A 141594-nucleotide genomic window follows, 5' to 3' on the forward strand; every position below is an offset into this window, starting at 1 on the left:
TATTCTTCACAAAATAATTGAAAAATGTTAAAATATAAGGGACTAATTGACAACGATTCTAAAAGATATATTTCGACCATTGTATTTTGCACATTTGAATTATGACATGAAGAGATTCTATTCCAAGCTCTGGACATCTTGAACATACTTTTTTCTCTTTGCAGCTCACCCATGGTTGCAGGATGATAGTCGTCGTATACCTTTAGATATATTGATCTATAAGTTGGTCAAATCATACCTGCAAGCTACTCCTTTCAAACGTGCAGCTTTGAAGGTTAAAGATTCATCTTTTTGTTTCTTAGTTTTTGGTTGCTGGTATTAGAAATTATTCCGCCCTTTCAAAAACACCTATGCAATCATATCTTGTTTACTTAATTGAGCTACGATGCTTTCATTGTCAAACCTAAATTGTTTTTCAATCCCCTGATCGTAAAAGCTTCCATTTCAGGCTCTCTCAAAAGCTTTGTCAGAAACTGAACTCTTTTATCTTAGAGCTCAGTTTGCATTGTTGGAACCAAATCACGATGGGCGTGTTGGGCTTGATAACTTCAAAATGGTCATTACTTCTCTTGATCCTGCTTCCTTTTTTATAGAGCAGGACTAATACATTCATCACTCTCCTTCACTGTGTGTTTTGACTCGTAAATACTTATGCTCTAGGCTCTAATGCGGAACGCAACGGATGCTATGAGGGAGTCGAGGGTTCATGAAATTGTAAATTCGGTATGGTTTTTTCAACTCAATTCTTATCTTCATGCTAGATTGTAAATATGGTTATTACTTGTATTTTTTTTTACTCTGATGGTTTTGGATTTCTATCTTAATTAGGAAGTAGGAAGTACTGTTGTTTTGTTTAAATTCTATTTTTTTTAACCTCCATGAGTGTTTAGACTAGCTTTTATCGGACAACCCGCTTGACCTTACAACATTTGTTTTTAATTTTATGCTTATTCTGTTTAGATCTAAAATAAAATCGACTTGGGTCTTTGAATTACATTTTTGCCTTTAACCTATCCAAGGCCATTGCAGAAAATCAAACAAGGACCACCCTAGGATTTCTAGGATTTTAGGCAAAAATAAAATAGAACTTGTATGAAGGGTCACATGAGGTTAAATTATAAATTTGGTCCCTATGGTTGAAAGAAAGTTAGAATTTAGTCGATTTGGTACATAATTAGATTCAGATATCAAACAATTTTGATCACTGAGATAGGATACCCTTTTTTTAGTTGGAGCCCCTTGCCTATAGAAGAATGGACTTCGAGGAGTTCTGTGCTGCTTCAATCAGTACACATCAATTGGAAGCTCTTGACCGGTGGGAGCAGATAGCCTGTCTGGCCTTTGAACATTTCGAGGGTGAGGGCAACCGGGTGATATCCGTTGAAGAATTAGCGAGGGTTTGTTCATTGCTACTCTTCGAAAATTCAAAAATAAATCTAATCTCAACATTGCAAAAGGTTCTTACAATATTCGGTTTCAAAAATGCAGGAATTAAACCTTGGTTCTTCAGCATACTCTATCCTTAAAGAGTGGATTCGAGGAGATGGGAAGCTTAGTTTTCTTGGGTATACAAAGTTTTTACATGGTGTCACCCTACGTAGCTCAAATACAAGACACCATTAGTCTTTTTTCATTTTTTTTTAACTTTTTTTTTTGGCAGTCTTCATTATATATTCAGTTGAAAATTGGTGAGTTCTTCATTTAGGGGCACTGCAGATTTTTTTCTTTCTTTCTTTCTTTCTTTCTTTCTTTCTTTCTTTCTCTCTCTCTCTCTCTTTCTTTCTTTCTTTTTCTTTTTTTTTTTTTTCTTTTTTCTTTTGCCTCTCTTTGTGGGGTGAAAATGTGTATAAAATTGAATGTTTTAGTGAAGGCAGTTGCAAAAGATTGTTGAGTCCACATATAATATATCATCAAAAGCTATCATTGCTTCAGACTTCTTTCTTTTGTTTTTGCATTTTGTTTTTTGTTTTTTGTTTTTTTCCTTTAATCATTCTCTTTGCCCATAGCTAAGAATCGATTATTTGGTTAAGGTGTCATTCAAAAACCACAAATTAAAGTTCAGATACATGCACATACAAATTGAATAAGGAAATTTTTATAAATATAACAAAACACCGTCTCGTGTAACAAAATAAAAACCCTATGAAATCGATTATTTTTTAAAAATATTTCAAGTTTATCTTTTTTTTTTCTATATTTCTCTTCTCTTCTTTCTTTTGCAATTATTCTTTTCCTTTTCGTCTTTTTCTTTTCTGTAATTTTCTTTAAATTTCAAACTATTATTTGGTTGTTCAATATCGTCTATCAAATATAAAAGATATTAATACACGATTTTGAACAAAAATTATTAGATATTGATACACGTTTAGATTTAACTACTCGATCGTATAGTCAAATTTAAATGATCAAACTATCAAACAGTAGTCAAATTTAAATGATCAAATTATCAAACAGTAGTCAAATTTAAACGATCATAAATAATAGTTAAATTTGAATGATCGTAGAGAAGAATGATTAGTACAAAATCATGTACCAAAATTACGTGGGCTTAGTACAGAATGATGTACAAAAAATATAGCAAGTTTTAGATTTAATTTTTAGAGTCCAACATAATGGATCATATAAGTAATTAATTTTGTTATAATTATATATTGTTTTTTCAATTTTTGCTATACACTTAATAATTACTGAAGTCTAAAAGTGAAATTTATTATAATTGCCCAACTATTAATTAAATAAGGATCAATCACTCATGGCATTATCTTTGTTTTGAAAAAGAAAAATGTCCTCTTTGTTTTATAAACTTAACCTTCTAATCCTTAGACTTTAAGAAAAATCCTTACATTAGACGAAAAAATGGCACAGCTGAAGTTTATATGATCAATTCTATTTTTCATAATTTTTTTATTTTTGAATAAAATATTCTGCATATTTTTTTATTCTAAATTTACCCTAAAGGTCTGATTTCTATATTTTAATTTGATTGGTTTTTTTTCGTGTTCAGATATTAAAGAAATACTTCTAAATATAGTAAAATATTAAAATTATTTATTAAATATCTAAAAATTTATTAAATGTTTTTATGTTTATCGTTCATTTAAAGTATTTTTTAAATAGTTTCAATTTTTTTATTTTCGTTATCTAAACGTATACTCTCTTAGTATTTGACTACAATAATAGATAGTTTCCCCCTTAATCAACTCTTTGTACTGTAATTTATGTATATTATTTTCCTAAGTTCTATATTTTTTTTTTCTTTTCTTTCCCTATAAAAAGTTAAGTGAAATTTTTGTATGCATGGCCTATTATCGGACATTATTATGTTCATGACTCGTCCCCACAAATTTATGATATATATATATATATATATATATATATATATATATATATATATATCTTTCTAGTTATGTCATAAGTCCACTCTTAATCAATTCTTATTCTACGATTTTTCGATAACCTTAACTCGATTTTAGAATAAAATGGATAACTATCTAAACGTTTTTCAAATCCAACATTAGGGAAGACGATATATACATTTTTGTCTCTAATTTTTTCCATACTATTGTAGTACTGGAAATTTTCGAAAATATTATTTAACGTTAAAATAAAGATATGATTGATGAATGGAAGGGAGATGAAAACAAAAAAGGCATGATGATGACAGAAGTGTAGTACGCCAGCAAAGAAACAATGCATGTAAAATCACACATACTAAAAAAAGGGACATTGCCTCAAATCATGCATTAAATTCCTCTCTGGAAAAGGTCCAAAGTTTTTATTCTTTAGACTTATTATTATTATAATTATTATTAGGAAATTTGTTTAGGAAATATTTATGCGATATAACAAAATTTCTAAAGTGGTAAACAATAGATGAAGATAGCATATCAATATCAATATTTATGAGAAATATTTTACTATATTTGTAAACTATTTATCATTAGTAGTAGGAAAATTATTATTATTATTATTAGTAGTAGTAGTAGTAATTGACATAAATGGGAAAAACTTAAACGTGGTGCTCATGCATAACTCAATACTCATTCTTTACACCTTTCATTTGCTTTGCTGTCATTGTCCACTCATCAATTTCCCCTTGATTTAATGAACTCATCTAAACAATAATGTCTCTCCTCACAGTAACAACTCTCCTCTCATTTTCTCAAACTACATATTTACTTTGAAGAGAAAGAAAAAATCAATTTCGACCCATGTGTATGTATGTATACAATTAGTTAAGACAGTATGTAAAATAAGGCTTATCAGGCACCTATCTCGATTATGGAATAACTTCAATTACCAAAATAATCGTAGAATACTCCTTTCATATTCGTCTTGGTTCGATTGTAATGAAGTCTAATTCAATTTAAATCTTTAAGGGTTTTTGAGTGTGTTGCGTGCGTTCATGTGCAAATACGTGTGTGTGGACGTGTGTAGATATGTGTATTACGTGTGCGAGCGTGTGTATTTGTATATTTGTTTATATGTATGTACAACAAAGTTACTCATAATTTAGATGTTTTGATCTTCTTTTAAGATTCTTAACTTTTAGAAAATACTTTTTTTTTTTTTTTTAAGATTCTCAAGTCTTAGAAATATGACTTTTCTTTTATTTTATCTCTTTTTCTATTTTTTGGAAGTTGGTAACTTGTTGGTTGGTGGAATGATCTTAAGTTTTTTTTTTTAAATGAAGAATAATGGGGCTATTGATTCCTTTGGAATTTACAATGGAACTAACCCTTCTATAAAATTAAATTAAATCCCATAACAATTAGAGAATAATATGCCTAATTCGATTAACAGAAAAATTAAACCAATATTATCCTAAAAATACTTTGTCCAAAATTTTAATGGAATCAGTCGATTATTTTTTAAAAAAAACATTGATAAATTTAACAAAATTTTACTTTAAATTAACAATAAATTCATATAAACATCATCTTTTAGTATCTATCACTAACATAACATATATTTATTGGAGTCTATGGCAATTTATCAAAAGTACAATTTTGTTATATATATTTTGTAAATAAATTAGATCATTGTACTATAGATATAATAATTTATTTATGAGTATGATTTATGTTAAAAAGAAAAAAAAATTATTATTTTGTAATATTATAAATTTAGGAGTTTTTTTGGAAGTAAAAAAAAAAAAAAAACAAACTATCTAAGCTTCATAAAGAAAACCAATAAGTGACAAAATTCTATTATACTTTTTTTTTATGAAGGGTTAAATATTTTCTCCATTTTTCTATTTTTATAACTTTCCTATAATTGATTTCTAACCCATTTCAAAATACATACTATATTTTAAAAAAGATGAATTGAATTTATAATATGTTGTATTTTATTTCTAAATTTAATTCTTACAATTTACATCATTTAAATCACAAAATCAAAAAATAATTTTTAGAAAAAGAATATGAATTCTTTAAGTAAAATATAGGTGGAAAGGATTTGATCTCGAGTTATTTGCTAAATATATATTTATTAAAATAGTGGATCTAAAAACATAAAACAAAATTAAAATTATCTACCGTTTTTACTCCACGAAGTTGTATACATCTAATTAGTCTCTGAATTATGTGCGTTACTTTTTCTCTTTTTTTTTATAATAGAAATTATTGGGAAGAAAATACATTTGATTCATCATTTAATTTACAATAATTTTCGTATTTGCTGTTGTTAATTAAATGTTAAGTTTATTCCCATTTTTCAAATGAATTAACTATTTTATTTTAGCAAGTTTAAAAGTAGTTAGGTTGGCCGTACCATAATTGACAATCCACATTTAATACACATTTCTCTCTCTCCCTCTCCTTAGATCCAATTTCCCATTTGCAAATATTTCTTCTTAAATAACCAAACACGAAAGGAAAAGGAAAAGTGACGCCAACACTTCATTTTTCCATGACATGTTTAGACATGAATTTACAAAAAAAGAGTAAAGAAATTAATATCATTCCAATATTTTACATTTGCCCATACATTTACTCAGACCTTGCACAAAGAAAACCCTAAAATAGGGAAGAAATTATTCCGATGACACTAATTGAAACAACGCAACCGACAACATTTAAGAAGAAAGTAAAAGTTCAACGTTTGATATCATAGAGATTAAGTCAAACTGTGTGACGGTCGTATTGAATAATTTGTTTTGTTTTGTTTTTTTTTTTTTTGACGAAAGATGAGATTCAAACCCTAAAACAAGGGACGTAGAGATGGTGATGATGATGATGATGAAACGAGGTTTCTCGATCGATCAAGGCTTGAACATACCTAAATTGTTCCACATGACAAGGAATGGTGATGGTTCCCTTTTGATCAAATCCATATTCATCCTCAGCTTCCTTAAGGAGTTGAATGAACAAAGGGTGATTGAAATACAAGACAGGCACTACAAATCTTTGCTTCTCTTCACTTTCATGACCAACTTTGATTGCCAAACAACCCTTCGGAACATCCTTGAAACTCTCTTGGCTTCTTTCTCCACTCCCCATCTCTTTTTCTTTTTTTTTCTTTGAAGAATTTGGTAAGAAGAATTCTGAAATTGAATTGAAAATTAGAGAGGAAAAAGAATTAAATAAAGGGAAAAATGGGATGAGAAATTGAAAGAATTTTGAAGTGTTTGTGTGGAGAGGAGGAGGAGGAGGTTGGTGAGTTTTTTGCCATCACTTTTAATTCTTTTTGAAGCTTTGAAACGTAAAGCAATCCAAGGAGGATTTGATTATATATAGAGAGGATCGGAGAGAGAAAGTCCCGAGAAAGTTTTTTTCTTTTAATATGTAATTATGACAAAATCCTGTTTTAAAATATAAAATTATTAAAATATACTTACAAATATATTAAAATTTTATAGTCTAACGGTAATAGAGATGATGATAGACATGATAGCAGTAGACCTTAAACTCCATATCAATAACACAAATCTATTGAAATTAGCACTTTTCAAAATAAATATAAAGATCAAAATCAATCTTTAAAAAGTACAAAAGATATATTTTTTTCACGATACCTAACTGAGAGGGAATCCAATTTCTAACTTTTTGTGATATTAATCAAAATTAAAATCTCAAAAATATCAAAGTAGCATATTTGATAAATTGTTCAATTAGGGGTGCGATCATACCAGCACTAATGCATCAGATCCTATCAGAACTTCATTCTTAAGTGTGCTTGAGGTGAGAGTAGTATTAAGTAGGGTGACCACTTGGGAAGTACTCGTGTTGCACCCTTAAAAAAATTGTTCAATTAAATTAAAGTTGTGTAAGAAAACGTTTAAAATTGTTTTTCAAATATCCAAAATTAACTAACGTATTTGTTTTGAAACTTCAGATACAGCATAGAATTTCACACGTCTAAATGTAAAATATATTTTATCCCTACTTTTAATGGGTCTTTTGTCAGTACGTAATGGGCAGATTTTTTTTCCTTTCTTTTCTTTTTCACAAAGGGTTGAAATTAAAGAAATTAGAAAAAGAACTATAAAAGGATTCTTCATTATTCAAATACATTGGAACTATGTTTCATTCATAATTTCTTATAACTATTTCCCTATAACTAGATTTTGAATTATCTAATACATCAAAAAATTATTATTTTCCAAGTTATAGTTCAAAGGTTTCACTAATTAAAATAAACTCATCATCAAAAGTATACATTATGAATTTTTTTAGAATATTTCTTATATATTTATTCACAAACATTTTCCTCAAAATTCAATACACAAAATTTAGATGAATATGATCACTAGCACTCTAAAACAGATGGAAACTAATTATTATGTACAAGCTAGTTAAATATATATATATATATATGTATGTAATAAATAATTGGAGCAACCTAAAGTTATGAAGCATAGGAAGAAATTTGTAGGTATGTCCATAGGAAGGCCAAATTTGGGGGACAGCCAATAGCATATCATGAACATGTCCATACACATATCAAGATGTGTCCAACTTTTGTTATGTGTGTGTGGTTGTCAATAAAAACCTTTATTTCATATTGTCCCTACCTTTACTTATTCTCATCACTATTTGAACTCATTTTGATATTATGCACAGCTAAGTTCAACATCATTGCTCTTTGTGTGTGTATATTTTAACAATAGATTTAGAACAATTCAGTACTCAAACAATTTTATGTTAGGAAGTTAGAAAACATAGTTCCACCTGTCAAGGAGAGAGATTTATCTTCAAAATATATTAGTGAGAAAAAAGTCTCTCTTTCATCTTATGTTAGGAAACCAAAAGCAAATAAAGTTATACAAACCAAAGAAACTAATTAGTTGTTACTTAAAATTTCGAAGTATAGAAAACTGTAATGTTACATATTAAAATTCGAAAACTAAATTTTTAAATTTTGAAAATAAATTTAACGACATGTTAATGGGTATGAACTAGTATTTTTAATCTCCATGTTATTAACATATGTTATATATAAAAAGGGAAATCAATAAACAATGTGAGTCTTCTTTAGTTCAACGATATACGAGAACATACAATTTTGAATGTTTGGCTATTTGATTGAAAAAATATATGTGTGGATCAAACTTAGCTATATTTAGTGTTACAAGTGTACGTTAGACATTGTCTTATTCAACTTTAGTATATGTCAATTACCATTGAATTATTATATTGATATTTTTTACCGTACTTGTCGCCTTTTTTTTGTGGGTTTTAAATTTTTCTTTTGATGTGCCAAGAACTTCAACTTAGAAATATGCTTTTTCCAATTACTTATACAAAATTTTTTCAAAAAAGATGATAGATATAGATATTGTATAGAAAATGGATAATTTGAGAATTTAATGAGTTGAATGGATGGGAGGTTGGATTTGTAAAGACCTAAAGGTCCCTTGTGGAGAAGTGAGAGCCCATTGTTTGGTAGTGTGTGCTCAAGTAAAGGGCTGCCTGCCTCTTTATCTTTGTCAAAGCCATGGAAAAGCTGGAGACTACAAAGGATTTCTCACAAATATTGGACTTTCCTTATGGACCCTTTCCCACTAGCATCAGTTTTTCTTTCTTTTAAACATCTTGGAGGGGACATTTGAAATAATTTGAGCTAATTTCTTTTAACAATTATGTCCCTCTAGGTCATGTCATTGAAAGGATAGTTTCGTATTTTGGACTGCATGAGTTGTTAGCGTGTGGTATCAATCAAAAGTTGTTATGTTCCCATCTAATTGAACAAGATCGATTAAGGAACGAACATTTTTCGTTCTAAGTGTCATATGAGTTATTATAACGGCTTTATATTGTCAGTCGAATAAAATTGTAACAATTTCTTGAATGTCAAGTAAAAATTTATAATAATATAAAGAAATTTACCAAGAAAAAATATAGTTTAATTGACGATATAATGTTTATACTATCAACCTCGAAGTTAGAAGTTTGATTCCTCCACCCTACATATCGTAAAAAAATCATTTATTTGTTGGGATGTTACCATCTCTTTGCCGATAAATTATAAATATAGAAACTTCAATAACACAAAAAGATGAAAATCAAGTGGAAGCCATGAAATTGTCACGTTGTGAGATATGAAAAGAATAAAGACCTTTAATATTATCAATGGTTATTTTATATATACTAATCTCTTTCAACGTATAGTTGCTTTGTATAAACATCGTTAAGCCTACAACTATCATCATAAATGTAATTTCTCTAAGTTTATGTCAAACTTGGACTAGTTGGATTACGGAAATGACTTTTTTTTTTTTAAATTAAACTGTTTAAAATGAATTCCAAATACATCCTTAAATTTGAAGAAAATTAATTTAATATTTGGTCTTAAGTGAGTTTTTAAAAGTTCCAATCAAATAAAAGACTTTTTAATTTGATCGTATTCTAAGTTTGCAAAGCCTCCTAGTTGAGATATCTCAGTATACCACTTGGTCTCTTCTCGAGGTCCCATTTAATTACAAGTCCCGGGGAGTGAAGTTTAAGTCCCCTCAACTTCATGTTTTTTATATAATATATATACACACTATCGGTTGCCAGTTTTGTGGTAGCTTAGTATATAACAGATCCATCTTCTTGCCTCATAGGACCTATGTTTAAGTTCTACTTTATATATATATAAAAAGCTCCCTTCACGTCTCTCTTCTCTTTGGTAATTTGTTAAAAAAATTATAGGGCTTGTTTAATTGGGTGCACACAACACGATTCAACTAACAAACAGAGGTAGGGCATTCCTCACAATAAATTCTCAGATTGGGCCATGCAAATAGTTGTGTTCTAAATTCACCATTTAATGTAAGAAGGCATCTTTAATGTGGAGTTGGTAAATGCTCCGATTGTGAGAGAGTCATTTTAATTGTGTAACCCAAATAGATGAAGACTTGATGATTGGGAGTAAAAGGTTTTGACATTCTGAGTTGTGTGGTTGATGAAATTGTAACGACCCAACTCTTTATACTAAGCTGAGGTCGTTACTAAAACGGAAACGATGACAAGGACACTTTTTGGAACGAGGGAAGAATAAATTTTTCATTAAAAACGGAATATTAAAACACTGAAACATAAACGCGGAAGCAAAACTGAGTCCCTATATGGCATGTCACGGATCCTTCTTTGTCGCTCGCCAGCTTTCCTCTACCTTTACCTTCGCCTGAAATGTTAAACATAGAAAGAGTGAGTATAAACATATACTCAGTAAGGGACCTACTACTAGTCCCGCTAGGTGTCTGTTAACTTCCCATTAGAGTCCTGAAAATGGTACCCAATCTCTGGCACGTTCCCGAACACGTGCAACATGCGCTCCCGTAGGAACGAAAATCTGGTCTTCGGTGTCCCGAGGGAGCACCTAGGACATGCTGGTCTGTAGTGAACCCGAGGGTAACACTAAGACAATCGGGATGCGAGGACCCCGTCGAATCACTCGAATCATATCTATATCCATGCTAGACTGGCGTCCCGTCGAACCACACAGTCCTAAATAGGTGGTGATCCCGAAGGACACCCATGCAGGTACGACTCTAATAGACAAAGTTAACAGAACACCCTATCCATAGCATGTAGCATAACATAACATCATAACATGGCATGAGTATTAATCTTAACGTCCTTAATCATGTGATTAATATATCATGCATTAACAATCATCAACAGTCATCAACAGCATACTACCGGTCATTAACATAACATCGGTCATCATCATCAATCATCAACATAATAATCTCAGTCATCATCATCAACATCAACTATCATCATAATCTCAGTATAATCATTATCATCAAATTATGCATTTTAGCTACCATCAATGCATAATCATAATTACATGCGGTCTCTTGAATTCAGTTCGAAGGTCTAGTAGGAGAATCTCTTACCTGGAGATTTTAGCCAAACAAAGGTAGTTCCTAGTTGACAGTAAAAAAACAAAAAAAAAAAAAAAAAAAAAAAAAAAAAAAAAACAAAAAAAAAAAAAAAATCCAATTAGCAATTGGCTAACATCCAAAAATTCTCCCAAATTAATTAACTTTCTAAAAAAAGGGTTGAAACCAATTCAACCTTGATTGGGAAAAATCCAAGATTTAAATCTTAAAAAGTTTAGCCAATTGAACCTTTAAAGAAACCTCAAATAGATCCAAAATTAAATTAATAAAATATTAATTTAATTTTATTTGCTTACCAAGGTTACTCAAATGGAGGTTGAAAAATCCTCTTATCCTTGATGAAAAATTCATCACTTTAAATCCTCAAGCGACAGCAGAGGGTTATCTTAGAGAAGAAGATAAAGAACCTTTTTCTTTTTCATTTATTTCCATCTTAAGCATTACAATGCTATTTATAGACCCAAATAATAACAATAATAATAATTATTATTATTATTTCCTTTTCCTTTTCCTTTTAGGATATATATATATATATAATACCAAAAAAATATACATATATCTTTATTCCCATTATCTTTCCTAAATCAATGCCTTAATCTTAGGCATTTATAACCATTAGTAATAATAATAATACTTTTTTATTATCATTATTTTTCTCTCACCAAAATCTACAATAAATATATATTTATTTAAACCATTATTCTCTCTTATAAATATATATCTTTTTCGTCCAATCAAAATCAATCATCTCTCTCTTCATGAATTATTTTCTTTTCCAAATAAATATAATTATATTCCATAATATAATTAACTACACTTTTCCAAATTATTAATTAAATATATATATCCATATATATATACTCAATTAATTACAATTCCACCAAAACTAACTTTTCCCTCCAAAATCTCAAATTAACTTAAGTCCTCAATTAATTTAATCAATCAAATCTTTTCTAATAAATCACTTATAACTTCCAACATGAATTATCTTAACTCAACCATAACAACTTCACTCCATAAACAATATTTATCTTTCTACAGAATAATTAATTATCATCCACAATAATTAATTATTATTTACCTTTCTTCCAAAATAATTAATTATCTTCCACAATAATTAATTATTATTTATCTTCTCCAAAAATAATTAATTATCTTTCACAATAATTAATTATTATTTATCTTTCTCCAAAAATAATTATTAATTATCTTCCACAATAATTAATTATTATTTATCTTTCTCCAAAATAATTATTAATTATCTTCCACAATAATTAATTATTATTTATCTTTCTCCAAAATAATTATCCTTTTACAAATAATTATACTTTCCCAAAATATAATTATTTTACTTTTTCTCCCTTACCAAATATCTTTTCTCCAAAATACAATTACCTTTTCCTTAAATAGTTATATTTTAACAAATATAAATATCTTTTCCTTTAACATAATAATTATATGTATATAACTTTCAACATGAATTATCTTAACCCAACCATAACAACTCCACTCCATAATCAAGATTTATCTTTCTACAGAATAATTAATTATTTCCCACAATAATTAATTATTATTTATCTTCCTCCAAAATAATTAATTATCTTCTACAATAATTAATTATTATTTATCTTTCTCCAAAATAATTAATTATCTTCCACAATAATTAATTATTATTTATCTTCTCCAAAGTAATTAATTATCCTTTTACAAATAATTATATTTTTCCAAAATATAATTATTTTACTTTTTCTCCTTTAATAAATATCCTTTCTCCAAAATACAACTATCTTTTCCTTAAATAATTATATTTCAACAAATATAATTATCTTTTCCTTTAACATAATAATTATATATATATTTCCACGTATACATATAATTATCAAATCTCCAACAAACTTTCCACCCTACGGTTTAATTAAATAACGTCCATAATTATTTAATTAAATTCAACTTCAACAACACTAAAATCCACAACTTTACTTAATCCTCTTAACCTACCATTTAATAAAAACTCAACAAACACCACGTGTCAAAACCTCTAATTAATTAAATATTCATCCAAGAAATATTTAATTAATTTTAATTCCCACTTAAATCAAATAATTCTCATTAAATGGATTCAAAATAACGCCCAATAAATTAAATCTAGATAAACAAAATTAAGATAACTGACTCCAAAATTATCTAAATTTTTGGGGCGTTACAATCTTCCCTCCTTTAACAACTTTCGTCCTCGAAAGTTCTAATCTTTGAACAACTTGGGATACTTGGCTCTCACGTCTTAATTAATAACAAATTCTACCGAATTCCAAAATCTTTAATTAAATATACACACCCATGTATATATATTTAATTAATCCAACACAAAACAACCGAATATATTCCTTAACTTTGAAGTCCACTTAATGTAATACCCATAATAAGTTCCTTAAATTTATTGGGTGTTACAATCTTCCCTCGCTAAGAAACTTTCGTCCTCGAAAGTTTTAGTCCTTGAACAATTTCGAGTATCGAGCTCCCTTGTCATACTCTTGTTCCTAAGTAGCATTGTCAACTTGGTAACTTTGCCATAATATTTTCCTAAGTGCAACTCTCATGTTGCGCAATGCTTTACTTCACTTGACAAAATATTACTTTTCTCAAACACTTTTCTTTCCTTTACACTTATCCAAGTAAAACTTAATTCATAAACCTTCAAAAACTACGTTCTATTTTCCAACTTCAAACTTCGACCAAAAAGGTATTCTCCACCATTTAGAAATCTTTAGAAGTCACTAATTTCTCTTTTCTTGTTTGATAAAGTTCAAACTCATGTCCAACTATTGCTTTCTTTAATGACATCAACTTAACTAGTTATTCTAAAGAAATTCGTTATTTCATCACTTGTACTTTAAACTAGCTGTAACTTATCCTTCATGGTAAACTCAAAAACAGTTTCTTGAAGTCTCACCAAAATAACTATGCACTAAAGTTTGCTTTGTTCCTTCTCCAGCAACTCCATTCTAAACACAATCAAATGTGCTTGATATACTTGAACTTAACCATGCCTTTAGTTTCCTTTAAAACCACCAACATAACTAATGTCTTAGATATCCAGTCACAAAGCAGTTCATCACGCTGAACACGTCCAACTCTTTTGCCTACTCAATCACCCCTTTGAGCACCTCTACGTGGCAACATTTTTCTTAAACTTCAACACCAAAACCATCACCATTTAAATCATAACATTCATGCAGTTCTAGTTTAATACAGGCAAGGTCACGTGCATATTCATAATCATGTATCATAAAATACATACCTGGCGAGTGACGAAGGACCGTAATAGCCATATATAGAGACAAAATCAGAGACTCACATCGTAAGTTAGTCTACAGAACCTAAAAGCTGACGCTCTGATACCAACTGTAACGACCCAACTCTTTATACTAAGCTGAGGTCGTTACTAAAAAGAAACAATGACAAGGACACTTTTTGGAACGAGGGAAGAATAAATTTTTCATTAAAAACGGAATATTAAAACACTGAAACATAAACGCGGAAGCAAAACTGAGTCCCTATATGGCATGTCACGGATCCTTCTTTGTCGCTCGCCAGCTTTCCTCTACCTTTACCTTCGCCTGAAATGTTAAACATAGAAAGAGTGAGTATAAACATATACTCAGTAAGGGACCTACTACTAGTCCCGCTAGGTGTCTGTTAACTTCCCATTAGAGTCCTGAAAATGGTACCCAATCTCTGGCACGTTCCCGAACACGTGCAACATGCGCTCCCGTAGGAACGAAAATCTGGTCTTCGGTGTCCCGAGGGAGCACCTAGGACATGCTGGTCTGTAGTGAACCCGAGGGTAACACTAAGACAATCGGGATGCGAGGACCCCGTCGAATCACTCGAATCATATCTATATCCATGCTAGACTGGCGTCCCGTCGAACCACACAGTCCTAAATAGGTGGTGATCCCGAAGGACACCCATGCAGGTACGACTCTAATAGACAAAGTTAACAGAACACCCTATCCATAGCATGTAGCATAACATAACATCATAACATGGCATGAGTATTAATCTTAACGTCCTTAATCATGTGATTAATATATCATGCATTAACAATCATCAACAGTCATCAACAGCATACTACCGGTCATTAACATAACATCGGTCATCATCATCAATCATCAACATAATAATCTCAGTCATCATCATCAACATCAACTATCATCATAATCTCAGTATAATCATTATCATCAAATTATGCATTTTAGCTACCATCAATGCATAATCATAATTACATGCGGTCTCTTGAATTCAGTTCGAAGGTCTAGTAGGAGAATCTCTTACCTGGAGATTTTAGCCAAACAAAGGTAGTTCCTAGTTGACAGTAAAAATTCTCCAATTAACTTGATCCTAATCATAAAAGGAAAACTTAGTATCTTAATTAATGAAATTAGCAATTGGCTAACATCCAAAAATTCTCCCAAATTAATTAACTTTCTAAAAAAAGGGTTGAAACCAATTCAACCTTGATTGGGAAAAATCCAAGATTTAAATCTTAAAAAGTTTAGCCAATTGAACCTTTAAAGAAACCTCAAATAGATCCAAAATTAAATTAATAAAATATTAATTTAATTTTATTTGCTTACCAAGGTTACTCAAATGGAGGTTGAAAAATCCTCTTATCCTTGATGAAAAATTCATCACTTTAAATCCTCAAGCTTCCAAAGAGACCAATCTTAACTTCAACTGAGGCGGCGACAGCAGAGGGTTATCTTAGAGAAGAAGATAAAGAACCTTTTTCTTTTTCATTTATTTCCATCTTAAGCATTACAATGCTATTTATAGACCCAAATAATAACAATAATAATAATTATTATTATTATTTCCTTTTCCTTTTCCTTTTAGGATATATATATATATATAATACCAAAAAAATATACATATATCTTTATTCCCATTATCTTTCCTAAATCAATGCCTTAATCTTAGGCATTTATAACCATTAGTAATAATAATAATACTTTTTTATTATCATTATTTTTCTCTCACCAAAATCTACAATAAATATATATTTATTTAAACCATTATTCTCTCTTATAAATATATATCTTTTTCGTCCAATCAAAATCAATCATCTCTCTCTTCATGAATTATTTTCTTTTCCAAATAAATATAATTATATTCCATAATATAATTAACTACACTTTTCCAAATTATTAATTAAATATATATATCCATATATATATACTCAATTAATTACAATTCCACCAAAACTAACTTTTCCCTCCAAAATCTCAAATTAACTTAAGTCCTCAATTAATTTAATCAATCAAATCTTTTCTAATAAATCACTTATAACTTCCAACATGAATTATCTTAACTCAACCATAACAACTTCACTCCATAAACAATATTTATCTTTCTACAGAATAATTAATTATCATCCACAATAATTAATTATTATTTACCTTTCTTCCAAAATAATTAATTATCTTCCACAATAATTAATTATTATTTATCTTCTCCAAAAATAATTAATTATCTTTCACAATAATTAATTATTATTTATCTTTCTCCAAAAATAATTATTAATTATCTTCCACAATAATTAATTATTATTTATCTTTCTCCAAAATAATTATTAATTATCTTCCACAATAATTAATTATTATTTATCTTTCTCCAAAATAATTATCCTTTTACAAATAATTATACTTTCCCAAAATATAATTATTTTACTTTTTCTCCCTTACCAAATATCTTTTCTCCAAAATACAATTACCTTTTCCTTAAATAGTTATATTTTAACAAATATAAATATCTTTTCCTTTAACATAATAATTATATGTATATAACTTTCAACATGAATTATCTTAACCCAACCATAACAACTCCACTCCATAATCAAGATTTATCTTTCTACAGAATAATTAATTATTTCCCACAATAATTAATTATTATTTATCTTCCTCCAAAATAATTAATTATCTTCTACAATAATTAATTATTATTTATCTTTCTCCAAAATAATTAATTATTATTTATCTTTCTCCAAAATAATTAATTATCTTCCACAATAATTAATTATTATTTATCTTCTCCAAAGTAATTAATTATCCTTTTACAAATAATTATATTTTTCCAAAATATAATTATTTTACTTTTTCTCCTTTAATAAATATCCTTTCTCCAAAATACAACTATCTTTTCCTTAAATAATTATATTTCAACAAATATAATTATCTTTTCCTTTAACATAATAATTATATATATATTTCCACGTATACATATAATTATCAAATCTCCAACAAACTTTCCACCCTACGGTTTAATTAAATAACGTCCATAATTATTTAATTAAATTCAACTTCAACAACACTAAAATCCACAACTTTACTTAATCCTCTTAACCTACCATTTAATAAAAACTCAACAAACACCACGTGTCAAAACCTCTAATTAATTAAATATTCATCCAAGAAATATTTAATTAATTTTAATTCCCACTTAAATCAAATAATTCTCATTAAATGGATTCAAAATAACGCCCAATAAATTAAATCTAGATAAACAAAATTAAGATAACTGACTCCAAAATTATCTAAATTTTTGGGGCGTTACAGAAATCCTTTAACAGTCCGTCATGTCATACGGGTGCTAGACACTACTCACTAATATGGGTGTGTTTTAGTTGAAAGATCCACTTTCTTTATTCACGAAATTATATGACTTTTTTTATACGAATTAAAATTTATTTTAACGTAGAAGCACCTTTAGTGTCTTCGCCATATTCCAATCCAAAAGCCGCTTAAAGATAAAATTTAGGAAAAGAAAAATTATAGACAAAGGAAGGATAGGTGGGAGGAAAAGCCTTCTTCTAGCTCTCGGAGGTACATATTCCACAAGCCTTCCAACTAGAATCTGATTTTGAGACTGTTCGGAACACATTAGATCTCTTCGTTGGTTTTTGGTGCCCTTGATCAAAGCTCTTCTCAAGCTACCTGTCTAGAATTTCCTGAATCTCGAACTCTACAGCTTTATTTAATTCCCTTCTTCTCTTCTACACTTTTGGTTTTGCTTCCTACTTATTTCTTGATATATTCAAGAAACCAGTATATGACATCTTTAATGAAACCGGTATACAACGAAGAAGCTATGTGTTAACTTAGTTAGGATTTCTGGATACACCTACTAACACTTGGTCTCGTATTTTTTTCTTTTAAAAAGAAAGGATAAAATTCATATACAAGTAAATGATAGATTACAGAAAAGCTTTCCCAGTATAGAGCAATGGCAGAAGCATAATAGTTTCTAAGCAAAAGAGCTTCAGTACACCAAAAGGGTCGCCAGAAATATAATTTCTTCCCACAAATGCATAAGAAAGGTATGGTTGTTCTGCTCAATCCAAAGGCTCCAAAGTACTCCAGCTCCTATAAGAAATATTACTCCAGAGGACTCCCTTTTGAGAATTTTGCGCATTGGACCAAAGTCCATGTATTGTTTTTCTTTTTTTCTTTTTTCTTTTTTTATCAAGTAGTGGAGACATTTCTTGGGGCATAGCCTGTGGAGAACTTCTTTTGATGAAACCCAGGTTTAGAGAACTAACTAAGAAACTTGTGACCATGATCGAGCAAAGAAGTTGCAAACTTTAGGCCTTCAATATTTCATTCTTAATTACTCATTTTTATGCATTTAGTAGTGATCAGTAAAGATAGAGCAGAGGAGGAATAATATAATAATGTTGTCATTGGTGCAGTATAGATTCAACATAAAAAACTTATATGCATGCAAGGTGAGACTTGGTTGGATATTGAACCATTTTTATACTATACTAAACAAGAGGCAAATAAAATACTAGGAGTTGAGGATTTAGTTCTATATTGTTATTATAGTTATTTCACAAGAATTTTTCTAGAAGAAATTGGAAACGTCTTTGGTGGAAAATTCATATTCAACGAGCTACGTCCAAAAACTTTGAGGAATCGATATAGGTCTGGTTTAATTACTGTCATGAATTCTTCTCAAAGATGAGATATTATTTAGCACATTAGTGTAGGATATGTCTATTTATGAGATATGTACTACCTATAAAGTAATGGGCACAGAAGCCTGAGTTAATAAAGTTAAACTCATCACTACTATTATGTACATGTGTTTTCCTTTCCACAATTCTACTTCGTTCACTAGTGTGTGTGTAGGGATGGGTGTCGAAATTAATCACTTTTTCTTTTAGGTAAAGTAAAAACATTTGAAACTCGTCCTTCTTAATTTACTTGAAATGTTTTGATTTTCATCATCTTAAACTTGATTTCAGTCAGCCCTTTGAAAATGGTCAAAGGGGAAAGTTTCTAACTTTAGTTCCAAGGATAAATAATGGGTCAACACATTGTGCTAATTAAGTGAATTATTGCTAAAAGAAGTATGTACCAATGGCAATATATTTTGACACATTATTAGGCCATTATAATATATGTCAAGTTTTTCATGTAAATATCAATATTTTCGTCGATATTTACACATTTTCATTAACTCAACATTAACACGAGGGATGAATAGATAAGGAAAAAAAAGAGATAACTGAATCTTTGTTGTTGTCATGAAATCATATCATATCTCACCTATCATATTAATTTACAAAGCCCCAAAATATGTTGGTTTGTAAGAATCAAGACAATTCAAGTCTTTTCTAAACACAATGCTTATTGTTCTTATTTGGCTAGTTATACATATAGTCAGAAGTAATTTTGAATATTTTCTTTAGAAAATAATTTGAAATGCTTTAGTTTTCTGTAAGAGAAAGTACTTCCAATTAATGTTTCTTCTTTCAAAAGTCATCTCAAATATAAACTTTCAAATTAAACAATTTGAACCCAAAAAAAAAAACTTAAATTTCGATAATCTCCCCAGTAAACTAGAAGAAAATATAAATGAAAGCCTCCTAATTAAGTCTTACCACCATGTTGATCTTGATGGGTGCTCTTAATTGTTGGGTAAGCTTGATTTCAAATTTGTATATAAACCCACTTCAAACCACTAAATAAATATATGCAATTTTCAAATATATTCAAATTGATCTGAAATTTAAATAAAAAGAATTATAAAAAAAACCTTATGTGTGGTAAGAAGTTAGGAATGTTCCTGAGGAATTATTTTGAGAAACTTCACAACAGAAAACAATCAAATTAACAATTATACAAAATTTAAAATAATTAATCTATTTAATTGAAGAAAATGATTATCACCAACAATCTCTTATCTTTATATATTAACAATAATCAATGAAAATAAAATTTTCCCTAAAGAGTAATACTTTGTCATATAGCAATTTTATAATGAGTGTATTTTGAACCTCCATCATGTCCACAATGTATATAAAAATATCTGAATACCTAAATGAGATATCTGAATGTATACTTCATTGATCACTCCATCTTTAATCACTTTTTAAAGAGAAAAAATGTATTGAAAAAATAAAAACAAAATTCTTCTTAACATATTTACAAATTTTAAGTAGTTTTTTTTTTCTTTTTTTTTTTTTATCTCTGAAGTAATACTAGGAAAAGATTTGGTGCAAACCCCAATACTAATTACTTTTTCTCTCCATTTCACGTGTTTATAGTCAACAATGGTAAATTACAAGCTAATATATATAAGCAATAGACGTGAGAATCTAGGGCATATATCAATAGAAAAAGGCTATAGAATTTCCATTAATCAATTCATTTAAAAATTTTGGTCAAGTAACCCAATATAATATACACAAAGAGAGGAAAATTCCACAAGGTTATAGTAATTGGCTTTAGATATATCAAAAAACTTCGAAAAGAGAACAAGGAGAGAATACAATGCTTTTTTACACTAAGCTTCATAAACCCGAACTCTCACAACCGCTAATTAATATTTGACTACTTGAACTACAAAATCGAAAACCCTAATGACCATCATATAGACAACTTGATCATCGACGTAAATCGATCCATTCCTTGAAAAAGAGATAAAGCAAAACCCTAATCTTTACAAGGATCAAAATGTAGATCTGTGTTAAGAATTTTATTTCCTAATACACCTTGAAAGAGATATATGTTTTAAAAGAAAAGAAACCCACAACTTAATCATCCATTATTTGTTATTGAATTGAAATTAAAGTCCCATCAACTTTTTTACTTGATTGATCTAATCAACTCACCAACACCAAGACATGCAAGAAGAGAGAGAAAATTATTCAAAAGTTTATTAGAAGAACAAGAAGAAGAATAGATCTAAAATAGGCACAAAAAAGGGGAAGTGAAAAAATTAAAGAAGATCAACAAGAGAAAAATTAAATTTAAAAAAAAAAAAAAAAAGACAGAGAAACAAGATAATGAGCTGATGATGAAGGGGAAAAAAATGAAATCATTACAGGATCTAAGATTAGAAGAAAGAACCAATCATGATGAAGAAAAGCTTTTGAACCACAGAAAAGGCTAGGTTAAGTCAAAAAGCTTCATCATTATACCAATCTGCAGCACCCCATGTTTAATAAATTCACTTCCAACACACACACAGACACAACATTATCTGCTCATAAAATCCATTTACCAAAAATAGAAATAACAAAAATTATATATGTACGCAAAATTTAAAACAAAAAAAAACAAACACAAACCTTGTGGTATTGTATTGTTTTGTAATTGTTCTTGTTCGAGGGGATAGAATTAATTGGGGGGAATGAAGCCTGGTCCGACGACACTAAATATAAACACAAAAATCAAAAGATCGAATAAAAGTGTCCTCGAGCCAGACAACATTCCCCTCAAAACAAAACAAACTCGTCACCCACAAAGACCTTGAAACTAATAGATCTCTCATGGCAAAAAAAAACCCTAACACTCGATTTTATTTTTATTTTTTTCTTTGAGAGAGAGAAAGAGAGAAAAGGAGGAAGAAAAGAGTGAGAATGAAATGGCTAAAGAGATGGGTCTATAAAAGAAGAGTGAAATGAGGGCCTAATTGCAAAGGTAAATTGTGTAAAAAGACAAAATTTTGGGGTTAGATTTAGACCCTACAACCTGGTTTTTTCACTTCCAGAAATGTTCTCACAAAACCCTATTTTTCTTTTTCTTTCTAATTTCTTTTTATTTGTTTCTTTCTCTCTCTCACTCTCTCTCTCTCTCTCTTTATGTTGAATTCTGCACATCAACACCGTTGGATTTAACAGATGACTTTGATGTGAACACCTCGTACATGTATCTGAGAAATGGACAATAACCATTTATATTCAAATTTAACCCACTTACAATCTTTTAACCCTTTCCCTAATCTTCACTCTAATTATGTATTTACTCCCAAATCTTAAGTGGGTTAGTTTTCAAATATTAGACTTTATTTTGAAGTTTGGTTATTGGACTCCTGGAATGGAAAGTTTTGTAACTTTTAAATGCGTTTAATAGGTCTTTCAATTAGTAATTTCTTCATAAGCCTTTTGTTTTTAACTTTTCAAATGTGTGGAATAGATTGTTGAAACTTTGACATCTTTGATTGATTTTATTTTTATTAGGGTTCGGTTGCTTTAGTTCTAGGGCACTTCACATAACCTTGTTGTATATGTTTGAAAATATGGGTTTTCCAATCCTTATAGATTAATCGAAATGGTACAAGCTATAAAATCTTGTATGGCCGTCGAAGGAATTACATAATTGTTTTGTTTATTCCATTTTTAAAAAACCCTTTGATCTTCAGACCTCTAGTATAGTTGGCCAAGCTTCAATGCTCCCAAATTCATATCAAGTTGTTAGTTAGAATCGTGTGGAACTAATGCTCGAGAAGTAATTTAGTCGTAAGAATAATATGATTCTTTAGATTTCGAAACTTACCACGCGATAAATCAAAATGCTTAAAGGGTTACATTTTGATTCATATACAGTTTTGTTGTGGTACTTTTCTTCGGCAAACTGTTTTTGAATTGAAGTCATAAGGGGAAGTAGAAAAAGAAAAGGTTTGATTTTCCAAATATAAAATAAAATATATGGATGTTTCTCTGTCAACCATTTCGATATTGCATTATAAGGCTGTGCATGTGATTAAACAAAAAATGTCAAAGTGAAAATTCCAACGGTGGGTTTTCTTTTCTACTCCCTAACATTTTATAATTCTATTTTATTGGTTAAAAAGTTAACTTTTCTCCAAAAAGCTAAAGAAATGAAAGAAACCCAAATATAATAATATAAAAAATATCGAGTAGATAAAGATTAGAAATTTGAATGCATAAAAATGTATAGAATTTGCAATAGGAATCATTCAAAATGAGAGAAGGTTACAAGTAGAAGTGGGTCAGAGGAGTGGTTGAGTGAGTCATTGAGCTGCCCGATAACAGAAAACCCCATTTAATATTTTTGTACTTTTTTCCATCAAAATTTCAAAATAAAATAATTTATGAGTTTACGAGTTTATGAATTTACGAAGGAAAAAAGAAAAAGAAAAAGAAAAAGAAAAAAAAAAAAAAAAAAGAGGATTTGTTGGGTCTTCAAATAGAAAAATAGGGGCCCTCGGCTGGCGTGTCACTTTTGGCAGAGCGAGGAATACGAGGCCATGACCGACAGATGGGTCTTTGGGACCCACTTTTTTTTCCTCCTTTTCTTTCTATTTTTTAAAAACCTTTTTACCCTTTTCCCTTTCTTTTCTCTTTTCTCCCTTTTTCCTTTTTTTTTTTTTTTTTTCACTTCTATTATATCTTTTCTCCTTTTTATGTCTTTTATATATGAATTAATGCCTTTCTTGTATGGTAGAAGAAAATATATGAAACATAAATAAAATTAAAATACCATTTTTATTCGGTTTCAATTTGGTTTGATTTTATTCCATGTGATTTTAATTAAGAAAAATTATTAACAATATTTATAAAATATTATATTATATTAATGATAAGATTGATAGAAGTCTATTAAATGAATTGATAAAATTTTATCTATGTCTGTCCCCGATAGAATTTGAAAAACTACTATATTTTGTAAATATTTTAGTTTATTATACTATATTTAAAAATGTTCTTTAATTAATTTATTATAATTTAAAAAATTTTAAAATAGAAAAAGACAAGCTATTTAAATACTATAATAGGCAAGTAAAAGATAAAATTTATTTTATTTAAATTTTTATAAAATATAAATATTTTATCAATTTCTTTTTTACGATTTTTACTTTTAATTTCAATAAATATATATGTTAAATTTAATTTCTTTAAGGCTCTAGTTTTTTTTTTTTTTTTTGTTGCTGTTGTTTATAACATTTTTATTATAAATTTTGAAAATATATCAACATCTTTTATTTTAGAAAAATTATTATAAATAAAATTTTGAAATAATTTATAAAACATAAAACAAAAAACTTTCCAAATTTATTAATAGTAAATATTGATAAGTTTGTATCGGTACTTATCAATACCATTAATAAACACCGAAAAATTTACTTTTCAAGTTAATTTTCAAACCAGATAGAAATTTATTATTTTAAATTCAAAAAAAAGCATATTAGGATATTATTTTGTGAAATTTAGAGACTTAGTTAGAGAGGAAAGTATGAACTATAAATTTATTAGACAATAAATAGAAAAAATGTACAAATGATATTGTTAATCATTGTTTTGTTCCTACTAATTAAATTCTTAGTCCACTTCCCTATTTCATTCCTCACTGTAAACCTGTGGGAGACTAGCTAGCCTTTTTCTCTTTTTATCTTAAAGAAAGATAAAAACATATATATAAAGAATAAAAAGAAAAAGAAAAAGAAAATTAGAAGTTAGGGTTTTGTTGTTGAATTTTGGGTGTGTAGGTCAAAATCACACCGTTTTTACTTCCCCACCCCTTCTGGTTAATTGTTTTTTCACATGGCAGTCAAAAAGTTGTCAAATATTAACCCATTTATCCATTCACATTATTATTTATATCATATATAAAAAGTTATATTTTGTTGTTTTTTCCACTATCCCTAATTTTTCTAACGAAGGTCGATTTTAATTATTTCGTCATTAAAATTAACTATTGCTTATAAGGTTCGATTTTTACTTATGTTCTAAAATTCAAGAGGTCTCGTATTCAAATATTTAATTAATTAAATCAAATATTTGAAATAACTTGGAGTGGGAGGATAATTATACATGTGACTAAGCTCATATTGACAAATATTTAAATTTTCATTCCTTTTAGAACTTTATTTAACTCTAAAAATTCTAATAATTAGAAAATACTAGTTTTTTTTTTCTTTTAAAAGTATTCTTTCTATTAGGAAATAGCATGAATTTAGACAAAAACAGAGTTGATCAACCAAAGTCAACTAATGTCGGTTTGAGAAAAGTACAAATAAAATTTTTAAGAAAAATTAAAGAGTTAAATCAACTCGATCGATCAATTGACTTTTACTTCTCAACGATCGAGATTGACTTGAACTTCTATTAAGTTGATCATAATCGACTCGGTGATAGTTTGATTGAAAAATTGATTCTAACTAGGATGATCACCCCTGCCTTGTTAAAAATGTAAACTTTTCTTGCAAAATTTTAACTCATTTTTTAACGTGGGGTTTTTATTTTGAAAGCTCAAATTGATTCCTAAATAAGAAAAAAATTGTTCTCACAATGACTTAATAAGCAAAACCGCGCCACCGTTTTTATTGCATGTAATTCTTATCTTTTAAAAAACTTACATAATGAAATTAATTAACTTATATATAATATAATATGTGTATATGTGTCATGTGTGTGTGTTTTAACTTTTTGCAAATGTATGACAGTAGATAATTAATGTAGGCATAGCCAATTGAATGCGAATAAAAAGTAATACAAAAAACAATTTATATATTTGTATATGATTAAATTAAGAGATATATACACATATATACACACATATATATATATATATATATATATGATAGAGACTAGGCATTATATGAGCAATAATATCTCTAAAATGCCATGTGTGGCTCTGAAATTGCAAGCATTTAATTCCCCTTGATTTCCCAATGTCGTTTCATCTTCATCATTATTATTTTCACTTTTACTTACTTCTCTTCTCTCACCTTCTTTTTTCCCTATTTCTTAATCATAATTCTATCATTATTTTACCTTAGATATATTTCCATTTTTTTATTTAAAAAAAAAAAAAAAAAGTCTATCTTAGTATATTTATTTTTTTCTATATATATAATTTCAAATGTGTTGTGTTATATATTTCCTACTTCGTATTTTAAACTTTTGGTACAAATTTATATTGTCTTTGATCTTCACTATTGTTAAAATTTTGGAATGCATTTGATAAAAAAATATAAAACGTTAGGTGTTATAAGATATTGACCAAATGCAATATAAATTTTTAGCTATAACGGTTAGAATAGTATAATAAATGTAAGTTTAAATTTTATTTTTATGATAAATATTTATACAGTTCAAAGCTTCTTTTTTTCAAGCATAATTAACCATATAGTTTAAAATTCTGAAAGCAAATTCCATGACTAAACGAAAGTACGTTTTATTTTAAAGGTGGTAGGTTCGATCTCCGTTCTCAATAATTATTGTACCAAAAAAGGATTAGTTCTTATTTTATATTAATCAATAATTTTCTACTCATAATCACTATTTTTTTGGAGTGCTATAATGGTAAGGATGTATGTAGGATTGAACGTTTGACAACCTTTAAAAAAAAGTCATGTCAATTTAGTGTTGAATTAAGCTTACTTTGATCATGTACGAGTCACCATCATGTTTTTTTTTTTTGTAAAAGGAAGAGAGAAGATATATTATGTAGGCAAATATATGTCAATATGTGAGTAAAGGGAATCGAACTTCTAACTTTGACGATGAAAACACAAACTTTATATTAGTTAATTTATACTCATTTAAACTTTGTGAACTTAAAATATATATATAAAAAATTGAATTACAAACGTTGGTTGCTAAACACATGAACAAATGAGTGATAAATTTGTTGAATAAAAACCTCTATCCAAACAACTAGGTCATCATGAGGTTGTTAGGTCAAAAGCTCTTCCGTTCTCGTATCGAACATTATATTTATTTATGAATTATTTTTCATTTTGACCCTAGGATTTAGAGGAGTAGAATATATAAACTTTCTAACTTAATAACATTCTTTCAAATAATATTATTATCTTTTTATCTCGTAAACGTAGCTAATACACTGCTAATCAACTACATATATCAAAATATAGAACTAGGTGTATACATATTATGTAAAGTAGTAAGCATATTAATAAAAAGATGTGTAGGAAGAAAGAATGAAAATGGAGGGAAAAGGAATACGCCCGCAAGAAGTGGAAAAAGAGAGAGAGAAAGAGAAATGAGTTTGAGTTGTGACAAAGGGAGAGGACGAGACAACACACTAAGCTCCACATTTCAACGCTTTCAAAAACACACAAAAAATAAAAAGAAAAGAAAAGGAAAAAAACTCTTCTTGAAAATTGTGTTTTATTTTTAATATTATTATCACTATTATTTATTTAAAAGAAAAGAAAGAGAAAAAGAAAGAGAAAGAGAAAGCAACAACACGTAAATGTCAAATCCTCTCTCCCTATCTCTGCCATTTTCCACCACACCTTGTCCACTAACTCAATTATCATATAATTATATCATCTACTCCCAACACTACCACTTTTTTCTTTCTTTTATATATATATACACACACACACACACACACACAAACACACATATACTTCTCTCTCCTTTCCATGTTTTAAAATATACAAAATTAGGTTAAATATGGATAGCCGACTACAACGTTACAAGGTTGAATAATACTTATATTTATGTATTAGTGGACTTCATAGAAAAAGATAAAGTTTAAATATTACTTTGTTATTTGTACTTGAAGAGTGTGTTTGATGATAATGTAGTTAGGCTTTTAGATTTGATTTGTAACACAAAACTTATTTTTGTTTGGATTAGTTATTTGACTCTATTTTATTGTTTTCGAGCTTAGTGATCTTATTTTTGTTTAGTATTCGATTAATTACGTTTTTCAACACTCCTCTGATTTTCAATAATCTTGATTATGTTTTAACTCTCTAAGAAATTTCTAAATCTTGTTATGTTTTGGTCGATGAAACAAAGTCAAAGTACATGGAACTTATTCAAGCATAACAGTTATATTATGGATTTTTTTTAGAAAAAGAAATCTCTCTATCTCAGTTTAATGTTTGAATTTCAAATCTCATCATAATATTATTTTTTTCAAAAAAAATTACTACATTGTGGTATCAAGTGGAAAAGGTAATGTTCCAAACTTATTTTTCAAAATCTAAAAAAAAAAAAAAAGGAAAAGGTATCCAACCTTTACATAATAATAACGGTAAATTTAATAAGTTGAAAAAGAAAGAACATGTGCGAAACAAAAAAAAAACGACTCTCTAATGCCTAAGTCAACATAAGAATTATAAAATAGAAAATAAGTCAGAAGTTTTTTATTACCTTGTATTGTTAAAGTCGAAAGAGTATATTTTATAGGGACAATCAGATTGAATTTACATTTTTCCGTTATAGTAAGGATTTTACTTATTCAATATAATACAGTCTCCTGGTCTATGCCTTTGATCTTTTTTTACTTCTTCTAGATTATTTTATCCTTAATTCTAGAATCCACCAATAACAGAAAACACAATGTAGAAACTTACCCAAATAAACTTATTATTGCATATTAACAAAACTAAACTTATTGAAATGTTGAAAATTCCACGTTAGAAAGACCAAAAGAACTCAACACTTAGTTTTGAGACATAGAATCTCGTACTATTAAATTAAAAAATAAATACACAGCTATATTCATAATCTTCTTGGACAACCAAAGAATACTCTTTTTTTTTTTTCCTAATAGTAAAATGGTTTGGACACTAATGCTTTGCCTCTTTTCACACAAATTTTCAATTAAATCCTTTTTCATTTGCCAATATTTAGAAATGAATATAAACTTTTAAACTTTTCTTAATTAGAAATAATACAAAATGCATAGGTTAATAATTTCCTGACTCAGAGTTCTAAACTTATCTTATTTTTCTGTTTATTCTTTCACTGTACTTTAATGATAATCACTGATCCTCTTTTTAGGGTTCAAAAAAAGTATCAGACAGTTAATTTTATGAATTCATCATTAATTATGTTTTAAACTATTTTCCATCTTCTTTATTAGAGCCTACTTCACATAACTATTTGGAAACACAAAATAGTTATTTAATTATATTGTTGGTGTAATGGCACTAAAGTTGTTTACTATTTGGGGTAACTTTTTAGTTTTATATGTATGTTTATGTTTCTAATTCGTTAGCTAACAGTTAGTGATCAATTTTTCTGATTTCTTTAAATGATCTGATTAACGTTTAATATATTTGCTATAATAAATGAGTGAAGAGTATATTTATTGAATTTGATGCATTAAATATTAAACAAAATAATTAATGTATTAAAGATATATTATTTAAATTTTATTTTAAATAAGATTCAAATCAGAAAATTTGCATCTAAGATGAATTAAAATTTTTGAATGAGATCCAAATAATTTAATGTATTTATTTTAATGTTATATATTCATATAGATTATTAAATTTAGAGTTACGTGGCGTGCACGGGTGCATGTATTAATTTGAGTTATACGAGTTCTTTAGTACAAGAATAGTGGGAATGGCCGAAATTGAAAACCTCTCGCTTTTAAAATAGTGATCATTCATGTCAATTGTTACTTAAACTCATGTGTTGGGGTTACTATAAGTATACGACCTTTTTCGATTAAAACTTAATGATGCCTTCCTTTGGAGAAAAACAATTCTTGAGAAAAAACTTTACAATAAAAAAAAAAGGACAAGTGATTATTAAATGAAATATTTTAGACCAATTTCTTAAATTAATGATGAAATCATAAATGATTATATTTGGCTATCCAATTAAAATTGAAGATATAAGTTCACAAATCTCGATAAAGTCACGGGTTTTCGTCGTGACCATTTGATCAAATAAAATAGTTTAGTCTATGTGATATCAAATTTGAACTTAGATCGAATCCATTCAAACAATAAGCTTATATTGGTCCAAAAGCTAACAAAGCCCAAAATTCTATTAGTTGGGCTCATGGGCGAATCCATAAAAGATAATTACAATTGATAAAACTTTTAAGAATAATAGTTTAGTATATAGCAATGTTTTTAAAAAATTGCAAACATAGTAAAATAATAAAAGTCTCTATCAACGATAGAGCAATATTGTAAAATGATCTATCAGTGATAGATTTATATCATTTGTAGACTTTGACAGATTTTGTTATATGTATTTGCAATTTTTAAAAAATGTTAGTTGTTATATATGCTCATATTTTGAATCTAGCTAATTATTATACTTTGCAACTATACCATCTATAAACCAACCAAATCTAAACCTAGAAGACTCACATGAAAACTTTATAAATAAAAGAGTTCTTCATTATTTAAAGGTTCAAAAATGTTAAATTTCATAGAAGCTAAGAGAATTCTTCTAACTACTAAAAAAAACTCCTAAGCTCTTGAAAACTGAACCATACTTGAGAACTATGTTCTTCCAAAATTCAATATCGAATCATGTGCTCATAAACACGCATTTGAGAACAAATTGCAAAGAGCTCGAGATAAAATCACAAGACCCACGAGACAAATCAAGACATGAGAACAAAGCTGCAATGACCTTAAAACAATATTACATTTCGATCGAAAGAAAAGCTTTAAATAATTATTTATTAAAGATTGCACTCATTATATTTAAATCAACACAAATACAAAGTTCATTTAACAAATCAAATTCATCCAAAATTCTCGTTCTAACAGTTAGAAAAATGGTAGGTCGAAATGTAAACTAACAAAGGGTGTTTTTTCCTAAATTCTCCAACATTTGACAATTTGCCCTAATTATATTTCTTTTTCCACCTAAAAATAAGGAAAAGAGAAAACCACATTACAATTTAAAATCATTTCACACATAGAAACTAACAAAATCATAGAGAGATTTTCACAAATAATTAAAATTTGATAGATGTTTTGATCATTTGGATATTATACTAAATTAGAATACAATCTTCATATCATCACAATTCCCAAAAAGCAAAAATTGCTAAAGAAGCAAAGAATGTTTAAAGATAACGGGTGAAAAAAAAAAGGCTCCACAAACTCCAAACCAACATGCACTTCCAAAACTCATTATGAATTTTGCTCATCTTTTTCATACAAAAGTTTGTCCCCTTAGTGTTTCTTCTAAGTAACCCCTTTCCACAATTAACACCCCTTAGCCCCCACCACCAACCATATTCCTAAGCTTCTTCTTCATTTTTCTCCAACCTAACCAATTTTAGTTTTAAGGGTGAGAGATCAAACCATTTGATTATACTTTTAGATTTGTATAATCGATCTTTATCCGTCAAACTATGTTTTAGGTCATTCAGTTCATAATTCTTATCTAACTAGCTAGGTAGTTGTTATATCGGCTACTTCCTAAATATTCAAAAAAAAAAAAAAATCTTCAATTTTATCAATATAATCTGAAATATTTTACCATATTTTATAATATTTTAATTCATTTTGGTATATTTGAAAATAATCTCATTTATTATTTCTATATATTTTTTAATTCCCTTATTGTAATATCCTACGTAGTTAAGTTAAAAATCAATATCATTATATATAGTTAAATGGAGAGAGTGTATCTATTAACACATATAAAAAGTTATTAATTAAAAAATAACTCTCATATTACCAACCAATTTTCATTTTTCATTTTTTATTTTTTTAGAAAAAGTAAAAGTAACTCAAATATCATTCATAAATATAATCTCCCAAACTTCACCAATTTTGCATCATAAAAAATGGGAATAGAAACACAAACACAAACACAAACACCCTATCTTCGCATTCAAGTCCCACCCATAGGAAACGATGACACACAACATCAAAACAACAATTACAAAACCATGACACCACCATGCCCAAAACTCATTCCCTCCCCATCTCCATCTACACAAAGCTTGGAACTGAAACAAACCTGGCTCGACAACCCGGACCACGGTCCATACCTACTAAAGCTAGCTCGGGACACAATAGTTTCGGACGAGAGTCCAACCAAGGCCTTGGACTATGCAATCCGAGCTGCCAAGTCATTCGAGAGATTTCCAGGCACGGGTGTCGAGCTACCCATGAGCTTGCACATGGTTGCTGCCATTCACTGCAGGCTCGGGCAGTTTGATGTGGCCATTCCGGTTCTCGAACGGGCCATCGAGGTTGTGGAACCCGGTAATGGACTGGACCATGCTTTGGCGAAATATTCAGGATACATGCAGCTTGGGGATACTTATTCCATGCTGGGGCAGTTGGATCAATCCATTTCTTGTTATGAAGCTGGTTTGATGATCCAAATTCATGCTTTCACTGATTCCGATCCTAAAGTTGCTGAGACTTGCAGGTGAGTGTAATTTTATTTTTCAATTGCTAATTTGATCGAATCATATATTTGCTTTATATATATTTAAAGAATGGTTTGTTTAGTTGTTAAGAACTTATGAGTGAACTCAAATTGTGTTTGAATGGCAAAATCTGGTTAAGAGAATCCTAACCTTCATGTTATGATGGACTTTCTCTTCTCAGGATAAATAGACATCTCTAGAGATTCACTCATCAAAAGTGTGGAAATGAAATATTAAAATAAGAGTTTCATTTTTCCATTTGAGTTCATACATATACGACTAAATACTTTTTTGTTAGAAAGAAAAATCAACAAAGGAACTAAACTGAACTATTTTTAAGTTTTACTAGAAGTAAAAACGTCATTTATTCCTTTAATTTATATGGTTCATAATAGAAAATGTTTGTACAAAACAACAGGTACTTAGCAGAGGCACATGTACAAGCAATGCAATTTGAAAAGGCAAAGAAATACTGCAAGAAAACACTAGACATCCACAAACAACACAGTCCACCAGCATCCCCACAAGAAGCAACTGACCGACGTCTAATGGCTTTAATTTGTGAGGCTTTAGGCGACTCCGAGTCCGCTCTGGAACATCTTGTTCTAGCCAGCATGGCAATGATCGCTCACGGCCACGACGCCGAGGTTGCTGCCATCGACGTTAGCATTGGCGACATCTATTCCTCCCTCTGCCGCTTCGACGAGGCTATATTTGCCTACCAAAAAGCCCTCACAATCTTCAACTCCACAAAAGGAGAGTCCCACCTCTCCGTTGCCTCACTCTTCGTCCGCCTCGCCGAGCTCTACAACCGGACAGGCAAGTCCCGAGAAGCAAAATCGTATGCAGACAACGCATTGAGAATCTACCTAAAGCCTCAAGCGGGGGCTTCATATGAAGAGATTTCAAGTGGGCTAGTGGAGATCTCGGCCGTGTACGAAGCCGCGAATGAACCGGAGGAGGCGTTTAAGGTTCTACAAAGGGCGACAACGATATTGGAGCGGGGAGGGGGAGGAGAAGGAGGACGACGGAGTGGGAGCGGGTCGATGGCCGGGATAGAGGCTCAAATGGGGGTGATGTTTTATATGGTGGGAAAATATGGAGAGGCTAGGAAGGCATTTGAAGGGGCAATTGAGAAGCTAAGAGGGGCTAAGTCAGCAATGTTTGGGATTTTGTTGAACCAAATGGGATTGGCTTGTATTCAGCTTTACAAAATTGGGGAGGCAGTTAGGCTATTTCAAGAGGCCAAGGTGGTGTTAGAGGAACAATATGGTGTCTACCATTCTGATACTCTTGCTGTTTCTAGTAATCTTGCTGCTGCTTATGATGCTATGGGAAGGTATATATATAATCTATACTATATACACTATATATATATATATATATATATGATAGGTGCTTTTTAAACCTCAATAGTATATTACACACAAAATCATAAGTTCACAAGCTTTATATTAAAGGTTCATGTTCTAAAAAATAGACACAAACTTGAGAGTAATTCAAAGACTAAATTTGTAGTTGGATCTCGTTTTTTCTTAATTGCAGTGTGGAAGAAGCAATAGAGATATTAGAAGAGATCCTCAAAGTAAGGGAAGAAATGCTTGGAACTGCAAATCCAGAGGTAGACGAAGAAAGAAGAAGGCTAGAGGAACTGTTAAAGGAAGCAGGAAGGGCTAGGAATAAAAAGGCAAAGTCATTACAAATTTTGCTTGGCTCTAATTCCCTAAGGATGAAGAAAGAAGTAGCAAAGAGATGGACTGGTGGCTTTAGTTTTAGACTTTGAAATAATAATGTGATTTATTGTTTATATTTTCAAATTTCATACTATAAACATTTTCTAGTGTTTGACAATCTTTTTTTCCGGTTGTTGAATAGATCGTCAAAGTTAGATATATTATCAACTAATAACTTTTAAAACTTAGGTACCGGTTGTCGTTAATATATATCTCATATGATATTGGTTAATGTTGAAGTTCGATTACAAACTTTGGTGTGAAAGTCACCTTTGATGATCAAACTTCAACAGCCATCTTCGTACGAACACCACCTTTTGTTAACAACCACCTTCAGTGACAAATTTTAGGAACCAATCAATGCCAATAATGCCTTCATGTGATAAACTAATTTTTAATTTGACAATCACCTCCAACTACAACTTTGGCAAAAAAAAAAAAATTGATGATGAACTTTAATGGCCACTTTCATGTGACCAACTTCATGCTAAAAAGTAACCACCTCTAACGACGAACTCCAATATATACCACCTTAATGTGACCACCTTCATGCTTGAGCTTCCATAAACCATCTGTGACTATAAACTCCAGTGAAAATTATCGACACTCTTATAAGACTGATGGTTAAAAAGTATGTTATAGAGTTGTTTGAGCAAAATATGCATATGACGTTAATAATATTAACTGAATGTTAAGAATATAAAATATTTAGAAAAATATGTAACAAATAACAAAAAAAAAAAATGGAATCGTTTTTAATATAACATGTTATTACTAAATTAGAGTTATTTCTTAATTGCTACGTTTGCAAATTTTAAGAAGTAAGGCTATATTTGCAAATTTTTATTAACGACTTTCTTATTCTACCCTTAGTCCCTTACCCGCGAGAACGATGGTCGATGAGCATAAAATCGGGTCGGTCCGGTTTAATTTGTATCTATAAAATCCTTGCAATAGTTTTTAGTCCGGTTCGTTAGAGAATTGCAAATCTTCTTCACTCGATTAACTTTGGACTTTGAAGAATCAAGCCACGAACAAGAACGGTCAGCGAATCAGGAGAAAGTTTCGAGAAAATGCCTGTCATGGAGAAGCTGAAGATGTTCGTAGTTCAAGAGCCCGTGGTGGCTGCATCTTGTATAATCGGAGGAATTGGTACTTAACTCGTTCCTGTTTAGAAGCCCTAATTATTGTTCAATTTTCCACTTCTTATGATCCATGACATTAAACCATATGCTTTGTTTCAATTGTCGCTCAGATCCATCTTTTCGGAAGAGCATATTTAAAGGTTTTATTTTTTGTGGGTATTCTATATGGTTTAAGATGCGATGAAACAAGGACGATTGAAATCTCCTTATTTGAGTAAATGGATTTTCGTATTTGAATATTTTTCGTCGGATTCAGCTTTGCCAGTAAATATTTTGTTTGGTTTTTTCTAGTTATCGTAAATAGTTAAGAAGTTGGGATTATTGGTTTTAATACTTGTTCGAGATAGGAGTTCTGGAATTATGAGCTAGTTACCAATTGAAAGTAGCTGCTAGGCTAAGGGATATCTACCTTTTTTATGAGCTTTTTTAAGCTTCCATTCAAGCTGTGGCAATGAATCAATGAACTTTATCAATGTGTTTCAGTTTCAATATTAGCTGGTGAGATTCCCATAGGACCTTGGTTTTTCAGACCTCTCTATTTTGAACCAAATATGCTAAGCAAGGTTGGAAATTTACCGAGATTTCTAGTAGTTCTATTTTAAAATTCTTAGAGGGAAGAAAGGAACATTTTTCCAAGTATAGGGTCGTAGTAATGTTAACCCATCCTACACCTAGGATAGTGTGTTTCTGGGGGAGAGAACTTTCAACACGGGAGATTAGATTGAAATTGGAACGGAATGTTAGTTAACATGGCCTCTTGACCATTGGATTTGTAGAGCTGCTAAAGCAAAGATTTCTGTTGGACCTCCTAGCCAATTTTTGGAAAGCGTGAAGTGCAGTAATTCTTTAGGACTTAAGCCAGAACCACAAAAAAGGTGAGAGCTTCCGCATGGTAAAACTTACAATGTATGAAAAAGGTCCCTTAAGTATAGGACAGAGAAAAATAAGGATAAACTATTAAAGATGAAGAATGGTTTGCGAACAAAGATTCTACAAAATCTTACAAATATAATTCTAAGTTACGTTATGGGTGCCCGAGAAGAGACGTGTCTTCGCTAAATAGGTCCTCAGTTTCATTTCTGCCGTAATAACTAGTCTTATGTGATCACTTTCCTTTTGACAAGACATAGGACACACTTTGGGTGGGATGGATGAACAAAGGAGAGCTGCAGGCTTTTTCTTAAACTTCTTTCTCTATCTAATTTAACTGTAGTTTATGAAAAGAATGTTGCTTATCACTCAGCAATATGAGATGCTTCACCTGGCTTTAGCGTTAAATGAGCAAGCACATGGCTCTTTTGAGCTTTTTAAAAATGAAAACAATGCTCCTAGTTATGGTGGAACAACAGTTGCCACATCCCAGCCTGTTAAATTATGATAACTGGACTGATGGTTTGACTATTTATATGCTAGGAAGAAGCTGACATAATTGTTAATTTACCTATCACAAGTGGCAATGCAAGGGATAGGTTTATATCCAATTTAGACTCTTGAGGTCTTTCTTCAGTTAAAAATACTTGTATATCTCGGTAATCAACTGTAGAATAATTTTGAGGCTTCTTGCTCTGACTTGTTAAATGTTGGAAAATTGTGGGAAAAGGTTGCTCTCTATGTTTAAAAAAAAACCATAACGGTGAAGAGTTCACAATGCTATCATTCCTAGCAATTTCAATTTGAAAATGAAGGGTTTGTAAATTCATCCTTCTCAGAGAAACTATGTTCTATGCCATTTGGAGAAGTTTTGCAAGATAAATTTGGGGAAATGTGTGGATTTAAGTTCCACCTAGAATTTGATATCACTGAGAACTAGGCCCTGCAGATATCATGGAATGGCTAATGTATAGAATTTTTGTTTGATTAAATTGGAATAGCAAAAATAGACTTTATATTTTGGGGAATAATGCCAAATCAAATTTGAACAATGGATAGATACAGAAATTGGACCTAAATCAATATATACATGCTTTTCATTCAAGATATGTTACTCTGAGATAGTGCCTTCCACATATGGGAATGCTGCAATATTTGAAAGAAAGATATTGACAGGTTAGGTTTGGCTGGTTAATTGAATGTTAACAGTTCAATCTTCTCCATAAAACAAAACTTTTAGAGGGGTGGAGAGTTTTAGAAGGAGATCTAGTCCCTTAAGGTTTCATGTCTATCTTTTGGCTTTGGTGTATAAGGATTTTTAAACTTTTCCTTCAGGTCTTGTTTTTGTTAGGTAACTTAGATTGGAGTCTGTTTTTGTGTTGTTGGCTCATTTTGCAGGGTTGTCTTTTTGACACTTGTATTCTTTTATTTCTTCGCTGTAAGATAACACATGGTTTTGCACTTGAACAAAAAAGAATCTTCAACATACTATTTGCTTTGCCTTTCGTCTAGCTGCTTCCTTTCCTCGTGATTTCTGGTGTACTCCTTGTCTCCTGTGCTCTCAAGTCTCGACTTCAATAAATTGCTTTTTAATAACCCCATAACTTCATGAGTGTTGAAATTAAATATCCCCTTATCCTTATTTGTTAAGGAATTTGTCTCTGCTTTGTTCAGACTACTCAAACAAAACTATCCCCCAATGCCTGATGGAACACATCTCGCCACCAGATCAGAAGTAACCACTTATTCCACAGTTTTTACAATGTTCTGTCTGTCAGCAGATTTTCAATTACCTTTTGACTCAGCAATCTTTTATTTTGTTCCATCTTTCAAATTCTCGCCACCAGATCCAACTTCAGCCGATAACCCCTATGCTCCCCAACATTTAGCAACCTTCCAGAGTTTGGGGCTACTACCTGTATAAGTATACCAACTAGTCACAAGTTGCCAAATGAAGTACAATAGATAGCAAGTTTATTGGACCTCAGCAACAAAAAAAGATTACATTAGAACTCTAATGCAATATCAAAGAAAATGTATAACAATGAAAGTCCTTTTTTGAGGACTCTTTTCGACAAGGCAGCTAATTCACAAAGTTTTGCCAAACTTAACTCTCACTATTATTGCTCTGGTACCTCCTCTGAATCCGAAGTCTTCTTCAGCATGCCCCTAATCTCGTTAGGTTCATGCTTCCTTGGTATGGTAGTATAGTTGGTCATTACCTTCTATCCGAACAACTTGTTAGGTAATTACCTGTGAATATCCCTAGTAACATTCTCCTATTTCCCTACAGGTGTTGTACACATGAGAACAAAAACCACCATCCCAATTCAGAGTTGTCTCTAGGGACTTCACTAGTTATGTCGATATCATTTAATTCACCATCATTCCATCAACTTCATCTCCTTATCAGTTCTAGCAGTCGAAGATCTCTTCTGATTTTTCACCTTCCTTGATCCCATTCTATTTGTTCTTGAAGCATTGCTGATTCGTTTAGCATTTTCATTTGCAAAGTGTAAAACATAATAAATCTTTGTAAACATCAGCCATCGCTTTAATATTGAATGAAGCTGCTTACATTTTCTCTAACTTGTATCCAAGCTAAACAATTAATCAAATTGATAGTCACGGCCATGCCTAGGATGAAATTCTATCTAGATCCAAAATTTCAAAGGTTTCTTAAAGGTAGTGCTGCATTTGGACTTTTTTGGGTTTTTTAGCATTTCATATTTCAAGCTCACTCTGAAAAAACCGAAAATTGAACTAAAACAGAAAAAAGACTTATTTCTTCCCTACAACTAATGAACTCCCCCTTTCACCATCATGGTGAAGTGAGAGATAATGAGACAAGCGCCCCCTTACCTTCTTCATTTGTCGTGATGAAAAAGACTGATTGAGTCCAACTTTTACACGGATTGACTATATATACTTTATGCCTTGATTGACTACCACATGGAACATATATCTACTTTTTCGTTTCTAACATGTTACAACCCTTGTAGGTCTTTTCCTTCCAGCCTTCGTAAGGCCAATTCTGGATTCCTATGAAGCATCTAAGCAAGTTCCTCAGCCCGTATTAAGTGATGTAAGTACCATATCTTGACAAGTGCTGGAAATTGATGTTTTTCTGATTGTGTGCATCTGGTTGGATCATTTGAACTAAATGCACACGTGAGTTCCTTTGCTTGTTTCTGTATGTGAGTTACTTTTCCTCATTAGAATTCTCACTTTTCAGCCTCTGGCAAGTGAGATTTCTTGCCTTGCCTAAAACATATGCCATCCATTATCTAACTTGGGAACGATCAATAAAACTTACCTTAAAAATGAAGTTTTAATGTGAAACAAACCTATTGCTAGTCATTTTTTTAGTTCATTCTCATTTTAGTGCATCTCAAGTGTGGTGTCATTAATCATTCAATCGTAAATTTTTGTATTGTCAACTTCGCAGGTGGTTGCAAGTATGACTGGAAAGAAATAAGGATGATCTGTATCAGTGACACTAGAAGATTGTTCTTAATGTATCACTGTTTCTCTTTTTTTAATCAATTTTCATTTTCTTCGGCCATAAAATAAGGATGTACAATGTTTTTGGAAATCAAGCTTCATATCAATAGTTATTATCATACATTGCCATTGATGCATAAGACTGATTTTCAAGTTATTTAGCTTTAATCAGTCCTTTTGAAGTCTGAGTGAAACTTGCCTCACCACTAATTCAGGTCTATAAACTCGTTTGGTTCTTTTAAGGTGGGATTGAACAATTGACCTTTGAGATGATATCCTCCAAGCTATAAATTCGTTTGGTTTGTATTGCTTCCGTCAATTTTCCTCTAGATTTATGCTTTTGTAGGACTTCTTCAGAGACATACTTGTTCATCCGTATAGGAAAGTGAGAAAACTTGATAACAATTTTGTTGACGTAAAATTTGTTTTGTTTTTCTTTCAGGAAGTTACAAGGTTTACCTTTTTTAGTGATTTTCAATATTAAAAGCTTTTGCACTTTACATATTTTCTTTTTCATTATTTCAATAATATTTTCATAAGTTCGACATTAACATTTTTTACTATTTCAACAAAAATAGAAAATAAACTTTAAAAAAAAAGCAGTAGTGTAGATGTAATATAACTTTTTTTTTGACATGTTAGTTGATGTCGACATTTTCCTAATATTGAAATCTTTACTTTTTCTTTTTTTTTTTTTTTCTTTTCTAAATATTGGCTGAATTTTGAAAATGAAACGAAATTTTAGAAAAATTGTTAAGAATAGGAAAATGGATAAGATATTTAAAAATAAAGTGTAATAGGGTTTTATCAAATATTTGTCAAATAATTATTATTTTTATAAAGTGTAAATAATTTAAATTTTTATTTTCTGTGAAAAAAATCCTCTCTGTCTTAAAATTTCACTTTTTCAAATTTAGAGTGGGTAGAGTAGAGTTTAGGTTTTGCCATCCTGTCTGTCTCCTATATTCATCAAATTGAAAGCTATGGCACATAAATATGTTGACTTGTCCCATCAAATAAAAACATACATAAATAAATAAAATATCATCCAAAATCTTTATGTCCATATCCCATCTTTTCTTTTGGAACTTTATGATAATTGAATAAAACAAAAATCTTTTGGAACCTTTTTTTTTTCCTTGTGAGAAAAATGTTTAAAATAAAAATTCCCTCTTGCTTACTTTTTCTTTATATATATTTAAGATTCATTGATAAATTTTTATAATAGTGTATTGGATTAGAGTTTTCTATGTTTATAAAACTTCCTCTACAATAAAAATTGCTAGAAAACTTAAAATTAATATAACCACTTTTTTATTATCCGTGGAAAGATAATATATAGAAAGAATGTTAAGGTGAGAGAATAAAATTGGGAAGCCTAAACATATATAAAATAAAATAACTCGTTGGAATGCAAGAGTGTTAGTGAATGTCACTTTAGTTAAAGTTTTGGAATTAAGATTAAAAAAAAAACATAATAGCTTGAGAGTTAAATTCATTTTTGTAATGATATATACATGTTATGTCATGGATATTTAAGTTTGACCTAATAGAAAAACTTAAAAGAGAAAAAGGAAAAGTATGGATAAAATCAAGGCAAACCGAGACTAATGTCGTCAAACACACAACGGAATTGTATCTTTATGATGAGATATACTTCTTCTCTTCTTTAGCCTTCTCGTTAGTGTTGGACTCTCTTTCACTAAGAACTTGAGAGGGAATAACATTTTGTCCGAAACAACAATTATTGTTGGGACATCTCGAAAGACAATCCAAAGGACAAGATGACAAATGTTACCGGAGAAAATTGTCACAACATCCTTATAAAATATTGTCAAAACCAAAGTTTTAATACTTTTAGATTGAGTTGAAGGAGGTAAATTAGTTCAACCAAACCAAGAAACACTAGGTCTTGAACTCCTCAAAAAGGAAAAGGTCACCTTGGCTTGGACCAAGTGGTTGAAGTCGAGGTGACCATGAGTGTTAAAAAAAAACTCATTTTTTTTGCTTCGTCCTCGAGATGGATTGTATCTCAAGCTATGTGTATTAGCGTTAGTACTTTAAACCTTAAACTATCTTTACTAACCTCATTTTGCCTTCGTTTAATATAAGCATATTACATGTTGTCTGTAGCATGGAACTGAGATAATAAGAAAGTAAGAAACACTTGCATCACAAGCATCTTTAATAAAGAAAACACTAACCGAGTAATTACTTTGAAAACACCATCAAGTGTTTTTAACATGTTTCAAGATATTTTGAATCTATTTATATTATTTAACCAGATCCTATACTAATTGAAAATACTATATTCTCAAGCACTATGACAAAAAGAAAAAAGTCAAACACGTAAAAATCTTCACTTTTAAATTTAAGTTATTAAAGCTTTCTATGTTTTTCCTAAGATCACTACCATCTCTTTTCTTGATCTTGAAACAATGGTAGAGTGTTAAGTCAAAAGAGGGACCAAAAAGAAGTAAAATGACAGTAGACTTTCTTTCCTCCTTGGGGTTCACAAAAAGCCACAAAAAAGAAATGTCTTTTTGTAACATTTATCTGCCTCTTTTGACTTGTTCACTCATGGTTTTTAACCAGCTGGCTCACTCCCATTTGTCTTAGTTGATTATTATTATTTTGTCATTTTATCTACTCTAATTTGTCTAAAAACAGTAAAAATAAATTGAAAAGCAATCTAACAAGTAGAACTTGAATCAGAATCTAAGAGACGTTGGATAATAGTTTTATCATTAAACTAACTATAAAATTAGAGGAGTTCCAACCTTTCTTGGTCTGTCGGTGTGTATATACATTTTTAACTATATATAACTTTAGATTTGTTTTTGTTAGTTTTTTGGTACCTACTCCATTGAGATGATCGATATAATTACTCATCATTTTCTCCACTTAACTAAGTGGGTTTTGGATAATTTCACAATCATCCTTGTTTTTTTTTTTTTCAATTGTTCTTTTTTTCTTTTAGCTATTTCTTAAAGATTGTAATTCTAAAAATGTGACATTTTACTTTCCCAAATATGAAACTATTCATCCCAATTAACTTGTAAAATTATTATTTTTTCAATTTTCAAAACTTTAATTTTAATTCTTTAAACAAGGATAAAAAGTATTATAATAGAAAGTAAAAAATTTAGGGATAAAAAAAGGTACTTGTTATAACTTAATTTTTTAGAACTAATAATAAAAAATCAAATAATTATCGAATAGAATTTAAATAGTTAACTCGTAGCTACCAAACAAACCTCGAGTAATTATTGAATGATGTCCTAAAATAACATTAATTAATTACAAAATTGACACAATGTAAATTCATAAGATCAAATTTGTATATAATTAATAAGCGACAATATCTTAAAAAAAAGATGTAATATGTTCAATAATAGCGAGAGGCTCTTTTGCTAAGTCTTTTTCAATGTCAACCTTTCCCCTAAAAATGCCAAAAAAAACTCAAAACCTTCTTTCATATCTTTGCACCCTTTATGATATCTATCTCTTTTGCTTTCTCCTTTTTTAACACAAATACTAAAATTTCTCAAAAACAAAATGTTAACCATGGAGTGTAAACCACAACAAAAAGACCAAGATTCTTCATTTGAAAATCTACCACTATTTTCAATCCCACACCTATCACTAATGGACTCACCACAACATTCTGGGATGCTAACTCCACCAATCTACTCCGCCGTCTCAGTCCCGTTCAGGTGGGAAGAAGAGCCAGGCAAGCCTAGGTTTAGTACCGCCGTTTCCATCTCAGCCTCCACCTCTCCGAGCCTAGAATTGCCTCCTAGGCTTTTGGTGCCAAGATCTGAGTGTAGTTCTTCCTTTAGATTTGATGAGAAGAGTTCTTTGTTTATGAAGAAAAGAGGATGGTTTGGTTCATGGAGAAAAAGAGGTTTGAATTTGAGAGGAAAAAGAGAGCAAATTGGAATTGGAGGGCTTGTGTTCCCATCTTTGGAATTGGAAGAGAGTCTTGGTTCAAAAGTGGAAGCTTCAAGGTTTAGAAGGAATGGGAGCTTTTCAAGCTTGATGAGTAGTACTCAAATTAAGCCTCATTTTTGGGTTAAGTATTTCCTTAATTGTGTGTTAAGTCTTCATATACCTTTTGATTTTTCTGTACTTTTAGAATGTTGATTTCATTTTGGTCTCCATAATTCAAAATGTCTAGTTTAAATACAAAGTTGAAATTCCAATGATTGATAAACATTTTGAGAAATGAACCAAAATGGAAAGTATACTGATGAAGTAAACTAAACCTTTTTTTTTCTTATAATGGTTGCTTAATTACCATATATATTAACTTTGGTGTTGCAGGAAAGTGTTTGTGAAGGTTTGAAGCATATAGTTCCATCGTGGAGAAGCAGAAAGCTGAAAAGAGAGACTTAGTTTGATTTTGTGCGTTATTAGGTGTAGTTTTCAACCCTTTGCAATAATGGAAGTTCCAAAGTCTGTTGATATGTGCTGCTTTTTGTTATTGGTACAGTAGGAGTTTAAGAGGCCGATTCAAACCACTCACCGAGGTTATTTAGCACATTCATATACCAACCAAGCTGTGCTAGCTAGTTTTAGCAAGATGTGTTTTAATTTCTCTCGCTGTGTTTTCAAGCATTTTCTTGAGATTGGTCGTGAGAAAATTTGCCTCTTCAATTGAATATGTTAAAGACTATTTCCACAACATATAATGGTGAAAATTCTTAGCTTTTAGCCTTATCCATAACATATCATGGGCTTTCTCTCTCTCTTCTGCTCTTTTGCTCTGTGATTTAGCTTCATATTTTAACCATATTATTGCTTGGTTTTCCCTATTATTTTCATTATTTTTTTTAGTGCAACAATCAAATATACAGGAGAATTTGACCCACATACATAGTTGTTATTAATACACCCAAAAGATAGTTGAGCTAACCTCGTACTCTTTATTAGTTGGCTTATGAACCATGCAATGTTGAATTGATTGTGCGGAGGTATATTAATTTTAATAGATATTACGAAGAGATGGAAGATCTTAATCATGTTAAATCTTTTAACCGTTAATACATATTATTTGTTAATTAAGTTATGCTTGTTATGACATTTTAATAGATATCAAAATTATATAATAATTATCTTCAGGTATAAAATGATTTTAGTTATAAGTTTTCCAATATATATATCAACCTAACCTAAATATTATTTTCTTTTATCACCTTAATCATTTGTATTTTCAAGGCATGGTATTAAAAATTGAAAGCAAGATTGAAGAACTAATGCTCCTGTTGGTGTCAATAATGCTAGCAGTGATTCAAAAGTTTATGTTCATTTGATAACTTCTCGGGCTCCATTTTTTTCCTTTTCTGGAAATAAAGACCATATGAGATCTGCGATCTAAGATATACCCACCAGTCTAACCGTCCACAAAAAAACTCGGTTCGCATATTTGTTAAGTAGGTTTTGATTAAACTAGTTAAAGAGTCGTGGTTCGACTTATTTGGTTCACACGCTATGTTTATTCTAAAAGTTTCTTTGTTGTTTTTAACGATGAAAGTTTACAAGTCTCTCTTCTATTCTAATTTTAATTTATATGGTCGTAAATTTGCTAATTATCCTACGATGGAGTGCATACCATTGTCACGAACTTGGGAATGTTTTAATTTGTCTACTCAACCGCCACCCCACCCTCGGCCGTAGATTCACCATCTTGAGTTATGGATATATGTTTTTCTTTCTTGATAATTCAAATATATCGAGTTGGTATATATGTTGAATTATTTCAATAGTGAAAGCTAAATTATTTGAAGTTAATTCAGTGAGAAATTAAACCGTAATTGGATCTTCTTCCTCATGAACCAACTAACGAACAAAATGATTCTTGAACGTGAGTGTTTAAACCAAAGAAACTCTTATGAAACTATATCTTCATACAAACCTGTCTTGGTTACAACGGCTTTTCATCAATCGTCACTTGATCTTGATTATCATAAGAACTTTTAGTTCTGATGTGGAAGCCTACTACTGTTCGTATGTTCTCTTAACCTTGGTCGTCTGGTCTATTGGGCTTCATGTTTTTTTTTTCTTTCTCATGTAAAATGGCTCAAGCCATTTTCCTTTGATCTTGACCCGCCCACGAGTGTTTATTCAAATTCGGATTTCGCAGCGGAGGAACGTGCCCCTGACCGTCTCTTTGTAGATTCGTTGGTGCTTGAAAATACTTCATTCTGAAATATTTTCTTTGCGTTGAAGTTGATAATATGTTTTATGTTGTGGGTTATATTATTATCTCCCGAAACATCTATACATATATATACACACATACGGCTAATTTTCTTGCAATCTTCGTGCCTTCTCTCCTTCTACGTTTTTCTTATTTTTCTTGCTTGTTTAGTTGTATGTATTTCAACTCAATTAATCTAATAAGTGATATTTCCTAATATTTAGTCACGCTTCTAAGATATGTTTGAAATCTATTTTCAAGTAATTAATTTAAAAAACAAGTCATTTAATAGAAAAAATAAATAAATTATTAGACAACCACTTAAAATAGCTCTTAAAAGTGTATTTTTAAACAAATCTTTATCGAAAAAATTTAAACAAAAATAATTTTTTTCTTAAATCAATCAAACGGGAAAGTGCTATTTGACGTCACTCGAATTCCACTCTCTACATAATTTAAAATGAAATTAAAAGTTAAAAAAGAAAAAAAAAAAAAAAAAAAAAAAAAAAAAAAAAAAAAAAAAGACTTTATTTGTTAGTGGTTTCCAAAACTAAAATCCTCCCTTAAAAGCCATGGAAATAAAGAGTGTGATAAAGTGGACACAATCATCGATCATCGCATTAGGCATTATAGCCTTTTATAGGTTACCCTCTTTTTTCTTTTAAATTCTACACTTTCTCTAAATCTAATTTGACTTCTTTCGCAGTCCATCAAACCCTTTCATATATATATGTATATCAGAATTATTAACTCTTGCAAATGTAGATTTAATATTATGAACTATGTTTGAGAGTCATATATTATGAACAACGTTGTTAACAACACTTTAACTATTAACTCTTAAACATGCTTTTACTTAATAATATGAAAATTACATTTAATAATAGTGTGTGAAATTAAACAAACAAATATGGCTTAACAATTTCAAAACCATTCTCCAAATAGGAACTATATCTAGTTTTCATCACAAAAATTTACAAACCAAAAGGCTCAACTAAATTCTTAGCTAGATCTTTAGTAATGAAGAGAGGTCCACCGTGTACAAACATTGTATACTAGTTCATTCCATGAAACTTCATTATCAAAGGGAAAAAGGATATCTAGGGTTTGAAATTAATTTTTTTTTAAAAAGGACTTTCTTACAATGATCCACCCCCAAGCATCCCACTCCAATTTTGATGATCATCACCTTCATTTGGGGCAGCAGATTGTTGGTTCAGTTCTTGAAAAGGAAGCAATAAGTTTCTTCTATCAACAGAATTAATTCCAAAACTTGGCTTAAACTCATCAACATGATCACCCAAAGAAAACCCACTTGATGAATATTGGCTATAATGACTACTATTAATCCCCAAATTACCATTATTATTAATGTTATTGGAATCTGGCATTAAATTAGGGATAAAAGAACTCAAACCCCTAAAACCAAATGCGAAATTATTATAATTATTGACATTTTCAACCTTAGGGAGGTGATCATGATCAGCAAGATTAAGATCTCTTAATCCAACTGGGATTTGAGTAGAAATTTGAGATGATGAAGGGTAATTTGGTAATTTTTTGTTCTTGTTGTTGTTACTGCAGAAATAATCAGATGAGGAAGAAGTACTTGTTGTTGTTGATGATGATGCTTTTGATCTGTTCTTTCTTGAAGCTCCTCCAATGGGGACATTTCTGAGGGACCCTCCTTCAGTCCAATACCTTCTGCAAGATTTGCAAAAGTATCTTGGTTGATTGAGGCTGTAATTGTTGTAATAACAAAATTTGGTGTTGTTAGACTTGCATCTTGGGCAATTCAATTGCTCTTTTGGAGCCTTGGTTGTCGTTGCTTTGGTCATCTTCATCTCCAATTTGCATGGATAATTAGGGTTTTTCTCTTCCATATTTTGTAATAATTTAACACCACCGAACCACCCCCTAGCTAGCTTCAACAAAAATATGCGATTTTTAGATTTTGGTACTGATGCATGTATGTATATGTATATATATATATATATCAGTAATAAAAATTGAAGGGAAAAAGAAAAAAATAAGAGAGAGAGAGAGAGAGAAGTGTAGGAAAAGATTATTGCTTCATCCTACCTAATATGTTCAATGATAAGCAATCTCCATGAGGAGGGATCAGAGGGAAAAGGGTGAAAAGTGAGTTGAGATCTGAAGACCCTCTAAAGAAAGAAGCTCAACAGATGAGTTGAGATCAGAGGGAGAGATCAAATATTTGTTTTTTTCTTCTTCCCTTCTTCTTTCTTTCAATTGAAACAAAGAAATTAAAGAAAGAATGCTCTTGGGTTGGTTTCTATGTGAGTGTGAGCTTTGCTTTAAAAATGGTGGGAAAGGGAAAGAAAAAGGGTGAAAAGTGTGCCTAATTAAGCTAGCTTGTTTTGAATAATGCATTCAAATGGCACTAGCTTTATATGTATATTATATATTAGAAATTAAAAACGATCATAATAATATTTGCTGGGAATGCATGTCTAACATAGGTTACAAAAAATATTAAGAAAATTATTACAAAATAATAAAATATATATATAGTTTTTAAATAGTTTTAGTCATAGCTAAATATGTGTTATAATATATAGTCGGACGAAACTTCAACTCTATTTCATTCAAGTTAGGGGTACAAATATCTTAAAGACAATTATTTTTTTTTTAAGTTTGAGAATTTGTGTTTAGTGACGATGCATCTAATTAATAAGTAATGTTTATATGATACCATGTTCATTTTATTGGTGGAATTATGAATGTGTATATTGTGTGGTGGGTTTCTCACTTTTGACCTCATAATTAATTGGGTGAAGTCATTGATTGTTGCTCTTTTTTCATTGTTTGGTCACCTCTTCTCTCTTTTGCATGATGACCATTCACTCTCTTAGAAGCCTTTACTTTTTTGTATGGGTCATAGATTAGATATATAGGGAAGAGAGAAAGGAAAAGAGAGATTGGTTTCATTGCATAACACATCATCTAGTTTTGTCAAATTGCTTACTACTTTTCTTTTATTATATATATGTTATTTTTGTTATTTAATATAAGTGATACATGTTGTAATGGAATAAAAATAATGGTTTATATGAGATTAATAAACAAAACATTTTAAGTACTTAAAGGATAAATGTTTCGTCTTCGAATTTTTGTGGTGAGAGCTAGCTAGTTATCAAAAGACAAATGTGTTTGAGACTTTGTTTAAAGATTATTATAGATTTGAAGTCTCATTTTAACCGATTTGAACAACATTTGAAGTTGAAAACCTTAATCATCTATGCCTAAACCAATATTTAAGTAGACAGGTTTATAGGTTGGTTAAACAGAAAAAAGAATCGAGTATTTAAACCAATATAATTTAACCAAAAAACTTCATATTCATTAAAGATAATTGTCTTTAATTATATATCATTGATCTTCCTCTTCTCATAACCAATATGGGACATCATAACAATCTTTACCTCGAACAAACAATCACTAAATTCTTCCCCCAAATAGTCATATATCTATTTGTATTTACTCCTAATAAGTAATCATTCTTAACCAAGTCAACTCCTTTATATCCAAACTTCATTTTCTCATTTGATTAGCACAACCACAAGTTACAATGACTATGTCTGATCGAGGCATTGCATGTTGAGAAAATCAAGTATAAAAAGCATGACTCATACTATTTGTTAAAGACAACAAATCTCTAAACATCGACCATAACATATATCATCGTATATATACTTGGAGTTTAGAGTTTCGGAGCGAAGTACACAGAAAAGGGGACTAGAAAAAGTAAAAATGATAGAGGGACCCAAGTAATGATTTAATTAGAAATATTTATATGGTTTTTGAATATTATTACCAAATAGCCAAATTAAGACCCACACACAGCCTCAAGTGTCAATCTTCTTATGGAAATGCTTAGTTCATGCACTCATTACTCAGCTCCCAAATTGATGATCTTCCTTCCTCCTTTTTCTTCCCTAATTAATATATATACATATGATTTTAGAAACAGAATAATTATAGCTTTCCATCAATGTGGTGTGTGATTTTCTGAGTTTTTTATTTATTTTATTTTTTTCCTAATTTTTCAAGTTGGTGGCAATACAATTATAGCTCCTCCCTTTAATTATTGAAAGTGTAGGTTATATTACCAAATTTAATTCTTACATTTTTATTATTTTTCAATTGGTGTTAAATATTAGAAAACTTTTGACGATGTGCTTAAATAGTTATGTTTTTTTTAAAAAAAAAAACACTAGAAGAGTGTATCTTTTATCTTATTTTAATAAATCTATCTACCTATCTATTTGTTCTTGTTCTCTTGAAATAATGTTTAATGTGAGTTTCCGTCAACTTATTTGGTTAAAAAAATAATCATTTTATACTTCTGAAATTGAAAGTATAAATAGGTCAATCTATAGATCAATCTGGTTGTAGCACAATTACTAAAAAACATTTAATAAAATAATAATTATAATAACAAAAAGGGAAAAATGAATTAAAAAAAAAATAATTAGAATGGATAACAATTTTTATTAGAATATTTATTAACTATATAGCAATATTTTAAAATATATATATATATAACAAAATTTATCGATGATAGACTTCTATCGTTGATAGACTCTTATAATTTATCAATAATAGACCAACATTTACTACATGGTTTATCGATGATAGACTCCTATCATTGATAGATTTTGATAAATTCTACTATATTTGTAATTTTTTATAATGTTGCTATATACTTGATTGTTTTGAATATAATTTCTACATGATAAAAAAACCCTTGTTCGATGAAAGTCAAATTCCAATTCAGCCCACGAGCTGGATTTGTTGTCCCATGTGAAAGCCCAAATCTAGGCCCCACCCCAAAATGGGTTCTCCTTATGATCGTAATTGGATTGTAATGGATCGGAATGAATTTAGATTCAACAGATTTTAACTATTGTTGGGCTGTCTTATTAGAAGTTTGACTTAACGTCGTTAAATGTTTCATAAATATTATAATGCACCTCAATTTTACGGCCTAAAATACCAAACTATCCATTTTTGTTATTAATAATATATTAAAAAATAAAAAAATGAAATAAGAAAAGTGAACTAATACATTTGCATTTATTAGATATCCTATCTAAATATGGTATGTGATTAATTCTATTATGGTATTATAATCAAAATTATGTCGTAGGTATTTTTCTTTTGTTGATTTTGTTAAAAAATTCTTCACTCTTAATCCCTCCCAATCCATTCTTTTTTATTTCATTCATCTTCTTCAAATTTAAAGGTTTATGGTTATATACAAAATTTGTTAGAGTATATTACCTGGTTCATGTTTCGAAATATTTTTAGGGTATATGAAAAATATATAGTATATTATGTATGTATATAAAAAATATAAAACGTGGGAACATAAATGTAAAGGAATAGTTGAAGGAGATTTCTCTACTTGTGAATGAAATCGAATAAAGTGTGTAAAAATTATTTAATATAATATTACCATATTAGATTCAACTTTATACCATAGTAAAATTATCTCTCTAATAAATGATATCATAATATTAAGTGCAAATATAAATATGAATTATTTATTACATAACTGTGAAAGTTATAAAATAGATAATATACGTGTTATAATATAATTATGCTATTATATTATATTATATACTTTCGAAAATTAATTTTATTTATAATTGATGTGAAGGTTAAAATGGCCTTAAAAAATATTAAATATTAATTAAGAAAATAAATGAAATTTTTGACATTTGTGTAAAATCATCTCTAAGTAGGTGATTTCTCTCAATATTTCTAGATTCAATATGTTGTTTTTAGTTTGTTGAATTTAGGATGAGTTCGTTAGATTGGGAATGAGTTTAAATTTCATCTTGACAACCTTTAGAAATACTTACAAATTTAATAAAATAGGCAACCTTCAAAATTACTTACAAATTTAATAAAATACTATATTACATCTGTGATAGACCACAATAGACTATTAATATATGTGTTTATTATAATACAGATAATAGTCCATAGTGGCCTATCGAGAATAAATTGTGATACTTTATTTTATTTATAAATATTTTGATTCATTTTGTTATATTTGAAAACAATCCTCAAATCCAGTCCTTTTTTTTTTAAAAAAAAAGATGGCTCAATTTTTACCTCGTGTTTAGGTCACGAAATTACCAAAACAAAATATTGTGCATGTGGCAAGGATCCCTCGCTCCTGCTTCTTATGGTTTGGGTTTTACTACCCTTTACTCTAGATATTCTCTTGCTCTCCTCTTTGTTCTCACACTTTCCATATGGAAGACACAAATGGCAAAGTAGTAAGAGTAGAAGTTAAAGGATGAAAACAACGATGTATGGTAGCAAAAGTATCAAGACAAAAAATGAAGGTCAAGAGTAATGATCGAAAACAACAATGACAAAGATATCTAATAGTAGTGAGAGCAAGACTCAAGAATGGAGAGTTATAACACATGTATGTATACTAAGATTGTTTCATTTATTTCTACTTAATCCAGGATACAAGCAGAAGACCAAAGAAAAAAAGATAATTCTTAAAAACATTCTTAGAAACCAGTTTGAAAGAGAGCTCTAGGGATGTTAAAGAACACCAACTAGAAGTTGGTGGAGTGGATTATTGTTATCTAACATAGATTTGAGACACTAAACATAATAGTTAGTGAACCATAATGGATTTATCTAGTGGTAAAAAAGGAAACATATTCTCGATAACTAAAGATTATAGCTTCAATAAATGGTAGCAACCTACCTAAAAATAAAATTCATACCTATAGTAAGCGAATTCAGACACCTCAAAGATAAACTATTATAATCATTTACACCTCAAACATAAACTCATGATTATCAACCGTGCACCCCAAATGCACCTTTCGAGATTTCGCAAATTTAACCTATAAGAAATGCCCAATAGCAGTACATAAGAGTGGAGTATGCTAAAATAGCAGTATATATAAAACTAAAACTAACCCTTTCTTCTGGCTCTCTTCTCCTCCTCCTCTCTTTTACCTCGGGTTTCTTCTCTATGGTATCATCAACTATACTCATTTCTCTTCTCCATTCAAACCTTCGCACTCGGCCCATCTTCCATATCTCACTGCCCTGAAGACTCCTCCTAATATGCAACCAGGTGATATTCCTCTATATCCTTCCATGCCCGCCATGGCTCCTCTTCCTGTTTCCATGCCCTTACCCGGTACTCTCTTGGTTTCCGAGCCCGGACATACCGTCACCGGGAAACGCCGACGAGAGGATGACCTGATCGTTTCCAATTCGGATGCCTCGGATGTATCGGCTCCTAAAAGACAAGCGAAGGCCCACGACGTGCTTTTCAGAATCGTTGTGCCCTCCAAGCAGATCGGGAAGGTTATCGGTAAAGTTGGTTGTCGAATTCAGAAGGTTCGTGAGGATACCAAAGCTACGATTAAGATTGCGGATGCAGTCGCGGTATCGTTCTTCTTCTTTTTTTATTTTGAGCGCTCTGGGGGTTAGGGTTTTCGGTTTTGCTACGGAGGAAGTACTAGTAGAAAGCTTCATGTACCGGCGGGGATTTTTTTTTTTTTTTTTTGCCTCTTGAATCTTTTGCTGGTTGGTATTTATTGGTGACAATTGGAGGTTTTGTTGATGTTTCAGCGGTATGAAGAACGTGTTATCATTATAAGTTCAAAGGACAATGAGAATTCGGTTACTGATGCGGAGAAAGCACTTCAGCAGATTGCAGCACTGATATTGAAGGTCATACATCGCTAACTGCTAGACTTGCTGTAGAGATGTTATATTTATTTTCTATGTGTGATGTTGAGTCTCAATTTTTTTTTCTTTGTTTATATTGTGTGGAAAGTGTAATTTCAAAGAAAATCAAGTTATTTGTGGTTTCTTTAGGAAGGTTAAACAATGGGGACATTGTCCAGAGATCTTCGTCCATGGTTAATGGATTTCCTAGCACGGTAATGCATATTGTGCAGGAAAGCCATAAAGAATTTGAACTCCCAAAATAAAGAGAAAAAGAAAGGAACCGAACGAGAAAGTGACAAGAATTTAAACCAAAGTTGTAAAACGTTGAAACAGTTTTTGGGACATGTTTGGGGTCTATTTAGCTACCGCCAGACTGATGTGGTTAGTGATAGAAGTTCTTTAGTAGTTTTAAATTGTTATAGTTTTTTTTTTTCAAAATATGTTGTTAATTCTCTATAAATTGAGGATGTCATGTCAGTTTCGTGTTTACACATATTCATAATCAAATTTCATTTATTGAGTGACACATCTGTTTAAGAGCTTTCAGCTATACCACAGTGGTGTTGGAGGAGGTTCTTGTTAATAGTTCTCCTTAAGGAGTCAGGTTCGTTTTGGCAATTGCTTTTCTTTCTTTTTGCTATTTCATGGAATTTGTGGCTTTAGAGAAATAGGATGTTCTTAGGGATACATAAAAGTATTGGAGGAGGTTTGGAGTGTGACAAATTTAAATGCCTCTCTTTGGCAATTTTTGTTTTATGGAGTTATGTGATATGCGTTATTTTTTGTTCTTATCAATTAGAGCAATCTCCTTTTATTTTGCTGTATGTCCTGTTTTTGTTCTCTGTTGTTCAGAAGTTCTTTTCAGTAGGCTGTTGCTTTTAACAGAAGTTGCATTTTAATATATATTAAACGAAAACACCTTTCTTATCTGAAATGGTTCATATGTATATATATAAAAAGTATGCCTTATTCACAATGGTTGAAAGCCTCTTCATGAATGTTTCTATGCTGTATTGACGTGTATAATTAGGTAGGGATGATGGAGGTAACCGGTGTTAATGACTCCAATCAAAGGCTAGCCACTACAGTCCTTTTCTTTGACTGCCTTAAAAACTTTGTTCTTTACCTAAAGGATCTGTCCATACTTGACCAATTAAATTAGTTCTCTTCTTGAGGTGCAAATCTTCGTGTGGTAAAATAGAATGATAGCTTCATATATTTATTTTAGATCATTTTTGAGAATTTTGTATCTGCTACTTCTTTTATTTATTTTTATTTTTTATTATACTTATCGTATTTTTACAGGAAGATGGTTCGAGCATTGAGGAACTAAAAGTTGGAACAGGGCATGTGGCTGCCAATACTATAAGGCTCCTAATAGCAGGATCTCAAGCAGGTTCCTTGATTGGTGCCTCAGGTCAAAATATTGAGAAATTGAGGAATTCTTCTGGTGCATCAATTACGATCCTTGCCCCAAATCAATTACCTCTTTGTGCATCTGCTCACGAATCTGATCGGGTGGTGCAAGTGAGTTTTTCCGCTCTGTCAGAACTTAGAACATATATAGCGTATTATTCTTTTTTAATGAGAAACAAGTATTATAGTGTATCGTTCTTTCTTCCTTCCTACTAAGTTCATCACTATTTGTTTGTATCATAATGATATGATCAATGTTACAGCTATGCTTGATGCCATATCATTTAAATTTGAGCAAGATGTTTTAGTTGTTGCCCTTTGCAAGTAATGACGTGAAAAGGAGTTTTGGTTCTACTTTTCAACTGTTTTCTAAATGTTTACTGATAGAAAAGATTGACTTTCATGAGTAGAGTGCAGTTAACTAGCATTGGGTGATTCTTGTTATGAATATTGACTACCCAAATACATATCCCTACGTTTGGAATCTCACTGGCATGGAGCGGTAGGATTTGGATGGGGAAGCCCTTTTAGGGAGGACATTTTTCTTTGGGATATTCACACCTAGTGAATTTTGTAATGCTTAGATTTATAGATCAATGAAACTCGGCTTATTGAAGTGTATCCATCATTATTTCTAGCCATTTCTGAGCCTTCTTTTCTGTTTGTCTCTATTACTCCTCCCTAGTTTGATTTGTGACTAATGTTTTCATATAATGAGAAGGAAGTTGTTAATAGCTTTTGTAGTTGTGCACCTAGATAATATTTCTTAAACAATTCATTCTACAAGTTCTTGTTCCGTTGGGATATTTTGATTTCATTCTGTAATCTATACCAGACTATTTATATATTTTAGTGTGCAATCGTTATGAGAAATTGGAGTTCAGAGTAGTTTGTTTCTTTGAGAAGCAGTTTCATTTTGGAATTTAAGGCTGACATTAGAAGATAAGTTACATTGTTTCTTTCAAGATTGGGATACTCCATTGCTGCTCTCTTTGATTCTGCTTTCTCCAGCATTTTTTTTTAAATTTCAAGTTCCTCAATCTTTCTAAAATGTTCACTTTCACATAATATTTATCAAATCATCTTTCGAACTTTATGCAAATGTTTTGAATTTGTCATGCCCACTCTCACATTGCTAGGCTACTTTTTTCCATGTCTTGGTTGTGTCCCATCTAGTTCCATTTTTGGAGATGTTTAAGATCATGTTATAAGAGCTGGCACTAATGATTGGTTATGTTTCTTTTGGAACTCAGATATCAGGGGATATTCTGGCAGTTTTGAAGGCTCTTGAGGAGATAGGCAATCAGCTAAGGTCCTAAATTGAATCAATACAGACTTTATCTGATTCATGCATACTTTTGTAACTTTTACTTAAACTTTGTGGAGTACAAGATAATTGTAGCAGATGTTATCAAAGATCAGTCAATTCTTGGCGTCCTATTTTTCTTTCTTTTTTAGTGATTTTTGGTTGAATTCAATTTCAGGGTAAATCCACCTCGGCAAGTCATTTCAGTTAGCCCAACGTATAATTATAATACAATGCATCCGCCACAGTCATATATGGATCCAACCTCAGGTTATTCAGTGGTTTTCTGTATCAAATAAATCATTTATGATTCCGTCTTTTGTGTGTCTGTGAAGTTTTAATATTTTTTCTTCTAACCACATCATCTTTAGGAAAACCAATCTTGCAGTTAATTATGTAACCTTCGAGATGTTGATATCGGAGACATTGGTGGGTGGGTTGATTGGGATTGGTGGCTTCAACATATCAAGAATCAGAAATGAATCTGGGGCTACTATCAAGGTCAGAAAACCAAGCAGTTTTATTTCATCATGAAAGATCTTGAAATTCTATTTCTAAGTCAAATATCTTTACAAGTTACATTATTCTTTACAGGTTTGTGGTGGCAGAGGTGAACAAAATTATAGGCAAATACAATTTGGCGGAAGTGCTGAACAGGCATGAGCTTTTCTCTTGTTTTAAGTTTCATTAACTAGAGTAGCTTCAGAATATCTAGAGACTGCCTTGATTTTCTCCAACACCTTTTCTCTCGCTTTTCTTTTCTGTGAAGGAGCTTCAATTTGTATTGTTTTGTGGATGGTTTATCAGGTAGCGTTGGCAAAACAAAGGGTTGATGAATATATTTATTCTCAGGTGATCCGACAAGCTGGTGTTCAACAGACAGCGTAGGTTTTCCTTCATAACTACTATCTCTCTCTCTCTCTCCCTCTCCCTCTCCCTCTCCCTCTCCCTCTCCTGTGCGAAAAAAAGAAAAAGAAAAAGAATAAAAACTTTCCCGTGGTGAAGCCATTGTCCAAGTTCTGGGACCTTATTCTAGAAAAAAGAAAAAGAATCAAAAGTTTCATCAAAATCATACTACCATGGTGTTGGTAACAGAAAATTCAAAACGTTAAGTTGTACTCAGCGATGCAATTTAGAAACAAGAATGACCTCCATTCGTACTTGAAAAGAAAAATGATATACTGAATGGTAAGGACTTCGTCAAGTAATAATATTTGAATATTTAGCCTTTTTTGGCACAGGTAGGGATATGGAATCATTTCATTTCATTCCGATTCACAATCTTTAGAGGAAGTAGAAATATCAAATATCGTAGAAGACTAATCACCTTTTCTTTCTCCCAAAAGTTCCCAATCAAATGTTTTGAAAAATCTATAAATACTAGAAGAAAGAATCCCAATCTGTAGTCTGAAGAGAGAGCAACATATAGTTATGGTACTTTGATTTCACGTCTCGAGTAGAATTTAGATCACTCAATTTTAGAGTTTAGACTATCGAACTCTATACAAACACGAGAACTTTGTTTCTTGTTTCAAGTGTTATGGCTATTATTGTTTCATCTGGTTAATTCTGTTCAACTCTTCTTAACACATTCTATGAATAAACTTTGTTCTCTTTTTACCTTCTGGGTTCATAAGTGAGTTCCACCCATTCAACTATGAAAGTAGTGCTATACACAAATTGAATGAGAAATTGTCTTATAAATGTTTAGGTTAAATTGCAATTTTAAACCCCCTGCTTGTGCTTGATACGTATGATTTGGTTCAATATGATTTTAGCTCATTACCACTATTAGTCCTATCCAAAGAAAGTACATGTAAAACAAGTTGTGAACTTTTGATTAAAATCGAAAGATCTTGCCTCAACAATAGGAGTGAATCCAATGAAATCCTAGAAAAAGACTTGCAAGGGAAGCCTGGAGGGTAGGACTCCAGACACCAACATCCTTTCTTTCAATCCTAATGTAAAAAACCCCTTCAACAAGGAAACAAAGAGAGAAGAGAGGGTCGCCTCCATCAGTCAGGAAACCCGAATTCTTCAACCAACCCAAAAGGTCTCGACACCCAACAATCCTTTAAGGAGAACAAAAACGATCTAATCAAAAGCAGAAGAGAGGTTTTGTAATTATTCTAAGTAATATCTTACTGACTTGAAAACCCTTTTTCTAGGGGGATCTTTTGTGGGCTTGGTTTTTATTCTTTCATTTTATTTTTTTTAAAATGACGAATATAACCAAAATTTTATATGGTTCTTGTGGTAACAAAAAAAAAAAAAAAAACACAGAGAGAAAGAGGTTTGTTGTAGTTTGAGCTCTTATTTGATACAATATTCTTTCAGTCTGCAGATGTGGTAAATCTCATACAGAAAGAGAGTTGTTTTGATTGTAATGGCAAACATCTCCATGGGAAGCTCTGAAGGACAGCTCCTACAAACTTCAATCTGATGAATGCATGGATACTGATGACGAGTATTACTACACTTGATGAAGTGCCGCAGGATTTTGGAATAATGGCTTCCTGTTTCTTCTTTATTTTAATTTCTTTTTCTTTTTTAAATGTGACATATTGTAATTGTGGCAAAAGAGTTGTCTGAATATTTTCTATATTAACAACTTAAAGAGTTTCTATAGCTATTAAAGGCTACTAGGAAAAGTTTGGCTTCCAGCTCTGAGTCTTGAACTGAACTTCGATTTCTTGCTAATTTGGTCGCTATCGATCGTTTTGCTTTTTGTATGATTGTTTAGAATACAAATGTAACTTTTTGTTTTTATTTCTTTTTTCTTTTGGTATGAAAATGTCAAGGTAAGTCGTTTCTCTATAGCCATATAAGTTAGTGAAGCCAGGAACACTTTTGTGAAGAGACAGTCCTACGAATTAGGGGGAAAAGATCATTTTATTGGTTTATTCTTTGAAGTGCATCTGAAATTTCAGTTCCTGTTTGAATTTTTTTTTTATTATTATTATTATAAGCAATTTCCGTTCAAGCACAATATGCAAAAACTATTCTTCAATGCTTTATATCACTCTAAAATGACATTTATTATATCATGTCTAGTAATTATTTTGTTTTTAGTTTTCTTTATTTGAAAATTAGTGTATTTATTATATCATGTCTAGTAATTATTTTGTTTTTAGTTTTCTTTATTTGAAAATTAGTGTTATAAATATTGTTTGTACTAAATTGTATGGTCTATTAACTATGTCCATATTTTAAAAAATATGTATTACAATACAATACCGGAAAGAATAACAATGCTTTCATTGAGAGTCGAACTCAAGACCTCCCGCTTACTAAACGGGTGCTCTAACCAACTGAGCTATGAAAGCTTTGATGTTTGTAAATCTCTAATCCAGCATTAGCTATCTTCTTCCATACATAGATGCATCAATAGCAACAACTTATTGTTATGCAAAATAAAAATATATTTAGAATGTTCGGACACTTAGAAACATTATCTAGTTTTAACATAAGAAATTAGTGAGTGAAAAATCATAAATAAACAGTATGTTTGGATTAACTTTTTAAGTATTTATAGATACTTCTTTTACACTTATTTAAACACTTAAAATTTAATCCAAACATGCCACGAGTCTGTAAATACTATTTTAAATCTCATACGCATACAAACAAGAAGTAAAAAATCCAAATCTGTAACACTGTCATGTGTTATGTGAATGTCAAAGCTTGTTGCTAGTATGTAATAGTTTTCAAATTTGTTATCGAATATCGTAGTATTTTATTCAATAGTATCTTTACATAGCCAGCGTTGTACTTTTTAGGAGGAACTTCATCTTTCTTTTTATTCATATTTATCAACTGTTTCCTTTCTTCTGTTTCTCTACTTTCTACGTTGATCAAAAAAGTCATATCATAACTACACGCCCTAAAAACAAATTTACTAACTCCTTACTCATGAACTTCATCTCGTTCGGTTGACAAGTATAAGGAGGCGTCTAGCCCCTAAATATATCCAACTCTTCTAATTACTTTTAGACTCAGCTCACCTTTCACATGTGGAATCAAAATGAATTTTAGGTGGAATGGGCAAAAGTGAATTTTATGATTTCATTATCAACCAAGCGGTTGCAAAGGGGAAGATAGTATTTGAATAATTGAATTATTTGTATTTATTGTGAGCACAAACTTTACCTTGTCTTCAAGTCTTCCTTTCTTCATCATCACCATCATTTTCTCTCTCAAAAATCTCAAAAGTCCCAATTCTAAAGCTCCACAACAACCTTCATCAATGGCGTCTTCACCTTCGACCCCTTTCACCAAACCCCATCTTCCCCATTCTCCACTTCCACCAACTTCTACCACTCGCCATTCCAACTCCTGCACGCACTTCCTCTGTAAATCCCTCTTCTTCTGCATTTTCCTCCTCCTCCTCCCTCTCTTCCCTTCCGAAGCCCCGGAGTTCGTCAATCAAACTTTGCTCACCAAATTTTGGGAGCTTTTTCATCTCATGTTCGTCGGCATTGCTGTTTCCTATGGTCTCTTCAGCAGAAGGAACGTCCAGGTGAGTGTAGATTCAGACGAACCTCGCTTCTCCAATTTTGAAAATCCACAGTCGTATTTGTCTAAGATGCTTCACGTCGCTTCGATTTTTGAAGATGTTGACGATTTTAGTGTTTCTGATGAGAGGAAACTGAGTGAAGTTTTGTACATTCAGCCGAATCTTGGATCTGTGAGAGGTTTCAATGCTATATCTCGTCAGCAGGAAAATTTTCATTATTCAATACCCAAAAAAAGGTATGAAAATTCTCTTGAATTTGATGATACTAATAATGTCGGTCATGCTTGTAAATCGAGATATACTCGTGGTGGATCTGTTGTAGTTGTTGCTGAAACAAATCGTAGTAATTCTGGCGAATGGTTAGAATCAGGAGCTATTGTAAACTATAAACCTCTAGGTTTGCCTGTTAGGAGTCTGAGATCGATTCTTACTGAACCTGATGATGTTGAATTCGATTGTGGTGATGAATCTTGTTTGAGTTCTAAAAGTTCATCCAAGAACTCCGAGAGTAATTGTGAAAGAACAAGTGAATTTGGTGATAATTGTTGTGTAAATTTGGAGGAGAAGTTTGATGAAACTGTAATTGCAAAAATGTCTCCATTTCAATTGCGTGAGAATTTTGGAAAGAATATGATGAGAGAAAGAGGAGTTAAGAATGCAGTTCTTCGCCCTTCCCATTTTAGACCTTCCTCCATTGATGAAACTCAATTTGAATCACTGAAAAAATCAAGGTCTCTTCATTCTAATCTATCTCAGTCATCACAAACTAGTTCCCTCTCTCCTTCTCTATCATCTACGACAAGAAAGCACCGTAAAATGTCGTCGCTCGGTAACATTTCTTATAAGTCGTTGCATTCTCGACAATACAGTTTGAGTTCTCTGTCTGAAAACAGTCGAGGGAGCTCTGAAGACCCTTTGATTGAACCGGAAAATTCATCTGAATGCAATGAATCCATCGTAAGTTCCCCACGTTTAGACAGGAATTTCGCACACATTCCGAAAGCTTTATCCCGAGGAAAATCCGTAAGAACAATTAGAGCAAATACAAGTGCCATAGAAGAAATGAAAGCTCAAGAGATGTATAGAAATCAAGTTGAGCATGATGACAATGTAGGGAATAAGTTTGAAGGTGGAATGTCACCATATATGAGAGAAGATGGAACAGGACATGGATGGCCTGGGATTAATAGCCCAAATGCTGGTTATTCCAACCGTCATCCGAAAACGACGACATTCTCAGGGATTGAGGAGCAAAAGGAAGACATAGAGAGTCAGCTGACAGATGATGATGGTAAAGAAGATAACTCTGAGAGGGAGGATGTTAGTTTTTTTGAGAGTTCAGATGAAGAAGCTGCTTCGAGTATGGCGGGAGAATCGGAATCAGGGGCTTATGAGGTCGACAAGAAGGCGGGCGAGTTCATAGCCAAGTTCAGGGAGCAAATACAGCTTCAGAGGATGGCTTCAGTAGATAAAAGATTGAGAGGAGGATGGGGATCATTCAGCAGCACAAGCAGCAGTTATTTTAGTTGATTGGCTAAGCCTTCAATCTTAAAATGATTTACTTCTAAGCCATTTATACATTTAAAGGTTAAATATGTATTTTGGTCTCTAAGATATATTCATTTTTTTTTCCTTTTCCTTAATGTATCAATCTCTTTCCCCCAAGGCCACATTTAGCAACTAGAAACGAAATAAATCAAACCTAATAGGAAAAGTGGGCCTATGATCTTGTTTGATGTTGTTTACCGGAGTTTAGTAGTCATAATGAAATATGGGATCCACTTATAAGTTTATAATCAAAATCTACAATTTAATTGTAGAGGGTGTTCGATCTGGTTATGAACTTTTCACGAAAATCTAATTTAATCTTAAAATTTTGTATGGTTACGAACTTTTATATATATTTAACCCCACTATTTTTCTTAATGCAAATATTGTTGCTCTCTTAAGTAGAAGCAAGAATTAACGAAAAAAAACTATGAAGATATATTTCATATGTGCAACACTATACATTTGATTTTTTTTTCTAAAAATAAAATTATGCTATATTTGATAAGTGTATAAACCATACAATATATACAATATATCATTTTATATACTAAAAAATTTACATGATATATATTTATGTTTTTTATTATATTTTTAAACGCACAAAAAACAACTTATGGTATATACGATGTATATTTACATATTTAAGTATATTTGATATATACTTACATCTCACTATAGAGGTGATCAATTTTTAGAAACTCTTGTAAAATGAAGGAAGAAAATGAATATAAACTAAAGTTTATAAATAAAAACACAGAGTCAATATTTAAAAATTATATCAACAAGAAAAGAATCAAATATTTCAAAAATTAAGAGAGTTTAGAAAAATAAAATTATCATGCAATTAATAAGTAAAAAAACGATATATTTTTATTTAAAAAATTTTGGAGATTAAAATATGAGAGAGAAAAAAATATGATAAGTAAAAAATGATATATTTTTTGTTTAAAAAATTTTAAAAATTAAAATATGGGAGATAAAAAAAATGTGAAAAACCCATAAATTTGACAAAGTATTTATGACTACCAAAATTTTAAATTCTATTCATCCTTTAGAATCCAAAATTTTGGAATTATTTTTTTCTACGATTTAAAAATGTTCAAAGAAACATAGGCAAAATTTAGTAATGCTATTGAATTAAACATTAACGAAATATTAGCCAAGTAAGGAGGGAATATACATCTTTCTTCCTCCTTCGTGAACCAGCCGCCGCTCCCGCACTTCCTCTCTATCTCAGCTTCAGCTGTGCCGTCATTCGCGCCTTTCTCTTCTCTCACGCACGCCGTCCGCCGCCGCCACTGCACGTCGTGCCGTCTTCCGCCTGCACTTCTCGCCGCCATCTGTGGGTCGCGCGCTGCCGTGGGTCGTGCCGGAAACTTGGTACTTGAGTTTTGTTGGTGGTAAGGCTTGATGCTTTGTGGGTTTTGTTGAGTTTTACCCAATAACCAATAAGTTGTGTTTAGTTTGAGTTACCCATGACATTTGGTTTGGGCTGTCTAGCGGTTCTACGGCGACTCTTTTAGTAGGTGTTAGGGACTTTCTGAAGTGGATGTTGGAATTGGAAGTGTCATTAAGATAAATACTAAATTGTTGTATGTTTAGGATGGTGCCTTTACTTAAGAGGGAGAGCTGGTTAGCTTGGATTGAATTTTTTTAGAGAAGTGATCTACTACCGTTTCACCTTCAAACCCAAGTTGATGATAAGGTTGTGATATCTCTGAACGCCTGGTTCTATTTTGATGGGTTGAAATACTATGGCTTATCATGGTTAGACTATTGAGGGTGTTATGGAAACCTGCATTTATGTTACGGAAGATATGTTATTATGTGAATGTTTTGCTATGTTTGATTGATGGTTGGACTGTCGTTCTGGAAACTCATGAGTTATGTTGTAAAATTATGATGGTGACTGTTCGCTTTAGTAATGGTCTGTTTTCATCCCATGTGTTATGTTTCGGTGTCCTTCGAGTTCACCGCCTACGATTATGATTATGATTGGTGCCCTTAGGGGATCACTAACTATGAAAGCGTGCCTTCAGGGTCCTTATACCTATTTTTATAACTATATCGGGATGCACACATTTTCATTAGAAGGTTAACAGGTACACGTAATGGACCTAGTGGGTCACTTGCTGAGTATTTTTATACCCATTATTTTCTTTTCATGTTTTTCCGGTAAAGGCAAAAATAAACTGGTGAATAACAAGAAGAATCTCTGACTGAGCCTTCAGAGGTTTTCACATCGCTTCCACACATGATTTCTAAATATTTATGTTTTGTTTTAGGAGTCAACATTTAAATTATTTGGTTGTTTAATTCAGTTTTATTTAATTCATTTGAACTTAGATTCCAGGGTACCCCGAACGGTGTTCTAATGGTTTTATTCTTCTAAAGCTTTATTTAATGATTTTTTTTTTAATTTTAATTTATTTTGCAAGAATTAGATTTTCATGCTTATCAATGCATGTAGTATGTCCTTGATAGTGTTAGAAAGTCAGGTCGTTACAGTTTTAACCTTAGGATCTTGTTGTTGATAGGGCCTATCAAATAGTTTAGGAGTGTTCTAAGATCCTTAGGCGAGTAAAATTCTACCGGTTGGGTCTGTTTGCTTGTGCGACTTATTTCTCTTATGTATATATATGACTTACATGGACCCCTTCCAAAATTTTTGTGTTGCAATATGGTTGAGTATGTCTGGAGGCTCATTGTGATTCTGCATTGATAATTCAATATGGTTGAGTATACCCGAATGGTTGGTGTTTAAGTATGTTGAGATCTTTGTGGTGATTTTATGATGTCTCTCATGTTATGTTATCCTATGAATTGTGATGCTATGCATGCTGTGTGCTGTGTTTGTCTAAAAAGCATAGCGTATAACTATATGCTGAAAGCTTCAGAGCATGTTGGCGTTACATGTGGATAAAATCAATTGGAGTGCACGGAGAGTGTTAAGGACCTTTGATAAAATCAGTTGGGCCTGATAGAGATCATTGATCGTTGGTGACACTTGATGATGTTAGTGGGTTTGACAGAGAGCGTTAATGACCCTAGATAAAGTCAGTTTGGGGCCTGAAGAATGTCGGTGGCCGTGGACAAATTCATTGGGGTCTATGTGTGTCAAAGGATTCGGTTTCAAAAAGCCTTGTAAAATTTAGTGTGGAGGAACTTGAGGAGTTTGAGATGAGATTTAGTACACATTAAATGCTATGTTGATTATGTGTTTAGTATGTTGTAACTGTTATTTACTTTTAATGTTTATTGAGTATCAAGTATGTATAATTGTATAAATGATGTGGTGTGCAATTCTGCATGATGTTTGCCTTGGTATCTCAATTAAGCCGAAGCGAAAAAGCATTGATTTCATAGTTAAGCCTAATCACCAAATTCTTCTTTTATCTTTTTTTTTTTCCAGAAAAGCATTTGTTTCTTAGTCAAGCTGAAGAAATGGATTCCGATACTCTTCTAGATCCCATGGAGATGAAGGTCAAAGAACTTTTAAAGGAATTTCAGCTTGACTACTCCCCTGCACTGCATAAGCTCGTCGAGGGCACAGTTTCTGCTATAAAAAAAGCTATTAAACTTATTCCTGATGACTTGAAGGTTGTTTTTCTCTCCAGACTCCTTCTCTCCTTTCAGTCGAGCCCTAAATGTCAAACGATGAGTGACCCCTATGTTCTTTGCTTGATAAACTGCTTCACCTGGTGTCATTGACCAATGAATGGCCTTGGTGTTCTTGTCATGTTTAACCAAACTGGAGTCTTGTTTTGTTTTTTTTTTGAATTTCTAGATTCTGAATTGAATTCAAAGCTAAAAACTTTACAGGTTACTGCAGCTGCAGCTCCGGGTTTTATCAGGGATATTGGTGCAGACAAAGTGGAATTCAAATTTCGGAAGCCAAAATCAATTAAGATCGGCGGCAGTTATGCCTTTCAAGGCATTGCAAAACCTGATGTAAATGTGGATCTTTTAGTTAGCTTGCCAAAGGTATTTGCATGTTTTAGTTGATGTAGTTCAGGTATCTCTTAATTTGGTATAGTAGTACTCTGAATGTCTTTATTTAAGGAGTGACCTTAAAGTTAGGTTAGGATTCTTGGACAGTTGGCTGAGTTGAACAAATCAAGTGATAAAGGTTTTGAAACCTCTTGGGGCTGGTATAGTGGCCACAATATTATTATTCATCAAATGTTCAAGAGTCTGACAGTATTCCTAGCTTTAACCATCTGACTTGAGAAAGCTTTGAGGATTTATGATTATTGAAAAGGAACAAATGTTCAGATATAATATCTGCAATTGCAAATTTAATGTACTTGTCTGTATGTCGGAATTTTTTTTTCAATATATTATGCTGTGGTAGGGTAGTAAACTAGTAGTTCTCTTGGATGTTTCTTAGACTACACTTCTTGGTGGCAGGAGTGCTTCCATGAGAAAGACTACCTGAATTACCGGTACCATGCTAAAAGGTTTCTTTACCTTTGCACAATCAAGAAGTATTTGGACTCATCTTCTATGTTTTCAAAGGTTGAATATTCTACACTTCAGAATGAGGCTCGAAAACCTGTTTTAATCGTTCATCCAGGTTGGTTATGTGGGAACTTTAGTATTCACTTTATCTGAGAAAATAGATGCTGGCATTGCACTTGCTTGCTTGCACATTTAACTGTATGTGTTAACAGGGAAGCCCGAAGGCTGTTCCCAACCTTGTGAGGGGAGATGCCAACCATCGCTCCTTTAATCAAACACACTTGCTTGCACATTTAGGCCTTAATTACATTCAAAATATTAACTTTGAGAAATAAAATTTTGGTTGTAGCTTTGGAGGAGTTGAAGGTAGCTCCTGGATTTTTTGTCAGAATAATTCCTACAATAGCAGCGTCCTATTTTAGCATTTCAAAATTGAATCTCAAGCGAAATAACATCCATGCCTTGAACCAAGGTATTCTCATCATTTCATTTTTAGTATGTTATGGTCACGTACTTTGACCATCTATTAGTTAAGCTTGTCAACCAACTTTTCTCGTTTCTTTTTTATTATTTGTTTCAAGGGAGCTTACTTCCAGCTACACCTAAGTATAACTCTAGCATTTTGGAAGATATGTACTTCGATGATACTGCAGAAATGGTTAGGAAGCCTTTTCTTGAATCAAAAAGTCTGGTAGAAACCTTAATTCTACTTAAGGTATCCTCATGATTCACGATATTTTCTCATACTGACCTGATCAATTTAGATCTTTGATATTTTAACATCTCGTTTATGTTATAGGTTTGGGCTCGGCAGAGGGCTTCAATATATGTTCATGATTGCTTGAGTGGATTTTTAATAGCTGTAATATTATCATACCTCATTACGCACAATATAATAAATAATTCAATGACAGCGATCCAGATGTTTCGTGTTGCAGTAAAATTTATAGGCAAGTTTCTCTTTATTTTGCCCTATCTTCTCACTCGTTAGTCAAAACTGCATTCAGTGATGTCATGACAAAGAAAAATAAGAATGGTTTTTTAATCATTATTTCTTTTTCCAGTTTTAAAGATATTCTCTAAGGAAAAAAGATGTGAATATGAGACATGGATAGGACACTATTATTATCATATACATTTTTAAAAATATACCATTTTTATACCAAAAGAAATTTCATAGTAAATCAAACTGATGCCTTTATATGCTTTAAAAGCGTAGTTTAATGTATTTCACACTCAATTTATTTTTATTGTCATATATGTGTCTTTTTAGTCTACTCAACAAATGTTCTATGCATATCTATCACAATTGTTGCACTACGAGCGTCAAACACATATCCAACAAATGTCCAAGTGTGGAACATGTGTAGGACACGGACAGTGGACACTAGCCAAACTAATCTTAGGATACATCCTTTATTGTGAAAGTTTCCGTGCAAGAGCAATGTTAGTAACAAGTGATAAATGTATTTGGAATAGAGTATGGGACTTGAGCCAATACAGTATATGATAAATGATGGTTTTAAATCCTATTATGGTTCAATTGCCTGGAAACTATAAATTTGAAATCAATAGTTTTCCTTGAGTTATATAGAAGTTGTCATATTCTTCTGTTTAAGAAAGTAATTATTTGGAAAATTTATCCTGTGTCTGCAGCCTCTTCAGATTTATGGAAGTGTGGGCTCCATTTTAAGCTTGAACCTCAGAGTACTATTTCAAAGGAGGTTTAAGTACTGTTTCTTAATGCTTTTTAAAATGTATTTATTTGTCTGAGTATCTTTCTTTGTGTTGGGTGTTTTTCCTTTTCTTTAATTAAGTTCCTGAGGTCAACTCAGGAGATAAGATTCTTTTGATTTTTTGGGCTACATACCATCACTGATGAGTCCAAAAAAGTTGTAGTTTATACTGTCAAATGCTTTTCCAGATTATCATATAATCATTACTATTTACTTTAGTTCTATCTATTTAATGATACTTCACAGAGTATCTGTATTTAATGATACTTCATGATCATTTATGTTGTTGGGAGATCTCTCATGCAATCATTGCGTTTCTAATATTTTTTCCTTACAAACTTTATGTTAATTCTCTCATGCAGGAAAAGAAGCAATATAAAGATCTGTTTCCTGTGGTTATATGCAATCCATCTTCCAACTTCAACATTGCTTTTCGAATATCGCAATCAGGTTTTGCTGAGGTACGGTTATATAAAAAATTTGTGCTTAATCAATTCTGACAGTGTTCATTAATTTTTGCAATGTAATAAAATCCCATTTTTATTGCTATGCTGAAAAATATTAGAGGATTAATGAGAATTCAATCCCTAGAAAGCTTACAGAAAACTTACTCTTGTTTGAGTTAACTACAAGCAGTGGTATAATTACAAAAGGAATTTAATTAAGGACACCAACACCTCATCCCAATTGCTGTTTTTGGTTTGTTATTTTTATTTTTGAACTTTTCTTTAGCCATTTATCCAATAAGATGCATTTTACTGAACTTAAACTTTGACTGGAGTATCCTTGCGTTTCTGAATCACTGTCAGTAAAGGAGTTATTCCATATTCTTTACTGTTGAATTATGATAAATCCGGCTGGCAGCTTAAGTTCAACACACTTAGAAGGGGTTTCCCTCAATTTAGACTGAAGTAGTACGAGAAGCAGAGGTGCACATGATTTTCCTTCTGTATTCTAACAGCAAACACCAATTGGACACCATTTTGGAGTCATTTCATTTGCATTTACTATTTATTGCCTTCAAACAAAGGAGAGCTTTCCAACTTACATTTCTTTTAAATTTATTTATTACTTTTTATACTTTGTTCTCAGCTGATATGTTAGCTTCTTCCTTTTCCTTTTGTCCATTTCTCAAATTTCAGCTTCAAGATGAGGCTGCAATGGCACTTGCATGTTTGGAGAAATGCAGCAATGGTGGATTTGAAGAGGTTTTTATGACCAAAATTGACTTCGCTGTTAGATATGACCATTGTATTAGGTATAGACCACAACTCTTCTACATTTGCTTTTTTCCCCTGCATTTTTGTACATTATGGATGGTCTCTGTTATTGATTTTCATTGCTCCTGTTTAACTATGGGCATCTACGTCAAAGCAAGATTCCGTTTTGCACTACATCATGTTCTGTCTTTATTTTTATAGATTGAATTTGAGGGGACAAGATAAGTTATATGCATCAGGCTTTTGTATGGATGATGAGTGTTGGAGACTATATGAGCAGAAAGTACATGGGGTTTTAAGTCAAGGCCTGACTGATAGAGCAAAATTCATTCGTGTTTCCTGGAGGAACACTGAGCCTGGATGCAATATTGAAAATGTATGGGCCATTTACTGAAAACTTAGTGTTTTATGTATGTGTATTATTCTTTTATCAGGTATGCTAATTGTCCTTGTGATGTCAGGGATTATCAGCATTTGATATGCATCCATTGCTTGTTGGAATTTCAATAAGCTCTGTGGAAAAAGCCTTTCGTGTAGTTGATATTGGTCCGAATGCTGATGACAAAGAAGATGTAAATAAGTCTCCAAGTTAGAAAGTTTTCCCCCTTTAAAATACATTTATTCATCAAGCTTTTATTCCATGACAGGCCCTAAAGTTTAGGAGATTTTGGGGTGAAAAAGCTGAGCTCAGGAGATTTAAAGATGGCAGAATTGCAGAAAGCACAGGTTATATAATATCTTTTCTTCTGCTGGATTATTAACTTTATTGATACGAGTATTGTGGCCTTGCAAGTTGCATCTGCGACCACCCACAAAATGTCAACTTGCTTATTTCTAAATTTTTTAGTTTGGGAAACTGATCAATGGACAAGACATCTCATTTTGAAAAGAATTGTGGAATATCTTTTTGTTCGACACCTTTCACCAATGTCAACCGACCGTATTATGCATGCTGTGGATCAGATTGATTTCTCCCTGCGTCATGGTTCTCGAGGTATTCTATGACCTGATCTTTTTATAATATTTTCTTTAAACAAGAAACAAACTTTTGATTGTTAAATGAAAAGATAGCTGTGACATGTAACTATAGTTCATGAACCAACTTTCGCAAAATGCTATTTTTGTATTTGTTTTTTCCATAATTTATGCATAATTTTCTTTCAACCATAAACTTTTCATATTAAGTTTGATTCTTTCTATTTAATATTCACAGATTTTTCTAATGCATTTCCTTGTATTGCAACTGTGTTTACAAGATGCTTTCTGCATCTAGCCCCCCTCAAGTCAAACTATAACGCTATTTTAAGTTTATATGCGTATGACTTGGCAGTTACTCTCTCTTACATATACTAATATTTATGTATCTTAGTGGGTTCAAAAAGAATATTTTACACCATATGCTGTATTGAAACAAATGCTAAGGCAATATTTTCTTTAAATAAAAGGTTTCTTTATTATTTCAGATCCAATAACATTTTCTGGAACTTTGCTTGCGGCATATGAAGTTTTATCGAAGCGTTTACGGTCAGTTGAAGACATTCCTTTGAAGGTGTCTGCTGTACAGCCTTTAGACTCAGGTATTAGACTCCGGAGGACACAATTCCCTGGACTCTTGATTATTCCTGTCGATTATAATTTCATTATCCAGGCTTAGATTGCAGGGATTTGGACTATTTACCTCTTATCATTTATATCAAAGCGTATAGGGATCTGTATTTCTTCATCATTTTGGCAATGAAGTCAGCAGAGTTCTCATCATAATAAGTGTGATCACTTGGGAGTTAGGAGATGCAAAAACAAAATAAGAAAATGCACTAATGTTTTAACTGAGCTGTAATCCTATTTTTGAAATGATTTTCTACTTATCTGCCCTGAGAAAATAGTTCACTACTATCAACTTTAAATAAGAAGGAATTTTTGGTTGTCAACCAGAAGTCCAGGAATAAAATTTTCCCTAGACACAGGGTTAGGAATAGCAGACTGTATGCTTATCATATTTACAGCCTTCAGGTATACATCTGTCTATCCTCCTGAACCTCACCCACTAGCTGAAGAAAAAGCAAGTGATCTGCGAACACCGAAGACATTTGCTCCATCCTGCATCAAGCCACTCGAAGTTATGATTCAGGCATGAAGTAACCCTGAACACTATGTTTATTTATTAGAATTTTGGAAATAACTTGTGACCTGATCTTATTCCCTTATTTCAGTTGGAAGGCTCTGGGAACTGGCCCACTGATGAGGTTGCAATTGAAAAAACCAAAACAGCCTTCCTTCTTAAAATTGGAGAGAGGTGAGCAAAATTTTGATTTTGTAATGACAACATTAACCTCGGATGTCAAGCTGATGGTCTAAATATTGCAGTCTACAGAATGTTTGGGGTATGACATGCATTGCTTCAGAAGATTCTGTTAATGTACTTGTTTCTGGTTATGCCTTCCGTCTACAAATTTGGCATGAAAGAGGCCTGAGTTTGTTGAGTAAGGAATGTAAGGCGTCATCTCTCTGACATGTTTATGTGGTCTTGGGTCAGGTGGTATTGTGGTTTTCTTGAGCCATTTGAATGTTAACAAGTTAACTAAATTTGCAGCTGGAAATGATTTAGCAAATCGGACCTCCTTGATAGATAAACAACTTTTTATTCAAAGCCAGCATTCTAGCATGATTAGTGGATTACAGGCTCGTCACTCAATATATGGACCGGTTGTTAGGTGTGTACTGGTTGCTGTATATGTTATAGATTTCAATAATGCACTCCTCACAACTGTGTTGTTGGCATTTTAAGGTTGGCCAAACGATGGATAGCCTCACATTTCTTTTCAGCATGCTTGGTAGAGGAAGCAGTCGAACTGTTGGTAGCATCAATTTTCCTGAAGCCTCTACCCTTCCATGCTCCACTTTCTCGAATCACAGGTTTTTTAAGGTGTGTATATGCTAATGGTTAATTCATCTTTGCACAATATATCCCCTCTGTAGGGAGCCTTTTCTTTTTCTTTTTTCTGTAATTTTCATTGGAGGAAAGTGTGACTGAATGTTTATAAAATAACAAAAGCCTAAAACAAAAGTGAATGGTAAAAATATAACAAAATTGCTTTTACAGAATGATACTCCAGTTATACGAAAAAATAAATAAATAAAGGACAATTGCAGAAAAGAACTTGGACGTAGAAACCAAAAGTTGGGTATTGGAATGAACCATGTACTTGCTATAACCTTATGCCACGAAGCATCAAAATCTGGAGTCATTTCCAAGTTTACCATGATAATTGAATTTTATCATTAAATTATTGTTATTGTTATTTTCTCATTTGACATCCTTCGGTGCTTAGTTTGTTTGCAGCTCACTTCATTTGTTTCTGCTTCGTGACTTCTTTGTAGGTTCTTAAGACTATTGTCGGAATATGACTGGACTTTTTCTCCATTGGTTATTGACATAAACAATGATTTGGGTGCAAACGAGGAGAAAGAAATAGCTGTAAGGATGTTAGCAAGCAGTTCCTACCATACTTATGGGTGCCCTTAATTGCTATTTATTCTCATCGATTTTTTATAGGATAAATTTAACATGACACGAAAAGATTTGCAAGAAAATCCACAAAATGCAATTCCCGCCATGTTCTTAGCAACAGCTTATGACAAGGCATCCGAGGCTTGGACCAAGTTTTCACCAAAAGTTTCGGTATGAAAATTTAAGCTCTTTTCTAATAAGTGCCTTTAATTCAATATCTTTTCTTATCAAAAGAATAATGAATTAAGTGCCTTTCAATCTACCTAGGATATTGATGTATAACTTTTTCTGTACCAAAATTTACAAAATTAGATGATTATTTAGTTGGATTAGTTGAAGTGTGAGTAGGGACCTATGATTTCGTTAAAGATTTCTCTGCAAGAAATCACTGCCGCCCGAGACTTTAAATATAGAGCTCTGTTGCACATAGTATGAATGACATCATTGATTGAGCTTTGTTACTCTTTTGTTATTGACGTTAAGTGCCCTTAATGTTAAAGGAGCTAAAAAGGTTGGCTGCTTATGCTAGAAGCAGCGCAGATTTGTTGACAAGACTAATATTGCAGCATCAGGTCGATTCTTGTCTGTGGGAGGTGAGCAAGTATCCTAGAACCACGATTTGTTCTTTTCATTTTCAGCTTTAGATATGCAGTTCCAGAGAAACCTAACGTAACGTTCGTTCTGTTTGCAGTCCCTTTTCCGAACTCCATTGACGAACTATGACGCCGTTATTCTTCTCCATAGAGACAAATTACCTTACCCACAACGTCTTCTCTTCCCATCTGAACTGAACCAAGGTAACCTTCTTGAGCTGGATAGTCATGGTCTATCTCAGTGTTCCCTTTTCGTGATTGTTAGAGCTTTTGATATTTGAATTTTAATCAGAAGCATATTTTAGCAGGAACCCATGTCGCAAAAGGGAATCCTAGCAAGATCTTCACTCCATTCTTATCTCCTAGAAACTTGAAAGCAAGTTCTGGAAACATTAAGGACAGACTTTTGGTAAATTTTGATCCATTAAGGTGTTATATCGAGGATCTGCAGGCAAGTAAAGTGACTCAGGATACTTTGATATTGCATTCTTTTAATTGTCGATTTCATTGCTTACCCATTTTTATGAAAATGTAGAAAGAATTCTCGAACACTTTCAACTTATGGTATGACTCTTTGGGAGGTGATGCAATTGGTGTAACATGGGGACAACGCAGTTCTAAGGTAAATATTTTACTGTCATTTCAAATTGTATCACCATAATTTACTTATCCAACTAAACCAAATTCTTTACTCTCTCTTACAGAAGCGTGGACGTGACGACGAAGCTGTGGCGGAAGAAAAAGAACCAGCTGAAGTGCTAAAATCTGCTGGTGAAACTGGTAAAGGTTTAATGAGGAGTGTCTACCTACTTAAGGCGCCAAGGCTCACCACCTAAGCTTAATGCCAAAGAATTAGTATGATAGGGTCTTTGTCTTCAATTAAGTATCATTAGATCTGTTGTTATTTATCCAATCATGTTTTACCCTATCTTTCAGTTGGAATTTTCTATGCCCATGGAAGAAAGGCTGCTTACCGACTGAACAATTTTCCCATTACTACAATGTATATTATACTTGATTATTGATGTATTAATATTATGGAAATTTTGGGTGAGGAAAATATACATTAGATTTTACAATAAATTAAATCAAGTTTTACTCCTCCTTCACGACTTCACCCAACATCTCAAAATTGTATTAGTAAAATCCGAAACAGGGGGTTGGTTAGTCTCTCATCTTGATAAAATTTGTTGATTGGAAACTTATATTATGTTACTTAACATAATATTTAGGAAATTGACACACTTTAGAGGAGAAAAAAATGTCATATATTCCTCCAAATTTCAAAAGTTCCAGTATTTCATAAATTTATGGTCAATTTTCTCTCGAGATTAAATAAAAAAATATTATCCAATTTGAGCCTAATACAAAAATTGTTTATTTGATTTTTTAGAGTAAAGGTTCAAGTTTCTTAAAATGAAAATAAGTTTGTATCTATAATATTTTCTTTTCGTTAACATCTTTTCAACGTGTGGTGTGCAAACCTGATATTGTATCCAAAAAAGCACCAACAATAAGAGGAATTGGTCTAAAGAAATTGCTTGTTCGTCAACTTTGGAGCTTAAATTCGAAGTTTTGGAACCACTGGAGAGTGTAATATTAAAATTTTTCTGAAGTTTGAAGTTTTTAGGTGAGGTTGCTCTCACATTTTTCTGTCATCAATCATCTTTCATCTTTTGTTTTCAAAACACTCGTTCTTTTAAACATTTATATTTTAATGCAATATCATTTGTTGTATAGGTTGTGTTCTTCCTTAACCTCGTGAACATATCAAACTTGAAACACATGTTCGCCTATATTGCTTTCTAAGCTACACCATTAAGCAAAGACTTGTTAGGATCCAATCTCTAAATGATTATACATTTATGGTATGTTCTTTAATCTTTCTACCTTCTAGATCTCTTTTGAAAATCCCTAACTATACTTCACTAAGTGCATTTTCTGCAACCTATTGGTTGTAAGTGAAATTATAAAGTCAAAACTCACTCTGATGGATCTAAAAACACTATACAACTTGCCTTTTACAAAAGGCTATTACTGATTACAAAGAGATGTTTCCCAATAGACATACCGATGCTAATTTAGTAATTAGCTTTATTTATATATCTATTATCATTTCTTTTTAGAAAGTTAATGAATTGCAAGATTTGATATATGATTTGAAAAATTGGGTGATATTGGATATAAGATTTTAAAAATTTACATTATATTTGGAAAATCGATAGAATTTTGATGTTAATACTGCTTGAGATTTTACCGTCAAAAAAGATTTTTATAGTCGATCTCGACGTAGATGTACATAGGAATAAAAGTGCTATTTTTGAAAAGTAAAAATTTGAGGAGTTATTTCTCACAATTTTCTAACTTATTTGTTCTTTCTTAGTTGTGCATATTCAAATAAAACAGCAGATTAGAAATTAAAATCCTCCAAAACTCGTTGGTTCGTTTACATTTCTACAAATTTCCTTCAGATCTTGCAATGGACAAGGTTGCAGAGGAGGTGAATCGGGTCAAAAATGAGTGGAATGAGGCTTTTCATCACACTCTCGAGCGGATTAAGGCAATCGAATCATACGATAAACAAAGTGAATCAATGGGGAAGAATTCCCTCCCCAGACTCAATGCTCTTGCTCAAGATGGATTGAATCTCCTCTCGTCGCTGGAATTCAAGCTCGATCTTCTTGCTCCCCAGTTGCTCTCTGATTCTGAAATCGAAGCTGCTCAATCGCTGCTTGAATCCTGGAAAAATCAATCCCAAAAGTAGCTAATTTTCCAGTTCCTTTTTTATTCATGTAGTTTAATTGGACTGGAATTGTTAAATTCTATCATTCTTAGCCAATAGAAGTGATGGGTGATTGTCGTTTGGTTGTAACTTGTAACGGGGTTCCTTTTTTTTTTTTTTTTTTCTTTCCCTCTTTTGTATGTATTTCAGTTTGCGATCGAGTCTGAGAAATGCTAATATGCAAGCAAAAGCCAACATGAGAAAGGCTGCTCAGGAGGAGGTAATTAATTTAAACTGATTTTTGCAAACTTTTCCTATATAGTTTATATAGATTAGCCTAGTATTCTTAATGCTTAATGTTGCATTTCTCCGCTAGTTCCTGAATGTGGAAATTTATTTGAGATAACACTATTTCTTCAATGTCAAACTTTACATTATACTCAGGATGTTGGTGGCTTTCATTGTAGAGAGAACGACTTCTAGGTGGAGGAGAAGAGTCCACAATTCGCAGACGGAACTTACAGTAAGTTTTCATTACGTGACAGTTTTCAAAAGGTTTATCTAATTGTTTCTTAAAATTAACTTTTGTAATGTCCATCTCTTTTGTAATGTTGGAAACCTCGTTTTCCCCATATGCAGAACTAAGGCTGGAATGACATCTGCTGCAGAAAGCATCACCGAAAGTCTTCGCCGAACCCGTCAGCTTATGGTTCAGGTCTGTTTCTGGGTTTATATATCTCTCATTTGTATTATACTTACTTTGATCTTGATTGAATTTTAAATTTCATTTCGCTTAGTAATGTAATGTTCTTGAATTCTGACCTGTAGGAGGTGGAAAGAACTGCAAGCACAATTGAGACTTTCGGTATGTTCTCTAAAATCTTTGTATGGCATCTCTGTTCGTGTTCTGTTTTCCAGTCATTTAGTTAGCTTTACTTCATCTTGATGGTAGAATTACATAGCAAATGAACTGATTAGAATATACCGTACACAACATATAGAAGTGATATCCATGATCTTATCTTAAGTCGAGTTATTAAAAAAATTTCCGCTCTTGCAGATCTTATATATTCCCTTAGTTGAGGAATTAGAAAGTAAGACATAACTTGGCGTTTATTTATTTATGAAAATCTTTGTTTAGCATGTAATATGAGTGTCATCTCATGTACTGATTGAGAACACCGATCATCTTGATCTTAGGGGAACGACAAGGAAATGAGTACTATCTTTGTTGCCTTGTTTACAGAATGTTTAAATAATTTACATAATTTTAGAACAAGCAAAATGGTCTGACTGTGACGTTTTGATTCCATTTACTCATTTTCATTAACATGTTACTTGGGTCGGACCATTTGAAATCCATATTAATTCCTGTTGCTTTGCAGTTTTGGATATGCTAGGGTTAGACTACAGCTTAGAAATTTATTGTATGTCTAGATGCTGAATTATGATCACGATGTCTTGAACTGCACATCTGCTAATTTAGGAACGCATTCATTTCTCGTTGTGCTGCAAAGTTGAGGTTTCCCTCTTCTTGTCTACCTGCAGCCTGAACATTCTAGCAATATGACATCAGATTATAATTATTATTATGAGGTTTTTCATCGCCTTCCTCTATTCTTCTCTACTTATTTTGAAAAAACTACACGACATGATAGTTTTTCTTGCTACTTCGCTGGGATTTTTGGAGAAGTACCATATCACTAACAAAGGGTCTTCAAGCCCAAGTTGATACTATCTCCAAAGTTTAGAGATATAAATTGATATTTTCCCTTATTATTATCTACAAGGCTCCATTGTCCAGAACAAAAATAAAAATGAAAATTTGATAAAAGTTTAGTTATAAAAACTTTAAGGAAAACGTTGAAATGCACCGAGCTCCAAACCTCTTTTCAAGATACCTCTAATGGTAATGGGGACTCGAAACAAAATCTTCCCTTACAGCCCAACAATCCTTGATGGTGCTTATCAACTCTCCTAGCGTCTAGGAACCATAATGGAACACAAAAACAGGGGATTCAAATCATTTTTGGGAAATTGTTTTAAATCTTAGAAGAGACCGATAAATATCTATCAGCATCTATTACTAACATTTTGCTATATTTATAAATATTTTGGTTTATTTTGCTATATTTGAAGACAAGCGAATCATTTTTTAGCTCTCACATATACATAGAATTGCTTCCTGGAATTGAAATCATGTGATAAAAGCACCAGAAGATAGAATTGCTTCTTGGATTATCTTTGTGTGTTATGGAAACCTGGCCAACCCTGTGGAACTTACACAGGAGTATTTGGTTCTTACAGAGGAATCAACTGGAGTGTTAAAGAAGGCCGAGAGTGAATATAAGGGGCACCGCTCGTTGTTAACGCGAACCAGAAACTTACTTTCAACAATGCAACGGCAAGATGTAATGGACAGGTATAAATAGATGATTAATTGCCTCTTGTTCTCCAAATATAAATTCTTTATAGGTCAAATCTTGGAAGAACAAACACTTTGTTTTAGGCGAAGCGGTGAGATGTCTGGTCATTCTCTAGATAGATACGTATTCGATATGTGTGTTTTAATTATATTATTACTATTTTTCTAATTCTAGGCATGGCTTGGACACAGATGAACACAATTAGGCTCAACTGCACTCAACTCTGGAAAATATCTAACCTAAAAATTAGAGTAAAAAAAAAAGGGATTTTCTTATAGACTGAATCCTTATATATTGATCAATCCTAAAGCATTGTGATGACATTTTTCCTTTCAGCCAACTAAATCTTTCTTGTAAGATCTTAAATTATCATTAATTGACTTTACTTTGTATGTTACAGTGAAGTATACTTCGTTTTTAAGTTGAACTTCTGTGTTTTATCTATAGGGAAGCATTAATTAAATTTCTTAGTACTTCATACATCAATGAAATTCTCTTATTAAAAAAAAGCATTAATATGTCAAACCTTCTCTACGACTAACAAATTCTAACAATGAGAGGCTAATATGAACAGGATTATACTGGCCGTTGGGTTTTTCTTTTTCTCTCTTGCTGTTCTTTATGTCGTCTCAAAACGTATTGGGCTACTGAAGTTGCAAAGGATGGCGACTGCTGCCATTAAAGCTGGGATGGCCAAGCAAGCAAATCAAATACCTGGAGATGTTATTAACCATGGTAGAAATCCAGTTCAAGCCAAGGAGGAGGATTTAGTTCACAGAATCGAAGATCTACAGGAACGACGTATTTGGGACGAACTTTGAACCGTAGCATTCGTGTTGGAAAATGAATGGAGAAATGACACATCTCTAGAGTTGTGTAGCTTTTCGAACACGTTTTAAGGTGTACATTTCAGTCGATGGTTTCTTGTGCAGTAAAATTTGGAGTTCAAGTTGTAATTTTTTTGAAGTGTCCATTTCTTTGGGGAAAAAAATTACCAACAAATAGAGAGCACGTTTTTTGGTTGTGTTAAAACTGTATTAATACAAGTAAGCCAATTATTTTCTTCTCTATGTAGATCTCATTTGGATTAGTAGAGGTAGAAATAACGATTGGGTGTTTGTGATAAGGTGCCAATTTGCTGAGGACGGGAAACTTATTTAGAGCATGTTTGTGAGTAATTCTATAATTGTTAAGATCACTAAAAAAATATATGATTTTGGTAGTGATATTAGATACGACAAAAAACTTTTTTATTTTTAGAATTTGACAAAGAATTCAAACCCGAACAAAAAAAAGATAAAGATAAAAAAAAACTAAATGAATGCTAAAATAGCCGAACAATTCAAATATATCATTATAACAAAAAGTGAAAGACAATTATTCACATCGAAAGGAAAGAAACTTAATGTTCTTTATAATATTTATTCTTCGCTGCTAATCTATGATAAATCTTTGACAACAATAAACTGCATTTCAAAATTTTATTACATTAGTGTATTTGTACTTTCCTAAGAATATGGATACTTTATTTCCATACAAATCACTTGTACACTTGTACCAAGAAGTGGGAGAGGGGAGTTTGCCCTGTTTTACCTAAGGGAGTTCAACCGTCGATTTCATAACTATTAACTTCACAACGTAGGTCTCACGCCACTTGCCATTAACTATTATGCCAAGAATAACACTAAGGTACAAGGTGTTCGTGTGCTTAATAAGAAGTAATATTTAAGAACTAAAAATGGAGCTTACCTATCCTGGAACCTGAAAATAAATGTCAGAACCTTGGGGAATGGGATTAGCATGATGCTGCCCATAAAATGCATAAACGATGATTGTAATAATACTGACCACCACAAATCTAACCCACGCTTCTTGGTGTAACTGCAACCAAAATAAAGTTTCAGTTAACACTAACCCTACCATAGCTTCTGTTTTTTTTTTTTTTCTTCTCATCTATATTGGGCCTCTAAACTCAGTGATATTGTTCAACATCTTTACATCTTATATTAAACGGTGAAAATACTATTTTAAACATGCTATATTAGAGTTGGTTTTTTTTTTTTTAGTTTTTCTACCTTCAAATATCTAAATTTAGCCTTTGTCAAAAATGTTATTTTTTGTAAAGTAATATTTTTTATTATTGTTATTTTAGCAAGTTAATTAAGATTTGTTGAAAGTATAGAAATTAAAATTAGATATTTGAAAGGAGTAAAATGAGATTAAAGTAGGATTTAAACTTTTAGCATGGTGAGGATTTAGGGTATAAGATGAGTAGTACCTGAGCAAATAGGAACATGTTGACAAATACGCAAAGGGCCGGCACAAAGGGAACTCCCGGACAAGGAAATCCAGCCACATCTCCGTAGGTCTGAGTAAAAAAAGGATGTTGAACATAAGAAAGAAGTTAAGAACTAAGAATGTGAAAACCGGTTTATTTCTACAAATCTTTAAGATGGACCTTTGTATCATCACTTGCATACTAGATCAAAAAACACATTCCAAACAACCAAATTTCATTCTCGAGAAAGCTAGTTGATATCGAGTCACAAATGCAATTAAAGCTAAATCATGAATCAACCTTAAGCAACAAAGAAGACAATATGTACTATACCTTCTCCATTGATTTCTAAACGTGCATAATCCTATGGAAAATAACGTTCGTACAGTCAAATTAGTTAGGGGAAAATATAGAGTGAAGAAATGTGACCAATCGATCATGATGAGAAAAGATTAAGATGAACAAAGATTGAAAATATAAAGCAAAAGTTCACACTTCAATCAATTGGAAGAATGGTTCATTCAATTTCAATCAGATATACACAATTTGCCTCCTTGCTAGATTAAATAGGATTCAACTGATCGAAGCTTCAATATTTAAAATTCTTCTCTTCCCATCTTATGTTCCAATCTTATGATTATTACTTTCTCTCGCTCCCTTACCAATTTTCATATTTCTCCACGACTAAAAGAAACAGAGAATAATGTTGAGAGCAAATGTGAAAAAAGAAAGAATTTATTCTTTGGGCATCGCAACAAAGCTATAGGCAAATTAAACTCACATGGCGAAGATGAAGAGCGATCGATGCAAGAAGTGCAAGAATAGCAGCTACGACAGAAACCCACAGCGAACCATACCGATAAAACACTCCAGCACCAAAACCACTGCAGGCAACTAGAATAAGACAGATGACACCTTCTCGCCAGGTTGAAGAAGACACCTGACGGGTTGTTTTGTCTTTCCACCGCAGGGTGATAACACAAGCCGAGACAACAGAATAGCCGGTCTAAACGAAGCAGCAGCAAATAGAGCTCAAGTTGCATAATAGGTTAGTTAATGAAGCAATTCTAGGATCAAAGATTAGCTAACATACCAAGGTGCCAACTGAAAGAATATGAGAGAGTGAGTGTATATTAAACAATCCAGCCAATACGCCAGCGACAATACCAACCCAGACTTGAGAAATAATAGGAGTGTGGCGTTTTGGGTGCACTTTGGAAAAAAAAGAAGGCAGCAAACCATCTCTCCCAAGCCCAAGATATAGACGTGACTGTTTCACACATCCCATCAATTGGCACATAAGATACAAAATGTGAGGTAAACACATCAGTAGTTATTGAGTCAGAAGTAAAGCACCTGAACATAAAGACCGATAAGCAGCGTTGTTGTAAGTCCAGCAATAGCACCAACACTTATCAAAAAAGAAACAAATTTCAAGCCTTTGGATGTAAAAGCCGCAGCCAAGGGAGCCTCTTCCCCAAGAAGATAATAAGGAACCATTCCAGTTATCACTAAGCAGACACCAATATATAGAGCAATGCAAATGAGAAGACTTCCGATTATGCCAATTGGTAAATCCCTCTGAACGGAACAACATAAAAAAGAGAACTGATCTCTTAAAAACTTTCAAAGGGTATACTGCTATTTGAAGTTTTGAACTACAAAATTGATTGAATCATGGTAGTCGTCAAATCATAAAGGAAGTAAATTAGTGTACCCTGGGATTTTTTGATTCTTCAGCTGAATTTGCAACTGCATCAAACCCTACATATGCGAAGAATACTACAGTAGCTCCAGTTAACACTGCATGAAAACCATTTGGAGTAAAAGGAGACCAATTTGAAACATCAACCTCAAAAGCACCAGTTAAGATGACGCACACCACGATGATGACCTGCAGACAAGTTCCAAACGTCAAAGGTTCATTACATACATTTTTCATCGTCATCAAACCTTTTTCTAGTCCTTGATATCTAAGATTTGACACAATTCAAAAAAAAAAAAAAAGTAGTCTTGGATAGAAAAGGTTTATCCATTAATATTATGTGTAAATAACAGGGGAGCTTCTGTGTCAAATGGTCTCCTTTTTTTGAGCTCGTGTGTCAAAAATCTAAGATTTTCTGTCTTTTCTTCCAAAATGTTTGCTAGTATTTTCTCTTATAAGAAAGCATTGAAAATTGTGAAAGAATGAACCTCAAGTCGCAAACACCCCCCCAATATCGATTCTCTGTACAAATCACTGTGACTTGACTTCATGATGATATTTTCTTTATGCGGTCTCTAATGTACGGATGTATACCAAAGGTAAGGGAAGATAGCCTGTCTTTCTAATGGTAAGAAAGCCCCAGCACTAGAATATCGAACTTTTACAACTTGGAATGCAGAAAGTTCGACGAGTAAAGAGGAGTACTAAATTACTTCTAAATCACATCACATCCTTGCTTTCTTTGAAGCCTGCCGGGTTTGAAAATAAATAGAGGAAAGTATCATATCATGGATGTTTATAGCGATCGTATAAAAGTGAGCAATTGGGTCGAGTTGGTGGAGTGTGGGCGAGTTCCCAGGGCTCCCTCTCGATAAAAACCCTTAAGAGTTAGCCTTTCGGAGCATGTGGAGGACAAGGTGAGGGAAAGGTTGACTCTTGGAAGAGAAGTGATTCTTTTCCTAAAAAGGAGGAAGATTCTCTCTAATTCGGTCAGTTTCAGGAGATATTCCTATTGTAAAAACTTACGAGGAACTTTCTGTGGGATTGAAAAAAACTGTCTAACCTACAAGAAGCAACACAAATCCAAATATTCGACTAAGTAAATCTAGCCTTGCCACATTAGAGTCCCTCCCTTGCTAAGTATCAACTCCCGCAAAGACCAAAATATTACCAACTTGTAACTAAGTTCATTTCTCTGTCCTTTAGTTTTCCTTCTCCTTTCTCCTACAACGTGAACAAGTACTGTACACATTGTGAAAGAATGAGAATTCGTACTATCATTTTCCAACAAATTAATAGGTTGAATAAAAGCATACCTTCAATGAAGTCATGATAGAGTTTATAGTAGAAGACTCTCCAACACCCCAACAAAGAATAAAGGTCAATAGAGCTAGAAGAACTGGAGCCAGTACATTAATAGAAATAACTCCTCCCAGTAACTCTTGCCCATTTCCGAGCCAACTTGGAATGTTATCTTTAAAAAGGGGAAAGATCTCAAGAAATGAGATTATATAACCAGCTAAACTCCGTGCTATACTAGCTGCTCCAATATGATAGTCAAGCATCAATTGTGCAAAAACAAGAAAAGCAGTGAGTTCATTGAAAGCTGCATATGTATACAAGTATGCTCCGCCCACAACAGGAGGAAAGCGAGTAGCTAGTTCAGCATAACAGAGTGCATTTAGGATACATGATACTCCTGCTAGCGTGAAACTAATGGTGACTCCTGCATCAAAATAAAACACTTGTAAAAGTTTATCGTATAACATAAAGAAGTTCACCAGCAAGAAAAATCTTCCAGAAGTGTTCCTTTAGAATATAAGAAATTACATCCTCATCTACTCCCCTATCAATCTCACGAACATCATTAAAAGCGAAACTAAATCACATTAGTTGAATAAACCGGACGACCATTCAAAATTCGACAAGTAACAATACAACTCAAAAACACAGAAAATCCGAAAACGACAAATCCAGGAATCGTACGGCCGAATACAAAACGAACACAACACATGCTCCACCAGATCGAACAATCGTAGCGCACACAAGACTAAGCATTCATATAAAGATAAATAAATACACATCAGAGGCATAGAAGAAGGAGAAATAACTCACCAGGACCAGCGTCACGAGCGACAGTACCGGTGACGACGAAGATGCCAGCTCCGATGGAAGCCCCGACGCCGAGAAGAACAAGGTCGATGACGCCAAGACGGCGTACGAGGCCATCGCCGGAGTTGGTACGGTTGGAGGAAGCATCGGAGGGAGAAATCAAAGGCTTGGTTCTCAAAGCAGAGGACCAAAAACGGGAGAAAAATGAAGAAGAAGAAGATGAAGAAGAGACGGTTTGTAAATTTCGGGCACCCATGAATTGGCGATGCCACGTGAAGTTCCAAAAGCGGAGACTTGGGAACTAAAATAAATATCGATAAAATGGTTACTACCAATATCTTTGTCCTTATTTCTCACCCAATTGTTGGATTTTTATCATATCTACCTAAATATGGGTAAATTTTCTCCAGTATTAATTATAAATATTTACAATTCTTACAAAAAAAAAATATCTATAAAAAGGGCAGTGAGGTCACAAAAATATAGACGTCGCAAAAACTAGAAAAAAATAACAACAAATATTTTCAAATGAAACTAATGATAGATGTCGTAAATGTTACTCATCCTTATATGACCTATCAAATAATATATATATATATATATATATATACACTCACACACTCGATAACAATTTCGATATACGTTTTTTGTGTCCTATTTGAAAATATCTTTTAACTCTCTCTATGTTACTTGCAATTATATTATATGTCTATTTTTATCTTAATTTTTAAATTTAGGGATGCATATAAATTATCGTTTTTTTTTTTTTTTTGAAAAATTAATATAATTTATGGTTAATATTACTTTTGACTTTGTTGGAAATATACTTATTCTTAAGAGTTTTTTAGACAGATTCTTAAAAGTGAGATTACTTTAGTCTTTGTTGAAAAAGATATAAAAAATTCATTCTTTTTTTTTCAAATTATGTAACCCAAGAAAAAAATATTTAAAGATTTAACATTTTTTTTTAGTATTCGTAAATATAGTAAAATTAAATTTATCTATAGTGGGGATAAAAGAAAAGGTGGAAAGGAGACTAATAGTCAGAGTAACCACTAAGCTAATAATAAAAATTAATAATTAAGTAGTTTTCTTTATACATGTTATATAAAGACAATAAAGTTGAGGGGGCTCGAGCACCCTGGACCTATGCTAAATACGCCGGTGGGAAACAAATTTAACCTAAAATGACGGTGGGAAATGAGATGTAAAAATGGCGGAATCATAAGAAGAAATGTGGCAGCAAATTTGATGGTTATGGAATTGGATTGACCATTCCATATAGCAAAATAAGGCATCTAGTAATTAGCCTTTTTATACTTTTGGCGGATGATATAGTGACGCGTGTTACATTGTGTAGATATTCTTTTCTTACCAATAAAAAAAGAAAAATGACAAACGCCCATTTCTTTCTCTCTCGGCTACTAATTTACATCATTCTTTATATATATTTTATAGCATCTAACTTTGAGATTTATTGTTTTAAAAAAACGTTAATTAAACTCTTAAAGTTTTATGTTGTAAAGTAGTTAGCTTAGATTCTCCATTACAGTTAGTTTTGAAAATTATTTATACGTATAATTAATCGAACTCTGCATGAACTTTTCAAACGTTTGTTTTACATAATGGACGTTCAAGTAAATATACAAATGGTTTTTAAAGAAAATTTTGTTTAAACGTTGGAATTGATTTATTTACGAAAGTTGAAGGGTTATTTAATGTATTTAATCTTTATATTATATTTAAATAGGGTGTTTACAATTTTTTATCATAAATCTTATTTATTTTTCTTAAGTGAACTTGTTTAGGTGAATGGTTTACATTAAATGGTTTATTTGTTTAATTAGGCTTGTCTAGGAAATGATTTCAAGAGTTTGACTAAATCTTATTCAATCTCCCTTTCAAGGTTGCTATCATTCAAACATATAAAGGATGCTATTCTCGAAAAAATTAGCTTCTCATTTAATCCTCAATAATTTAGTATATATAATTTTTTTTATTTGTCAAAGTAAATTTAGTTCAATGATAACAGAGGAGGTTTTACATTTTTAAGGTTAAAATATTTGATATCTCAGCTCTGATATTGTATTTAAAAGAAAATAAATTTCATATTTTATCATTTCATGAATAAAAAATGATTCTCTGAAATAAGTGGAAAAGTTAAAAGAGAAAAAAAGGGGAATAGAGAAATAATGAACGAAAAAGATTTTGAATTAATGCCAAGAATCTTATATTTTATTTAATATGAGATAGAAATAACTATGAATAAAAAAAAGAAAAATTGATAAACTAAAAAATGAAGATAAAAAGACAAAAGAAAATTAAGGTTCGTCTAAAGTTTATAAGATTGAAACATACAGTTCTACACAGTTTTTGATGTTGCGTCATCTAATTCTTAGCTCTACATCTATCTATTGTTCCATTTCTTGCTATATTAAATTATAGGTTGCTATATGACATTTTGGGTTTTGTTAGTTGACTAAAAAACTTAACTAAGAAGCTTTGTACTTATAGTCAAAAAGAAAAAAAAAATGTAAAAAGATGCTGATATATATGGTTTAGTTATAACACTTTTTAATTTCTTCTCCTTTTTCCCCTCTTTTTTTTTTTCCTTTTCCTTTGCACTTTGGAAAAAAAATTGGTAGGTCGTAATATTATTTTATTCTCCTTAGTTTATTCTTTTTATTGGTTCAAATATCCATTTGGGTTTTATGAATTTTTATATCATATTAGATAGTATGAGATTTCATCTCAAAACCAATTAACAATAAGAGAAGTAATTTATCTATCTTATAAAAAATATAGATGAATGCATGCTGCATAGAAAAGAAGGAAAAAAAGGTGGACGATGCAATATATATAAGGGATAATAATACTTTATTCATGATGTTATACCTTAGTTTGGCTTTAATCCAACATACTAAACAACGCTTAATTTAGTTAACGTTGAACATCAAATGATGTTGCAAGCTAAACATGGGTAGGTTTTTGTTTGAAATCTATATACACATATATATAGAAAAGTATAAATGTTGAATATAGTTGAAATATATATTATATATTGTAGGCTATGAATAATATTTTAAAATGTAAAAAAAGAAAATAGAGTCTAAATTAAAATATAAAAAATAAGGGAAAGGGCATAAAGCACCAGTGGTCTAGTGGTAGAATAGTACCCTGCCACGGTACAGACCCGGGTTCGATTCCCGGCTGGTCCACGAAATCGAGTTAGCGATGATGAAAATAGCGTTGACTGTGAAGACGTGGGTCTCTCACAACCGTTCTGATCTACGGACGAATATCACCAACGCCACGGAGCTTCTCTCTTTTTTTACTCTTTTTTCTTTTCTTAAAGATTTAAGACAGTTGAAAGTAAGTACATAGATGTGCTTCACCAATACACTTGTTTTCATGTACTTAATTCAAAGTCCATTGGTCACCATAGCTAGTGTTTGCAATGTAGATAAATTTTGATTGGATTGTAATAGTCATAGAACTGTTTTTGTTTGGATAGAAAATAAGAAAAAAAAATAGTAAATATTGAATTAATAGAATACTCCTCTTTTTCTTTGATGTTGATTGTAGTAACCCACTCAATTCACTTAAAGTCAGTGTCTAAACACTCCTAATCTATAATTTAAACTCTCAACTCTACCATCTTGAGACTAAAAAAATGAAATGTGTTTGGAATATAAAAAATGAAAATTGACGTTTTAATAATGCAAATTTAAAATGTGGACACCCAAAACATTAAAAATAATCAAATTTCCTCTATTGAATTTGAGAACTCAAAATTTTTTTTTAATAAATTTATCAGGCTTATATTCAATGAATACCCTAGAAAAACAAAAACAAACCGAATAAAAAAAAACTGAGTTATTTGACATGATTTTGGGATTACTGAAAAATGAGAAACTATAAATATAATCACTTTGTTAAAGACGTTTTTAAACTATAAATATAAACGAAATAACAAGAAACAGGATTATTAAACACTAAACTGGAAACAAGAATCAGTAATGTTACCAAATGATCCCTATGAAAAACCAGAACATAGAATAGATTTCCAACCCTACCAATGCATACACGAAGATAACATGAAGTGTATGAAAAATGGGCAGCGTTTCTATGATTGTTTGGTTCTCTAATAAACTCAATAAAAATTAAATTGAATTTAAAGACAAGCTATTGTTATGAGACAAGAACCTAAAGCAACATGTTCATGGTTCTAAGAGAAGGGCTCAGACAGATCATCTTTCTCCAAAATCCAAAAATCAACATCTGTTTAATTCTTTTACTTCCTTTTCTTTTTCTTGCCACCAACAAAAATAGGCAGTTGTTTCGACACCCGTCTGATTGGAGGTTGGTTTTGTTCTTCAACTCCCACATGCATATCTCTAAGAAATTGGATGTCGTCTCCTGTACCATACAATTTTGCCAAAAGTTAGAACACTAGAATACGTACTTTTATCTCCTACTATATGAGTACACAAGCAGAGATAAACGTTGAACCTTCACCTTCTAAAGATGAAGTCCATGCTAACTACGTGGAGCTAGCTAAGCCATCTCTCCTACTATTTGTCACTTTCTGTTTAATTTATTGGGTTTACCAAGGCAATCTTACTAAATTATAATTTGGGAAGTTTTTAGAACATCTCTACTATTTGCAACTTATTGAGTCTAGTACTTCAAAAAGCTTTTCATAAATGTCTTTTTATAAAGCTACATTTAATTAATCCCCCAATTTCTAAAACTTTTTGTACAAACAAAATGGGCATTGGCGATATAATGTTAGACTAAAGAAATTAATGGCAGCGAGCAATAAACCAGACAGGAAATAGAAACGTCCCTCCCATTCAAGTAGTTAGACACGAGTTGTCCTAAATATTTTAACATTTTTTGAATGCAGCAAAAGAAGGCGAAATACTACCTCTTTGGTCGACTACGATCTTCTTCATAGTCCATTACTCCACCAGGTTCAGAGTAGATCTCCTCATGCTCTCGGATGTCAATGTTGGCCTGCTTACAGTTTGTAACTTCTGCCACAATGTAAGTAAGACACATCGACAAATATATCCCAGTATTCGAGTAAAGAGTCAGCGGGTTTTATTTCAATGTTTTAACCATGGATGGTGTAATTTCGTTCTAAATTCATTTTTCCACTAAAAAGAAACACACAAAAATGAATTTCATTTTTCATCATCAAGAAAGTCTCAGAAGTTTGTAGGTCGCTAGATTATGCCAATGAGAACCACCACTTTACACTTCAATGTTTCTGGTTTCAAAAAAATGTACTAACAAATAAAACCTTGGAAACAAAATATTCTTTTGACAACCATTTCGTCTCTAATGTGAACACCCAACTGAAGACACTAGGGTTAGTTGGGACTTGAAATTTAAGATATGCTTGCTAATTTCTAGTTCAAATTACATGACCATTTGCACAATAGAAGGAGATGTCAAATGACTGAGAACAGGAGACGGAGGTCAAGGTAGTCGAAATTTCAACTTCACAGCAAAAACACTTGGAATTTCTCCTTGAAGATTATCTACCTATCTGCTACAAACCCTTTCAAAATGGAGAGAGAAGACCTTCCCCCATAGAACTTCAAAACTAGATCCCAGCAGTTCTCCTAACATTCGATATCAGTTACATCCCAACACCAACTTTTTCCAAGGGAAGACACTTGGCATGAAAAAGTATTGACAATAAAAATCCCGCCTAGCAGTTGCTTACAATACCACCATAACGAAAGAAGACAACCTTCATTAACCAACCCATAAACGTGAATCATATGACAGAATACAAATTCACGTGGGTAGCGTAAAATTTCTGTTCAATACACTACCAAACATTAAGGACCAAAACAATTTTTTATGCAAATTCGGAATTAAGTACAAAATATAATGACATTGAAACATAAGAACCAAATTTGAATAAAATGAGTTAGACTTTAGCTGCCAATGTGGTTGTCAGGATTCTATTGGAGATTAGGCTTGTGAAACATGAGAACTTTATTGGACTTCTTACCTCGTCTGCTCATTGTAATTGATGCAGCCTAAAAGTAACCTTAAGGAGAAATCGTCCCAAAACCAAGATTGTGGATTTTTTATTAGAATGAATGATGTGGGAGACTCCTATTTATAGAATTCTATAACAAGTGGGGATAAAAAGGGAATTAACCTAGAATATTACCTAATTACCCAATTAACGCTTAAGTCTTCTTACCTCAATAGTTATGTTAGCTTTGGGTCTGTAGCTTAGGTGCTTTAGTTTTGTTTTCCTTTCGAGAGCTGGTTGGTAAGGTTTTAAGTGTTTGTTTTTTGTCTTCTTAACTCCTTTTGTTCTTTTTGCAATTTTATCCTATTGACGATTATATACATGGGTCTCTTTTCATTTTACAATAAATAGTCATATATCCTTTTTAAAAAAGAAACACTAAAGATGAGAAACTGAGCTAATTGTAACAAAGAATTTTTTCTTCTATTCAGTTAAGGTTCAATTTGTTAGGATGTTATTGAAAGTTAGGCTTTTAAAAGAATCAAGGCAAGTTAGAAGTGTGAAATATCAGCTCTACGTTGAGTTAACTAGTAAGAAGCAAGCAAATTTGAACAAATAAGATGAAAGTTAATGAAAAATTCAGATTACTTAGTTTACCTTCGCTTCAGTTTTAGACCAATAAGCTTTTATCAATGTAGTTCTCTCTTTTTTTTTTTTTTAAACAGAGATATGTATTAATCACGAAAAGAAACAACCCACAGGCAGAGAGCGTATAGAGGTGAAATTGTGAGAAGCCTCTCCCCCAAAAGAATTAAATCAGCAAAGCCTCCCAAAACAAAGATATGTCATTCTCTTTTCTGATTTTAGTTCTCAGACAATTGCTAATGCATCATCCGTGTAAAATAATCTTCTCAACAAATATTGGGGGGCGAAGTGTTCAATCATCAAAAGCAATAAACAAAACATATTTCAAGTGACCTTCAAAGAAAGTGACTCCTTTACTTCTTCCATCCTATCCCTATATTATTTTCTCAATAAATATTGGGTTTCCATTAAAAGAAAAAGTAATCAACCATCAACAGCAATTAAGACAATACTTATTTCAACTGACCTTCAAGGAAAGTGATTTCTTAACTTCTTCCACCCTATCATCAACATCCTTTCGGTGTTTCTTGTCCAATTCACTCATATTATCGGCCCATTTTATCTTCTCTTGAATGGAGACCAATAAATTGTCTGATGTAGTCAACCTAAATATACACAGGAACTGTCAGATTTCAAATATATGGGTCACGCAACAAAATGCAGAAGACTAGAGAGAGCGATAAAATCAACTCATTGTTAATTAAGAAACGTGAGAGATCAACTCAACAGAAAAAAGAATGACATGTACAACTATGAAACTACAAATAATTAAAAGAATGTGCAATGAAGTTGCGAACTATATACTAAAACGCTTGATACTTGAGGGGGGAAAAGAACTAGTATCTCAGCAATTTAGGATAAATCTTGGTAAGGTCACAGATGATCGCTCCTGGCATGCAGAAACCAACTTCTTGAGCAGGTATTCTCCTTAAAAGGGTCCTGCCCCTGGAGAAATCTTTTGATAACCGCCCTTAAAATAATTATTTTCAGCAGATTTATTTCATGCTGTGATTTGGCAAATGTCTTCTTTCTATAGCTCTTACAATCTTTCATATCTTTTGACCAACTATATAAATCTTTAGTAAATCTTATGGTTTGGACTCTGGTCCCTTTTTGTAATTTTCATACATCAATGAAAGTTGTTTCTTATGGAGAAAAAACCCTGCCCCATGAAACTTAAACGGGTAAATTACCAATTTGATAGTGTTCGTATCATGTTTCCAAGTTGCCCCGGTCTCAAATCTCTCCCGGCAGCAAATTGGACCTGCATGTGCATATAAGGACTTCAATGGTTAGAATTTATAAAGCCCATATTCTGAGAGCAGGTCTACCAAGACTTGAACAGACCTCAAAGCACCTTCGCAATTGATCCAACTTCCCTCTGACTATACCCTGAAAGAAAATAAGAATATTTTCAGAGAATATACTCCTTGTCCATGATATTTCAAGGGCATTGCTTGTCCTCCCTCCCAAAAAAATGAGCAACCAATTCAATAAATTTATAATCCTGATTTCTAGCAAATTATGCAAAATCCCTTCAAGATCCAAGGAAGAGGGGAGTCCCAATCCTAAGACAGCAGTAAGTAGAAAGAGCCACTGAGCCTGAGGGTTTTGGACTTTTCAGCACCTCTAAAATATCACCTAATTGACATCATGACAATGTTACAAGTGTTGTCCATACTTTTGAAAGTTTAGGGACTCAACAGCAAGCCCAAAATGCCAGGACTAAACTTGTAAGCAAATCATATATATTTGATAAATGTGTATTTTAGGGACGCAATGAAAGAAAAAAAGGTTGATTGAGCACATGTATGGGTTACTAAGTTAGAAGATTTCTTTTCCAGGTACTGACCATCCAAATACCGGTCAGAAGAATCAATTAAGTCGCATTGGTACTAATATCATAATACTGCAAAGAAGAATCAATTAAGTTCAGTCTGGTACTAGTATCCTAATACAGGAAGTATAAAGAATCAATCAAGTACAAGCTGTAAAACATACCGCATACATGCATTCATTAATAAGAAAATCCTCCAGTTCTCGTACATTTGTAACATCTAATTCCTGCATTAGTTGGTCATAGGCCAACACCTGGGCATGAAAGCAATAGTCAGAATAGAGAAACAATTTAATGGTGAATGAATGTACATTTCATCATCAACTAAAAGCATTTTTAAGAAACCTATGAGAAATGAAACAATATTGAATATATACAACTGTTAGCTACTAAAGAAAGACTGAAAGGAAAAATGAATTTCATTAGAAACTATCCAGAGCCATGTTTAATAGAACAAAGATTAACAATCCTTAAACAAAGACCAGGTTGCTTCTTTTCTTTTTACCTCATAGTTCAAAATACTATATTTTACAAATCACGTTTTCATTGTTTCTTATATGTACAATGCACCTTACTTCACTGATGCTCATGCTTAGGCTTAAAAGTCTGAACCCCTCTAAAAAAAATATTTTTCATAATAATTATTTCTCAAAAATTTGAAATAATTTTCCAACCAACATTTTTTTTTCAGAGGCTTTTAATTTTTAAACTACCAGATTCCAATGTACCCACAGACCATCGCAGACCACTAAACCCAGCTCAATGGTGCGTTCTCAGGGAATCAATCAACTATAGGCAATCAGCCATATTTTCCAACAACTCCAACAAATTGTTAGATCCTCAAAGATGAGGCGCAACAGAACCACGAATTAATTAAAATCAGCCAGATACATCTGCAAATGCGTTCAAGAAAAATCATCAAAAGTGGAGCAGGAGTACCTTGTTTGTCTCAGCCAATGTAAGGACAGTAAGTTGCTTTAGTTTGAGGGCTTGATCAGAGCTCAATTCGGGAAGGCGGCTGGAATTACCTGCAAAATATACCATCGACAAAATTGAATTGTGCATGTAGTTTATCAGCAGTGCATACTTCAGAGTTGAAGTATAACAACGACACCATGGATAAAGAAAATTAATTGATGGAACCAAAGGTTAAATAGTTATGAAATCTCGTTTTAATGAAAATACCGAACTTTCATAGAGAAATGAAAGAAATCATGAGCATACAAAAAAGAAAAGGAAGAAAATGTTGATGAGCCTTTGCTGATGCTGCAAACAGACACATTCAAATAACGATAACACTCAAGTTAAACCACGAATCTAATAAAATTTTAACTCTTACTCTTGTAATCACTCCATGTTCCATATGCAAATAAGCGCAGCACGTCAAGATATATAGAATGCTCAGTTCCTTCTAGCTGGAAAGGAAGAACGTCAAATAAAATAACTTCACTTTACAATTCAAATAAGTAAGAAATCCACTAAAAAGTAAAACGTTTGATTAACATTACCAGTTTAGCAAGCCAAAAAGAACATTATCAATGAGTCGTTTCATTTTAAAATAAATAAATAACGAATACAAATAATAATCTTATTTATTTGTTTTAATTAAATAAATTTGCACCACCATCAACACTCTAATAGCCAAAGCATTAAAAAAAAAGAAGAAACCAACAAAATTGGTGAGTAAATTACCTTGGGTCCATAAAGATCACATTATCTTAATGAGGATGAGAATAGCAAAGAATAAAAAAAATTAATCAGGTGAAATAAGTAGAATTGAATTCAACAAAAGGTCAAAGACAAAAAAACTTAAGCACCCCAAAAGGCTTATAACTCAACACATGTGCTAGAAGCTGAGTTAATACCTATCATTTTGGGCCCACAACTGACTGAATGTCTAACGCATCATAAGAACTGAATGTCAAACACATTACCACTTGTTAAGGGTGGGTAATGTGAATTTCTAACACATTGCCCACCCTAAAAATATTCACATTACATACCCTTAACAAGTTGACATACATCACCTTAAGCCCACACACCCTACATCATCTCCCAGCTTTATTCACATTCCACACATCCTACATTGCATCACAAAACCCAATCATCTTACGTGCATTCCTCCTAAAATGATATCTACGCCTGGCTTAAGGTTCCCATCTGAAACCACTGGTCGAAACTTTAGCTTGCCTTCTAGGTGAAAAACGTAGAACAACCATCGATGAGATTGAGGAGGTGATTCCTACAGCATCCTTAGGTTATTGTTCTACCTACTAAATGAACACCTATATGCCTTGCATTAGAGCTACAGTGAAGGTGAGTTCCCACAAAGGAGGTTAGAAGTTCAAACTTAGAACACATTTTAGTTGGTAATCATTTCAGCCATAATTCACAACCTTTGTTTGCTTTGAGTAGGGAGACATGGAGTTTTGAGTTTAATCCTGACGTAGTTAGCGGTTGCAGCTTGTATGCCACCTTTCAAGAACCATAAACGAAGAATGATCCTACGATTGTATGAGCACAAAATAAAAGAGTTACCAACTTGAAATTCAACATCTCTGTGGTGTTTACCAGTTGTATTCTTTCATTAGTTGAGGTGTTCACCAACTTGAAATTCAACATCTCGGTTGGAACCCCTTCCTTTAGTCAGGGTATTTTGGTGAACTGGTTTTTTGTATACCTCTTATATTTTTTATTTTTTCTCGATGAAAGTAGTAGTTTCTATTAAAAAAAACAGTACTATTGTTCTTTAATCATTGAGCTTATGTAAGCTGAACATGGGGCGACTTAAGATTGCATCTCTATCTTGCAGCAATAGATCAAAAACGAAAGAGGATGCTGGCGAGGAAGATTGACTACAACAATCCAAGTGTGGTGGTGGGTACCATACAGCAACTAAAATGAGATTTCTTTCAAAAACGACTATATTGATAAATAGCGATTAAATATATAATTAAAATAGTAAGGATTATACAACAATTTGTCTCAATGCCTAACACCTTTTTATTTATTTATTTTTATGAAAAAGACCACTTTCATTGAGGGAAAAAATGAAAGAATACACAGAAAAACAAAAACCAAGCCCACAAAAAGGAAGCACCCTTTAAAAGAAAGGACTCCAACTATACAAGATAGTATCTGAATATTTACAAAAGGTCTTGAAAATTGAATCCCACAAAGAAACACGATAACGGACTAAGGACCTAACAAGCTAAGGCAACTTCCTCGCAAGTCAATTCAACATATTAGCACCTTACACCCCTATTGAGAAATTAGAAATTCAGACATTTTAGCTTACTTTACTTGTAACATTCTTCCCCAATCAAACAGTCAAGAATTACAGCGCACAAAAAAAAAACCCAATAGTAACATGCGCAAAATAAACCTAGCAATCAAAAAATTAAGAGGGAAAAAAAAAGAGTAATCTGTACTACAAACCTCGACAACGCTGGGAACGGCAAGAATTTCAGAGAAGGCGAAGAGGGAAGGGTGAGAAGTGGCGTCAGTAACAACGGACCCAAGGGCAGAGCCTTTCAGAGAGGAAGCTTGTTTTACAAAGTGATCGATGAACTCGGTTTGCTTCTGCTCAATATCCATTTTTGAGGAAAGGAAAAACCGACAAAAGCAATGGTGAAACAGATAGAAACGAGAAGGGAGATTGAAATCAAGGAGAAATGAGAAGAAATTCGATCATGGAGATGAGTATAAACAAGAAGAAATCTGGGGAAGAAACTTGAGAAATTTGATTTGAATGGGGTTGGCTTAGGGTTCTTCGGAGCAGTGAGTTTTGCGCGCACACTCCCAAAAGTTGTTACGTTATTTTGGTACTTAGCTCGCTGGCTCCCGCTTTCCCTCTCCCTCTCGTGGATGTCTTTACTCGCAAGGCATTTATTAAATTCATTTGCATCCAATATATATATAAATAGGGAAAATATAATGGATCTTCCAAAGTTTTGGTCTTTGGTTGATTTTGGTTCATTTCATTTCAACTTTGATTTAATTCTTATAATTTTAAAAAAAATATTACTAGTTCCTTACTTTGTTTTCAATTTTATTTTATTTTTATGAAAAAAATTATTATTTTCTTGACATTCAAAAATCACACTAAATCAAATTTGTTATCTAATCGAGTTGGTTGAAATTTGATACACCAAAACATAGTTTATAAATAGAATTTCTTTTCTTCAATGTTATTAACAAAGCATGATATCAGTATACCAAATATATTAAAAAGTTTTTAGAGTTTGAAGCTACCTTGGGTGAAATTTGTATGTTGATGTACGTTTAATATAAATTATTTAGTATGTGTTTAAGTTCTTTCTAACTTTTTTATTATATGAGTACTGATACCTTAACTAAGGTAAGCTTAGCTCGATTTTCTTCCTAGAGGTTAAAAGTTTGGTTCTCATTTTGTAGTTGTTATAGACAATTAAATAATAGAACCTTAAATATCATCTTTTACAAGAACATTTTCAAAAATAGTAAAATATTAAAACTATTTACAAAATTTATCAAAATTCTATATACCTCATTTTATTGTTCGCTATATTTTGTAAATAGTTTCATTTTTACGTCATTTATAACAATTTTCATTTTTTGTAAATATAAAAAATTTGTTTCACCAATATTTAAAAAAGTGTAGACCACCTTGGAACGTACCAATATTAGTGAACTTTCAAAAAAACACGTGAACTAAGGTTATAATTCAAATCTCATCGCTCTAGGGTTAAATGATCGACTGAGTGATGGTCCAATGTTATGATAGATCTATATTAGGTAGTATTATTTGACTAGGAAAATGACATGTTTCCCTTCAATAACCCAAACACTCTCGATCTCATTCCTTGTAGAAGAATGTTTTATTATTAAACTAAATAAATCTCATATAACGTACATTCCATCGTTCCACACCATACAAAAAGATGATATTGTTCCACGCTATGCAGAGGTAAGAAACCCACCATATTAAGATATATTAAGGTACCTTGCATCGCAAAGATAATGATCCCATATCCAACATTCATCCATTTCATGTATTGCTACCTTAAATGTCATATTTTGTGAACAATAATAAAAAGATTTATTCAACCGATTTATTCAATCGGATGTATAGTATAGTGTCATATTCCTCCAATAATTTAGAACAAGAAGAATATGCTTCCGAGTTGGGAGCTTTCCTACAAACCTTCCAAATTACTCGGATTTGACGGTATAGTTTCTCCGACAATTATGTTCTAAGATCCAAATTTAGTTGATGACCTCGAGGAAATAGTTCTCCAATAGCTAGCTTTTGGATTGTAGTTCTCCAAGGTGCTTAAGTACCTAATGATGGTATCAAAATCAAGTGCCGATGTTCCATATTAGAACCTGCAAAGGGTTTTGACCTAGTGTGGCTAAGTGAAGTGCTACCAAAATAGCCAACTTTTCGAGAATGGAGTATTGTTAGGAAACAAGGTAGTATGGAATGGTTTTATCCCACGTCGATTAGAATGAGATGACCAATGTGATATTTAAATGCATAGCTTTCCAACTTCAATAGCTTGCTTTTGAGGTGTAGTTCTCCAAGTTACTTAAGTAACTACCTGTAGTCTTTGCACTAAGATGAATCCTTACTGGGAAAATTTTTTTATGTTTAAAGATTTGTTGTTCTGTATAGTTTTATCATTCTCATGGCTGCACTCTATTTTGATTGTAATGGTCTCGAAGTCCTTGATTTTGTTTGTTCTTTCTCCATTTTAACGCCCTTTAGAGTTTATATCCCCAGAGCATTTAGCTCATTTCATTAAATCAATGTTAAATACAATTAAAACAGCCTTCAGTCTCTAATTCAAAATTATAGTTAGCTCGTATTTATATTCAAGACTGTTATATCCAAGTAGGCATCAAGCGTGAGACCATTAAACTTATGGAATGAAGGATCGCAAGCGGAACTTACTCGCATAATCCTCCATACTGCCCTCGGCCTCGTGTGTTATTTTTTTAACGTAAATAAACAAATTCAGCACGTTGAGTGAATCTCTATGAAGTTCACACGAGGGTTTCCAACAGTTGTCAACCAATGGAGCGTGTCCACCCAAAAAATTTCCATTTAGAAATGAATCCAAATACAGAGAAGAAATGTTTTCTTTTCCTATATGACTAAAGCCAAGAAACCTTAAATAATAAATTAGGGAAAGTAGTAAACCTCGTACTTCCTCCTGATGCATTGAACATAAATATCTAAATGCAACTCTCCCATCCCTGAAATTATTGTCTGCTGATAGAAATAGTTAAAGAAATACATTAAGATGTGTATAAGAGTTGATTGGAAGTGTTTTCCAAAGCTCATGTCGCATAAAGCACAATAGTCTTTAGGGACTTAAACACAAAGCACAAAAGAAAAAAGCATAAAAGAAAAAGAGCACTTTTTCCCCAATCGCACTATATATAATATACTACATTAAGAGAAAAAAGCATAGTTGAAGTGAAAATATGAATAAATATGATTTTTAAGTTAATAAAGATGAAAAACTCCTAATTATTACAAACCTTTTTAAATAATGAAAAATCTCATATGCACAAGGTTTTGAGCCTAGAGGTTTCACAAAAGGCTCAGGTGCACCTTGTTTTATGAGCCTCATCTTTCCAAGGCGAGGCACCAAACGGCCTTGAGCCTAGGCACATGCTAGAGAAGGGTTTTTAAAACATTGGTTATTGGAATTCTAGAACTAAGAAATTCATGCTATCGCCCACTCTCTGGGTCTAAGCCAACTCAGAAAGTAGAGTCCTTTTTTTGAAACCAATTCAAAGCCTTTAAGAACTATTCAAAGTATCCAGACCAATTCAATTTCCAGTACTGCCACTAATACAATCACAATCACCCACATAGAGGAGTTATCACAAGTCTCACCTTCCTCAAGAATCGCTTGAAACCGGTTGTACTGCCAATGACATCGCTGGCTCAGGGACTGATAACCCAAACAGTTTAGAATATCATAAAAGGCACAAATAGGAAACAGTTCAACATCTCTTGTCCCCATTCACATGGGTAAATTGGAACTTGCACGGCAGCATTATGATGCCGGAGTTTAGAACTTCCCTTCAAGACAAACCAAACCAATCTCATTCAGTTTCAAAATTAGTGTTCAACTAATAATCACCCAGAACTATATCATATAAACATAATGGTCAATCGATATAAACAAATATACTTTCAGATCCATACATATTTGCCAAGCATTTTTTTTTTTTCTTTGGGGTCAACAGATTGCATTCCGTATAAACAGTACAGCTTGAGTTGAGAATCAAGATCAAGAAATCCTTTGAAAATTTCATCTACATGTGCACGATAAATATAAGACCTTAAAACTCCACCTGATTAACTTCTTCTCTAACAAGGAATTCAAATATTCACCTGCAACTTTCCTGTAAGAACAAATATGAAAATCAACCACCAAAATAGAAGCAGTCATAGTTAATAGTCAGGAACAATAACGATTGAATAACAAATAAGATAATTTTTTGTAAATAAAAGAACACAGGTCATGCCACCAACCTAAGGGAACGGGACCCGCAAGAATATATTGCTCTTCAGCTGCCTCCAACCTCATGATCTTCTCCTCAGAATCGTAACTTGGTATGAAAGCTAGGGATCTATATGTTTCGACTAGCTAAAGCAGGCACCAAATGCTATGAAGAAGTTCAACTCATTTCTCACTGCTTTATTTTGGATAAAAGGTTCCTACTATAGTAGAATCATGCAGATTCTGAAAATTTGTACTTCAAGTAGAAACCAGGTTGAACTCTCAACCTTTGTTCCTTTCTCTGCATGTTTCAAAGTAACACATGACCTTGGTAGAAACTAACCATACCAAGCCAATGGTGTTAGTTTCAAATGTTCAGTCATACTCTTAAGTTAAGCAAAAATAACAAGAAAGGAACAAACAAATCATAACGACACTAACCAGAATGAAAATAAGAAGAGAATTTAAGGCCAAGCCTAATAATGTAAAGAATTGGAAGTAATGTATTTAGTTAAGAATTTGTAAGTACTCTCCAAAGAAACCATTAATCTTTAAATAATAATAATGTTCAATTGATAATTCTTTTTTATATTCGTAAGTATCCGGACCAATAAAGACATACCTTGACTAATCTCAAAGGACAACCTATCTGACCCTACAACATTTAGATGTCAAGAAAAGTAGTACAAAATTATTAATAGGTAGGTAGCCACCATGGATTAAACTCATGACCTTCTAGTTAGGTATTGAGACTATGTTTCCTTTCTACTATGAAGTCAATCCGTGATTTTTTAATAATCAATCAATAATAGATATGAGATTTTTCATTAAATAAATGAAAAATGACCAATGCTCGTAAAATACAAAAAGAGCAACAAATTGAGACAAAGAAATGAAAAGAGGGAGAAAAGAATACCTCAAGAGAACAACACCAAGACCAAACCAAATGAAAAGTAACAATAGCAAACCTAAACAAAACACTAAATCGGTGAAATAAAAAACATCCCAGTTTTGACAAATCCAAAGAACTGCCAAAAATCTCAAAAGAGAACACCAAGAGAAGATTTAAGACAAGCTGAATCTAATCTCACAGGATAAGAAGAGAAGCCATTGATTTCTTTCAAATCATAATTTGAAAAGCATCTATGGAAGATTTTCCATAGTGCCAATGTGGAACTAGAACAAGGCAGAATTTGATAAACAAACGGCACAATGAAGGCACCGATGAGGAATCATCTTTTGCAGAATTTTAGCCAAATTACGACCTACATAGGTTGTACAACTTAATTATAAAGAATTTCAGCCAAATTAAGACAACTCAATCACATGCTGCTAGTAGAAAGGTTAACAAAAACGGGATATCCCTGTTCGTGATGAGAAAACAAAGATATTCACGTACCTTCTGCCTCGTTACATTAAATTATAATACGAGTAACAGTTGGGACAACGGTCATTGCAGAGGAATGGTGGAGAACTGATTGATTAGTGAAATAATTAAGAGAAGTTCTGACTACAGATCACTGTGAAAGATCGACACTCGTGTACAAGGAGACAGATACCAAATAACAATCTTCCGTAAGACACAAATTTCAGTCATTGATCACATAATTTGACAACTGAACTCAGCCTCTTACAAATCATACATGCCTTAAACGGCGAGAGGCTAAAATATCCGAACTATGTAGAAATTAATTTTTGCTATTTTCAACAGCGCCCTCCTCCTTGCCTAATGCAACAACTACTTTTTTCAAGATTGATTCAGTTGGTTGATGGGAGTTCTCCACAGCCTTTGAAATTGTTTGCCATTTCTCACCATGTTTGGGTTCAGCAGCAATACATCTCTTCAGTACGTCCTTCTGATTCTCATCAGCACCATGCTGAAGTTCGAATTTGTAATATAAAGCCCAAAAATCACCAACATCTGGAGCAAGAGTTACTGCCCTGTTCAGCCAACTTCTAGCTTTGTCAACCTTCCTGTCATACCAAAACAACTTTGCCACAGCAGCAATAACATGAGGATCATGATCACATTTTTTTAGTGCATCCATGCTCTTGGTTTTACGTTGTGGACGTGGTACCATCTCTATTGAAGCTGCCCACAAAATGCCACTATTTGGACATTCTTGCAGTGCCTTGGCCATCAAAATATCAGCTTCCTTCTTATGGCCATGCCTCAATTCAGCTCGCACTGCAGAAAGCCAAAGTTCGGGGTTTTGAGGATTTTTCTTTCTGGCCATGGTCAAAACTGCTCGAGCCTTGCTCAATCCATTCATTTTCTCTTCTAGGTGAGCAAGAGAAAGCCATAGGGGTATGCAGCTAGGACAATGCTTCAAACCAGACTCATAAGCTTCCTTAGCCTTCTCCAAGTGCTTAAGACGTTCCTCTAACTGCCCAAGCATTAACCATAGTTTAAAGAAAGATGGAAAACGTTTAAGTCCTTCACTTAATAACTTGCTCTCTTCCTCAGCGTTGCCTAGTTCTCTCTCAACAATAGCAGATTTCATCCAAACTCGTTCTGTACCTCCTCTTTCCCGAGCTTTAGCTAGAAGCATTCTAGCTCTTTCAGGTTCATGATTCTCAAATTCAAGCTTGAATGCTGCAAGCCAAATCTCCTCAGAATTGGGTATGGCTGCATAGGCTTCTTGAAGAATTGACCTAGCAGCTGGGACATCCCCAGCAAGCCACTTCTCTTTGGCACCCATAAGCCACAACACCTCAGCCTGCGGCCGATAAGTGACAGCCTTACGAAGTAATGCGTCGAGAGATTCCCTGGAACCATGGCTCTTTTCAAGCTGTGCTGCTTTAAGCCATATACTTTTCTTAGTCAAGAAGACAGTGAGAGCATGTGCGTAAATTGCTCTTGCTGTTTCAATCGAGCCCCTCTTCTTACACTCTTCAGCATCAGCAACCCAGGTTCTCTTCCTATCTTCTTCCTCAACCCCAACCCCTATAGTATTATGAATGATGGCTTGGCAAGTAGCAACAGACCCTGCACGTTCTGCAGCCTCAGCCTCCTTCATCCAAGCTTCTCTATCAATCACCACACCCACTCTCTGTAAAGCTCTTATACCCTTCTCAATAATTTTTCCTACCATGGCAGTATTCCCATTGGCTTCTTCCAACTTGGCGGCTGTTATCCATATAGCCGGCTCCTTCGGCAGCTTCTCCCTTGCACTATTAAGAACCTTCTTCGCACGATCATAAGTTTCCAGTCTCGCCAATGCAAGCCACAATTCAACATGTAAAGGACAACATTCAACAGCCCTATGAAGCAAAAGTCTGGCATCCTCTTCATTTGCCAACTCCACAACTGCCTTCCACAACCTAACAGAATCTGGAATATGTTCCAGACCTTTCCTAAGAACCCGACTCTTATTTGCAGTATCATGCTCCAGTTTTGCAGCCTGCAACCATAATTTCACTGAATTTGGTATTGACTTTGCTCCCTTGGCAATCACTGCCTTTGCCTCATCTGGGCTAGCCAGCCTACAAGCTTCCAACCACACATCTTCGTTCTTGGGACACTCTTCACATCCTTTTTGAATCAATTGCCTCGCTGCTTGAATCTTCCCTGCCACTTCCTCTAACCTAGCAGCTGCAATCCAACCAGGGGGATGCTTTGGATTTGTTTGAGTAACACTCTTTAGCAACAATCTTGCCTTTTTGATATCAGAAATCTCTGCATCACTGGTTATCTTCATACTCTTCAAATCAGTGAGGTAACCTTTTGGGTCTACAACAGTTAATCCTGATACAGAATCGGATAACCTATCCAACTTCAACGACAAAACTGTACCTCTACCTTCACCGACGGCAGTCAAATCTGTAACTGGGGTTTGTGCCCATGGCGTCTCCGTCCCGCCAGCTGCTCTACTCTTTGGATCCAACGCTGTCACATGTTCTTGCTCTTGCCTGGCCTTCTCAAGTAAGGTATCAGGAACAGGTACAAAGCTTTCAAATCTCTTCTTCTTATTCCTCAATGAATAATCCCCAATTTCCGGAATGCTTTCCCACTCTTGCGCCGACAGAGTATACAATTTACGCTTTAGGTCTGCAAATTGCTCGGTGATTTTCGGATTCGAAGCTCTGTACTTCTCGATCTCCTCCTTCAATCTAGCCTCCCTCCTATCCTTTCTTCTCGAATCCATCCGCTTATCAATTGCCTCCCATACAGCATCAGCCTCCTTATCGTCCTCGTCGTATTCAGCCGATGCGAACAACCCCACATCGTTGCCTTCAAATTCATCAAACTTCTGATTCTCGTCATATCCTTTATCCTCACCTTCATCTTCTTCCTCTTCCTCCCCACCTTTCCCACGGCCTCTACCAGGTGGAGCGGCGGCAGCACCGCCAATAGTCGTGGCCGACCTATCAGGAAGGTCTGGAGCAGCCCGAGCAGGACCAATATCAGAACGAGTAGTGAATCCAGTGGCACCACGTCCCAACCCAGCAACATAATTGGGAGGAGGCTTAGAGTTCAAGAAATCCAATCTGGGTTTGGGGATAGTCGGAGCTTGCATACCTCCGAATAAGGGAACGTGAAGGGTTAGAGTTGAATTGGGTAGGATTCGGAGATGGGAAAGAAGTGTGGAATCATTGAAATGGGGTAATTGAAAGCTTTGAGATAGGAACAAACGCTGAAACGAGATGGGTATGTGGGAAACTTCTTCGATTGCGCGCTTTAGGTTGAAGATGGAAGTGGTTGAAGGGTTTAGGTTGAGAAATAGGGTTTTCTGGTTTGGGATCGAAAGGAACACCATGAGTGATCAGAGAGATTAAGCTTACAACGAATCGCTTAAGGAAGACGGTGGATGGATTTTCCCTCGTTTTCTCTTTTAGGAGAGTTCTCTTCTATTTTGTTCTTCAACGATGTTATGTGCGCGTGACCTATATATCCACGAACTGAAATTATCGTATATCAATAACTAACTAAGTATTTACAAGATATAGTAAAATTTCAAATTCTCCTAGGTTGCAAACTCCAAAGGTGTGTTTGGGAGAAGTAAAGAGTTATGGAGGAAAAGGATTATGATAATCCTAATATTATGATAATATGTATTTGGGAAAAAGATTATTATTGGTAGTGTTATGGTAATATGTGTTTGGGAGAAAAAATATGAAAGGTAATGTTATGATAGTATGTATTTGGAAGATGGATTATGACAGTAGTGTCATGATAATATGTGTTTGGGGAAGAGTTATGATTGTAGTAATTTAAAAAACAATAATAAATTTTTGATTGGATTATTTGGGTAGGGTAATGTAGGGTCGTAAGAAAGTAAAAATAGGATAAGATAGGGTTATTTAGGAATTATGATAACCCTAATCCCCCTTTATCATAATCCTTGGACCAAACACGGTTTGGCCCAATTTTCTAATCCTTTTACCCCTAAAACCCCACCCCAAACATACCTCAAAAGTCCAACTATTTCTTTAGAGATAAAAAGAACTGATGAAATAAAAATAAATTGATTTTCAACGCGATTTAAAGAAATTTGAAACTGAATCGAAACATTTTTCGATTCATTTTTTGTTACTGTATGTATATTTATTTTTATATTTAAAAAATATTAAAATTATATTAAAACCGAATCAACTTTAGTTTAGAAAACAAAATTGAATATAAAACTAAATTGAACCAAGTTATTTTTAAAAATACCAAAACCAAAGTTGAAAATGAATCGATCCGTTTCCATCCCTAGTCAATGCCCATTGACTTCTATCAATAGTATTTACCAATGCCTATTAATAAACATAGAATGAAGTTCTATCAATATATGTCATGTCATTGAATCTAAAGTATTGTTACATTTTTATTTCTTTATTCTTATATTTGATGGTGATATGTGAATATATATATATATATATATATATATATATATATATATATATATAAAGAGTTACACCGAACAATCTAATTCAAGTTGTAAGGGTTATAATAAGTTACATAATAAATTTGAAACTTTATTTGAGTCTTTTTGGGTCAACCTAAATTTTTGAATTCTAAACCTAATTTGTATACGATCTTAATAAATAGAGAAAGTACAATGAACGATCATATTTGTGAATTTATTTATTTATTTATTTTTGTTTTAAATATTGAAACGTTTGTATACTTTTTATTTTAATCTCTATATATAGATTTATACTTTCAAAGTTAATTTATTTTAGCTCTTGTACTTTAAAAATATTCATTTTGGTTCTTATGCTTTAAACATTGATTCATTTGGTCCTCATACTTTATAAAAACGATCATTTTGACACTTTTATTTGTTCCACGCCATACATGGTATCGTTCCTCTCTCAATGCTAAGAAATTCTCTATGATAAGGCATCCAACCTTAACCATAGTGCTGTCCTAAATGTCATAAGTTGTAAATAGCAAATATTTATACCATAAACTCTTGAATATATTTTGGATCTTAAGTTAGACCAATAGTATTGAAAACACTCAAAATACAGGAGCTAGAGATATTAGGTAGGAGAGTTTGTTAGACCTTTACCTCCGACTATTGTAACACACTTTAAACATACGTCAAACAACCTTCACGAATCAAGAAGGTAATTTTGCTTTATCAAAATTATTGGATAGTGAATTCTAGTATAAGTCTTGATTAAAAAATCACTATTAGTTAAGCTCCAACCTTGAAATTTTTTTTTTTAAAAAATCAATATTATAAACATTTCATTTCAAACCATCGTTTAGATTAAAAAATTGTTACTAAAAAGGTTCTAAAAAATTGTTAGACTAACCTTGAGAATAATAATGTAAGTACTTGTTTAAATATATTTCCAATTTGAACCTAAACTTTTTGCGATTAGAAACAATCCCATTCGAACTTCGGCTAAGTTATCAGTTACTTTGGGGACAATGCTGTTACCTTTTCTGGAGAATAACAATGTAAATATTAGTTCAAATATATTTGTCAATTTGATAAAACTAGAGTTAAATAATAAAACTAAGTTATTGAATTAAAACGTAATTTATCCAAAATGCAATAACTATTACCTTAAAAAATAAATACAAAAGCTCAAAGGAAGACCCCATATATATTTTGATTCAATAACTATTACAAGCCACTTTATGCCATGACACAAGATAAGGGCAAGTATTCTAGTGAAATAATAATAATAAAAGAGTTATTATTCTATTTAGTTGTTTCAAAATTTATTGCCTATCATCAGACAAATAATAAATGAAAACAATAGGCCTACGTAACTTTGGATATGACAAAAAAGCAACACACCAAAATGCATCCAAGTAGTCGTCTACTCAGCTGGCTTGCTGCCTTTGTAGTTGCTTACTAATTGCATTTGGACATCATTAGAAACTGGTGAATGCTCTTTGTACTCCATGGTGAACTCTCCTTTGCCCTGAAAATTGTTTCAATATCAACAATACTAACACCGATATGTTTATGGAACTGAATGATGTTCAATTCGGGAGATCTAGGTCCTCGAAATCAGCTATGTACGATGTTTTCTAATTTGTTTAAAAGTACAAATTTAAAACCTTTACAAAGTCAGTTGAGATTTTTTTGTTGCATATCGGAGAAATCTTTTATATACCCTATAAACAAGCCTGACCGCATGATAATAAAAAAAATTGTACACCAAATAAACAGGTGTAAGTAGTTATATAGGAAAAACCTGAGTCATCGAGCGGAGAGATGTCGAGTACCCAAACATGTTATTTAACGGAACCTGCAACGAAAAAATGATTGTTTGTGCATCAATTTTGAATATAGAAGGAGAAGGGATTAGTAAAGCTTTTCGTTTGCTTGCGACACAGAATTGTTTGGAGAAATCAAGGTATACGAAGGTGGTTAAAAGAATTACAGGAAACGGTGCAAATCAAAAGCAAATCTAGAAAAAAGGATCCAAAGAACACTAAGAATCGGATGTTTTCATCTTTGATTAGATTGTCATAAAACCATCCACACAAACAAAAAGAAAAACTGCTTACATGTGCAGTAATTATTGAGTCGTCTCCATCCTGGTCATTTCCAACAATAATACCTTTTCGCCTGCCATAGAAAAGTGTCACAAATACTTTCAGAAAAGTAGAACAAATGGTAAAAAAACCTGGACTTCTTGGGTCGAAACAATAAACCACTCACTTGTTGATGTCACCACCTACAGTGCCTTGAAATTCTGTAGGTACTTTTACTTCTACCAGCATAACAGGCTCCAATATCACCGGTCTAGCAGCTGTATAACACTGGCATAAAAAAAGCCGATGAAAAACATTTTGAGGTCTTGTTCCTCCTATGGTGATGGGCTCGGGTAATAAAATAAATGACAAATAAATAACTATAATAACTGAAGGACAAGAAGTCCCAGATCAGGAAAGTATCCTTGAATAAAAACATGGGATAAAGAAACGTACCTTTCTAAATGCATATATTGCAGCCAACTTAAATGCAAGTTCGCTGGAATCAACAGCGTGAGAAGCACCATCAGTCAAGGTAACACGAACGTTCTCGACGGGATGCCCAATTAAGGAACCACTAAGCGAAGTATTAACAAAAACAAATATAAGTGTTGCGAGCAAGTACAATATCATCTATTCAATTAGATGTATAATATAATGTCACATTCCTCCAATAATTTAGAGCAAGAATATGCTTACGAGTTGGCAGCTTCCCTAAAACCCTTCTCGATTGCTGGGATAAAATTTGACGGAATAGCTTGTCCTACAATTATGTTCTCAAACTCAAATTTAGTTGTTGATCCTGGAGGAAGTGGTTCAATATATCTGCCATTACAGATAAATAAAAGTGATGTTGAAACTACCACGTCACTACACCCAAACAATACATAAGGATAGACAATGTAACTGTCATTGCAAACAGTAAAATAATAACATAAGTTAACCGAGATTTAACAATAAATGAAAGTTTTCATTCATGGCACATGATGTGTCAAAATAAAAGACACAATTGAGTGTCAAATCCGATGCAGAATCAATACAAAACTGGTAAAAGTGACGTAGCCTAGAATCAAACTATAGAAACTTTATTAAGAACGAGATGTAAAATAAAAGAGAAAGAGCACCTATCCTACCTACGCTAATTCTCCCTACATCACATCAATTATATCCTTCATCCTCAAATTTTAAATAATAATAATAATAATAAGGTAGCTTCTTTCTAGGATAGGAAAAAAAAACCCAGAAAAAATATTCTTGAACCAACCAAGAAAAAAACAATCCAAATTTCCGCATAAAAACCCCTCTAAGGGATAGATCGACCTTCAGACATGACTGCTCAGTGAAAATTAAAAAATGAATGCGCTTAGTTGCAATTACATGTCAGGCGATATTCTATTCCTCCTTTACATATGTGACAACATAGAACACTCAATTTTGAGGCACACCGATATCAGATTGGAACATCCCATAGCTCGTGAGAAGGGGTTAACAAAACACGCAAAACTCTTTCCTTCCTCGCCAATCTTACCGATCCTTGTTAAAATTGCATCATCCATCCCCTTCCCACCTTCATCCTCTTTGTCTCCTATTTCGCAAAAACAACTAGACTTAAGTTTCTAACTGCTTCGAATCTGGTAAAACCATCTCCAGGTTGAACGCACAAAATTCTCCTTCTTCAATTGCAGGCCTTACATTTTGCCATCTTTTTCCAAGTTGCTTTAAATACGAGTTTCCTATAAACCATAAGAAGGCATTGTCACTCTTTGATTTCATTAGCTTCTTTACATTTGGATTCACTGCAATTGTTCGGGTGTTTCTAGCATTAAGGTGAGTTCTTAATTTTCTTGACTTCTCTTCACATAATTTTCCATTTGACAAACTAAATTTTCCAAAGCAAGGGTGTAATGTCTTTCAACTCATTGATTTCCTCAATCAAGTTTCCAATTAACAACAAGCCATCGTAGTTCGGTATGTCAAACTGTCAATTTGATTCAAAAGGACTACCTTCTTTGGCTGCAAACCATATTCGAAATAGGAGTTTGAGTCTAGGAGTTTTCATATTATGCTATATAATTATGTTCTTGGCAATTTTCTTGAAAATTCTTCTCCAAAGATGGGCATTGTTCAATCATGGGCATCACAAGGCTCTTCTTGCAGTCCAAGCGACGAGTTCTCAGTCTTCCACCAACCGTTTTGATATCAAATTGACCCCATTTATAGATGGGGCACTCCCTAAAACATCAAATTTTGGAAGGATAGCTGCTGTAAAGCTCAACCTCTTTCGCTGAAATTTCCTGATGTTTTTTTCTTATCTTTGAATAAGGATGCTTTTGTTGCGAAGGGATGTGCCGAACAGTGAGTTTGGCAATGTGGCTGCTATTTTCAAAATTCTTAACTCTTAGGCTCTGAATGGTGAGTGTGACAATCTTAACTGGAAGCTCAATGCTTCTGGAATTTTCACTACAAAGTCTACCTTCCTTAACCAAAAGAACTCCTGCTATTGTCTTCCCCCTGGTGTGCACCATTTGGAAGGTTTCCTGAAAAAGGTTACATTTTTCTTAGGGTCCCTTGCTTATAGAAGCCTTAATACTCACGTTAAGCTCCAATGAAAGCTTCATTATGCCTCTCTTAGCCCATTTATGTGCTGCCTTTGCCTTAAAAATGAGGAGACTTTGGCTGACTTATTTTTCCACGGTGACTTCCCAATGAAAGGTTGGACTCTCTTGTTCAAAATTTTCAATCTGGACTTCTATCTTCCTAGTAAGATAGATAATTGGATGCTTGATGGGCTCAATAGTAAAGCTTTTCGTCCGAAGGGGAGCATCCTATGCAGATGTACTACTCGATCTCTTTTGTGGAGCATTTGGAATGAGAGAAATAGTTGATTTTTTTATGAAAAATATGATCCTCTTTGGACTGTGGTTCAACACTCTGCTTCTTGGTGGAGCACCAAGTACACCAAATACTTCTGTAATTGTAACATTTCAATGGTTTTTAACAATTGGAAGGCCCTTATTTGCTAGTTTTTCTTTGGGAGGGTCCCCTCGTTCATTGCCCTTAGGCTGTCCTTCTTTTGTCATCCTGATATATTTGTTTCTTATCCAAAAAAAAAAAAAAAATGGGGCACTCCCTATTTATGGAAGAGATACAAAAAAAGGGATAGATTGACTAGCTTTTACCAACTCTCCCTACATCAAAGGGGATGTAAAAATTCACAAGTGGAACAAAGATTCACTCACACATTTCAATAGTTTCAAAATTAATTTATTAAATGGGAGAGAAGATTTGATCAACTAACCACGATATGCTTTGGCTTTAAAGCTGATGGGAAACAAAGCTTTGGCAGTTATCCAAACAACCAAATTAGCTCTTTTCAATTGTTATAGTCAATTATTATTTCATTCTCGATTTTGACTTGCATCAGTAGTTTCAGTGATCTTCCAAAAGAAATTTTCTTTTAATTGTTTTCCAAACTATTCTGATCCCACTATCCTTTTTTTCAATACAAAATACTCGGATATTTGAATGACTGGATATAGGGGAGTTCAAATGACACGTCAACCCGAACAATCCCGACCACCCAACGCAATTAATAAGGGTTGGATTGGATTAGTTTAAAATTGGGATTGGTTAAATATTTTATTTTTCGAGTTGGGTTGGGCCTCAGGTTACATTTTTCAAAAAAAATCGGATGAACCCAACTATGTAGTAGGCAGCAAGTGTAAGATCTTTAAAGTTATGCAATGAAGAAACACAAATGGAACTTACCCACATACTCGCCCATACTGCCCTTGGCCTCCTGTCTGTTTTTTATGTAAATAATCAAATTCAGCACGTTGAGTGACAGTCTCTCTGAAGTTCACACGAGGCTTTCCAACAGTTGCGTCAACCTATAGAGCATATTCAACAAAAAGAAATTCCATTTAAAGATTTAATTCCAAATACAGACAACAAATCTTCTTTTCTTTCCAATTAACTAAAACCAAGAAACCTTAAAGAATAAATTGGACAAAGGAGTAAACCTTGTACTCTCTCCTGATGCGTTCAACATAAATATCCAAGTGTAACTCTCCCATCCCTGAAATTATTGTCTGCTCACAGAAATAGTTAAAGAAATGCATTAAGATAAGCATAAAGAATTATTGGAATTCTAGAACTGTGAAACTTATGGTACCTGCCCACTCTCTGGATCTAATCCAACACGGAAAGTAGGGTCCTCTTTTTGAAACCGATTCAAAGCCTTTGAGAACTATTCAAAATATATCAAAATAAAGGTTCAATTTACATTCCTACCACTAGTATGATCCCAGTAACACTCAAAGAGGAATCATCTCAAGTCTCACCTGTCCTCCAGAATCTTTTGAAACTGGTTGTACCGCCAATGACATCACCGGCTCAGGGACGTTCATAGAAGTCATGGTGTATTTAACTGACCCATCCGTAAATGTATCTCCTGATAACCCAACAATTCAGAATATCATAAAAGGTCCAAATAGGAAACAATTCAACATCTCTTGTCCCCATCCTCACATGGTTAAATTCAATACCCCCTCAAGTTTTTCTAAAGGACATCCTGTGTAATATCAATAGATTACAGGATCATTGATTCTTGAATTATCAGAATTTAGAAGTGTTTCTAGATAATTCCATCCTCAATACAAGATTACTCTGGTCATGATACAAACTGAATTGCCGTAAATTACAAATTGGTGGAAGTTTGAGTAAGAGACACACCCGATGCACAGTCCACCCCAAAAACTGCAACTATTTGCCCAGCATGTGCCTCTTGAATATCCTACAAGCAAAATATATCTTCAGAGAGAGAGAGGAACTGGTGGATAGGATTATGAAAAAAGCTTTAAATACAATACAACGGTGAAACACATATTATTATTTATTATTAAAAGAACTTATGCCCAAATAAGAAAGACCATCCTCTTCATACCACCACAATAAAAACTAGAGGTCAACTACTGAAGGAAAAGGCTTTAATAATTATTTCAAATGGTTCATTTAAACATTGCGAGAATGAATGTTATAGAAGTCGACCTCCATCTCATTAGAATGCATCCGGACCAAGCGAGGAACCTGCAGAACACGAAGATAAAATTAAATCAGATATAAAATAGTCATCCACGGTTCATTTTGGAAGCAATATTTAAAAGATTGCCAAACAGAACCCTAATTTATTTTAATTTCCCCTTTGATAGTTTTTTTATCCTTCCTAATTAAGAGAGACACCATTTCAAGGTCTTGCAATAAGGACAGGTAGGATATATCATATGTGATACTTTCCAGTAAAATGCTTTCTTCCTAAATATTCATTTCTTCTTCCTGTTGGCTTCTTTCATTATAAATTAGAACACAAGGACACCGTTATACAACCTATAGAACATATCTTGTTCAAGTAAGGTCGTTATAAATAACTCAACCATCGCCCTTTCCTTTATAATCTCTCACGAACTAACTATTGGTCTCCCTCATTTTATAAGGGATGGAAACAGGTTGAAGGCATAGATACTAGATAGTACATTTTTATGTATCACAAACAGAAACTAAAATAATTAAGAAGTATTGAAGATAAAAGATAACGCAATACAATAACTCCCACAGATACTAGGTCCCTCTCCTTTCTTGAGCTCAATCAAAAGCCTAAACCACCATGAACTTTAACTCTTTTTTTTCTAACACCTTACTACCATCGCTCTCACTCAGTGTACATTCTCCCCACATTTTTGGAATTATAACCTTACTTCCCTTTCTTCATGTTGGCAATACTTTCAGTAATCATATTGGCACCTTTGTCTATATTGTAATTTCGTCTCATCAAAATGATACTTGTTTCTCAAAGTTAAAAAAAAAAAACCTCTAAACGATAGTCAATCATCATCTTATCCTACCCCATTCATTTACAACCAATATTTGGGTAATGTTAAATGTAGAATATACCATCATCTCAACCTAGTTTTGTTTTTCATTTTGAATGTTACTCCTAATTACACTAATAGCATCCCTAATAAATGTAAATCCTTAATAAACAAGATGAAAAACATCAATTAATATTGCATGCCTATAAAACTGACCTTAATCCTCTTGCCTGTGTTTACATTCACAATGAACTCTCCCTTCTTGATGACACCTTCATAGATTCTTCATTCGAGGGGAAAAATATGATAGCATCAGTAATCAAGCATACAATTTATAAATGCAATTATGTACAAGTATGTATATAAATTAATACTCACATAAACTAAAACCAAAAGATAACTTCACACCACTCTGTTAATTGAAACCAATGTTTTGTATTTTAAAAGACTAAAGTTGACCTCAAGCCTTTCCTCTGAAAGGTCAACATGTAAGCCTCAATTTTAATCATGAATGTTAAACAAATCATAATTTGTGTGAACAAAGATAACAGTTACAAAAAGAACAGAACTTCAAAAAATTATTTCTTTTAGAAAACTAATCGATTAGCACGGGAACAAAAATTCTAAAAGGACATCTTTAACATCACTACTGTTATCGTAGGCGAGAAGAGTAACCAATTCTATAGACTTTTTATCTTTGATTCAATCGTATTTTTCAAGCCTAAGAAGTAAAAGTAGTACTTAAGCCAGAAGCATAATATACACATTACACAACAATAAGTGATCTCATTTTCCCTTTCCTTTCCATTTAAGTTTTCTACCCACCCGTCCATCTTTCTTAACTAAAATCAAATATGAATCTCTGTATCATGGACTACTCTTTTCACTTCAACATAGCACATTGAATACCTCAAATAAGTTAGCTGACCAAAACGACCTTCCTCCAATTTAAATGCTAATGCCACAAGCCGTCCATCTGGAGAACCACTCAATGCAATCTAAAATACAGCAGAATAACATATTTCAATTCTCAAATCAGCATAGGAAAATATCTAGAACACTAATTGTTTATTTAGACCAGCAACCTTCTCTTCATTCTTTGTTTGGTCCAAAGCATAATTGCTAACTTCAATTGGACAAGGCAAGTAATTAAGAACTCCATCTAAAAGTGGCTGAACTCCCTGTAATCCATACATAAGAAACATGAAAATACTATTAGCACAGAGCTGTAAGACATATAGTTTATTGGTAGTGGAGTACACAACAGCAAATTGATCAAGCAATAAATTTGAGAATACATCTAAATAATAATAAGAAGAAAGGAAGAAAGAAACGAAAGAGAGAGAGGCATACTACATAAAATGAGTAATTAAACTAGGAGTCTGTATTTGTTATTGGTCAATGAAATTATAAGGTATAACTCTTACTTCAGTAATCACATTCATAGAATTCCTAGGTGTCCTACTAAATTTAATGTAAGAAAAAAAATTAAGAAAATCAGCTACTAATAATGAGTAGCTTGTAGGACTGTGTTGGCAGCATAGTTATTGCGTCTTAGTTGCACTTGGCGACTAATAGTAGTTAGGCGGTTAAATCTATTTTTGGCTAAATATATGTTCCTTATGTTCGGATATATTTTTTTTATTTACTACAGAGTAATCTCTCATCGCTTTACTACACTTCTTGATGCTGAAAGTTTTGTCTGGGTCTACCCCTTTCTGTTGTTAAAATATAATCCATGACTAAAGGATAGAGAAACGGTTTTTTTACAAGAAACAAGAAAGTATAGATAAATGGTGGTTAAAAGATAATTCTTCAAATTGGGCTGGCTGTACCATTTGCATCCTACATGCTTAGAAATTTAAAACCGGTTCTTGAAGAACAGAATATCAAGCTACACTGCTTGCAATTTAAGATAGTGTCAAACGTATTAAAACAATAAATGAAAACTCTAAGACACCTATCATCCAAAGAAGCATGAGTACCTTGTTTTTAAATGCACTACCCATGAATACAGGTATAAACTTCCGTGCAACAGTAGCCCTTCGAACTGCAGCCTATTTACAAAGAGAGAGATAGTGATTAATAAAAGCTACGAGTACCTATTGAAAATAACACACAACAGCCTCTTTTTTTTATAAGAAACAACCACGAACATATCATATAACAGCCTCATTAATTGCAGTAAACAACAAATTAAAGAAAGACCAAAACAAAACGATGGATCTGCATTTACTTTTTTTGAAATGGGGACAAAATGGATCTGCATTTACTTTAAATTCAGTTTAGAACGTACAGGCAGAAAAGACACCCCTCTGGTGCTCCCATGAAATAGAACATATGGAAGTGGAAAACATGAGTGTGTACGTCGTTCAATAATCAATATATCAGATTAGAAAATATTCTTTTGTATCTCTATCCTACCCATCATTATGGATAACGAATATATTGTTCCTACTATATTTCTTGAATAGGCACCTCAAGATCTTCAGGTGATATAGGTTCATCACTAAGAAATGCTTCAGCAAGTTTATCATCAACTTCCGAAACCATTTCAATTAGTTCACGCCTCTTTTCTGAGACTAAACCTTCCATGTCTGCAGGAACTTCTTCAGCAGTCACTTTCTCACTGCATTGCAATAACCAACCCATGAGAAAAGGAGGATTGGAAATGTTTTCTTCTTTTTTCTTATGAAGGATTGAAAATAAATATTAGATAGCAGGTTTGGAAATGTACCCATTGGAACCATGAAAATAGTAGGCTTTAAGTTGTACAAGGTCAACAAGACCCTTAAATTCCTCTTCCAAGCCGATTGGAACTTGCACAGCAGCACTATGATGCCGGAGTTTGGACCTTGCCTTCAAGTCAAACCAATTTAATTCAGTTCAAAGATTAGTACTCAACTCATTATCACCACCAACGTAACTATATTATTGACTAACTGCAATTCATTAACTCCAAAGAAACCACCAAATCTGCGGTGAACTTTCTATGACAAGTAGCAACACCAAGACCATGAAGTCAGCTGAATGAAAAATACAAGAATTCATCCATCTTCATTCATCTTCGTTGTGACCAGCATGAAAAAATTTATATGAAAAAAATATATAGATAACATTTCTTAATATTTTATTTTAAAAGTAGTGATATTATATAACATTTCTTAATGAAAAGGATGTGACCTACGGAGAAATAATGATAAAGTATTTTTTATCAGACAGCAGTTGAGGTAAAATTATGTAGTGTTCTTAGGTTTCAGGACACGGGGTTGTTTCTTTCTAGCATAATTAATCAGCATGGTTCTGATATTGATCAAAACTGCATCAGAATGCTTTTCTAATTTAATTACGTTAGAGGATTATCTATCTATAAGTTCTCTTTCATTTTTCAAGATGTTTAGGGGGAAACCTGACAACAAAAATTAGGGCAATTATAATTTGGAAGGGAAAAAACGACACTTGTTTAGTACCAGCATGTTGTTATTTCTATCTAATGTATCATCTGCAACGACATGTATGGGTGTGTGTGTGTGAAGAAAAAAATAGAGAAAGAGATGGATACATTCAATAATTCAAAATTTATAAAGAAAAATTAGAAAATACAGCAAAATTTAACAGTATATACACTCCTTTTGATAGTCACCTGGTTCAAAACCTTCCACGGATCAGCACCCATCCTATCAAGTTTATTAATAAATGCAAGCCTAGGAACTTCGTATCTTCTCATCTGCCGATCAACAGTAATAGACTGACTCTGCACACCACCAACACTACAAAGGACGAGAATGGCACCATCGAGAACACGCAAAGCTCTTTCTACCTCGATTGTGAAATCAACGTGACCAGGGGTGTCAATAATGTTAATCTGCAATAAAATGTGAAAAATAAAATTGTATAAAAAATCTTAACGAAACACATCACCAGGCCAGAAAAGTTTGATAATCACGTATAGATGTCCCTGCTTACACTCATTATGATTCGAAATTATAAAATGAGACAAATATTTAACAAGAAATGAAAATCTTCTGTCCAACCTACCTTGTCGAGATGCATATAAGCTGTATGAATATCATTGTTATTGTTACCAAATATTATAATTTTTAAAGAAAAAAAAGTCTCACTATAATGCTTTTTGGACGCTCGAGTTGGTATCAAAGCTATCTTACTGCAAAAATGAAACAGTATAATTTCTCTCTTGCGTTTTATGCAAAGCATAATAAAGTATCAATAGACACTAATCGCATCCTATTAGCTTCAACATCTAAGGAAGATCAGCTCCAAATTCAAATTAAAAAATGACATTTTTTTAGAAATCCATAATTGCACCTGATAACCATTCCAAGTACAGTAAGTAGCAGCGGACTGAATTGTGATCCCCTTCTCCCTCTCCAAATCCATGGAGTCCATCTTAGCACCAACCCCGTCTTTTCCTCTAACCTCGTGGATTTCATGGATTCTACCCGTGTAATACAAAACTCTCTCGGTCAGTGTCGTCTTACCCGAATCAATATGTGCGGAGATCCCGATGTTGCGAACCTTCTCCATGGATTCCTTCCACCATGGTTCCTTATCCTCCTTCACACGGGCAGCACTGGAAGAATGGCGGAGGTGGAAATTTCCAAGGAGGAGAGCGGAGGAGGGTGAGGGAGATGAAGAATGAGAGAGGGTGGAGGAGTAGAAAGAATAGAGAAGGCGCGGTGTGGAGGTTCTCCGGAAGCCGGCCATGGCGACGGAAAAGAGGGGTTTAGAGCTAAACCCTAAACCCTTTTGTATTTAGCTGTGTGCTCTTGTTGACCTTCGCGGGGGCTGGAACTGTCTTCGTTTCTTCTCTTTTATTTTGTTGTTCGACGAGGAGAGGTTGTTTGAGTTTCAAACTTCCACTCTATATATATATATAGTATACAATAGGGCTATTCTCAACATGCAAACCAAAATATTTTCATATAGCGGTTTACGGTAGACTATCGATGTTTTGATATAATCGTACAAGGATTTATCATTTAAAATAATTTCGTTTTTTTTTTTTTTTGATGTATATGATATATAGTATAGTACTATTTGTTATTTGTGATAATAAAAGCTTTTACTTTGATAGTTTATTTAAGCATTTTTTGGTGAAGTGATTGATTCGAACCACGAAAGTTTTTGGTGCAAACACGTTCGTGTGTCGTTTGAACTATTCTTATTTTAAAACTTTTGATTTTATACTCAATAAGTACTTGCACTTTCAAATTTTACCTAATCGTAAGTTACAAAAATGTCATGTAGTTAAATTAATTTATATTTTAGATGTAAATGTATATGTTATATATGCAATGATTTATATGACCTTTACTTGATGCGTAAATTGGCTTCACCTTAATCGTGACTTGATTCTTCTTATTGCCCTTGGAATGTTTTTTTAACCCTTTTATAATTTTCAATTTGACTTCTAGATTGTTTAGGATTTTATATCTAATCAAACTTCTAACTTTATGATTAAGAGATTCACAAATTTTATCGCGTTCAAATTACATCAATTAAATTGTAACTTTTAAAAATTGGATTTTGTTTCATCTTCAAATCAATTTGTTAAAAAATACGTATAATCTGAACAGATACAAAGAGGAACTCACAAAATCATCAAATCTACGTTTATAAACTTGATTCTCATAGATTAATTACAAACCAACAGAGGTCGTGGTTAAAACATTTTAACTAAACTTTTAAAAACTCAAACAATGTTTTGAAAACTAACGTTGGCTTTCAAATCTAAAATTAGAAAACATAACGAATATAACAAAGCATTTTATTATCAAATGGGGATTGTAGATATTCAATTGAAAATAAAAACATATATGCGTTTAGATCGATCAATATCTTGTTTAAAGGTATTTTACTTTTGGTTTGGGTCAATCGCCGTTAGGTATTGAGAAAGTAGTTTTTTTCTTGTCATATATTGTTGCAATTTCTATAAATATTTCAAGAATTTTTGTCATTTGAAATATTTTTATTTAGTTTTAATTTAAATAACTTTTCATTCAAATGATACTTTTGATATATTTGTAAATATTTTTGAAAGTTTTATCATTTAAAACGATTATCCTTAATCATAATTCTTAAATTAAAAATCATTAGTCCTTAAACTTTCATGAAAATAATAATTTAATTTACAAATTTTGATTGTTATAATTTAGCTTTGATGCTTTAAATTTTATAATATTTGATTTCATAAACTTTAAGGGGGTGTTTGGGGTTAGGGTTTGGGCTGTGGGGTTGGGTTAGCCCAACCCTAACCCCCGTTTGGGCCCAATGTTAAGGAAACCCTAGTTTTAGGGTTTCCTTAACACGATTTCATTTCTCCTTCGAACGCCGATAACGCGTGTTCGTGAATCCGGTTTCCTCCTTCAGCGCAATCCGTCTTCGATTCATTCTCAAACCGATTTCATTTCGTCCTTCAGCGCAATCCGTCTTCGATTATTCGTTGAAATCGATTTCATCTTCTTCTCAACATCAAATTCCTCGATTCGATTCATCCTCAAACCGATTTCATTTCGTCCTTCAGCGCAATCCGTTTTCGATTTTTCGTTGAAATCGATTTCATCTTCTTCTCAACATCAAATTCCTCGATATTTTTCCTTTTTCTTTGTTTCTGTCATTTCCCGCATGGAAACCACGAACCGTTTCGTCTTCTACCTCATGTCTTCTAGGGTTTCTGTAGATTTTACTAATGTCCGGTCGATTTTTGTTTTCTTCCTTTCATCCTCTAATACACTCGTTCCGAAAGGGTTTCTCCCTCAAGTTTTGTATGGTTTCTGTTCGTAATATTTTGTCCGGTCGATTAGGGTTTTTTCCGTGGAAATCCTTTAATCCATTCGATGGTTTCGTCTTCTCCCTCGATTAAACCATTATGCCCTTGCGTTTTCGCGATGAAACCGGATTTCGTTACGCCGAATCTCTCTCTAAATCTCTCTCATCCGTCTCTCTCACTCCGAAAGGGCTTCGGTGTTCGTTGAAGCCGACGAATTCGTTGGCTCCGAACACGATTTCCTTTTTGGAATCGTGGCTTTTGGCTCCTTGAAACCTTCTTGCCGCCGTGGTGTTCTGTATGCTCTCGGGTCCTTCGATTGGCAATAGGACAGATTCTTCACGTACCCATTGGAGCTTGGTAGGGAGGTTTGGAGTTCTCAATCCACTTTTTTTTAAAGCCGATGATGAGTAATACTTTTTGCTGAATTGTTCTCTATTGTTTACCAATGTCTTATGTGTTCTGTATTGTTACCTATGTCTTATGTGTTGTTCTGTATTGTTACCTATGTCTTCTGTGTTGTTCTGTATTCTTACCTATGTCTTCTGTGTTGTTCTGTATTGTTACCTATGTCTTCTCTGTTGTTCTGTATTGTTACCTATGTCTTCTGTGTTGTTCTGTATTCTTACCTATGTCTTCTGTGTTGTTCTGTATTGTTACCTATGTCTTCTCTGTTGTTCTGTATTGTTTACCTCTATTGTTGTAATACTCTTACAATTGTTGAGTTCATGATGAGTTCAAATTTCTGTACAATTGTTGAGCTCTATTGTTGTAATACTCTTACAATTGTTGTTACCTATGTCTTCTGTATTGTTTTGTCCGGCCATGATGAGTTCAAATTTCTGTAATACTCTTACAATTGTTATTTTTTGTTTACAATTGTTTTAGTATTAGCTCTCTGTGTACAAATGTTTAATTTCAAATTTGTTACATTAATTTTCAATTCTTCTATTGTTCTGTATATGTATTCTTTCTATTATTTTGCCATGTCTTATTGCTTTACTGTTGTCTCTTCCATGTATTTTTAGTCTATGGATTTGACTTCACATTTCCTTACAAAATTAATTTCACTCTTCTATTCTATTTAATTGTTCTGTTACAAAATATATTTTAATCTTCTCTGTATTCTTTCTGCCCAGTGTTGTCTCTTCTTCCTTTCTGTCCAGTGTTGTCTCTTATTCCTTTCTGTCCAGTGTTGTCTCTTCCATGTTTTTGTAGGGTATGCTTCTGTTATAGGTTTCAGTATATAGGCTTTGACTATGCTATGTTTTATGTCAGTTGGTCTTTATATTTTTGTTGACCTCCCTCTAAGTCCTATCAACTTGCCCCATCTTTCCCCTATATATTGGCACCTTTCCTCTTTTCATTCACTGCATTCTTCTTCCTCTTTGTATCATCTCTGTGGTTTTAAGTTACATTCTGTAAGTTCTCTTCTTCTTTACTGTTACCATGTGTCTTTTGTACCCTCTATGTGCTTGTAACTTATCTTTTGTATTCATTACCGTTACCATGTACGTTGTCTCTTCCATGTCTTTTTAGTCTATGGTTTTTGCTATATGTTTTCTATACATTTCTGTCCTTTATTTATTTTCCTATAACTATGATGGAATTCCATTCATTTTTTTGGAATGGAATCAAAACTCTGAGGCTACTAAATTAAAATCAATCTTGTTTTTACGGTTTCCCGATTCAATCTTCATTTGGAGTTAAATTTTTCGTCCTAAAAAGGTATGTATATTTAATTTTTTTTTCATACGTTTTCTATTGTGTTTTAATTAGAAATAATAATCATATTCTTTTCTTATGTAGGACGTTGCGACGAAGGAGTTGGAAATTATTTGAAGAGGTACTCTTGTAATAGCCGTTTGTAGGCTTTGATAATGTATTTTTTTTTTTTCGTTTATTTCCGGTTTTGTATAATTTTATAATAAACATTTTGTATATAGAACATTCGGGTTAATTTGTTACATAATGTATCCTTTTAATTTTCTGTTTTTTAACAATTTTTTTTTCTATATAGTAATAAAGTTTGTACAAATGTGTTTGAAGATTTCAAAATTTAGTACACACGTTCCAACGTTTAATCACATTTTTTTTTTCGTAATTTATTCCAAACCGTTTTAAACATAAATTATAACTTTTATTTTTCTACCAACAAATAATTAAAAAGTGTAATAAAAACTATTGTATATAGAATTCAGAGTTCGTGGCCAAAACTTGTAAGAACTATAAAATGGACATAGTTTGAGAAAATAGAGATAAAAAATATTTTGTATTTTGTTAATTTATATTTGAAGATCAAATGTTGAGATTAGTAATTATGAGGAATATAGAAGTCATAAAAAAATTCCTATACATTCTAAATAATTAGGTTATGTAGCATATTGTGAAATAATTAGGTTAAAAAAAAATATACATTGAAAATACGTTTTTTCCTAAAAAGAAAAAATAAAATACGTTATGTAGCATATTGTGACGTTAAAGAAAGAAAAAATGTTGGTGATTTTCAAACTTTTTTCCCATTTTCGATTATAATGTTCTTAAGCCTCATTTTAATAAATACCAATTTTTATATTTAATTTCAAAGTAATGAAACTTCAATTTTTTATAAAGTTATTTTATTCTCACACATTTGTATGAAATTGTATTTTAACAACAAAGTTATTAATATGTTTTGACCACGTACTTTTTTATTTTATTTTTACCTTATTTATGTTTCGTTCAATTTTGTTTTCCAACAAATTTCATTTCTATTTTTAAAATACTTATTTTACAACTAAAATAGATTGTAAAAATTGTTGAAATAACCTTCTTTATTGTTTGGATTTCAATTGTTCAAATAATCTAATTTTTTTGTTCTATGTTTATAGTTTTACTAAATAGGGATATTACTAAGTTTACATATTTTTTTACAATATATCGATATTGTACTAATTTTAAATAGTACATGTTTTTAGGGAACTTTACATACATTGTAATGGATGAACAAACACTTATTGGAGTTCTAACTGCATTCACGTTGGCCCAACGTCAGATTTTACTAACGTTGGAGCTATTAATGAACAACAATAAGCGTCTCCCACATACACCGCCCGATACACGCCATAGAATTAGGGAGCTTGCTTACTTTCGCATGATACACGAGTCAGATCTTGTGTGTCGGCAAAGCACGCGGATGGATAGGCGAACATTCGCAATTCTATGCCATTTACTTAGAAATGTTGCTGGTCTTTCTTCAACTGAAATTGTCGATGTTGAGGAAATGGTAGCAATGTTCTTGCACGTCCTCGCTCATGACGTGAAGAACCGCGTCATACAACGAGAATTTGTACGCTCCGGTGAGACAGTATCTCGACATTTCAACATCGTATTGTTGGCTGTTCTTCGACTATACGAGGAGTTGATAAAAAGACCTGTTCCGGTAACAAGTAACTGCAATGATCAACGTTGGAAGTGTTTCGAGGTGGGCATCCTACAAGTTCACTATAATTGACCTTTAGGTACATCGCAGTTAATTCATTGTGTTCCTTTCAACCTGCAGAACTGCCTTGGTGCGTTAGACGGGACATACATAAAGGTGAACGTCCCCGCAGGAGATCGGCCTACTTTCAGAACGCGTAAGGGGGAAATTGCCACAAACGTTCTTGGGGTCTGTGACACGAAAGGGGATTTCGTTTATGTCCTCGCCGGTTGGGAAGGATCTGCAGCAGACTCGCGGATCCTACGTGATGCGATTTCACGACAAAATGGACTACAAGTGCCAAAGGGTATATCATGTTTATAATAAAACACCGTCGCTCCTTACTTACCTATTTAAAGTTCATAAACAAACCATTTAATAACAGGATATTATTATCTGTGCGATGCTGGATATCCAAACGCGGAGGGGTTTCTCGCCCCGTACAGAGGCCAGCGGTACCATTTGCAAGAGTGGCGTGGTGCTGCAAATGCGCCAACAAATGCAAAGGAGTACTTCAACATGAAGCACTCCTCGGCAAGGAATGTTATTGAGCGCGCGTTCGGTGTTCTAAAGGGTCGTTGGGCCATTCTTCGTGGAAAGTCGTATTATCCCCTGCAAGTCCAGTGTTGCACCATTCTAGCATGTGCGTTGCTTCACAATTTGATCAACAGGGAAATGACATATTGCGACGACGTTGAGGACGAGGACGAGGGGGACTCCACGTACGCAACGACCACCGCTTCAGAAGACATTCAGTACATTGAGACAACAAACGAGTGGTCTCAGTGGCGCGATAACCTAGCCGCATCGATGTTCACCGATTGGCAGTTCCGTAACGCTTAGCTAAGACATATTTAGATAACAAGTTTTTTATGACTTCGTCGCAATTCTATCGTCTCTAACATGTACTGTAAAAACTAATATGGGCTGTTGCATATGTATTGTACGCGTGCCATAATTTGTATCATGCCTATTTTACTTTGGAGTTTAATGGTGAAATTACTTATGTACTGCATGTATTTTTTCTAATTTCTAATTCTCAGTATGTCAACCTCAAATCGTGCACCGAGACATGTTTGGACGAGGGAGGAGGAGGGGACTCTTGTCGAATGTTTAATGGAGCTAGTGTCAATGGGGGGCTGGAAATCAGATAATGGTACATTTCGCCCAGGATACCTTGCGCAGTTGGTACGCATGATGGCAGAGAAACTACCTGGATGTGAGGTACGAGCAACAACTGTAATTGATTGTAGGATCAAGACACTTAAGCGAACGTTCCAGGCCATTGCCGAAATGCGGGGCCCAGCGTGCAGTGGCTTTGGGTGGAACGATGAAGAGAAATGCATCGTTGCGGAGAAGGAATTATTCGATAATTGGGTTAGGGTATGGAATATAATTTAAACGTCACACAACGTTAACAATTTACATTTAGTAAACAATTTTTAAATTAGTACTCATACGTCATATTTTTTTTCTGCCCGCAGTCGCATCCTGCAGCGAAAGGACTCCTGAACAAACCATTCCCGTATTACGACGAGCTTACATATGTATTTGGTCGGGATAGGGCGACCGGTCGGTTCGCTGAGACATTCGCGGACGTGGGGTCTAACGAGCCAGGTGGCGGATATGACAGATTTGATATGGGGGATGGAAACGAGGACTTCCCGCCCGTGTACAGCCAGGGAGTTGACATCTCGCAGGACGATATACGTGCATCCCGACCTTCTCGCGCTTCAGATGGTAGGACCGGATCAAGTGGATCGAAGAGGAAGAGGGGAAGTCAGCGAGACTTCGAGCTTGAAGCGATACATGTGGCGCTCGACCAAACAAACGAGCAACTCAGGGAGATTGCGCAGTGGCCAGCACGCAACCTTGCAAATGACAACCACGTGCGCACGGAATTTTTCCGCATATTGCGTGAGATGCCAGAACTTACGAGTTTGGATAGGGCGTTATTGCAAAGGCATCTTTTGTCTCGTATGGACGACCTCCGGGGTTTCGTACTCATGCCTGAGGATGAAAGGGAGGGCTTCTGTAGAGTCCTCCTACGAGACATAGAGAGATAGTTTCTGTTTGTAGTGACGTGTGTTGCTTATTATTTCGTTACGTATTTTTCTGTATCATGTATTCGATGGTTTATGCATTTTGTATTGTCAAGAACTTCTTTTGTTCATTCCTAATGTTTATTTTAAATGAAAGAAACTAGTCAGAATTTTCGAAAAGCGTTATAACGGCTATTTATATAGGTTTAAAATTGGATGACTTCGCTATCGGCCATTCGAAATATTGAATAATTTTTTTATCTTTATAAGAAATTAATTGTAATAAATTTATCACAATATGTTCAGAAATTAATTTTAATTTGGCCAACTGTATATATTAATTTAATAACATTACACATACAACAAATAAAATAGGAGAATAATACGGATTCGAGGATTTCGTAAAAAAATATGCAATAATTTTTTTATGATATTTACAATTGAATTTAAAAATATTATACAACATAAAAAATTAATTAACCCACCCCATTTAACAATTTTCCCAAATAAAATTTATCACAAAATCCACATAAACCTACCCACTTAACCCTTCCCCCAAACACATTTTATCATAAAATTCCCATAAAACTACCCACCTAACCCTTCCCCCAAACACATTTTATCATAAAATCCCCATTAAACTACCCACCTAACCCTTCCCCCAAACACATCTTATCATAAAATCCCCATTAATCCTCCCCACCTAACCCTTCCCCCAAACACATTTTATCATAAAATCCCCATTAACTCTTCCCACCTAACCCTTCCCCCAAACACATATTATCATAAAACTACCTTTTTAAACCCTTCCCCCAAACAAGGGTTATGATAAAACTAGGTTTAACTTAACACTAGTTTTATCTTAACACTAACCCTTCCCTAAATCAACCCTTCCCCCAAACGCACCCTAAGGGACCGTTTGGGAAAGGGTTAGTGTTACGATAAAACTATGTTAACCTATGGTTTTATGTGATAAAATGTGTTTGAGGAGGATGGTTTAAAAATGTAATTTTATATGAAGTTGAAGAGATAGAGTTACGGGGAGTTGAGGAAGGTTTAAGAAGAGAGACAGAGAGGGGAGAGAGATTATGATAATCATAAAACAAGGATTATGATAACCCTTCATCCAAACAAGATTTGCATTACCACAATCCAACCCAATAATAATAATAGGTAAAACGACCCCTAATACATAACAATTTCTTTCTTATATTTTAAAGTACGTAACAATTTAGCCCCTATGGTAGGAATTAACAAAAAAAACTTAATGAAATTTATTAACATAGATAAAACGACGGCTTAATTATAAATTTTAGATTTTTACGAAACACATAACAAACCACAAAATGATAAAAATGGTCATCTAATTTTGATATGTATTAAATTGCTACAAATTTAAAAGTACAAAAACTATATATATATTTAAGGGAATGGACTAAATTGTCCGAAACACAGTACTAAATGCAATTGTAAGATTAGAGGTGTAAATTATTACAATATTGAAAACACAATACTAAATTGGGGCAAAATTGTTTTTAAAAATAAAAGAACATTTCTTAATTGGAAAGAAGAAGGCAAGGGTTTTGTCCAAAGCGGGACTGAAGTATCACCGGAGCTATATTTAGCATCACCCGCCTCATCTTGCATCTTCTCCATTTCGCTAACCTCGAAGCTCTTCGGCGATTCAGAGATGGCGAAGGCCGCTCCCGATTCACAGAGTAACAGAGCAGCAGTGCAGGCCACCAACGACGATGCATCTGCAAGCAAACTGTGAGCAAACTCATCTCAAATCATTATTCTGCCACTAAGTCACACGTCTGCGATCCATCCATTGCCTTTTCCAGTTTCCAAACTGGTTGCTTCAGATTTTGCTTATATAGCCTTTTTTCCTGCATTCTCAACGTCGTCGAGGTGGTCTTTTGTTTTCATGAGCTGATGTTGATTGCATGAAAGCACTTTTTATCCTCTAAGGAAATTTCCAGTTGGTATACACGCTAAGTTTTTGTTATTTTGTTTGGCAATCGGCGGATTCTTACTCTTTGATGCGATATATCCTCACTCTTTCACGTGGGATGCAATCATGCTAGAGTTTATTGTACTTCTATGCTCGTAATTGGATTCTGTTCTTACAAAGACAGTTTTGATCCATCATTTGTTTATGAACATTGAATCTGGTCCATCCTTTGGTAGAGTTTAAAAACGAGTTGGGTTTATACGTTAAGATGTAACATTAGCTTTCCCCGTTTGGTTTACAGATCATGTGTTAGAAAGGGATACATGAAAGACGATTACATACATCTTTTTGTACGAAAGCCTGTGAAGAGATCTCCAATTATTAACCGAGGTACAATCTCGTCGCTTCTCTTAAATACGTCACTTTCTTAGAACTTTCTTTTATTCACTTTGTAGTAAATTTATCTATGTTGCTGCTAATAAGGCTATTTTTCCCGGTGGGCTGCGCTGAGGAAGCTCCTCTTTCAATTCCTCAATGTTGGAAGTAATACAGAGGAGCACACGAAGAAGCAGATATTGTCGCTTGGAGCTGGATTTGACACCACGTACTTCCAATTGCAGGCAAGCTGCTTAATTAGGTCACGGGCTATAACATCTTTAGCATAGATTCATTCGTTCTTCATTTATATCAAATTTTCTGTATTGTCCATATATTTATGTGTGTGTGCTTGTGCGTGTTTCCTACCACACGTAAACTAATAATAGGTTGGTATTTGAAGATTGATCATTTTCCATGTTTTCTATGCTTTTCGCAATCATGTTAAGTGGGCTGTCCTTCTTTGCCTACATTCTTTGTTTTCCCCCAATTGACATCCCACATGGAGTTGATGCATTTGTATTATGCTTTTACAGAATGAGGGTAATGCACCACATTTATATGTGGAATTGGACTTTAAGGAGGTGCGGTTCTGAAACCTTATTCCTTATTATTATTTTGCATCGGTCACTTACTATTGAAGCAACATGAACACGTTGTTGAATTTTAATGCAATAGAAGAAAATTAAGTCAACTAACAATATATCGTGTCAGTTGCTTCCTGGCTTGTGCAGTTTCTAATTTATCTATTTTTTTCTAGGTGACCAGTAAGAAAGCTGCAATAATTGAATCCTGTAGTCAGTTGAGAGAAAAAATCAGTGGAACTATATCTATATCCCTGGGTAAGTGGTCTGTGCTATCATTTCAACATCGTTCATTTTTATATTAGTGGTGGCAGGCCGAAATCCGAACCCTGTCAAATGCCATCTATCCGTTGTTGCTCTTTTTCCATGTCATTTGACATTTATGGCTAGTTTCAAGGTCTTTCCTTGACCATAGTATTGATGTATAGTTCTCTTTCTGATTTTGTATGATGCATAGCTTTAGGCTACATTAAAGTTCCATCTTAATAATATTGATCTTCGCCCTTCTTCTAGATTGATCGACTAGTGAACTTGACTAATTCCTAAATTTTGTTTTAGGGATCACGAGGAATATTTGGATGTTTGATACTTGTTATTACACTATTTTTTTTTCAGTTTAGAATTGGAGTGCATTGATTATTATCATTAAAAGAATACGTGATAGATCAAGTAATGTAATTATGTTTTTGTTTACATTCATGTAAACAAATTTTATTTGATGCTCTATCTCTTGTTAGTTGTTATGAAGCCTCTATGCCCTGGCTTCTTTTTTAAATATAAAAAGATTGTAAATATCGAGAAACAATGTCAATTCATTTCATTGAATAAATGAAATTACTAAAGGTCAGTACGCCACGAGAATAATAAAAAACATTTCCAATGGGTGTGAGAGATAGGATTATTTTTTAAATATAAGAAAGATATTGAGAAGCTATGCCAATTAATTTCATTGAATAAATGGAACTACTAAAGGTCAGTAAGCCTTGGGAATTAGATTTCCAATGGGAGAGATGTGAGACTACCTTCTAAAGTGAGGGGAAAGTTTACACCACGAGAGGGCAATGAAAGTAAGAAGTTCAAAAGAATAATTAAAATCGATTCCTATCATTGGAGATGCATTGATTGTGCACACAACTGTCAAAAGAAGCTTTGGTGAAATTTAGCCGAAGGGACTTCCTTTTCTTTGTTGTAAGGATGACCTGCAAGGATGCAGTTTAACAGAGTTGAATGGGTCTTTTGGAGAAGCAATGGACCACTGAAGTAGGAGAAAGATTTCAGCAAGTGGACAAAGAACAAAGAGAAGTGAGACAAATACACCATCTTTGAAAGAAGTATTTTGCAGCCAAGAATTCTCTAACTGAGAAGGGCAAGGACCCAAGCAATAACACCACAGGTTAGCCAAGGGGTATTGGTTTGAAGTAACTCTTTCTATACGAATAGGAGATGCTGGATCAAATTTATTAAGCCAATTCTTGGTAAGCCAAAATCTGTCTAATAATGAAATATATGATAAATCAATGGACTGCTTCATTTTGATATAGCACACAGAAATTCCTCCTCCTGGTGCACCCTCTCAAATCTTTTCGGAAGCTACAGCATTCAAGACCTCAACTTAAATTGGAGAGTTTTTATTTTTCCAACCTGATTCTGTTGCTACTATTCTGTTTTTACTTTCTCTTTTATTGCTTCTTGTTACTTTTCATTGTACTAAATTCTTTATTACTCATGAAAATTATCATGACATAGTATTGAGTTTTGTTTTCCTTCTTGCTTTTGTTCTTTTGGATACGATGAGGTCGCTAAGGGGTGTCAACCTAGTAGAGATGTCCGGGTGTGACTGTTGATCCCAGTATTTTTGACAGCTCTAGTATAACCCTCTCGTACTTTGAACTCGTCTCCCTTTTTGACTATCAATAAAGAGATTCATTTCCGTTTCAAAAAAATGGAATATGTTATTCCTCACCAAATCTAAACCACGTTTAACACGTTTAGCAATTAGGTATCTTGGAGGTGATAGGCAACAATCCACTCATTGAACGTTCTCATACTTCTAGTTGTTGAGTGATCATGAGATTTCTCCCAAGATCAATGAGTCACACGAAAATCACGTTCAAGAGCCCATCAATCATCCTCGAATACAGCCAAACCATGAACCCTTGCCAAAAACATCAAAAACTCGCTCCCAGATGACCTATAGATCACTGATAGCCAAAAACAAAAACCATCTGCCTTAAATATATGAATAGAGATAGAATAAAAACCTTGTATAATCTCCTGAACTTGTGAAATTAGGTTCATTCACATAACGGATGCCCCTAGTAATTTCAGCTGTCTCAAGAGATGGCCATCCACACCACGGGCCTGTTAATGTTTCCTGCCATTTTGGTTTACTTGTTGGCAACATCCTTGTATTTTATCAAATGGTTGTTTGATTATACAGTATTACATTTTTCTTTGATGGAAAACAGTGGCGCAACATCTTACTTTGCTTTTTGTCATTTTCTTGCTTTTCAAAATATATTAATGTATTTTCAATTGCCATACCTATCGTTGCTTTGCAGAAAAAGGAGAAATCCATAGTGATCATTACAAGCTACTCCCTGTTGACCTGCGTGATATCAATCAGTTAAACGATGTATTGGTTCTTGCTGGTATGGATCCCAGGTATGAATAGGCAGAAGTTTTTCCTCCTTGTGGTCCAGTTTTTAGAGTGCTTTAAACATCCTTGACCATTTGGTGGATCATTTGGGTCGCTTAATGTCATTAAATCTTCGTCTTATTTCAACATTGTCATGTTTCATTCACGAGAGCTATTCTTCTAATGTCTTTTATGATGTGCCGACTCATCTAGTCTTCTCTAAACTCGTTGGTCTTACAATCTTTTTTCATTTTGGTGTCTCTAAGCCTGTGGGCCCTGGTGGAGATGAGGGGGAGGGATTTTTGGATGGATGAGTGGGCTGTTTTAAGAGTGGGTTTGAACATCTGTTGAATTCAATATTTTCCCTACTTTTTGGTTTCACATGGAAATTATCAATAGATTTTATCCTGATATTGTTATCAGTTTGCCGACATTTATAATTGCAGAATGCGTTTTAATCTACTTGGATCCAGATTCGAGTCAGGCTATTGTTGGTTGGGCATCAAAAGCATTTTCAACAGCAATATTTTTCTTATATGAGCAGGTTTTATTTATTTATTTATTTATTTTATTTATTTATTTTATTGAAATCATATAAGTTTTTGTTTACATTTCTGGTGGAACTTCTTTCATTCTGAATTCATATGTATCCTTGATATCTCCACTGGTAGATGTCTTTGTTTTAAATCATGGTTTGGCAACTTGTGACTACAATCTTTCAACAGATTCATCCGAATGACGCCTTTGGCCAGCAAATGATCAGAAATTTAGAGGTACAGCTGTTTTTGATAGTCCATGAATAACAATGAACCTTCTTTGTAGTTTATTCCTCCATTTTTCTTTTATTAGCGAACAAAAGACAACTTTTCATTGAAAAAATGAAAAGAGTAATGCTCAACCACCAACTACACATGATATTTAGGGGGTGCTTAGAGAGTTGGATTGTAACTAGGATTATTGAGAATCAGAGGAGTGTTAGAAGCATATTGAATTGAGGGTAAAAAAAGAAATCGTAAAAAGTGAAAATGATGGAAAATAGTGTTAAATTGAAAATTTCCAAAATGAAATGAGTTTAATATTACAATTTGGGCTCACAACGCTCAGTCCAAATATAAATTTTGGATTATATTACAATGCATTCAATCCCATTACGAGTGTCTAAATGCCCCCTTAAAAGCATTCCAATTAATTAAAATAATCCAAAATTCATGTTTGGATTGAGGGTAAAAAAAAATCGTAAAAAGTGAAAATGATGGAATATATAGTTTAATTGTAAACTTCCAGAACAAATTGAGTTTGATATTACGATTTGGGCTTAAAACGCTCAATCCAAACATGAATTTTGGATTATATTACACCGCATTCAATCCCATTACAAGTCTCTAAATGCCCCCTTAAAAGCATTCCAATTAATTAAAATATCCCAAAGAGAAAATCCAACACAACCGTTGAGAGAGAACACCCAGAGAAGTAAATGAATTCTGTTAGTAATATATAATTAATTTTTCCTTCAACCACCAGCTTAAGCGTGGTTTAATAAATACAAATTGGAATGCAAAAATACCAGCAAAGAAGAAACAAAACTTTTCAGGGAAAAAATTAGGGAGTAATGCTCAGCTACATAAAAATTACAAAGGATATATAGACTTTCATTGAGAAAAAATGAGAGAATACAAGGGCATCCAAAAACCCCCAAAAACACCCCACCTAAAGAAAAAGGGCTCCAATGTTACTAAAGGAATAGTTACAAAAGGCCTTCATAACCGAAGCCCAAAGGGACACATGAAATTTTTCAAAGACCAGACCTCATGAGGATCCCTATCCCTAACTCTGAACACCTGATCATTCCTTACCCAAATATCCCAAACAACAACACAGACCTTAGCAAACCACAAAAACTGGTCTTTCTCTTGAAAGACGGATTGAGGAGGAACTCCTCGATCGTCGCACAAACACTTCTTTGGCCAAAAACATATTGGCACATTAAAAAACTGAACAAGGCAGGGGTGTGCTCTATTTTCTGGGTGGTGTGGGTTGAACAAAGTAATACGGTTTTTAGAGGTGTGGAGAGGAACTATTGTGAGGTTTCGTACCTTGTGCATTCTCATGTTTCGTTGTGGGGCTTCGGATTTGAAGGCTTTTTATAACTACTTTTTAGGTATTATTTTGCATAGATGGGGGCCCCTTTTATAGAAGGTTCTACTCTTTTTGTGGGGTGGTTTTTTCCACCCTTGTATTCTTTTATTTTTTTCTCAATGAAAGTTGCTTTTTTTTTTATTATTATTAATAGAAATAGTCCGTAGATATTTGTCTTCCGTTGTGGTTTCAAGATTGTCTCATCTACTCATTCAAATAAAAAGAAGTTTCATATATTTTTTAACAAGTTTCATTAGTGATTAAGAATTTAAAATATCTTTAAACATTATTGATGCAGAGTCGAGGCTGTGCTTTGTTGGGTATCAATGCTACACCATCGTTACTTGCAAAGAAAAATCTTTTTCTCGATCAAGGATGGCAGGTAAATTTTCTGTTTGCAATAGATAAGACTGAAATACTGCATGATCCCCTTCTTTTTGACAAAGTTCCTTTTATCAATTAGCTTTGTGATCGAAACCAAACAACTAGCATAATATTGAAAGATGAAAAGATAGAACACTGACACCCTAAGGATTCAATGTACTTGGAACTTCCCACTCGAGTGTTTCCACTCAATGCCTAAACCAATCAAACTATTCTTTGGCTTCATCTCATCCCATTCTTTCTATTTATTCCCTCTCTTCATAACTAATTCTGTGGTTAATGACTGATTTTCCCTTAATACCCTAATAATATTTAGGTTAAAATACCATTTAACTAAAACTAGATAGAAACATATTATCTAATACATATTCATCTTGTTTTAGATGAAGATTGTGATATGTGGTTATTCTGTGATGTTCTCTTTAGTGACAGTATGTTCTACATTCCTGTAATTTATTATATGCATATACTTATTCCTGACCTATTTAACCTGTTTTTGGTTTTAATATTTAATGAAGACTATTTGAATATTGTCTCTTTTGGCTGATAGACAGCTGCTGCATGGGACATGCTGAAAGTGTATAATAACTTGATCGAAGCTCAGGAAAGACGAAGGTTGTTGTTTAAGAGTGGTTTTGGCCATTTTTCTTTGTTTATATATTGTTGTCAATCTGTTGCCATGTTTTGTTTAGTGGTTCATTTCTATGATGTTTGATACATTGACAAACTTGCTCGTCAAAGAAAAAGATGGAATTAAATAGTTGAAATGTATGAACGAAACTTGCTCTTTTTGTGGGCTTGTTATTGTATGCTGTTGTACATTCTTTCAGTTTTTCCAATGGAAGCTTACTTCCTTAACCAGAAAGACAAGTTTTTTCAACAACAAACTTCGTTTTTACTAGCTACATTTTGTAATTATTTATCTCTAGTGAGATAGAAGGGGATTTTGTTTAATATATAGATAAAGCAACCATTTTGGCCTGCTGTTATAAAAGGAGACAGCCTCCATCTCCATAACTAACTAAGAGGTCATGGATCAATCCATGGTGGCCACCTAGGAATTAATTTCCTATGAGTTTCTTCGACACTCAAATGATGTAGGGTAAGGTGGATTGTCCAGTGAGATCAATATAGGTATGCGTAAGCTGGCCTGGACATTCATAGATATCAATATATATATATATATATAGATAGATAGATAGATAGATAGATAGATAGATAGATAGATAGATAGATAGATAGATAGATTCAAGACTCAAACTAATGTAGCTTTTTACCTGTAATTATTTTTGTCTTTCTTGGACTTGCAAGGTCTTTTGATGTGGTTATGTAAATAGCCACTCCTAGGTACAGTAGTAAACCTTGGAATCAGACTAATGTCTGTATCAATTTTTCATATAGTCTGAGTACTTAACTTGTGAAGGTTTTCTTTTAAATTTTTCAGTAGCATTTAGGCTATTCAGCATGCGCTTTTGTGAAGATTTTCTTTTAAATTTCATATGATTTTCCTTCTTCCCTTTTATTTTGCCAATTTGTTCAAGATGTTTTCCAGGGAGTATTTTCATGTTTGGCACTTTTTTTCCTCAGGATTGAACGGCTGGAGTTATTTGATGAATTTGAGGAGTGGCACATGATGCAGGCAAGTTTATAATCTATTGTTTTCATGAGGAAAGGCTCAGGCGCTTGATTTTCCTTTTTTCTTTTCTTGTGTGTTCCCTGCTCAAACTATTGAAATTTGAGTTTTTTCTCTAACTTATTGTCAGTTAATTTCTTTAATGTCGAGATTTATTTTCTATTTGTCATCTTTTGACATTCCAGCAACGTTGTTTTATTGGTTTTTAACTTTTAACTTCGTAAATCTTAAATAGTTCTAATTCTCATTTGGACAAGAGTGTACTTTGATGTGAGCTTGTACCTCCATTTTTGCATCACTTCAATTAGAACTTGTTTTGTTCCATAATTGGATTCACTGTAATTTTTCTATTGAGATTTTCATTATTGCTTCTGTGCTGTTTCCTGCCGGCATCACTGCCGGTGATTGGTAGTTTTATTTTTCATTTTTTTTCCGTCCTTCCAACGGTGGGTGAAAGTTAATATGAATTAGACTACAGCTTCTATGTGTCACGCTATTGCATTTTTAGATCTTTTATCAAATTATTTTTTGAAACTTCTTAATTGGATGGTTTTCAGGAGCATTATTGCGTGGCTTATGCTATCAATGATTCCCTGGTACGTTTATTTCGTGGCCATACTTGCTTTAATATTTTTTTTTATGATTCTTTGTTAAGCGACTCCATGTTCTGGACTAACTTATGGCTATACCTTGTGAAGTGTAATGATCTTGCAATTCTTAATTTTGTCTCATAATGCTGGTATTAGACATATTTAATCATTTCCAGTCCAAGCATTTTAGTCTTTCCTTAAATCCATTTTGTTTATTCCTCTGGTCCTATTTACTTTCGGTCCATATTCTTTGTGAAAGGGTTTCTTTTTTACAAAAGATGTTGAAAAGTTTGATCTTTATCATCATTAATATTGGCTCATAAGTTGAAGCACATGCGCAACTGCCCTCCTTTTGTGACCCATTTTACTAACATATGGACTAATTCTCTTGTGTGGTTGCTTTTCCTTTACATATGTTGTGAACTGGCTTATCATGGATCTGTTTTATCATTACTAATGTCGGCTACAAATTCCACATATCTCCTTTCTCATGTAACGGCATTTTCCTTTCAATCTAAACCTTTGTGATTTGAGCACCCCTCGTCAAAATGAAGAAAATTATTCAAAATGATTGAATTCTACCAACATGATTTTTTATTTTTAATTTTTTAATTTTTCATGCAACTTTAACACGTTGGCTTTGATTATTTAATGATGAAAACTTGACACACATGTTATGTAATGTACTGTCACATATTGGACAATGTGAATGGCTTAGCTAGATATTTGTGTCTTCTTGTCCTCATTTCATTTACTTCTCTTTCCTTTTCCCGTTTGAAGGGGAAGAGGAAAACTGATACCACAAGGACACACACGGTATCTTATAACTATAACTTTTCATTTGTTACTTTCCTTTCTTGACCCCAGGGGCTTTTTGGGAATTTCGGCTTTCCCCAGGACCAGCACGTGCTTGACCCCCCCTCTCACCAGCATGAGATGTAAAGAACACCTAGCTGCTGCCTGCTGCCTGCTGCTACTATTGACTTGACTCTTCCAAGATTTGTTGAAAAATTTAATACTTGGGAGTAGCACGTGCTCTTCACACGTGCCATTACCTACACAAAGCTGGGGAGATTATTCGCCAGGCTAAAAGATAAAAGGTATTCTAAAGGACTTGACTCTTATAACTCTCTATATAAGTATTACTATATGATCCTCAATTCCTCGTGGAAAAATTGCATCTATTCATATTTGTTTGTGTTTGAGTTGCTGAAAGTTTGAGATTGAAATTAATCCTTTTTTTTTTTTTTCCCTCCCACCCTCTTGTGCTTGATTGTGTTAAGCCAGCTGTCTGGCAAATAGAACATGGTGGGTCCCATTAGTTGAAGAATGTAGTAATGCCTATTTTGACTTGTGGGGACTAATAACCATGTGCCATACATAATTTGCATTGTTGGCCCCCTTTGCTTTATTACTCCACCATTCTCTTTTTTAGTTTTCGTTGAGGGATTGGATCATCAAAGAAATGGGTGCTACATTTTCACATTTGTTTATACATGATGCTATGATTATGCTTACATTTTTTATATTCCCTACTTCTTTTTTCCTTTTTAAGTCTATATATACACTTTGTTTAAAAGTCTAGTTTGGATTTTTGTTGTTGGACTCCTATCTTGTGTTTCACATTTGCAATTTGTTTTCATATTTGTGGTAAAATTAAAACCGACTCACAACGATAATGTATTTGAGACGTCGGGTAAGATTTGTGGTACTATGTAAATTTTTTCTTTTTTTAAAAAAGAAAGTTGAAAAAAGTTTGAAAGCAAAACTAGACCGTATGATTGTATAAAGATAAAAGACATGGAAAGTCGAAAGTTCAAAATTTGCCATCCAAAAGAGTGCAATTTTAAAAGGTATTCTTTTTCCTTTTCATTTTTTGGTTTGTAGAACGGAGTCAGAAATCTTTATAAGAAAGCATTTTTTCTTAGGAATTGTATTGTAAAAGTATGTTATTTGTATTAATATTTAAATTCGTAAATGGAAAAAGGATTGCATATACATTGTGAATTTGCTCCTAAACTAAAAAAAAAAAAAAAAAAAAAGAATTATATTTTTTAATATTGATTCTATATAACTTCTGTCATTAGCACAATAAATTAAATGGTGATGTAACAAACGTTGGTGAATTAGCTCGACATGCTCAAATGCTAGAAAGACGTAAATAGTAAATATAAAGTGGCATTTATATATTTTTCAACCATAAAGTCCGTTAACTATCAAATAAAAGATATTTTATACATTTTAGCTAAGAAAAGGTATCTGGTTTGAATCTCTATGCATTTATTATACTAAAAGCTATCTACATTCTTTCTATTATTTGTTTGCCCGTGTAATGTCGCTTATTTTTTCTCAACAATGTCAATAGTAGAGACTAGATAGTATTATAACGAATCTTAACAATGTTATCAATAGTAGAGACCGATTCGTTATTAAATGGGAAACACAATTATCATAGATGTAAAGGATTTGTAAGTTTTAACTTATACCATTGAGCATCTATCAAAATCTAAGATAAAAGAAGATGGAAAAAATAGGGCAATGGAGGAGAGGAATACCTTTGTATACAAAAACAGAGCATTTATATTTTGTAAAAAGTAGAAGAAATTAATTGTACACAAAGGAAAAGTTCAATAATTTAAAAAATAAAAAATAAAAAGGAGTGTTCCCTTGAACCTACTTTTTCCATAAAAGAAAAGAAAAGTTTGGTGAAATGAAGTTGCAATAATTCAGGATGGACTGTTCAGTAGATTTTGTTGAGGTCAGAATAAGTCTTTTGTTTTGTTTTGTTTTGTTTTTATAATAATGGATAATAATTATGTTTTCAAAATGGCCAATGAAGTTTGAAGGATATGAAGAGAAAGAGCTGAATTTGGGTCCACATTTTTAGTGAAAGTTTGTTGTTATTTATTATTGTTATTTATTATTGTAATTAATTGATTGATTTATTTAGGGGAAGCAATGGAAGTAGAAGTCTTAAGTATTGGGACCCACCACTTTGTCTATAATTAAAAACACCTTTCTATGTATTATTCATTATTTATTCCCTATGGATTGCTGCCAATCTTGTTTTTATTTTTTGGGGTTTGTTGCAAATATAGCATAATTCACTTTAGAATTTTGTAAAAAAAAGAAAAAAAAAAAAAAGAAAGAAAAAGAAACAACAATTAGTACATGTTTTTTTTTCTTTAAATCAATTTTGTAAAATGAACAAAAATGTTCGTTAAATATAATGAAATTTTATTTCTATACGTGTCTATAATAAGTATTCAAGATTTTGTTATAGTTGACCTAAACAGTTAAGGCACTTGTATACGTCTTCATTTGAATTATAAATTTGTAACATTGAAAGAGATGAAGCTCCTCTAAAACGTAAAAATATATATATAAAAAAGGTGATGGTATATTTTTCTTTCTTTCAATTCACCTTATGGTGGGGTAGGGTTCGATAATAGGGATAAGAGTGAAGGTAGTTGCAATTTCATACTCAAACTCAAACTAGATTCTTTAGTTTACTTTTCAGTGTTAAAGTTGGATCTCAAACTTTATATTATTTGTAGAAAATAACTCCTAGATGATAAAACCGAAACCCTAAAACTTGTACAATGTTACAATTTCTACGATTATGTAAAATTTAATTTGAGAGTTCGATTTTCACACTTGCATAAGTTTGAGAGTTCAATTTTTTATAGTTGAAAGTT

The 141594-nt window shown here is 32.8% G+C and overlaps 15 protein-coding genes, 3 non-coding genes and 1 pseudogene across 26 annotated transcripts in view; 10 read left to right on the forward strand and 9 right to left on the reverse strand.

The window, feature by feature from the left end:
• Positions 1–1931, forward strand: part of LOC103498797 (CDPK-related kinase 3) — a 9144-nt gene extending 7213 nt beyond the window's left edge. For all 3 annotated transcript variants that reach the window (XM_008461536.3, XM_008461537.3, XM_051092006.1), the window contains 5 exons: positions 165–274; positions 449–556; positions 661–723; positions 1230–1397; positions 1489–1931. In XM_008461536.3, the coding sequence (XP_008459758.2) occupies positions 165–274; positions 449–556; positions 661–723; positions 1230–1397; positions 1489–1623 (584 nt within the window). In that variant the 3' untranslated portion in view covers positions 1624–1931. The remainder of the gene's footprint in view (positions 1–164; positions 275–448; positions 557–660; positions 724–1229; positions 1398–1488) is intronic.
• A 4227-nt stretch (positions 1932–6158) lies between these two features.
• LOC103498796 (auxin-responsive protein SAUR32) lies at positions 6159–6689 on the reverse strand. The gene has a single exon (XM_008461535.3). It carries the CDS (start codon positions 6501–6503, stop codon positions 6198–6200), a length of 306 nt encoding a protein of 101 aa, XP_008459757.2. The 5' UTR covers positions 6504–6689; the 3' UTR covers positions 6159–6197.
• Positions 6690–7118: 429 nt separating this feature from the next.
• LOC127144099 (5S ribosomal RNA) lies at positions 7119–7238 on the forward strand (annotated as a pseudogene).
• A 14784-nt stretch (positions 7239–22022) lies between these two features.
• On the reverse strand, positions 22023–22125 carry MIR166B (microRNA MIR166b). Its single transcript, NR_120721.1, has one exon. It is a non-coding gene; the product is annotated as a microRNA MIR166b (primary transcript).
• A 10063-nt stretch (positions 22126–32188) lies between these two features.
• Positions 32189–34699, forward strand: LOC103498798 (protein KINESIN LIGHT CHAIN-RELATED 1-like). Its single transcript, XM_008461538.3, has 3 exons — positions 32189–32777; positions 33197–34117; positions 34324–34699. Exons 1-3 carry the CDS (start codon positions 32290–32292, stop codon positions 34559–34561), a joined length of 1647 nt encoding a protein of 548 aa, XP_008459760.2. The 5' UTR covers positions 32189–32289; the 3' UTR covers positions 34562–34699.
• Positions 34700–35475: 776 nt separating this feature from the next.
• LOC103498799 (uncharacterized) lies at positions 35476–40349 on the forward strand. Its single transcript, XM_008461540.3, has 3 exons — positions 35476–35663; positions 39529–39611; positions 39975–40349. Exons 1-3 carry the CDS (start codon positions 35585–35587, stop codon positions 40002–40004), a joined length of 192 nt encoding a protein of 63 aa, XP_008459762.1. The 5' UTR covers positions 35476–35584; the 3' UTR covers positions 40005–40349.
• A 3071-nt stretch (positions 40350–43420) lies between these two features.
• On the forward strand, positions 43421–44761 carry LOC103498800 (uncharacterized protein At4g00950). The gene is made up of 2 exons (XM_008461541.3): positions 43421–44104; positions 44357–44761. The coding sequence occupies exons 1-2, from the start codon at positions 43589–43591 to the stop codon at positions 44426–44428; spliced, it is 588 nt and encodes a 195-aa protein (XP_008459763.1). The 5' UTR covers positions 43421–43588; the 3' UTR covers positions 44429–44761.
• Positions 44762–47065: 2304 nt separating this feature from the next.
• On the reverse strand, positions 47066–48604 carry LOC103498802 (dof zinc finger protein DOF3.7). Of its 2 annotated transcripts, none has more exons than XM_008461545.3 (2): positions 48315–48604; positions 47066–48153 (listed from the first exon to the last, which is right to left on the reverse strand). In XM_008461545.3, the coding sequence occupies exon 2, from the start codon at positions 48113–48115 to the stop codon at positions 47372–47374; it is 744 nt and encodes a 247-aa protein (XP_008459767.1). In that variant the 5' UTR covers positions 48116–48153; positions 48315–48604; the 3' UTR covers positions 47066–47371. The 2 variants fall into 2 exon arrangements, with proteins under 2 accessions (XP_008459767.1, XP_008459765.1); XM_008461543.3 differs by having other exon boundaries at positions 47066–48157; positions 48315–48524.
• A 4595-nt stretch (positions 48605–53199) lies between these two features.
• Positions 53200–59363, forward strand: LOC103498803 (RNA-binding KH domain-containing protein PEPPER-like). Its single transcript, XM_008461546.3, has 9 exons — positions 53200–53690; positions 53877–53978; positions 55284–55505; positions 56648–56706; positions 56879–56970; positions 57089–57201; positions 57295–57357; positions 57508–57584; positions 59038–59363. The coding sequence occupies exons 1-9, from the start codon at positions 53364–53366 to the stop codon at positions 59051–59053; spliced, it is 1071 nt and encodes a 356-aa protein (XP_008459768.2). The 5' UTR covers positions 53200–53363; the 3' UTR covers positions 59054–59363.
• A 589-nt stretch (positions 59364–59952) lies between these two features.
• On the reverse strand, positions 59953–60026 carry TRNAT-AGU (transfer RNA threonine (anticodon AGU)). The gene has a single exon. It is a non-coding gene; the product is annotated as a tRNA-Thr (tRNA).
• A 736-nt stretch (positions 60027–60762) lies between these two features.
• On the forward strand, positions 60763–63097 carry LOC127151753 (uncharacterized). Its single transcript, XM_051092008.1, has one exon. The coding sequence runs from the start codon at positions 60947–60949 to the stop codon at positions 62744–62746; it is 1800 nt and encodes a 599-aa protein (XP_050947965.1). The 5' UTR covers positions 60763–60946; the 3' UTR covers positions 62747–63097.
• An 807-nt stretch (positions 63098–63904) lies between these two features.
• On the forward strand, positions 63905–75387 carry LOC103498805 (uncharacterized). Of its 3 annotated transcripts, none has more exons than XM_051092009.1 (27): positions 63905–64167; positions 66180–66367; positions 66590–66751; positions 67178–67343; positions 67578–67700; positions 67810–67943; positions 68028–68178; positions 68885–68952; positions 69327–69425; positions 70107–70222; positions 70386–70560; positions 70646–70756; positions 70832–70910; positions 71032–71178; positions 71648–71761; positions 72188–72312; positions 72395–72477; positions 72549–72673; positions 72775–72895; positions 72970–73107; positions 73563–73659; positions 73738–73863; positions 74193–74285; positions 74384–74489; positions 74591–74740; positions 74825–74907; positions 74990–75387. In XM_051092009.1, exons 2-27 carry the CDS (start codon positions 66212–66214, stop codon positions 75119–75121), a joined length of 3180 nt encoding a protein of 1059 aa, XP_050947966.1. In that variant the 5' UTR covers positions 63905–64167; positions 66180–66211; the 3' UTR covers positions 75122–75387. The 3 variants fall into 3 exon arrangements, with proteins under 3 accessions (XP_050947966.1, XP_050947967.1, XP_050947968.1); XM_051092010.1 differs by having other exon boundaries at positions 63906–64167; positions 74594–74740; XM_051092011.1 differs by lacking the exon at positions 63905–64167 and having other exon boundaries at positions 66219–66367; positions 66600–66751.
• Positions 67381–67507, reverse strand: LOC127144126 (U6atac minor spliceosomal RNA). Its single transcript, XR_007815747.1, has one exon. It is a non-coding gene; the product is annotated as a U6atac minor spliceosomal RNA (small nuclear RNA).
• Positions 75388–76677: 1290 nt separating the features above from the next.
• On the forward strand, positions 76678–80507 carry LOC103498806 (uncharacterized). The gene is made up of 7 exons (XM_008461551.2): positions 76678–77045; positions 77218–77287; positions 77475–77530; positions 77647–77722; positions 77836–77872; positions 79315–79429; positions 80008–80507. Exons 1-7 carry the CDS (start codon positions 76765–76767, stop codon positions 80252–80254), a joined length of 882 nt encoding a protein of 293 aa, XP_008459773.1. The 5' UTR covers positions 76678–76764; the 3' UTR covers positions 80255–80507.
• A 377-nt stretch (positions 80508–80884) lies between these two features.
• LOC103498807 (cationic amino acid transporter 9, chloroplastic) lies at positions 80885–86189 on the reverse strand. The gene is made up of 8 exons (XM_051092012.1): positions 85532–86189; positions 84733–85142; positions 83429–83605; positions 83068–83292; positions 82805–82981; positions 82493–82717; positions 81712–81801; positions 80885–81314 (listed from the first exon to the last, which is right to left on the reverse strand). The coding sequence occupies exons 1-8, from the start codon at positions 85782–85784 to the stop codon at positions 81183–81185; spliced, it is 1689 nt and encodes a 562-aa protein (XP_050947969.1). The 5' UTR covers positions 85785–86189; the 3' UTR covers positions 80885–81182.
• Positions 86190–89567: 3378 nt separating this feature from the next.
• Positions 89568–97904, reverse strand: LOC103498808 (COP9 signalosome complex subunit 7). Of its 3 annotated transcripts, none has more exons than XM_008461553.3 (9): positions 97450–97904; positions 95351–95426; positions 94951–95039; positions 94176–94265; positions 93522–93566; positions 93368–93438; positions 92641–92779; positions 90459–90547; positions 89568–89947 (listed from the first exon to the last, which is right to left on the reverse strand). In XM_008461553.3, exons 1-9 carry the CDS (start codon positions 97606–97608, stop codon positions 89926–89928), a joined length of 780 nt encoding a protein of 259 aa, XP_008459775.1. In that variant the 5' UTR covers positions 97609–97904; the 3' UTR covers positions 89568–89925. The 3 variants fall into 3 exon arrangements, with proteins under 3 accessions (XP_008459775.1, XP_008459778.1, XP_008459776.1); XM_008461556.3 differs by having other exon boundaries at positions 90459–90564; positions 97450–97889; XM_008461554.3 differs by having other exon boundaries at positions 90459–90567; positions 97450–97889.
• Positions 97905–102966: 5062 nt separating this feature from the next.
• On the reverse strand, positions 102967–106385 carry LOC103498810 (protein STABILIZED1). Its single transcript, XM_008461557.3, has one exon. It carries the CDS (start codon positions 106271–106273, stop codon positions 103202–103204), a length of 3072 nt encoding a protein of 1023 aa, XP_008459779.2. The 5' UTR covers positions 106274–106385; the 3' UTR covers positions 102967–103201.
• A 2159-nt stretch (positions 106386–108544) lies between these two features.
• Positions 108545–120196, reverse strand: LOC103498811 (elongation factor G-2, mitochondrial). The gene is made up of 20 exons (XM_008461558.3): positions 119640–120196; positions 118957–119178; positions 118051–118172; positions 117792–117942; positions 117299–117370; positions 116399–116494; positions 116223–116311; positions 115530–115596; positions 114496–114534; positions 114181–114241; positions 113790–113899; positions 113621–113695; positions 113469–113537; positions 113215–113336; positions 110146–110271; positions 109903–110023; positions 109634–109734; positions 109480–109540; positions 109164–109217; positions 108545–108887 (listed from the first exon to the last, which is right to left on the reverse strand). The coding sequence occupies exons 1-20, from the start codon at positions 120036–120038 to the stop codon at positions 108783–108785; spliced, it is 2262 nt and encodes a 753-aa protein (XP_008459780.1). The 5' UTR covers positions 120039–120196; the 3' UTR covers positions 108545–108782.
• Positions 120197–129126: 8930 nt separating this feature from the next.
• LOC103498812 (leucine carboxyl methyltransferase 1 homolog) lies at positions 129127–139422 on the forward strand. Of its 2 annotated transcripts, none has more exons than XM_051092014.1 (13): positions 129127–129372; positions 129858–129946; positions 130040–130193; positions 130468–130515; positions 130700–130773; positions 133077–133179; positions 133577–133697; positions 133879–133926; positions 135588–135671; positions 136224–136288; positions 137261–137312; positions 137864–137902; positions 138764–139422. In XM_051092014.1, the coding sequence occupies exons 1-13, from the start codon at positions 129293–129295 to the stop codon at positions 138836–138838; spliced, it is 1032 nt and encodes a 343-aa protein (XP_050947971.1). In that variant the 5' UTR covers positions 129127–129292; the 3' UTR covers positions 138839–139422. The 2 variants fall into 2 exon arrangements, with proteins under 2 accessions (XP_050947971.1, XP_008459781.1); XM_008461559.3 differs by having other exon boundaries at positions 129134–129372; positions 130040–130176; positions 130692–130773.
• The last annotated feature ends 2172 nt before the right edge of the window (positions 139423–141594 follow it).

The sequence above is a fragment of the Cucumis melo genome, chromosome 11, assembly GCF_025177605.1.
Source record: "Cucumis melo cultivar AY chromosome 11, USDA_Cmelo_AY_1.0, whole genome shotgun sequence".
In the NCBI taxonomy this organism is placed as follows: Eukaryota; Viridiplantae; Streptophyta; class Magnoliopsida; order Cucurbitales; family Cucurbitaceae; genus Cucumis; species Cucumis melo.

Excerpts from the sequence above, each read along its gene's own strand:
- LOC103498811 (XM_008461558.3), bottom strand. The coding sequence starts at position 120,038 with ATGGCCGGCTTCCGGAGAACCTCCACACCGCGCCTTCTCTATTCTTTC. Across the intron at positions 118,173-118,956 it reads CGTGGAAGGTTTTGAACCAG|GCAAGGTCCAAACTCCGGCA; the intron begins GTGACTATCAAA and ends TTTGACTTGAAG. Across the intron at positions 113,337-113,468 it reads GCATCAGGAGAGAGTACAAG|GTTGACGCAACTGTTGGAAA; the intron begins GTTTACTCCTTT and ends TATGCTCTATAG.
- LOC103498807 (XM_051092012.1), bottom strand. The coding sequence starts at position 85,784 with ATGGGTGCCCGAAATTTACAAACCGTCTCTTCTTCATCTTCTTCTTCT. Across the intron at positions 83,606-84,732 it reads CTATCATGACTTCATTGAAG|GTCATCATCGTGGTGTGCGT; the intron begins GTATGCTTTTAT and ends ACTTGTCTGCAG. Across the intron at positions 81,802-82,492 it reads TCGCTCTTCATCTTCGCCAT|ACCTACGGAGATGTGGCTGG; the intron begins GTGAGTTTAATT and ends TTTTTTACTCAG.
- LOC103498803 (XM_008461546.3), top strand. The coding sequence starts at position 53,364 with ATGCAACCAGGTGATATTCCTCTATATCCTTCCATGCCCGCCATGGCT. Across the intron at positions 53,691-53,876 it reads AGATTGCGGATGCAGTCGCG|CGGTATGAAGAACGTGTTAT; the intron begins GTATCGTTCTTC and ends TTGATGTTTCAG. Across the intron at positions 56,707-56,878 it reads GAGATAGGCAATCAGCTAAG|GGTAAATCCACCTCGGCAAG; the intron begins GTCCTAAATTGA and ends ATTCAATTTCAG.
- LOC103498800 (XM_008461541.3), top strand. The coding sequence starts at position 43,589 with ATGTTAACCATGGAGTGTAAACCACAACAAAAAGACCAAGATTCTTCA. Across the intron at positions 44,105-44,356 it reads AAATTAAGCCTCATTTTTGG|GAAAGTGTTTGTGAAGGTTT; the intron begins GTTAAGTATTTC and ends TTGGTGTTGCAG.
- LOC103498798 (XM_008461538.3), top strand. The coding sequence starts at position 32,290 with ATGACACCACCATGCCCAAAACTCATTCCCTCCCCATCTCCATCTACA. Across the intron at positions 32,778-33,196 it reads AAAGTTGCTGAGACTTGCAG|GTACTTAGCAGAGGCACATG; the intron begins GTGAGTGTAATT and ends ACAAAACAACAG. Across the intron at positions 34,118-34,323 it reads GCTTATGATGCTATGGGAAG|TGTGGAAGAAGCAATAGAGA; the intron begins GTATATATATAA and ends TCTTAATTGCAG.
- LOC103498806 (XM_008461551.2), top strand. The coding sequence starts at position 76,765 with ATGGACAAGGTTGCAGAGGAGGTGAATCGGGTCAAAAATGAGTGGAAT. Across the intron at positions 77,288-77,474 it reads GAAAGGCTGCTCAGGAGGAG|AGAGAACGACTTCTAGGTGG; the intron begins GTAATTAATTTA and ends CTTTCATTGTAG. Across the intron at positions 77,531-77,646 it reads ATTCGCAGACGGAACTTACA|AACTAAGGCTGGAATGACAT; the intron begins GTAAGTTTTCAT and ends CCCCATATGCAG.
- LOC103498796 (XM_008461535.3), bottom strand. The coding sequence starts at position 6,503 with ATGGGGAGTGGAGAAAGAAGCCAAGAGAGTTTCAAGGATGTTCCGAAG.
- LOC103498812 (XM_051092014.1), top strand. The coding sequence starts at position 129,293 with ATGGCGAAGGCCGCTCCCGATTCACAGAGTAACAGAGCAGCAGTGCAG. Across the intron at positions 130,516-130,699 it reads TGGAATTGGACTTTAAGGAG|TAAGAAAGCTGCAATAATTG; the intron begins GTGCGGTTCTGA and ends CTAGGTGACCAG. Across the intron at positions 133,698-133,878 it reads TATTTTTCTTATATGAGCAG|ATTCATCCGAATGACGCCTT; the intron begins GTTTTATTTATT and ends ATCTTTCAACAG.
- LOC103498808 (XM_008461553.3), bottom strand. The coding sequence starts at position 97,608 with ATGGATATTGAGCAGAAGCAAACCGAGTTCATCGATCACTTTGTAAAA. Across the intron at positions 95,040-95,350 it reads AACATGGAGTGATTACAAGA|GTAATTCCAGCCGCCTTCCC; the intron begins GTAAGAGTTAAA and ends TATATTTTGCAG. Across the intron at positions 93,567-94,175 it reads TTAATGAATGCATGTATGCG|GGTATAGTCAGAGGGAAGTT; the intron begins GTATGTTTTACA and ends ATTTTCTTTCAG.
- LOC103498802 (XM_008461545.3), bottom strand. The coding sequence starts at position 48,115 with ATGGAAGAGAAAAACCCTAATTATCCATGCAAATTGGAGATGAAGATG.
- LOC103498810 (XM_008461557.3), bottom strand. The coding sequence starts at position 106,273 with ATGGTGTTCCTTTCGATCCCAAACCAGAAAACCCTATTTCTCAACCTA.
- LOC103498799 (XM_008461540.3), top strand. The coding sequence starts at position 35,585 with ATGCCTGTCATGGAGAAGCTGAAGATGTTCGTAGTTCAAGAGCCCGTG. Across the intron at positions 35,664-39,528 it reads TTGTATAATCGGAGGAATTG|GTCTTTTCCTTCCAGCCTTC; the intron begins GTACTTAACTCG and ends CAACCCTTGTAG. Across the intron at positions 39,612-39,974 it reads CTCAGCCCGTATTAAGTGAT|GTGGTTGCAAGTATGACTGG; the intron begins GTAAGTACCATA and ends TCAACTTCGCAG.
- LOC103498805 (XM_051092009.1), top strand. The coding sequence starts at position 66,212 with ATGGATTCCGATACTCTTCTAGATCCCATGGAGATGAAGGTCAAAGAA. Across the intron at positions 72,313-72,394 it reads CACTCGAAGTTATGATTCAG|TTGGAAGGCTCTGGGAACTG; the intron begins GCATGAAGTAAC and ends CCCTTATTTCAG. Across the intron at positions 74,908-74,989 it reads GGGGACAACGCAGTTCTAAG|AAGCGTGGACGTGACGACGA; the intron begins GTAAATATTTTA and ends TCTCTCTTACAG.
- LOC127151753 (XM_051092008.1), top strand. The coding sequence starts at position 60,947 with ATGGCGTCTTCACCTTCGACCCCTTTCACCAAACCCCATCTTCCCCAT.